Source organism: Lacerta agilis, chromosome 2 (assembly GCF_009819535.1).
Source record: "Lacerta agilis isolate rLacAgi1 chromosome 2, rLacAgi1.pri, whole genome shotgun sequence".
Lineage (NCBI taxonomy): Eukaryota > Metazoa > Chordata > Lepidosauria > Squamata > Lacertidae > Lacerta > Lacerta agilis.
The window spans coordinates 114353143-114477858 of NC_046313.1; the positions used below are offsets into that span (position 1 = coordinate 114353143).

The following is a 124716-nucleotide window of genomic DNA, read 5'->3' on the forward strand; positions in this document are numbered from 1 at the left end:
TAAAGGAGCCGGGAGCGGAGGGAGGGCGCGGGCGGACGCCGCTCGAAGGAGATGAAGACGCAGCAGCGGCTCTCCTTTTGAAGGGGCTTCGGGCCCCGCACCTGCTGCTGCCCCTGAAGAAGCGGAGGGTCCTCGTTCCCTCAGCGGACTTGAGGCAGCGGCAGCGACTTCTCCCAGCCGTCCCAGGAAAGCGCCGCCGGCGAAGGCGTGGAGAGGCTGTTGCGCGCGCACCTCCTTCGTCGTCTTCCCCCTCACTCACTCAGCCCTTGCATAAGGCGACGACCTCTGGCTGCCACCGTCGACTCCGCCCCTTCACCCGAGGCGGCGGCGGGAGCGCGAGCTGCCCGCCCTCGCCTCCCATCCCGGAAGCACTGGAAGGGCGCGCAGAGCCCCGCGCCGCTCCAGTGCCACGCCCCTCATCCCCTGCTCGCCCACCCCCCTCCTGAGAGGCGGCAAGCGCGGGAGGGAGGCAGCGGAGAGACGGCACGTCGGGGGCGCCGGAGGGATGGCTGCACCACGGCGGCCATGTCAAGACCTGGGCCGATGGTGCGCGTGCCAGCAGTGAGGGCTCTGCGTGCCAGCTCTGGCACGCGTGCCATAGGTTCGCCACCACTGGCTTATACCTTATTCTCGGTCTTTTTCCTTGCCAAATAAATTGAGAGATGTCTTTCCTCCATTTTTCAAAGACCTGATATTTACTAATTATTGGGAGCATTTGATATAAAAACCAGTAGCTTTGGTAATTCCATCATTTTTATCGTCGATATCCTTCCCCACATTGATAGCTTTAATTTCCGCCAGGTTTCCAGTTGTTGTTTAATTCTTCTCCAGGTTTTATTAGTAATTTGGATTCCTAAATAATTTGCCTTTTTTACAATTTGAAGTCCAGTTTTTTCTTGAAGGCTTTTTTTCTTTTATTCATCCATATTTTTGACCAAAATCTTGGTTTTTCCTTTATTTAACTTAAACCCCGCCACCTTTCCATACTCTTCCATCCTTAACAGCAGATTTTCTATACTTTCCATTGCGTCCTCTACCGTAACTATCATATCATCGGCAAAGGCCCTGATTTTATATGAATTCCTTCCTAATTTTATGCCTTTTATTTCTTCCTCCTTTCTTATGACCTCATTCAACACTTCAAGGGTCAAAATAAACAAAAGAGGGGATAGAGGACATCCCTGTCTTGTTCCCTTTCGGATAGGAAAATAATCAGACATTTCCTTATTTATAATCAGATTCGCTATCTGTTTATTATATATTGCTTTAATTGCTTTTATTATAGGTGTTCCCAAATTCGATGTATCCAATATTTGCCCGAGAAATTTCCAGGAAACGTTATTGAATGCTTTTTCAGCATCAATCAAGACAATTGCTGCTACTTTCCCTGGGTTCATATCTAAATACTCTATCATATCTACAAATAGTCTTATATTGTCCAGCATTTTCCTATCCGGAAGGAAACCTGTTTCGTCTTGGTTAATATATTCTGTTAATATCGTTTTTAATCTCTCTGCCAAGATACCTGCATAAATTTTGTAATCATTATTGAGGAGAGATATAGGCCTGCAATTATTTATATTTTCTTTATCATTATCTGGTTTTGGTATTACTATGATGTAAACATGGTTCCAAGAATCCGGGATCTCCCCTTCTGCTATGATGTTGTTCATAAGTAACTTCAAGGGTATTATTAGTATTTCCTCCATTTTTTAATAATATGTTGCCGAGAGACCATCGGGGCCTGGTGCTTTTCCTTTTTTTGCTTTATGTACGGCTTCCTTAATTTCATTTGTGGATATGGGTGCATTTAGCTGTTCTAGTTTACTATCCTCTATTTTTAGCGACCACTTATCTTGTAAATAATTCAGAATTTCTTTTTAGTCTCCTTTCCCTCTTTATATAAGTTGCTGAAATGTTGTACAAAGCAATTTTTATTTCCTCCTAGTGCAGAATTCAGTGGCCAGGTTGCTCACTGGAGCAAGGTGGTTTGAGCATATTACACCCATCCTGGTCTGACTGCACTGGCTACCAGTTAGTTTCGGAGCCCAATTCAAAGTGCTGGTTTTGACCTATAAACCCTTAAATGGCTCAGAACCACAATACCTCAAGGACTGCTTCTTTCCATATGAATTTCCCCAGACCCTGAGATCCCCTCCTTCATGGGCCTCCTCAAGTGGTCCGGACTGCTGTTGATGGGGTTACACTTCCTCTGAAGGAGCAGTTTGTAGCTTGGGGGTAATCCTGGATCCTTTGCTGTTGCTGGAGGCTCAGATGGCCTGGACTGCCTTCCATCAGCTTTGGCTGGTGGCTCAGCTACACCCCTATCTGGACAGGGATAGGCTATCTACCGTTGTCTATGGGAACTTCAAGGTTAGATATAGATATGCGTTATACGTAGGGCTGCCTCTGAAGACAGTTTGGAAACTTCAGCTAGTGCAGAATTCAGTGGCCAGGTTGCTCACTGGAGCAAGACGGTTTGAGCATATTACACCCATCCTGGTCTGATTGCAATGGCTACCAATTAGTTTCTGGGCCCAATTCAAAGTGCTGGTTTTGACCTATAAAGCCTTAAATGGCTCAGGACCACAATAATTTCCATATGAATTTCCCTGGACCCTGAGATCCCCTTCTGAGGCCCTCCTTCATGGGCCGCCTCCTCAAGTGGTCCGGAGGATAGCAACATGAGAACAGGGCCTTCTCTGCATTGGCTCCCCATCTGTGGAATGCTCTCCCCAGGGAAGTTTGCCTGGCGCCTATCTTGTACACCTTTGTTGTTGTTTAGTTGTCTTAGTCGTGTCCAACTGTCCGTGACTGCATGAACCAGAGCATGCCTTGGAAACTCTCACTTTCCTCTCAAAGCTTTTCCTTTTTTATGTCCATGGAGCTTTCATGGCAAAATACTGGAGTGGGTTGCCAGTTCCTTCTCCAGGTGGATCACATTTAGTCTAAACTCTCGGCTGAAATTTCCGTCTTGGGTGGCCCTGCGCGGCATAGGTCATAGCTTCTCTTATTCAATCCCCTTCACCATGATAAGGCAGTGATCCATGAAGGGGTATACACCTTTAGGTGCCATGCAAAGGTGTTCCTTATTAACCAGGTTTTTGCTTGATATGTTTGACATCCTATAGCCTTTTTCAAATGTGGCTCTTTTTGGGGGGGTGTTGTTGGGATGTTGTTTTTATTCTGGTTATATATGGTGTGATCTTTTCTGTGAACCACACTGAGACCTCCAGGTACAGGGCAGTATATAAACTCAATAAATAATAATACCAGCATTAATACTTTCATTATTTGTACCCCACGGATCTGAGTGGGTTGCCCCAGCCACTCTAGCTGGCTTCTAACAAATATAAAAGCATAATAAAACATAAAACATAAAAATACTTCCCTATACATGGCTGCCTTCAGATGTCTTCTGAAAGTCCGATAGTTGTTTATTTCCTTGACATCTGATGGGATAGCGTTCCACAGGGTGGGCACCACTACCAAGAAGGCCCTCTGCCTCGTTCCCTGTAACTTCCCTTTGTGCAGTGAGGGAACCACCAGAAGGCCCTGGGACCTGGATCTCAGTGTCCTGACTGAATGATTGGGGTGAAGACGCTCCTTTCACATTTCATCAGTTTCCCTTTTTATTCCATCAGGAGATGTTGAAGGAATGCTGGCAGAAGGAGAGAAACTGTATACATGTTCAGAGTGTGGAAAGAGCTTCAGTCACAGTAGCTCCCTTACCTCACATGAACAAACTCATGCATGGGAGAAACCCTATACATGTTCCAGGTGTGGAAAGAGGTTCATTCATATCCAGAGCCTTACGTCACATCACCGAACTCATACATGGAAGAAACCGTATGCATGTTTGGAATGTGGAAAAAGCTTCTGGCACGGTAGCCAACTTAAGTCACACCAACGAACTCATACAGGGGAGAAACCTTATAAATGTTTTGAATGTCAGAAGAGCTTCAGTGGCAGTAGTTCCCTTATCTTGCATCTACGAACTCATACAGGAGAGAAACCTTATACATGTTCAGAGTGTGGAAAGAGCTTCAGTCACACTGGTACCCTTACTAAGCACCGAATAACTCATACAGGGGAGAAACTGTATACATGTTCAGAGTGTGGAAAGAGCTTCAGTCAGAGTGGCAAACTTACCTTGCATAAAAGAACTCATACAGGGGAGAAACCGTATACATGTTCGGAGTGTGGAATGAGCTTCACTCAAAGTTGGGGCCTTAATTCACATCAACGAATTCATACAGGGGAGAAACCACATACGTGTTTGGAGTGTGGAAAGAGCTTCACTCGCAGCAATGCGCTTACTAGACATCAACAGACTCATCAAGGCAGCAAACCTTATAAATGCTGGGAATGTGACAAGAGCTTCAGTCGCAGCGACTCCCTTTACTTGCATCAAAGAATTCATATAGGGGAGAAACGATATACATGTTTTGAGTGTGGAAAGAGTTTCAGCCAGAGTTGCACCCTTACCTTGCATCAAAGATTGCACACAGGAGAGAAACCTTATAAATGTTTGGAGTGTGGCAAGAGCTTCTGTCGTGGTAGCCTTCTCACGTTGCATCAAAGAACACATACAGGAGAGAAACCGTATACATGTTCGGAGTGTGGAAGGAGCTTCAGGAGCCGTAGCAACCTTACGTTGCATCAAAGAACTCATACAGGAGAGAAACCGTATACATGTTCGGAGTGTGGAAAAAGCTTCAGGTGCGGTAGTCACCTTACTAGACACCAAAGGACTCATACAGGGAGGAAATCTTAGAAATGTTTGGCGTATGTGTCATGGCAACCTTGCCTTTGTTGTTGCTGTAAGTAATAGCCGGCTCGGTTTTATGGCTTCAAAAGCATTTATTTCATCCTTGCTAATTACAGAGTCGTAAATCACGTCTGCTCCTTTCGCTGCAAACGTCCTAACTGCTGTCTTCCGTTTCGCGCCCTTTCCAGCATAAGAATTTCCGGGTGGCTCGGAAATGACGTGTAAATTTCTTTTCCCCTCTTTTGCTCCCCTCCCCCTGTTTATTACTGACGTCAACCCTGGCGATCAATGGGGTGACAGATGTCGCAGCCAGATCGCCCTCACATCCTTTACATGGATAGGGCAGGAGGCTTCTTTTCTTTCATCGGCCCTCGTGGTGCAAGTGTGATTGACCATATCTTGGTCTCTCCAACAATTTTGGAGAGGGCACAGGGTCTCAGCACTTTTAACAGAACTGAGAGCGACCATCTTCCTATAGCAATCTCACTAACTCCCCTTGAATCAGGGGGATTACAACATCTACATTGTGCAGTCCCTCCTCAAGCACCGGCCCCACGCAGGCGTAAATGGAATAGCGAGCTGGAGCTTAAAATTAAACAACACCTGCACTCTCCAGACTTATTGGTTCTGAGAGACCAGTGTCTTTTACCTAACTTTGATCCTTTTTCACTATATCAGTGGATCTCAGAGTCTCTTTTCCCATTACTTATAAACACCAGGCCTCCCAAACAATATAACAAATCGGGGGTTTGGTTTGACAAAGACTGCCGGAAGCTAAGATCCCTGCTCAGGAAACAACAAAACAAGGTAAAACAGGAGAGGACTCTGTCATCTATGGTAAATTTCCACAGATGGCGCTCTTACTATAAAAACACCTTAAAACTCAAGAAATCCCTTTATAGGAAGGAACAATGGGAGGCACTTGATAAGGCGATTAAATTGCGAGACGATAGAAAATTTTGGGACATAATAGCACAGGGAGTCTCATCCAAAGGAAAAATTGTAAACAACAGTATTTCATCTGATGTGTGGTTTCAACACTTTTCCCAGCTATACGCACCCTCAAATACTGCTAATTCGAGTCCGTCCCTCCCATTAAAGAATGATCATCTAGCTAGTTGGGATCCTGTTACGGAATCAGAGTGCCTACAGCTAATTAAAACATTTAAAAATGGCAAAGCTCCTGGTGAGGATATGATCCCCCCTGAGGTATTTAAATCAAATGCCCAATGGTGGGCCATCTTTTTGGCCAATTTTTTTACGGCAATAAACAACACATGTAAAATTCCAGCAAACTGGAAACTAAGTGTGGTAGCCCCTATCTACAAGAAGGGAGATATTCAAGATCCAGCAAACTACCGCCCTGTAAGCCTTCTGGACATCGCATACAAACTTTATACCCGGTACTTATTAAACAAGTTGGTAGACTGGGCGGACCACACTAACCTGTTCAACGAGGAACAGGCAGGATTTAGAAAGGGCCACAATACGATAGGTCACTGTATGGTACTACAGACCCTGGTAGCTAAATATTCAAAAGCGTATAAGAGCAGACTCTTTGTGGCCTTTGTAGACTTGACATCTGCCTTTGACTCAATCTGTAGAGATAGACTATGGAAAAAACTATATGAAACAGATATTGATGGACGACTTTTAAAAATTCTCAGAGAGCTACACACAGATACTACAGTTAAAATCAGAACTGGGCCATCGGGAACTCTTACGGACCCACTGCCATTGGGGAAAGGGGTCAAACAGGGATGCCTGCTAGCCCCATTTCTTTTTAACTTTTATATAAACGACATTGTCCAGTATATGGCAAAGTACAAGTCATCGGCTCCAGCCCTCGAAGGTAAACGTCTGAATATACTGTTATATGCCGATGACATGGCTTTAATGGCACTCACCCGAAGAGGCTTACGCAGCATGTCGGAGGGGATCGCAGCCTACTGTTCCCATAACTCACTAAAGATAAACTATGACAAAACAAAAATTGTGGTGTTCACTAGAGCTCGCCACACTTTTAGATGGTCTTTAGATGAACATGTGATTGAACAGTGCCCTTTTTTTAAATATCTGGGTGTTACATTCCAGGCTACATCTAGTTGGCAAGCCCACTTTAAGGCTGTAACCCTCCTAACACGAAGAACAATTGGTGTCCTGCTTAGCTTCTTCTATACCCGGGGAGGACAATTGGTGATCCCGGCAATAAGAGCTTTTGTTGGGAAAGCTATTCCCCAGATGTTATATGGGGTAGAGCTCTGGGGGTGGAACCAGAGGCTGTTGGAACGGCTTGAAATTTTGCAAAATTACTATCTCAAGAGGATCCTAGGCCTTCCTCAAGGAACTCCGGCAGCTTACTTGAGAGTAGAGGTAGGATTACCTTCTGTGTCTGCCAGGGCCCACTTGAGATTCTTACGTTTTTACATCAACCTTGCAAATACCTCGAACACCTTACTGGCCAAACAAGCCTTTGTTTCTCTTCAAAAGAACACCACTTGGCGTCAAAATCTATCTGATATCCTGGTTAGATACACCCTACCGGAGTTTAATACACTCAAACTGTGGAGCCCGGACAAAGTTCGGGAATGGATCCTGGAGAGAGACGCCCTGTTAGACATCACAAAAATACAGAACCCAGGGTCCTCCCACTGGTTTCCCCGACTGAAATCAGTTAAAACCTGCGCCAATTACTTGGCGAATATCACCGATCCCACACTCCGGAGAGCTTTCACCATGGCCCGTTTTCAAACTATCCCTACGGCCTATCTGTCAGGCAGATATGCAAAAATCCCAGTAGAGCACCGTTTATGTCCTTGCCACATGAGAACCAAAGAGGACCTCACGCATTACTTGTTGTACTGTCCCATTTACTCGGCCTTCAGGGATGCGATCTTACAAACTATTCCCAAGTCATTAGTCAACTCTGAGGACCAAGTAAAGTTTCTGCTGGTGGACGCTGACCCACGGATTACCCACGTGGTAGCGGTTTTCATGGCGAGGGCTATGAAAACCAGGGTGAGGTTCCTGAATGAGGCAGAGAAGGCCCTCCCATCGCTCTCCTAACCTGTTGAATCCTTTTTCCTGTATGGGGGGTGTTGGGTTTCATTTTTTGCCTCTTTGTTTTTTTTGTTTGGTCTGGATTTGTCCCCTTTGCTGCGGCAGCGCGGCACAGGCTTTTAAAATCTTAAACCTATTTTAATAATTTTATTGTTTACTTTTTAATGGTGTTGTATGGTGTTTTGTGTAAAGGCATGGACCTCACAAACCTAATAAATGTTGTTGTTGTTGTTGTTGTTACTGACGTCAGTATTCCCCCTTTCTTCTGGTGATGTCTGCAAGAAAGGGCTGTCACTATCGGACGTATCTGTTGATATTAATGGAGCCTGTTCTCTATACCCAGCCTCCTCCCCCTGCCTGTCTGCTTTCCAGCTTTCACTCCCTGTTCCTCCTCCCACGCTCCTTTCCCGATCCAGGTTTGTCTCCGTGACAGTATGGAAAGAACTTCAGTGACGGGGACCCTTCCTAAACAGTAAAGAACTCGTCCAGGGAGCCAGTGTGGTGTGGTGGTTAAGAACGGTAGACTTGTAATCTGGTGAACCAGGTTCACGTCTCCGCTCCTCCACATTCAGCTGCTGGGTGACTTTGGTCTAGTCACACTTCTTTGACGTCTCTCAGCCCCACTCACCTCACAGAGTGTTTGTTGTGGGGTAGGAAGGGAAAGAAGAATGTTAGCCACCTTGAGACTCCTTCGGGTAGTGATAAAGCGGGATATCAGATCCAACCTCTTCTTCTTACACTCTTGGGAGTGTGGAAAGAGCTTCAGTTGCAGAAACTCCCTTATGTTACATCTAAGAACTCATACAGGGCAGAAACCATATACATGTTTGGAGTGTGGAAAGAGTTTCAGTCGCAGTAGACACCAAATAACTTATAGAGGAGAAAATCTTAGAAATGTTTGGCTTATGGAAATAACTTTAATGATGGGTTCCCTTCCTAAACAGTAAAGAACTCGTATAAGGTGAACATCTTAGAAAGGGTTGGAGTGTGGGAAGATCTTTAATCATATCAAACAACTCCTACAGAGAGTAAGCCAATGATTGTGTTCAGACTAGAGGACCCTCGGGGTCCCTTCCAACTCAAGGATTCTATGAAAGCTGCTCATAGAAACACATCCCCCCTTGCCTAGCCCATTCACAAGGTGGGAACATAAATAATGCAGGAAAGTTGAAATGAAATCTTCAACCCCTCCCTCACCTTCTTGGTTCCATAAAATCGTCCCAATGTCTTGTTGTTGTTGTTGTTGTTGTTGTTGTTGTTGTTGTTGTTGTTGTTGTAATTTATAAACCATCCTATACCTGGGGGTCTCAGAATAAAATCAAGATATAAAACAACAAATACATAATAAAAATGAAAACAACCCCCACAAGTGTGTGTGTGTGTGTGTGTGTGTGTGTATGGGGTTGGACTAGATGACCATTGGGACCATTCCAACTCTAAAATTCTTAGATTCGATATCCTGCCTTTTCCTCCAAGGAACTGGAGGTAGCATATTAATACATGGTTCTTCCTCTCCTTTAATTCCTTACAACAACCCTGTGAGGTAGGCTAGGCTTGGAGGCATTGATTGGCCGATCCCTGGTCTCCAAAGGCCATAGTCCAGCACTCTAACCACTACACCACACTGCCTCTCACCACTGCCTAAGAAGTTCCAACATTGTGAAAGTAGAGATCAGAGTTCCCAGAAGGGAGAGATTGCTTTCCACCCCAGCTGCCTGGTCTTCAACGGGTTAAAGATGAAGTGTAGAATTTCTAGAGAGGCAGGAAAGGAGCATCTTGGTCCTCCAGGGCAAGCGTCCCTCCTGCATTGTGCAGGGTCCTTTTGCTGAAGAGAGGCTGCAGTGGTTGGATGTATGGAAGGAAGCTGGCATGGAGGTTGGGGCCGGATCCTGCTCCAACCCAGAGCAGCTTGGAGCAGGACCTGAGGTTCCCCCACCTCTGGTTCAGCCCCCTTGAGGTCCACGCTCCCTTGGCCAGCCTTTGCCTTAAAGCAGTACCTGGAAAGAACAGAAGGAGAGTCTGCAGGGGACAATCCTTCAACCATATTGGAGGCTGCTGTTCAAATCTCCAAACTGCCCCACTTGGGAGATCTTGGGAAGAGCTATGAAGACCCTCCTGGATGGGGATGCCCCCAGCTCAGATACCCAGCGCCAGAGATTCAGGCATTCCCTTTCCCAGGAGGCCAAGGGACCCCAGAGGTTTGCAGCCGACTCCACCGCCTTTGCAGGGAGTGGTTGGGGCCAGAGTGACACACTAAGGCTCAGATCCTAGACTTGGTGGTCCTGGAACAGGCGGGGCTAGGAAATCATCCCTGCCTGCGGACAGCACTGAACTAGATGGGCCAACCGTCTGCTTCTGGGTGAGACAGCTTCCTTGGTTCCTAGTTAAACAGCTCTTCATTCCGAAGTAAGAGGACTAGAAACTTGCTTTGCCTTTCACCTGTGCTCTACATATTATTCAAGCACAATTTCAGCACCCCTTCATATTTTTCTGTTTATTTTCTGTCTATGTATTATTTCCCTACACTGTGCCCACACCCTCCAGGAATGTTCACTCCCTCCCCCCTGCTGTGTTGCTTCCCCCCTCCATATTTGAGCGAAAGGGATGAATAGGTCATAGAACAAAAACCATCCCTCATATCGATCTCTACAGCCACAACTCTCCCAACAACTTGACCTCACCCCCAAAGGCACACTCCTCCATGGTCTCCTGAGACAAACAGATGTCAACAACAACATGGATTCCTGCATTGCAGAGGGTTGGACTAAATGACCCACAGACCCCTTCCAACTCTATGATTCTATTAACTATTTTCTTCACTCACAGTCATAAGGGCAGCAATGCTTTTGAATAGCAGTTGCAGGAGAGGAGAGGGCTCTTCTGCTCGGATTCTGACCTAGGGTTTCCCTATGGTTGGCCACTGTGAGAACAGGATGCTGCCCTAGAAGGGCCATCAACCTAATCCAGCAGCTCTTCTTCAAAAATAGTATCCAGATACAGTCAAACCTCGGCTCCTGAACACATCCCTTTTGGAACATTTCGGCTCCCAAATGCTGAAAACGCGAAAGTATGTGTTCCAGTTTCTGAATGTTTTTTGGAAGCCGAATATGCGATGCAGCGTCTGCTTGAGTGCAGGAGATTCTTGCAGCCAATCGGAAGCCACGCCTTGGTTGTCGTGCATTCTGGAAACCAAATGGGATTACGGAATGGATTACTGTATGTTCGGCAACCGAGGTTTGACTGTATAAAAAGTTGCTACTTACTGTTTTGAACACAATGGAATGTTAGCTTAAAACACCGTTCAAGGATCCAATGGCATGTACCACTTAGAAATGTTCTTCTTTTCTAGAAACCATTTGTACAATATTTATTTTATTCTTAGGTGGGGCCTGGAATTGCATTTGCACACGTGGCAAAAGATTGTATGGTAAATTTAAAGCCTCTACTATTAGAAAATTCTTCTACTTGTAATGCAGTGCAATGTCAGCATTTGAAAAAACCTCGTGGAGCTGTGGTCAAGGTCTGCTGTGTAGATGTGTGTTGTAAGTCAGTATGTACTAGCATATCTCTAGGTAATCTGGTGCGTCGTTTAGCAAAGCAGGGAAAGACCTCACAGCCTGGAATATTCAATCTCACTGGGCAAAAGACATATACCACTTGAATCATGTGAAAAGCTGTGGAAAGAGATTTTAAAATTCACGGCATGTAGTTGATTAAAAGAAAATTCAGTGAAGATGATGTACTGATGGTATTTGACTCCAGTAAAGCCTGCTAAAATGTATAACGATACCTCTAATTTATGCTGGAAATGTAAGGATAAAGAAGGAACATTTTTTCATATGTGGAGGACATGTAAGAAAGTAAAGCGCTTCAGGGAAATTATATGCAACGAAACAAACTTAAAAAAACATTTAAAATTACATTACCTTTGTAAAAAAAACAACAACCAGAGGCTTTTTTTTTTACTGGGTGTAATGGGACGCAGGTGGCGCTGTGGGTTAAACCACAGCCTAGGGCTTGCCGATCATAAGGTCTGCAGTTCGAATCCCCGCAGTGGGGTGAGCTCCCATTGCTCAGTCCCTGCTCCTGCCCACCTAGCAGTTCGAAAGCACGTCAAAGTGCAAGTAGATAAATAGGTACCGCTCTGGTGGGAAGGTAAATGGCGTTTCCCTGCACTGCGCTGCTTCGCCAGAAGCAGGTTAGTCATTCTGGCCACATGACCCAGAAGCTGTACACCGGCAACCCCAGAGTCATCCATCACTGGACCTAATGGTCAGGGATCCCTTTACCTGTACCTTTAATAGGAGAAGAATTGCCCAGGAAGCAAAAGAGACTCTTTATGTATGCAACTGCAGCGGCCAGATGCTACTAGCCCAGATGTGGAAAGAAGAAAAGGTCCCAACGAAAGAAGAATGGATAACCTGACTGACTATGTCTAAATGGCTAAACTTACAGTGAAGATCAGGCACCAAGATGAGAAAAAATTCAATCAAGAATGGGAAAACTTTATAGACTATTTTAAACAACACTGTAAAAACGACAAAACATCGGCAGGTTTGATGTAAGATTTATGAACTAAGAAGTAGGAGGGGGGAAAGAAGTAGAAATTAATTGGAGAAATATAATTATATGCAAGGAGAATAAAGGGGGAGCAAATGGAAGCCGGGGGGGGGGGAGCAGATGGAAAGCCACTTATTGCAAATTTGGATTGGATATGCATGTACCAAAAGGAAAAATGTTATGTTGAAAATTGGAAATAAATTTTTTTTAAAATAAAAGATAGTTTAGAAAACTTTTTGGGGCGCCCGTACAGCTGATCCATCGGGGCTTTCCAGAGGCGTGGCGATCGCCTCTCCTCAGAGCTGCCCAGAGGTTCCTGCCGCTCGGCTCCGAAACGGTTAAGAGCAGCAGCGACAGAGCTAGATTCCTAGAGCGGAGGGAAAAAGGCTGTCGGGAGAATAGGAGCTTCCGCTTCCTGTCCATGGAGATGCTGGTCATGGCGGCGGCTGTACTTCCTCGCGGAGTCGCTGGAGGTGGGTCATATTATTATGTATTATAACGGGGTGGGGGTGGGTGGGAGTGTGGGTACAGCTGGAGGGAGTATGGGGAGGGATTTCAAGAAACCCTACAAGGCATCAGGTGGTTTGTGCTGGTTGTTCATCACTATGCAGATGATACCCAGCTCTACCTCTCTTCTAAATCAGAACCAGTGAAGGAGGTGAATGTCCTGTGTGAGTCCCTGGAGGCAGTTGGAGGATGGATGGCGGCTAACAGATTGAGGTTGAATCTTGACAAGACAGAGGCACTGTTTTGGGGGTACTGGGGACAGGTGGGTGTGGGGGACTCCCTGGTCCTGAATGAGGTAACTGTGCCCCTGAAGGACCAGGTGCGCAGCCTGGGAGTCATTTTGCACTCACAGCTGCCCATGGAGGCGCAGGTCAATTCTGTGTCCAGGGCGGCTGTCTACCAGCTCCATCTGGTACGCAGGCTGAGAACCTACCTGCCCATGGACTGTCTCACCAAAGTGGTGCATCCTCTGGTTATCTTCTGCTTGGACTACTGCAATGCCTAAACGGCCTTGGTCCTGAATACCTGAAGGAGCGTCTCCACCCCTATCGTTCAGCCCGGACACTGAGCTCCAGTGCCAAAGGCCTTCTGGCGATTCCCTCATTGCAAGAAGTCAGGTTACAGGGAACCAGGAAGAGGGCTTTCTTAGTAGTTGTGCCCTCCCTGTGAAACACCCTCCCATCAGATGTCAAGGAAATAAGCAGAGCTATCCCATTTTTAAAAGACATCTGAAGGCAGTCCAGTTTAGGGAAGTTTTTAATAATCAAATCATATACTGCCCAGAGTTGCTGGGGAAACTCAGCCAAATGGGCAGGTATAAATCTATTATTATTATTATTATTATTATTATTATTATTATTATTATTATTATTATTATATTTACATTTCCCATAATTAATGCATTCTGTATATAATCCACTAAAATGATGCAATAGCAATTATAGTTCTTTCCCCCTTTCTATGGGGGTAGGACATCTTTTCCCAATGGAAGGGCAGATCTTTCTCCTCTCCTCCCAGTAGGCCAACCTGGGCAGGTGGGTGACCTTCCTTGGTCTCTCCATAGGGTTTGGGGTCAAGGCAAACCCTTAAGTATTGGAAAACCTTCTGCAGGGGCTCCCCCTGGAACTTGTAATAATTTTTATCCGGCCTGATTTTACTATAATTTATTACATTTATATACCTCCCTATAACCACAGACCTCAGGGCGGTTCACAGGATAACATCACAATATAAAAACTCAAAGTAGCCTACATAATAGAACACAAACAAAAACAACCCAATAACACCCCTCCCCCAACACACACATTTTAAATTATTTGTGTTTCAATTAAACAGCAGTTTCTGCAAGTGCAGTTCTCGGCAGAAGAAGTTTTAAACAAAAAGGAGAAACAAGCAACTTCCAAGTCCACATTCAAAGTCCAAGTGTGGCTGAGGCTCCCTTTGCTTCTTCCTCCCTCCCAGGAACCTGCAGCTTCTGAGCTCATCCGGAAGGATGGAAGAGGCTGATCTTTCAAACGTAGCGAGGATGGAAGGGGGAAGATGGACGGTTGACCTAGTCAGGCTGCCTCCTGCATCCCTCCCCACAACCTCTGGCTGTTCTCTCCCAGGACCCTCAGAGAGATCTGGTGAGTTCCAAGGAATGGAGAGGGGGAAATGGAGGGATGTTGGCCGTGGGAAAGCTCTAAGGGCCAGAGCTCTGGGCTGTGAGAGGTAAAAGATACCACCCTGCTGAGAGTCTGTTTTTTATATGCTTTTAAATTGGGCTTGTTTGTTTTTTAGTGTTTAAACTGTTTCTTAACAGTTATAAGGGCATTTTGTGGGATGTGCCTGGGAGGGAAGGAGCAGGGGGAGGCCCAGTTTCAGTGGTTCTGGGTAGGTGGAGGGATGGTGTGGGAGGTGGGGCAGGTTGGGTAAGAGACACATGGCACAGCCCCCCCCCATCCTGGGGAATTGTGGTTGTCATATCAGGCAGCCCTGATGTTGAACACCAAGTCAGCCCAGAATAAAACCTCCCTCATCCATGATCTGATTATGGATGAGGAGGCTGATCTGGCTTGTATCACTGAAACCTGGGGGGGGGGGGTGAACAGGGTGGAGTTGGTCTCACCCATCTGTGCCCACTCAGTGCAGAATCAGGCCAGACTCAAGGGTGGGGGAGGGGGAGTTGCTGTGATCTATGGAGATTCTCTATCTCCAAGTGGGGGAAGGATCCGAATTATGCAACCAGACACTGGTAAGGACTCACTATTGAGTCTACCTAGTGGCAGAGAAGGCAGCTGCATCCATTGCATCCTCATTATGTCGTCTTGCAGAGCTTTTCCGAGTTGTACTGGGCCTTTTACAGGCTGGCCCAAAGGAGGTGGTAGAACCAATGGTAGCTCACTGTGACTTGTTTGCAAAGCATTTTGTTGTTAAAATTGCTTTCCAGAATGCTTTGACGTTTGCTGGAGAGATCTGAAAAGGTTCATATGGCAGGGTAAGAAACCCCGCATAAAATACAAATTATTGATGGACAAAAAAGAAAGGGGAGGTTTTGCACTCCCCAATTTAAGAACATATTTTGAAGCCTCGTGCCTATGTTGGATTAAGGATTGGATCTTGTTAGAGAAAACAGGTATACTTGATTTGGAGAGTTGCAACAACAGGTATGGGTGCATACCTTGGGGGGTGTATCCATAAAGAGCTAAAAAAAGATGCTCAATGCTCCTATTTTAAAAAAGCCAGAGGCATACCTAATGTGCATTATAGGAAAGGACACACCACAGGATAACAAAAGGTTGTTCTTATATGCCATAGCTGCAGCCAAATTATTACTTGCCAAAAATTGGAAAGGGGACATTATCCCCACAAAAGAAGACTGGATTTTGTGAATTTATAGAATTGGACAAACTAACGGAAGCCATAAGAACCAATCAAAGCAGAAATTAAGGAAGGAATGGCAAAGCTTTGAGGACTCTATGAAAAAACACTGTTCAATGAGGGTTTAGGCCTGGTTTTGGCACAGAAAATGCTTTGGTCGCCATGTATGATAAACTCTGTCAAGAGAGAGACAAGGAAAACGTGTGTCTGCTAATTGTTCTTGACCTCTCAGTGGCTTTCAATACCATCGACCATGGTATCCTTCTGGGGCGACTCTCTGAACTGGGGGTGGGTGGCCTTGCTTTGTGGTGGTCCCAGTCCTACTTAGATGGTCGTTCCCAGAGGGTGTTACTTGGGGAATGTGTTTCAGAGTGAGGCTCAGTTAGTAGGTGGTTCCCTAGAGCAGATGGCTGGAAGGTCGCCTGCTCTTGATGGGGTTACACTTCCTTTGAAGCAGCAGTTTGTAGCTTGGGGGTAATCCTGGATCCTTTGCTGTTGCTGGAGGCTCAGATGGCCTAGACTGCCTTCCATCAGCTTTGGCTGGTGGCTCAGCTACACCCCTATCTGGACAGGGATAGGCTATCTACCGTTGTCTATGGGAACTTCAAGGTTAGATATAGATATGCGTTATACGTAGGGCTGCCTCTGAAGACAGTTTGGAAACTTCAGCTAGTGCAGAATTCAGTGGCCAGGTTGCTCACTGGAGCAAGGCGGTTTGAGCATATTACACCCATCCTGGTCTGACTGCAATGGCTACCAATTAGTTTCTGGACCCAATTCAAAGTGCTGGTTTTGACCTCTAAAGCCTTAAATGGCTCAGGACCACAATACTTCAAGGACTTCTTCTTTCCATATGAATTTCCCCGGACCCTGAGATCCCCTTCTGAGGCCCTCCTTCGTGGGCCTCCTCCTCAAGTGGTCCGGAGGGTAGCAACATGAGAACAGGGCCTTCTCTGCATTGGCTCCCCATCTGTGGAATGCTCTCCCCAGGGAAGTTCGCCTGGCACCTATCTTGTACACCTTTTTTGTTGTTTAGTTGTCTTAGTCGTGTCCAACTGTCCATGACTGCATGAACCAGAGCATGCCTTGGAAACTCTCACTTTCCTCTCAAAGCTTTTCCTTTTTTATGTCCATGGAGCTTTCATGTTAAAATACTGGAGTGGGTTGCCAGTTCCTTCTCCAGGTGGATCACATTTAGTCTAAACTCTTGGCTGAAATGTCCATCTTGCGTGGCCCTGCACGGCATAGGTCATAGCTTCTCTTAGTTATTCAAGCCCCTTCGCCACGACAAGCCAGTGATCCATGAAGGGGTATACACCTTTAGGTGCCATGCAAAGATGTTCCTTATTAACCAGGTTTTTGCTTGATATGTTTGACATCGTATAGCCTTTTTCAAACGCGGCTCTTTTCTGTGGGGGTGTTGTTGGGATGTTGTTTTTTATTCTGATTATATATTATGTGATCTTTTCTGTGAACCACACTGAGATCTCCAGGTACAGGGCAGTATATAAACACAATAAATAATAATAATAACAGCATTAATACTTTCATTATTTGTACCCCACGGATCTGAGTGCGTTACCCCAGCCACTCTTGCTGCCTTCTAACAAATATAAAAGTATAATAAAACATAAAACATAAAAATACTACCCTATACATGGCTGCCTTCGGATGTCTTTTAAAGTCTGATAGTTTATTTCCTTGACATCTGATGGGATAGCGTTCCACAGGGTGGGCACCACTACCAAGAAGGCCCTCTGCCTCGTTCCCTGTAACTTCCCTTTGTGCAGTGAGGGAACCACCAGAAGGCCCTGGGACCTGGATCTCAGTGTCCTGACTGAATGATTTGGGTGAAGACGCTCCTTTCGCATTTCATCAGTTTCCCTTTTTATTCCATCAGGAGATGTTGAAGGGATGCTGGCAGAAGGGGAACAATCAGAAGTGTCACCAAAAGGATCCAAAGAGGAGGATGAGCAAAGGAAGCTGAGGGTTCAAGATGGAGGCAGCAGACGAGAGGGGAGACGAAAGCAGCAGCCGGAGGGTGATTCTGATACGTCTCAGGGTGGTGAAAATCAAATTCGCAGACAGGAGAAAAAGCATGAACGTACAGTGTGTGGTAAGAGATTTGGTCGTTGCTCAACTCTTACTATACATCAAAGAGTACACAAAGGAGAGAAACCGTATACATGTTCAGAGTGTGGAAAGAGCTTCAGTCACAGTAGCTGCCTTACGTCACATCACCAAACTCATACAGGGGAGAAAACGTATACATGTTCAGAGTGTGGAAAGAGCTTCAGTCAAAGTAGTGGCCTTACCTCGCATCAAAGATCTCATACCGGGGAGAAACCTTATAAATGTTCAGAGTGTGGAAAGAGCTTCAGTCACAGTAGCTCCCTTAGGTCACATCACCAAACTCATACAGGGGAGAAACCGTATACATGTTTGGAATGTGGAAAGAGCTTCTGGCACGGTAGGCACCTTAAGTCACATCAACGAACTCATACAGGGGAGAAACCGTATACATGTTCAGAGTGTGGAAAGTGCTTCAGTCACAGTAGTGGCCTTACCTCGCATCAAAGATCTCATACCGGGGAGAAACCTTATAAATGTTTTGAATGTCAAAAGAGCTTCAGTCAGAGTAGTAGCCTTACCTTGCATCAAAGATCTCATACAGGAGAGAAACCTTATAAATGTTCAGAGTGTGGAAAGAGCTTCAGTCAGAGCGGCAGACTTACCTTGCATAAAAGATCTCATACAGGGGAGAAACCGTATACATGTTCCGAGTGTGGAAAGAGATTCAGTAACACTGGTAGCCTTACCGTACATAAAAGATCTCATACAGGGGAGAAACCGTATACATGTTCCGTGTGTGGAATGAGCTTCACTCAAATTGGGGGCCTTAAGTCGCATCAACGAATTCATACAGGGGAGAAACCGCATACGTGTTTGGAGTGTGGAAAGAGCTTCACTCGCAGCAATGCGCTTACTAGACATCAACAGACTCATCAAGGCAGCAAACCTTATAAATGCTGGGAATGTGGCAAGAGCTTCAGTCGCAGCGACTCCCTTTTCTCTCATCAAAGAATTCATATAGGGGAGAAACTATATCCATGTTTGGAGTGTGGAAAGAGTTTCAGCCACAGTTGCAGCCTTATCTTGCATCAAAGACTGCACACAGGAGAGAAACCTTATAAATGTTTAGAGTGTGGAAAGAGCTTCTGTCGTGGTAGCCAACTCACGTTGCATCAAAGAACTCATACAGGAGAGAAACCGTATATATGTTCGGAGTGTGGAAAAAGCTTCAGGTGCAGCATCTCCCTTACGTTGCATCAAAGAACTCATACAGGGGAGAAACCGTATACATGTTCGGAGTGTGGAAAGAGCTTCAGTCAACATAGCCACCTTACTATACACCAAAGAACTCATACAGGGGAGAAACCGTATACATGTTCGGAGTGTGGAAGGAGCTTCAGGTGCGGTAGCTCATTTAAGTATCATAAAAAAACTCATACAAGAGAGAAACCGTATACATGTTAGGAGTGTGGAAAAAGCTTCAGTGTCAGTAGTAGCCTTACTAGACACCAAAGAACTCATACAGGGAGGGAATCTTAGAAATGTTTAGTTTATGGAAAGAACTTCATTGATTGGGTCACCCTTACTAAACAGTAAAGAACTTATATAAGAGGAACATCTTAGAAAGGGTTGGAGTGTGGGAAGATCTTAGAAAGGGTTGGAGTGTGGGAAGATCTTTAATCATGTCAAATAATTCCTACAGAGAGTAAACCAATGATTGTGTTCTGGTCCCCCCAGTGCAGCCTCTCTAAGCACTGAAAGGGTTTCTCTCCTGTGTGGATTTTGCAATGCAAAAGGTTTGATTTCGAGTATATATTTCTCTGGTTTACAGGGCATGTGGTTTCCTTTTGTTCATCTTTTTTTGTCTTTTGCTGTGATTTCATGGTGGTTGATGCCCTGAGAAGTGGAGCCTTTATTCCTTCTCTTGTGATTTTCTTCAGTTTTCTTTCTCTGCGCTTCTCTCTTTTTACATCTGGCTCTTTCCTTCGATGCACCATCTGGCTGTCTCTTGTTCTCGGTTTTCCGTTCATCTCCTGCTGCAATGAAGACAGGACACTGCGTTACTGGGAAGCTCAGTTCTACTGCAACTCTGCACATGCCCCCACAACTATTTGCTCTGTGCAATGAGCAGTAGTGCTGCATAAAAACATAGAAAACTGTTCTAACATGAGCCAGGCTTCACCAACCTGGTGCCCCCCAGACATTTTGAACTGTGGTACCCATCAGCCAAAGCCAAACTTGGAAGAACTTTCTGACAGTAAGAGCTGTTTTGACGGTGGCAGGTGATGGGCTCTTCCTCAGTGGTTTTTAAGCAGAGGTTGGATGGCCTTCTGCCATGGATGCTTTAGCCGAGATTCCTTCATTGCTGGGGGTTAGACTAGATGACCTTTGGGGTCCCTTCTAACTCTACAGTTCTATGATTCTATATACTGTACAGCAGAACCATCATCTGTTAGACAACTGTTGTCACAAGCTTGGCAAATCCGGAGCTATACTTGATCATCAGATAATGCTAATATTATTCACTTGGACTGTGCTATTTGAACCCATGTACAGTTCTAGGTACCTATTTTATAGTTTTGCTTTTCATATCCTAATTTCCATCTGCTATCTCTGTTTCATATACAGCATAAAATGAAACAGAAAAATCTTTGCAAAATAACATCTTAATGAAAATTTTAAAAACCCTCATGAATCCCAACTATTGGGGGGGGGATAATGGGATCTGTTCACATCCCTCATGGTTGGATTACTGCAATGCACCATACAAAGAGCCACCCTTGAAGGTTGGGCCACAGGCTGTCACTAGTGCAGAACACAGTAGCCAGGTGGCTTGTTGGGAGCAAGGTAAAAAAGGTAAATGTCCCCTGGATGGTTAAGTCCAGTCAAAGGCGACTGGGGTTGCGGCGCTCATCTCGCTTTCAGGCTGAGGGAGCTGGCGTTTGTCCACAGACAGCTTTCTGGGTCACGTGGCCAGCATGACTAAACCACTTCTGGCAAAACCAGAGCAGTGCACGGAAACGCCATTTACCTTCCTGTCACAGCGGTACTTATTTATCTGTTTGCAATGGTGTGCTTTCGAACTGCTAGGTTGGAAGGAGCTGGGACAGAGCAATGGGAGCTCACTCTGCGCATGGATTCGAACCACCGATCTTCTGATCAGCAAGCCCCAGAGGCTCAGTGGTTTAGACCACAGTGCCACCCACGTTGTGGGAGGAAACTACTGCCAGCATTGAACACCCTGCTAGTGTGATTTGCACTTGCTACCAATCTGCTACTGGGCCGACTTCAAGGAGTTTGTACTAACATGCAAGTCCCAAATACACAGCAGTGTTTCTCCTACAAGTTCCAAAGATCTCAAAAGCACACCCAGAACGGGGCTTTTCGTTTTACTGTCTGTGTTCTGTGGAATGGCCTCCCTCCCCCCCCCACAACGCGGCCCCTCACTAGGCGGAGCTGGCTGGTCTCGTCGTAGGACAGGAAGCAGAGGATGCCCTCGATGGCCACGATGGGAAGCCCCACCAGCATGTTGCTCTGCGGGAGCTGCTCAAGGGGCTGCACTTCCCCGCCGCGGCGGGGCTGGGGCAGAGGCGGCGGCGAGAGCTGCGCCGAGTCCATGGCACCTCCTTCCCCCTCCAACAGGAGCCGCTCAGCCGCCGCCACCACCGCCATCTTGGGGCCTATTCCCCTTCCTCGGCTCCGGGAGGGGGCACTTCCTGTGGCGACGTCCCCGCCACCGCCACTCACTACACGTAACCGCTCTCCCCGCTCGCTCTCCCCACACCCGGCTGTGGTGTTCACCCCTAAAGGTTCTCCAAGGGTTAACTTGGCAGGGAGGAGATTGACCAATGGGAGCTCTCCAGGCAATTAGTGTGTGGAAGGATGGCAGTTAGAAAGGATAGAAAAGGCAGTTAGAGGTGGGAAGTTAGGCAGTTGAGTCAGAGTTAGAGGGGGATAGAGAGAGGGAGATAGAGCCAATGAGCAGAGCTAGAGCAGATTGAATAATTAACAGGAGGCATTAGGGATAGTTATTGGAATACTAGGTAGAGAGTTGAAATATACTTATCTGAATAACCATACAGTTATATTTAACATTTTACCAAGTCATTTGAAACCATTACGCTTTGTACAAACAATAAAGAAACTTATGTTTATTTTTACCACAATCCGAATCTGAAGTGAGTTATTCATTGCCAGAGTGAATACTGGCTGGGGCAGTTACCAATAGACCGTTAAACGTCCGGGGGTGCTGCTCAGGTCTGAGAGAGTGACCGCAACACCGGCTTCCTCCCACTCACCCTCCCCGCTCGCTCTCCCCACACCCGGCTTCCCCCCACCGCCGCTCACTCACCGCTCTCTCGGGGCAGCCACAGGAGGCTCCGGCTGGGCCCAGCCAGGCCCAATTCCTGCCTCGGCTTCTCCCTGACTGCGGCCGGCAACAAGCCCCGACTTTCCCCCCCATAGGTACGTATTAATTAAATTTCAATGCATTCCTATGGGAAACCGTGCTTCGCAAGATGAAATTTCCGCAAAACGAAAAGACTTGTGGAACAAATTAATTTCGTCCTGCGAGGCACCACTGTAGTTCCCTGGTAGAAGGGGGGGAATAACTCAGAAGGTTACCAGTCAGGGGCTGAGACAGTCATGATAGGCAAGTGTAGGGTTATTTTGAAGATCAAGAAAGAGGACACATTTGCCAACTTTTCCTTCTATGTAGGCTATAGAGGTTGTGAAAAATTGCTAATAGCAATGCTCTTAACTTTCAACAAAGTAGTAATAATAATAATAATAATAATACATATTGCTTCCTCGCTTGTCACATGAAAGTATTTGGGCTCATGTTCACCTCTTTGTGAACATAAGTGTGCACAGAACAATTCATTAAACTGTGAAACATGTACATATGGGCTCTCCTTAAGGGCAGGGGGATGTTAACTCTTGCCCTCCCAGACTCCTTCTCCAATACCTTGTAGCTGAGCCAGCATTCTATTAGTTCAGCCACAAGAGAAGGGATTTTGCTAGCTTAAGATGTGGCTCTGTTGTGATTCTCTGCTGCTAGTCCCCACCCCTCCTGTGAATTGGAGTATCCATGTGCAATTTTCCTCTCTGGAGATTTCTGAATAACTGAACATCTGAGGAAGCAAAAATATAGGCTTAATGGTGTACACTTCAATAACCCAAAGAAAATCTTTTTACAAAACATCACCATAACATAGCATCTGTTGTTTCCTTGTTTCAAGCAAAAGATTAAATCATAGAACAAATAATTGCAAAGACGACAACTGTAGTCCTAAGGAATTAAAACAACTAACGTGTTGAGCTGTAATTCCTGCATTGCAGGGGGTTGGACCATAGCTGTCAACCTTTCCCTTTTCTTGCGAGGAATCCTATTCGGAATAAGGGAATTTCCCTTTAAAAAGGGGAAAGTTGACAGCTATGGGTTGGACTAGATGATCCTTGGGATCCTTTCGCACTACTATTCCATGATTCCATGGGGAAGACAGAAGTGCTAAACCATACTAGAAAATGGCGTAATACAATAATTCAAAATCCATAAATGAGAGGGGGATCCGTACTGGAGGGCCGAAGGAAGGTTTAACATCTGCACCAAGTAAACTGGTGGGGGAAAGTTGTTGAAACCAGAATTTCCAAGCATGCTGACAAACCAGATTGCAGAGGAAGAATCAGCAGAGCTTTGCACTGTAATTCCAGGGGTCTCGTGCAATGTGAAGTCCTCCCTCCTGGAATGGGGCTGAACTGTGGGAACTCTTGAGGAGATTGGGATGGCTGAAGCACCAGAAATGGCTGGTGAGGTTGAAACTCTGAGGAAGAGGCAGCTCAGGCCTTGAGGGCATCCTGATCAAGTTTGCAGATGACAACAAATTGGGAGGGGTGGCTAATACCCCAGAGGACAGGATCACACTTCAAAATGACCTTAACAGATTAGACAACTGGGCCAAAGCAAACAAGATGAATTTTAACAAGGAGAAATGTAAAGTAGTATACTTTAAAAAATGAAAGGCACAAATACAGGATGGGTGACACCTGGCTTGAGAGCAGTACATGTGAAAAGGATCTAGGAGTCTTGGTAGACCACAAACTTGACATGAGTCAACAGTGTGATGCAGCAGCTAAAAAAGCCAATGTAATTCTGGGCTGCATCAATAGGAGTATAGCGTCTAGATCAAGGGAAGTAATAGTACCACTGTATTCTGCTCTGGTCAGACCTCACCTGGAATACTGTGTCCAGTTCTGGGCACCACAGTTCAAGAAGGATACTGACAAGCTGGAACGTGTCCTAAAGAGGGCAACCAAAATGGTCAAAGGCCTGGAAACGATGCCTTATGAGGAACGGCTTAGGGAGCTGGGTATGTTTAGCCTGGAGAAGAGAAGGTTAAGGGGTGATATGATAGCCATGTTCAAATATATCAAAGGATGTCATCTAGAGGAGGGAGAAAGGTTGTTTTCTGCTGCTCCAGAGAAGCGGACATGGAGCAATGGATTCAAACTACAAGAAAGAAGATTCCACCTAAACATTAGGAAGAACTTCCTGACAGTAAGAGCTGTTGGACAGTGGAATTTGCTGCCAAGGAGTGTGGTGGAGTCTCCTTCTTTGGAGGTCTTTAAGCACAGGCTTGACAGCCATCTGTCAGGAATGCTTTGATGGTGTTTCCTGTTTGGCAGGGGGTTGGACTGGATGGCCCTTGTGGTCTCTTCCAACTCTATGATTCTATATAACACCAGCCCTGAGAGATATGCATTGGCTCCCAGTACGTTTCCGAGCACAATTCAAAGTGTTGGTGCTGAGATTTAAAGCCCTACACAGCCTCGGTCCTGAATACCTGAAGGAACGTCTCCACCCCCATTGTTCAGCCCGGACACTGAGGTCCAGCGCCAAGGGAACGAGGCTTTCTTAGTAGTGGTGCCCTCCCTGTGAAACACCCTCCCATCAGATGTCAAGGAAATAAATAGGTATCCTATTTTTAAAAGACATCTGAAGGCCCCCCTGTTTAAGGAAGTTTTTAATATTTAAATGCTATATTGTTTTTAACACTCGATTGGGAACCACCCAGAGTTGCTGGGGAAACTCAGCCAGATGGGCAGGGTAGAAATAAATAAATAAATAAATAAATTATTATTATTATATTTACATTTCCCATAATTAATGCATTCTGTATATAATTCCACTAAAATGATGCAATTATAGTTCTTTCCCCCTTTCTATGGGGGTAGGATATCTTTTCCTAATGGAAGGGCAGATCTTTCTCCTCTCCTCCCAGCAGGCCAACCTGGGCAGGTGGGTGACCTTCCTTGGTCTCCCCATAGGGCTTGGGGTCAAGGCAAACCCTTAAGTATTGGAAAACCTTCTGCAGGGCCTCCCCCTGGAACTTGTAATAATTTTTATCCGGTCTGATTTTACTATAATTTATTAAATTTATATACCTCTCTATACACACAGTCCTCAGGGCGGTTCACAGGATAAAATTACAATATAAGAACTCAAAGTACATAATCGAAACACAAGCAAAAACAACCCAATAACACCCACCCCCAAACACACATTTTAAATTATTTGTGTTTCAATTAAACAGCAGTTTCTGCAAGAGCAGTTCTGGGCAGAAGAAGTGTTTTTTTTTTTTTTTTTAAAAAGGAGAAACAAGTAACTTCCAAGTCCACATTCAAAGTCCAGGTGTGGCTGAGGCCTTATACAGACAGGCTAATAATGATAATACCACTATTAATGCTGCTACTAATAATACTAATACTCCTGAGCGCCCTCTCCCACTTTGTGGAGCCCGACTGGAAAGGGCTCATTATCCAGCCTACCTAGTGGCAGTGAAGGCAGCAAAGAAAGCAGACTTTTCTGTCTCCATTGCATCCTCATTATGTGGTCTGGCAGAGTTTCTCCGGGTTGTAAGGGGCCATTTACAGGCTGGCCCAAAGGAGGTGGTAGAACCAGCCATAGCTCGCTATGAGGGGGCACTTTGTGGGGTCCCATAGGCAGAATCCGCAATGTCCCCAGCACCATACAGTTCGGGTGGGGGGTGGGAGAGACACTGGCCCTTCAAGGGTTAAAGGCAGCGATTATATTATGACAGAGGACTTCCGGGGGGGGGGAGGCGGGAAGTGTCACTTCCTCCTCTGTTTCTTACATCCTCCTGCATTTGAAAAGCTGAGAGGAGGAGATTTTGCAGCAGGGAAGACTGTGCCTTTTGCAAGGTAGGAAAAGGGGTAGGTTTTTTTTTTGGGGGGGGGGTTGTCCAGTGTCAGAGCAGCTGCTTTGCAGGAGAGAAGGGAGCAGTTTTGCAAAGGGGCCGAGGTGGGAGGGAAAATGCGTGGGGCTACACCCCCAATTCAGCCCCCAAAGAGCTGCAATGAGTGCAAAAGGCTTTAAGGGGTGCAGGGGCGCCCCAGGAGGAGAGCAAGGCAAGAAGGCAAGGCAGGGGGGGAGGGAGTTTTAGGGTGGGGCAGGAAACCCCACAAAGGAAAGGAGGCAGGAGGGCTCTGGGAAGAGGAGGAGGGAGGCGTTGATGTTTTGGAGAAAGAGGGGTCAATGCTGGGGCAGGATCAGCTGTAAACTCATTTCAACACTACAAGGCATGGACTCTTTTCTTCTTCTTCGATGCCTTTGGGGTTCAGGAGCAAGGCACCCAAGGAGGGCGCAGTCTCTCTGTATAGCAGACCAGCCCTAGGAAGGAACCAAGGTGTTGGGAGAGATGAAGGAGGGAAGATTTTAAGGATGGGAAGAGGAGAACCATTAGCTGTAAAATGAACTGCTGCAGCAGAGCTGGGGGCTCCAAGCCCAGTGAGCTGCCCCCAAATAGCCCTGCTCCCCCTGAGCAAGGGGTTTTCAGGAGCTGAGTCTCAGCCCTGCCTGGGGATGGAATGTGGGGCTTTCTGCCTGCTGAGGAGATGCTCTGCCCTCAAACTACAGCCCCTTCCCCTAAAGTGGGGTTGCAGGACGAGGAGGAACTGGCGGAGGCAGCCGTGCCACAGCTCCAGGCTGGCAAAAAAGGAAAGGGGTGTTTTTAATGGTGGTGGGAAGAAGAGCCTCTTTCAGGCATGACTCCACTTTGGCTGGGTTATCATTCACCAGCAAAGGGTATTGAGCAGGAAAATGCCTGCAGGGTCTTTGTGGCTCCCTTTGCTTCTTCCTCCCTCCCAGGAACCTGCAGCTTCTGAGCTCCTCCGGAAAGATGGAAGAGGCTGATCCTGCAAACCTAGCGAGGATGGAAGGAGGAAGATGGACGGTTGACCTAGTCAGGCTGCCTCCTGCATCCCTCCCCACAACCTCCAATCGTTCTCTCCCAGGACCCTCAGAGAGATCTGGTGAGTTCCAAGGAATGGAGAGGGGGACATGGAGGGATGTTGGCCGTGGGAAAGCACTAAGGGCCAGAGCTCTGGGCTGTGAGAGGTAAAAGATACCACCCTGCTGAGAGCCTGTTTTTTATATGCTTTTAAATTGGGCTTGTTTGTTTTTTAGTGTTTAAACTGTTTCTAACAGTTATAAGGGCATTTTGTGGGATGTTTCTGGGAAGGGAGGAGCAGGGGGAGGCCCAGTTTCATTGGTTCTGGGTAGGTGGAGGGATGGTGTGGGAGGAGGGGCAGGCTGGGTAAGAGACACACGGCACAGCCCCCCCCCCATCCTGGGGAATTGTGGTTGTCATATCAGGCAGCTCTGAAGTTGAACAGCAAGTCAGCCCAGAATAAAATCTCCCTCATCCATGATCTGATTATGGATGAGGAGGCTGATCTGGCATGTATCACTGAAACCTGGGTGGGTGAACAGGGTGGAGTTGGTCTCACCCAGCTGTGCCCACTCAGTGCAGCATCAGGCCAGACTCAAGGGTGGGGGAGGGGGAGTTGCTGTGATCTATGGAGATTCTCTATCTCCAAGTGGGGGAAGGATCCGAATTATGCAACCAGACACTTGTAAGGACTCACTATTGAGTCTACCTAGTGGCAGAGAAGGCAGCTGCCTCCATTGCATCCTCATTATGTCGTCTTGCAGAGCTTTTCCGAGTTGTACTGGGCCTTTTACAGGCTGGCCCAAAGGAGGTGGTAGAACCAATGGTAGCTCACTGTGACTTGTTTGCAAAGCATTTTGTTGTTAAAATTGCTTTCCAGAATGCTTTGACGTTTGCCGGAGAGATCTGAAAAGGTTCATATGGCAGGGTAGGAAACCCCGCATAAAATACAAATTACTGATGGACAAAAAAGAAAAGGGAGGTTTCGCACTCCCCAATTTAAGAACATATTTTGAAGCCTCGTGCCTATGTTGGATTAAGGATTGGATCTTGTTTGAGAAAACAGGTATACTTGATTTGGAGAGTTGCAACAACAGGTATGGGTGCATACCTTGGGGGGTGTATCCACAAAGAGCTAAAAAAAGATGCTCAATGCTCCTATTTTTAAAAAGCCAGAGGCATACCTAATGTGCATTATAGGAAAGGACACACCACAGGATAACAAAAGGTTGTTCTTATATGCCATAGCTGCAGCCAAATTATTACTTGCCAAAAATTGGAAAGGGGACATTATCCCCACAAAAGAAGACTGGATTTTGTGAATTTATAGAATTGGACAAACTAACGGAAGCCATAAAAACCAATCAAAGCAGAAATTAAGGAAGGAATGGCAAAGCTTTGAGGACTCTATGAAAAAACACTGTTCAATGAGGGTCTAGGCCTGGTTTTGGCACAGAAAATGCTTTGGTCGCCATGTATGATAAACTCTGTGAAGAGAGAGACAAGGGAAATGTGTGTCTGCTAATTGTTCTTGACCTCTCAGTGGCTTTCAATACCATCGACCATGGTATCCTTCTGGGGCGACTCTCTGAACTGGGGGTGGGTGGCCTTGCTTTGTGGTGGTCCTAGTCCTACTTAGATGGTCGTTCCCAGAGGGTGTTACTTGGGGAATGCGTTTCAGCCCCATGGAAGCTTCAATGTGGGGTTCCGCAGGGCCCAATCCCATCCCCCATGTTGTTTAACATCTACATGAAATCGCTGGGAGGGGTTATCCAGAGGTTTGGAGTATGTTGTCAGCAGTATGCTGATGACACTCTGCTCTGTTTCCCCTTTCTGTCTGCAGGTGAGGCAGTGGAAGTGCTGGATCACTGTCTTGCCTTAGTAATGGACTGAATGAGAGCCAACAAATTGAAGCTCAATCCAGATAAGAGTGAGGCTCAGTTAGTGGGTGGTTCCCTAGAGCAGATGGTTGCAATGTTGCCTGCTCTTGATGGGGTTATACTTCCTCTGAAGGAGCAGTTTGTAGCTTGGGAGTAATCCTGGATCCTTTGCTGTTGCTGGAGGCTCAGATGGCCTGGACTGCCTTCCATCAGCTTTGGCTGGTGGCTCAGCTACACCCCTATCTGGACAGGGATAGGCTATCTACCGTTGTCTATGGGAACTTCAAGGTTAGATATAGATATGCGTTATACGTAGGGCTGCCTCTGAAGACAGTTTGGAAACTTCAGCTAGTGCAGAATTCAGTGGCCAGGTTGCTCACTGGAGCAAGGCGGTTTGAGCATATTACACCCATCCTGGTCTGACTGCAATGGCTACTAATTAGTTTCTGGGCCCAATTCAAAGTGCTGGTTTTGACCTATAAAGCCTTAAATGGCTCAGAACCACACTACTTCAAGGACTGCTTCTTTCCATATGAATTTCCCCAGACCCTGAGATCCCCTTCTGAGGCCCTCCTTCATGGGCTTCCTCCTCAAGTGGTCCGGAGGGTAGCAACATGAGAACAGGGTCTTCTCTGCATTGGCTCCCCATCTGTGGAATGCTCTCCCCAGGGAAGTTCGCCTGGCACCTATCTTGTACACCTTTTTTGTTGTTTAGTTGTCTTAGCCGTGTCCAACTGTCCGTGACTGCATGAACCAGAGCATGCCTTGGAAACTCTTACTTTCCTCTCAAAGCTTTTCCTTTTTTATGTCCATGGAACTTTCATGGCAAAATACTGGAGTGGGTTGACAGTTCCTTCTCCAGGTGGATCACATTTAGTCTAAACTCTAATCTCGGCTGAAATGTCTTTCTTGGGTGGCCCTGCACGGCATAGATCATAGCTTCTATTAATTATTAAAGCCCCTTCGCCACGACAAGCCAGTGATCCATGAAGGGGTATACACCTTTAGGTGCCATGCAAAGATGTTCCTTATTAACCAGGTTTTTGCTTGATATGTTTGACATCCTATAGTCTTTTTCAAATGTGGCTCTTTTGGGGCGGGGTGTTATTGGGTTGTTGTTTTTATTCTGATTATATATTGTGTGATCTTTTCTGAGAACCACGCTGAGACCTCTGTGTATAGGTATATAAACTCCATAAATATTAATACCAGCATTAATACTTGCATTATTTGTACCCCTCGGATCTGAGTGGGTTACCCCAGCCACTTTAGCTGTTGTTGTTGTTGTTGTTCAGTCGTTCAGTCGTGTCCGACTCTTCGTGACCCCATGGACCAGAGCACGCCAGGCACGCCTATCCTTCACTGCCTCCCGCAGTTTGGCCAAACTCATGTTAGTAGCTTCGAGAATACTGTCCAACCATCTCATCCTTTGTCGTCCCCTTCTCCTTGTGCCCTCCATCTTTCCCAACATCAGGGTCTTTTCCAGGGAGTCTTCTCTTCTCATGAGGTGGCCAAAGTACTGGAGCCTCAACTTCAGGATCTGTCCTTCTAGTGAGCACTCAGGGCCGATTTCCTTGAGAATGGATAGGTTTGATCTTCTTGCAGTCCATGGGACTCTCAAGAGTCTCCTCCAGCACCATAATTCAAAAGCATCAATTCTTCGGCGATCAGCCTTCTTGATTGTCCAGCTCTCACTTCCGTACATTACTACTGGGAAAACCATAGCTTTAACTATACGGACCTTTGTTGGCAAGGTGATGTCTTTGCTTTTTAAGATGCTGTCTAGGTTTGTCATTGCTTTTCTCCCAAGAAGCAGGCGTCTTCTAATTTCGTGACTGCTGTCACCATCTGCAGTGATCATGGAACCCAAGAAAGTGAAATCTCTCACTGCCTCCATTTCTTCCCCTTCTATTTGCCAGGAGGTGATGGGACCAGTGGCCATGATCTTAGTTTTTTTGATGTTGAGCTTCAGACCATATTTTGCGCTTTCCTCTTTCACCCTCATTAAAAGGTTCTTCAATTCCTCCTCACTTTCTGCCATCAAGGTTGTATCATCAGCATATCTGAGGTTGTTGATATTTTTTCCGGCAATCTTAATTCCGGTTTGGGATTCATCCAGCCCAGCCTTTCGCATGATGAATTCTGCATATAAGTTAAATAAGCGGGGAGACAATATACAGCCTTGTCGTACTCCTTTCCCAATTTTGAACCAATCAGTTATTCCATATCCAGTTCTAACTGTAGCTTCTTGTCCCAAATAGAGATTTCTCAGGAGACAGATGAGGTGATCCGGCACTCCCATTTCTTTAAGAACTTTCCATAGTTTGCTGTGGTCGACACAGTCAAATGCTTTTGCGTAGTCAATGAAGCAGAAGTAGATGTTTTTCTGGAACTCTCTAGCTTTCTCCATAATCCAGCGCATGTTTGCAATTTGGTCTCTGGTTCCTCTGCCCCTTCGAAATCCAGCTTGCACTTCTGGGAGTTCTCGGTCCACGTACTGCTTAAGCCTGCCTTGTAGAATTTTAAGCATAACCTTGCTAGCGTGTGAAATGAGTGCAATTGTGCGGTAGTTAGAGCATTCTTTGGCACTGCCCTTCTTTGGGATTGGGATGTAAACTGATCTTCTCCAATCCTCTGGCCACTGCTGAGTTTTCCAAACTTGTTGGCATATTGAGTGTAGCACCTTAACAGCATCATCTTTTAGGATTTTAAATAGTTCAGCTGGAATATCATCACTTCCACTGGCCTTGTTGTTAGCAAGGCTTTCTAAGGCCCATTTGACTTCACTCTCCAGGATGTCTGGCTCAAGGTCAGCAACCACACTACCTGGGGTGGATGAGACCTCTATATCTTTCTGGTATAGTTCCTCTGTGTATTCTTGCCACCTCTTCTTGATGTTTTCTGCTTCTGTTAGGTCCACTTTAGCTGCCTTCCAACAAATATAAAAGCATAATAAAACATAAAACTTTAAAAACTTCCCTATACATGGCTGCCTTCAGATGTCTTCTAAAAGTCTGATAGTTGTTTATTTCCTTGACATCTGATGGGATAGTGTTCCACAGGGTGGGCACCACTACCAAGAAGGCCCTCTGCCTCGTTCCCTGTAACTTCCCTTTGTGCAGTGAGGGAACCACCAGAAGGCCCTGGGACCTGGATCTCAGTGTCCTGACTGAATGATTGGGGTGAAGACGCTCCTTTCACATTTCATCAGTTTCCCTTTTTATTCCATCAGGAGATGTTGAAGGAATGCTGGCAGGAGGGGAAGAATCAGAAGTGTCACCAAAAGGATCCAAAGAGGAGGAGGAGCAAAGGAAGCTGAGGGTACAAGATGGAGGCAACAGACGAGAGGGGAGACGAAAGCAGAAGACGGAGGGTGATTCTGGTACGTCTCAGGGTGGTGAAAATAAAATTCGCAGACAGGAGAAAAAGCATGAACGTACAGTGTGTGGTAAGAGATTTGGTCGTCGCTCAACTCTTACTATACATCAAAGAGTACACACAGGGGAGAAACCGTATACATGTTCAGAGTGTGGAAAGAGCTTCAGTCACAGTAGCTCCCTTACCTCGCATCAACAAACTCATGCATGGGAGAAACCGTATAAATGTTCCAAGTGTGGAAAGATGTTCATTGATATCCAGAGCCTTATGTCACATCACCGAACTCATACATGGAAGAAACCGTATACATGTTTGGAATGTGGAAAGAGCTTCTGGCACAGTAGCCACCTTAAGTCACACCAACGAACTCATACAGGAGAGAAACCGTATACATGTTCAGAGTGTGGAAAGTGCTTCAGTCAAAGTTGGGCCCTTACCTTGCATCAAAGAACTCATACCGGGGAGAAACCTTATAAATGTTTTGAATGTCAAAAGAGCTTCAGTGGCAGTAGTTCCCTTAACTTGCATCTACGAACTCATACAGGAGAGAAACCTTATAAATGTTCCGAGTGTGGAAAGAGCTTCAGTCAGAGTGGCAGACTTACCTTGCATCAAAGATCTCATACAGGGGAGAAACTGTATACATGTTCCGAGTGTGGAAAGAGCTTCAGTCACACTGGTATCCTTAGTAAGCACCGAAGAACTCATACAGGGGAGAAACCATATACATGTTCAGAGTGTGGAAGGAGCTTCAGTCAGAGTAGCACCCTTAAGTCGCATCAACGAATTCATACAGGGGAGAAACCGCATACGTGTTTGGAGTGTGGAAAGAGCTTCACTCGCAGCAATGCGCTTACTAGACATCAACAGACTCATCAAGGCAGCAAACCTTATAAATGCTGGGAATGTGACAAGAGCTTCAGTCGCAGCGACTCCCTTTACTTGCATCAAAGAATTCATATAGGGGAGAAACGATATACATGTTTGGAGTGTGGAAAGAGTTTCAGCCAGAGTTGCACCCTTACTTTGCATCAAAGATTGCACACAGGAGAGAAACCTTATAAATGTTTGGAGTGTGGCAAGAGCTTCTGTCGTGGTAGCCTTCTCACGTTGCATCAAAGAACACATACAGGAGAGAAACCGTATACATGTTCGGAGTGTGGAAAAAGCTTCAGGTGCAGCAGCTCCCTTACGTTGCATCAAAGAACTCATACAGGGGAGAAACCGTATACATGTTCGGAGTGTGGAAGGAGCTTCAGGTGCGGTAGTCACCTTACTAGACACCAAAGAACTCATACAGGGAGGAAAACTTAGAAATGTTTGGCGTATGGAAAGAACGTCAGTGACCGGGACCCTTCCTAAACAGTAAAGAACTCGTCCAGGGAGCCAGTGTGGTGTGGTGGTTAAGAACGGTAGACTTGTAATCTGGTGAACCAGGTTCACGTCTCCGCTCCTCCACATTCAGCTGCTGGGTGACTTTGGGCTAGTCACACTTCTTTGAAGTCTCTCAGCCCCACTCACCTCACAGAGTGTTTGTTGTGGGGGAGGAAGGGAAAGAAGAATGTTAGCTGCCTTGAGACTCCTTCGGGTAGTGATAAAGCGGGATATCAGATCCAACCTCTTCTTCTTCTTACACTCTTAGAGTGTGGAAAGTGCTTCAGTTGCAGAAACTCCCTTATGTTACATCTAAGAACTCATACATGGGAGAAAGCATATACATGTTTGGAGTGTGGAAAGAGTTTCAGTCGCAGTAGACACCAAATAACTCATAGAGGAGAAAATATTAGAAATGTTTGGCTTGTTGAAATAACTTTAATGATGGGCTCCCTTCCTAAACAGTAAAGAACTCATACAAGGGAAACACCTTAGAAAGGGTTGGAGTGTGGGAAGATCTTTAATCATATCAAACAACTCCTACAGAGAGTAAGCCAATGATTGTGTTCAGACTAGAGGACCCTCGGGGTCCCTTCCAACTCAAGGATTCTATGAAAGCTGCCCATAGAAACACATCCCCCCTTGCCTAGCCCACTCACAAGGTGGGAACAAAAATAATGCAGGAAAGTTGAAATGCAATCTTCAACCCCTCCCTCACCTTCTTGGTTCCATAAAATCGTCCCAATGTCCTGTTGTTGTTGTTGTTGTTGTTGTAATTTATAAACCATCCTATACCTGGGGGTCTCAGAATAAAATCAAGATATAAAACAACAAATACATAATAAAAATGAAAACAACCCCCACAAGTGTGTGTGTGTGTGGGGGGGTTGGACTAGATGACCATTGGGACCATTCCAACTCTAAAATTCTTAGATTCGATATCCTGCCTTTTCCTCCAAGGAACTGGAGGTAGCATATTAATACATGGTTCTTCCTCTCCTTTAATTCCTTACAACAACCCTGTGAGGTAGGCTAGGCTTGGAGGCATTGATTGGCCGATCCCTGGTCTCCCAAGGCCATAGTCCAGCACTCTAACCACTACACCACACTGCCTCTCACCACTGCCTAAGAAGTCCCAACATTGTGAAAGTAGAGATCAGAGTTCCCAGAAGGGAGAGATTGCTTTCCACCCCAGCTGCCTGGTCTTCAACGGGTTAAATATGAAGTGTAGAATTTCTAGAGAGGCAGGAAAGGAGCATCTTGGTCCTCCAGGGCAAGCGTCCCTCCTGCCTTGTGCATGGTCCTTTTGCAGAAGAGAGGCTGCAGAGGTTGGATGTATGGAAGGAAGCTGGCAGGGAGGTTGGGGCCGGATCCTGCTCCAACCCAGAGCAGCTTGGAGCAGGACCTGAGGTTCCCCCACCTCTGGTTCAGCCCCCTTGAGGTCCACACTCCCTTGGCCAGCCTTTGCCTTAAAGCAGAACCTGGAAAGAACAGAAGGAGAGTCTGCAGGGGACAATCCTTCAACCATATTGGAGGCTGCTGTTCAAATCTCCAAACTGCCCCACTTGGGAGATCTTGGGAAGAGCTATGAAGACCCTCCTGGATGGGGACGCCCCCAGCTCAGATACCCAGCGCCAGAGATTCAGGCATTCCCTTTCCCAGGAGGCCAAGGGACCCCAGAGGTTTGCAGCCGACTCCACCGCCTTTGCAGGGAGTGGTTGGGGCCAGAGTGACACACTAAGGCTCAGATCCTAGACTTGGTGGTCCTGGAACAGGCGGGGATAGGAAATCATCCCTGCCTGCGGACAGCACTGAACTAGATAGGCCAACGGTCTGCTTCTGGGTGAGACAGCTTCCTTGGTTCCTAGTTAAACAGCTCTTCATTCCGAAGTAAGAGGACTAGAAACTTGCTTTGCCTTTCACCTGTGCTCTACATATTATTCAAGCACAATTTCAGCACCCCTTCATATTTTTCTGTTTATTTCCTGTCTATGTATTATTTCCCTACACTGTGCCCACACCCTCCAGGAATGTTCACTCACCCCCCCCCCCCGCTGTGTTGCTTCCCCCCTCCTCCATATTTGAGCGAAAGGGATGAATAGGTCATAGAACAAAAACCATCCCTCATATCGATCTCTACAGCCACAACTCTCCCAACAACTTGACCTCACCCCCAAAGGCACACTCCTCCATGGTCTCCTGAGACAAACAGATGTCAACAACAACATGGATTCCTGCATTGCAGAGGGTTGGACTAGATGACCCACAGACCCCTTCCAACTCTATGATTCTATTAACTATTTTCTTCACTCACAGTCATAAGGGCAGCAATGCTTTTGAATAGCAGTTGCAGGAGAGGAGAGGGCTCTTCTGCTCGGATCCTGACCTAGGGTTTTTCTATGGTTGGCCACTGTGAGAACAGGATGCTGCCCTAGAAGGGCCATCAACCTAATCCAGCAGCTCTTCTTCAAAAATAGTATCCAGATACAGTCAAACCTCGGCTCCTGAACACATCCCTTTTGGAACATTTCGGCTCCCAAATGCTGAAAACGCGAAAGTACGTGTTCCAGTTTCTGAATGTTTTTTGGAAGCCGAACATCCAATGCAGCGTCTGCTTGAGTGCAGGAGATTCTTGCAGCCAATCGGAAGCCACGCCTTGGTTGTCGTGCATTCTGGAAACCAAATGGGATTACGGAATGGATTACTGTATGTTCGGCAACCGAGGTTTGACTGTATAAAAAGTTGCTACTTACTGTTTTGAACACAATGGAATGTTAGCTTAAAACACCATTCAAGAGTCCAATGGCATGTATCACTTAGAAATGTTCTTCTTTTCTAGAAACCATTTGTACAATATTTATTTTATTCTTAGGTGGGGCGTGGAATTGCATTTGCACACATGGCAAAAGATTGTATGGTAAATTTAAAGCTTCTACTATTAGAAAATTCTTCTACTTGTAATGCAGTGCAATGTCAGCATTTGAAAAAACCTCGTGGAGCTGTGGTCAAGGTCCGCTGTGTAGATGTGTGTTGTGAGTCAGTATGTACTAGCATATCTCTGGGTAAAGCAGGGAAAGACCTCACAGCCTGGAATATTCAATCTCACTGGGCAAAAGACATATACCACTTGAATCATGTGAAAAGCTGTGGAAAGAGATTTTAAAATTCACGGCATGTAGTTGATTAAAAGAAAATTCTGTGAAGATGATGTAACGATGGTATTTGACTCCAGTAAAGCTTGCTAAAATATATAAAGATACCTCTAATTTATGCTGGAAATGTAAGGATAAAGAAGGAACATTTTTTTCATATGTAAGAAAGTATAGGGCTTCAGGGAAATTATATGCAATGAACTTTAAAAAAGATTTAAAATTACATTACGTTTGTAAAAAAAAACCCACAACCAGAGGCTTTTTTTTACTGGGTGTAATAGGACGCAGGTGGCGCTGTGGGTTAAACCACAGGGCCTAGGGCTTGCCGATCATAAGGTCTGCAGTTCGAATCCCCGCAATGGGGTGAGTTCCCATTGCTCGGTCCCTGCTCCTGCCCACCTAGCAGTTTGAAAGCACATCAAAGTGTAAGTAGATAAATAGGTACCGCTCTGGCGGGAAGGTAAACGGGATTTCAGTGCACTGCGCTGCTTCGCCAGAAGCGGGTTAGTCATGCTGGCCACATGACCAGGAAGCTGTACGCCGGCAACCCCAGAGTCATCCATAACTGGACCTAATGGTCAGGGATCCCTTTACCTGTACCTTTAATAGGAGAAGAATTGCCAAGGAAGCAAAAGAGACTCTTTATGTATGCAACTGCAGCGGCCAGATGCTACTAGCCCAGATGTGGAAAGAAGAAAAGGTCCCAACGAAAGAAGAATGGATAACTAACCTGACTGACTATGCCAAAATGGCTAAACATACAGTGAAGATCAGGCACCAAGATGAGAAAAAATTCAATCAAGAATGGGAAAACTTTATAGACTATTTTAAACAACACTGTAAAAACGACAAAACATCGGCAGGTTTGATGTAAGATTTATGAACTAAGAACAGACGTAGGAGGGGGGAAAGAAGTAGAAATTAATTGGAGAAATATAATTATATGCAAGGAGAATAAAGGGGGAGCAAATGGAAGCCGGGGGGGGGGGAGCCGGGGGAAAGCCACTTATTGCAAATTTGGATTGGATATGCATGTACCAAAAGGAAAAATGTTATGTTGAAAATTGGAAATAATTTTTTTTTAAAATAAAAGATAGTTTAGAAAACTTTTTGGGGCGCCCGTACAGCTGATCCATGGGGCTTTCCAGAGGCGTGGCGATCGCCTCTCCTCAGAGCTGCCCAGAGGTTCCTGCCGCTCGGCTCCGAAACGGTTAAGAGCAGCAGCGACAGAGCTAGATTCCTAGAGCGGAGGGAAAAAGGCTGTCGGGAGAATAGGAGCTTCCGCTTCCTGTCCCGCTTCCCGAGGGAGATGCTGGTCATGGCGGCGGCTGTACTTCCTCGCGGAGTCGCTGGAGGTGGGTCATATTATGTATTATAACGGGGTGGGGGTGGGTGGGAGTGTGGGTACAGCTGGAGGGAGTATGGGGAGGGATTTCAAGAAACCCTACAAGGCATCAGGTGGTTTGTGCTGGTTGTTCATCACTAAGCGGATGATACCCAGCTCTACCTCTCTTCTAAATCAGAACCAGTGAAGGCGATGGATGTCCTGTGTGAGTCCCTGGAGGCAATTGGAGGATGGATGGCGGCTAACAGATTGAGGTTGAATCTTGACAAGACAGAGGCACTGTTTTGGGGGGACGGGGGCGGGCAGGTGTGGGGGACTCCCTGGTCCTGAATGAGGTAACTGTGCCCCTGAAGGACCAGGTGCGCAGCCTGGGAGTCATTTTGGACTCACAGCTGCCCATGGAGGCGCAGGTCAATTCTGTGTCCAGGGCGGCTGTCTACCAGCTCCATCTGGTACGCAGGCTGAGACCCTACCTGCCCATGGACTGTCTCACCAAAGTGGTGCATCCTCTGGTTATCTTCCGCTTGGACTACTGCAATGCCTAAACGGCCTCGGTCCTGAATACCTGAAGGAGCGTCTCCACCCCCGTCATTCAGCCCGGACACTGAGCTCCAGCACCAAGGGCCTTCTGGCGATTCCCTCATTGCGAGAAGTCAGGTTACAGGGAACCAGGAAGAGGGCTTTCTTAGTAGTCGTGCCCTCCCTGTGAAACACGCTCCCACCAGATGTCAAGGAAATAAGCAGAGCTATTCCATTTTTAAAAGACATCTGAAGGCAGCCCTGTTTAGGGAGGTCTTTGATAATCAAATCATATACTGCCCAGAGTTGCTGGGGAAACACAGCCAGATGAGCAGGTATATTATTATTATTATTATTATTATTATTATTATTATTATTATTATTATATTTACATTTCCCATAATTAATGCATTCTGTATATAATTCCACTAAAATGATGCAATTATAGTTCTTTCCCCCTTTCTATGGGGGTAGGACATCTTTTCCCAATGGAAGGGCAGATCTTTCTCCTCTCCTCCCAGTAGGCCAACCTGGGCAGGTGGGTGACCTTCCTTGGTCTCCCCATAGGGTTTGGGGTCAAGGCAAACCCTTAAGTATTGGAAAACCTTCTGCAGGGGCTCCCTCTGGAACTTGTAATAATTTTTATCCGGCCTGATTTTACTATAATTTATTAAATTTATATACCTCCCTATACCCACAGGCCTCAGGGCGGTTCACAGGAGAAAATTACAATATAAAAACTCAAAGTAGCCTACATAATAGAACACAAACAGAAACAACCCAATAACATCCCCCCCCCCAACACACACATTTTAAATTATTTGTGTTTCAATTAAACAGCAGTTTCTGCAAGAGCAGTTCTGGGCAGAAGAGGCTTTAAACAAAAAGGAGAAACAAGCAACTTCCAAGTCCACATTCAAAGTCCAAGTGTGGCTGAGGCCTTATACAGACAGGCTAATAATGATAATACCACTAGTAATGCTACTAATAATAATACTAATATTCCTGAGCGCCCTCTCCCACTTTGTGGAGCCCGACTGGCTCCCTGGTATACTCCAAGCTGGGAGACTGGACGCAAGTGGATGAAAGGTCCAAATTATGCAACCAAACACTGGAAAGGGCTCATTATCCAACCTACCTAGTGGCAGTGAAGGCAGCAAAGAAAGCATAGTCTTCTGCCTCCATTGCATCCGCATTATGTCGTCTGGCAGAGTTTCTCCGGGTTGTAAGGGACCATTTACAGGCTGGCCCAAAGGAGGTGGTAGAACCAGCCATAGCTCGCTATGAGGGGTCGCTTTCTGCGGTCCCATAGGCAGAATCTGCAATGTCCCCGGCACCATACAATTCGGGTGGGGGTGGGAGAGACACTGGCCCTTCAAGGGTTAAAGGCAGCGATTATATTATGACAGATCACTTGGGGGGGGGGAGGCGGAAAGTGTCACTTCCTCCTCAGTTTGTTACATCCTCCTGCATTTGAAAAGCTGAGAGGAGGAAATTTTGCAGCTCGGAAGACTGTGCCTTTTGCAAGGTAGGAAAAGGGGTAGGTTTTTTTGGGGGGGGGGTTGCTCCAGTGTCAGAGCAGCTGCTTTGCAGGAGAGAAGGGAGCAGTTTTGCAAAGGGGCCGAGGTGGGAGGGAAAATGCGTGGGGCTACACCCCCAATTCAGCCCCCAAAGAGCTGCGATGAGTGCAAAAGGCTTTAAGGGGTGCAGGGGCGCCCCAGGAGGAGAGCAAGGCAAGAAGGCAAGGCGGGGGGGGGGGGAGGGAGTTTTAGGGTGGGGCAGGAAACCCCACAAAGGAAAGGAGGCAGGAGGGCTCTGGGAAGAGGAGGAGGGAGGCCTTGATGTTTTGGAGAAAGAGGGGTCAATGCTGGGTAGAGACGGCAGGATCAGCTGTAAACTCATTTCAACACTACAAGGCATGGACTCTTTTCTTCTTCTTCAATGCCTTTGGGGTTCAGGAGGAAGGCACCCAAGGAGGGCGCAGTCTCTCTGTATAGCAGACCAGCCCTAGGAAGGAACCAAGGTGTTGGGAGAGACGAAGGAGGGAAGACTTTAAGGATGGGAAGAAGAGAACCATTAGCTGTAAAATGAACTGCTGCAGCAGATCTGGGGGCTCCAAGCCCAGTGAGCTGCCCCCAAATAGCCCTGCTCCCCCTGAGCGAGGGGTTTTCAGGAGCTGAGTCTCAGCCCTGCCTTGGGACGGAATCTGGGGCTTTCTGCCTGCTGAGGAGATGCTCTGCCCTCAAACTACAGCCCCTTCCCCTAAAGTGGGGTTGCAGGACGAGGAGGCAGCCGTGTCACAGCTCCAGGCTGGCAAAAAAGGAACAGGGTGTTTTTAATGGTGGTGGGAAGAAGAGCCTCTTTCAGGCATGACTCCACTTTCCTTGCATGGTGGGATCCAGGAGGAAGGTGCTCCTCTTTTACCAAGGAAACTGCAAGTGGGAGCTCCACACCTTGGCTTGGATCTCATTCACCAGCAAATGGTCTTGAGCAGGAAAATGCCTGCAGGGTCTCTGAGGCTCCCTTTGCTTCTTCCTCCCTCCCAGGAACCTGCAGCTTCTGAGCTTCTCAGGAAGGAAGGAAGAGGCTGATCCTTCAAACGTAGTGAGGATGGAAGGAGGAAGATGGACGGTTGAGCTGGTCAGGCTGCCTCCTGCATCCCTCCCCACAACCTCTGGCTGTTCTCTCCCAGGACCCTCAGAGAGATCTGGTGAGTTCCAGGGGATGGAGAGGGGGACATGGAGGGATGTTGGCTGTGGGAAAGCACTAAGGGCCAGAGCTCTGGGCTGTGAGAGATAAAAGATACCACCCTGCTGAGAGCCTGTTTTTTATATGCTTTTAAATTGGGGTTTTTTTTGTTTTTTAGTGTTTAAACTGTTTTTAACTGATATAAGGGCATTTTGTGGATGTGCCTGGGAGGGGTGGAGCAGGGGGAGGCCCAGTTTCAGTGGTTCTGGGTAGGTGGAGGGATGGTGTGGGAGGAGGGGCAGGCTGGGTAAGAGACACACGGCACAGCCCCCCCCCCCCATCCTAGGGAACTGTGGTTGTCATATCAGGCAGCCCTGATGTTGAACACCAAGTCACCCCAGAATAAAATCTCCCTCCCCTATGATCTGATTATGGATGAGGAGGCTGATCTGGCATGTATCACTGAAACCTGGGTGGGTGAACAGGGTGGAGTTGGTCTCACCCAGCTGTGCCCAATCAGTGCAGCATCAGGCCAGACTCAAGGGTGGGGGAGGGGGAGTTGCTGTGGTCTATAGAGATCCTCTATCTCCAGGCTCTCTGTCCAGTTTGGGGTGTGTGAATCTAGGGTGTGTGTTCCTGGCTTTGGGCAATCGGGACAGGTTAGGGATTCTGCTGGTTTACCATCTGCCTCGCTGCCCAGCAGTCCCCCTGCCTGAGCTGACGGAGCTGATCTGAGAGGCAGTGTTAGGGACTCCCAGACTGCTTTGCAGGTGGTTGGACTGGATGGCCCTTGTGGTCTCCTCCAACTCTATGATTCTATGCTAGTTCTGGGAAACTTCAACATCCATGCCGAAGCAGCTGGCTCTGGAGCAGCTCAGGACTCTATGGCTGCCATGACAACCATGGGGCTGTCCCAACATGTCACCAGCCCAACGCACATGGCGGGCCGGACTCTAGACCTTGTTTTCTCGATTGGGCAGGAAGAGGGTGATTTGAAGGTGGGGGACATTGACATCAGTCCCTCATCATGCTCAGATCACTTCCTGTTGAGATTTAGGGTGTCAGCACCTTTTCCCCTCCGCAGAGACGGGGGACCTGTAAGGAAGGTCTGCCCTCAGAAGCTGATGAATCCAGTGGGATTCCAAACAGCTTTGGGGGGTTGACACGAGCTATTGGCACGATCGCCCCTGAGTGCCCTCTCCCACTTTAAGGAACCCCTTTGGCCCCCTGGTATACTCCAGAGCTTAGCCTTAGGGGTAGGAAACTAGCTAGGAGATGGCTTGAACACAAGTGGATGAAAGATCCGAATTATGCAACCAGACACTGGTAAGGGCTCACTATTGAGTCTACCTAGTGGCAGGGAAGGCAGCTGCCTCCATTGCATCCTCATTATGTCGTCTTGCAGAGCTTTTCCGAGTTGTACTGGGCCTTTTACAGGCTGGCCCAAAGGAGGTGGTAGAACCAATGGTAGCTCACTGTGACTTGTTTGCAAAGCATTTTGTTGTTAAAATTGCTTTTGTTGTTAAAATTTGCAAAGCATTTTGTTGTTAAAATTGCTTTCCAGAATGCTTTGACGATTGCCGGAGAGATCTGAAAAGGTTCATATGGCAGGGTAAGAAACCCCGCATAAAATACAAATTACTGATGGACAAAAAAGAAAGGGGAGGTTTCGCACCCCCTGATTTAGGAACATATTTCGAAACCTCGTGCCTATGTTGGCTTAAGGATTGGATCTTGTTTGAGAAAACAGGTATACTTGATTAGTCCACAGAGTGTTTTGTGTGGTTTCACATTTGTTTGCATGAGTGCAAGTGAGAAAGGAATTTGAGAAAAAAAGACAAAGAGCCAGCACTTGAACCAGCAAGCCTCTTGGCAAGAGTCAGAAGGAGAGAAGAATGCTCCCCCCTGAACTCCCACCAGGGTATTTTATTAACCAAAGGAAAACACGTCACAGAGTTCAAACTATCCAATCAGATTAAACCAGCACACCTCAAGAAGTCTCCACGTGGTTGAGATCATGTTAACAAAGACCCATAAAAGAACCCAAGAAACTTCCTTGCATTCCCACACATCAAAGGGACAGGATAGATGGCCAGGAACAGGAAGTCATGAAACAGAAGATAGCAGGGAGGTAGGATTTAGCATCCTAACCTCAGAACCAAGTTGTTTACCAACTCCTGGGTCGGATCAAAGATGCTATCTAAGTACAAAGAAATGCCTGACAATTGGGGCTTCAGTATTTGGTTTGCCCTTGTGGCAAGATTCTTGCTTCATGGTAAAATGTGACTGTGAAGTTAGAAAACCAGTGTTCACTAATCATATAGTCCGAAATGCTCTTTATAAAGTGTGGACAAAATACCAACCATTATTAGAACCCCAAACACCATGGTGGCTGTCCCCAGTAGAGGCTTCTGCAGTCAAACAAGTAAATATGGAGGGAAATTGGGCAACCCTTAGTCAACTATTAAAAGATGACCAAGGATCTCTGAAATTGAAAACATTCGGAGAGATAAGGCACTCCCTCACCGATTGGCTTCAATATCACCAATTGAACAATGATTTTAATTCAGATTAAAAAAAATTGGCTTTGGGAAAGAGGAATCCAAATTACAAAAAGTATTAGTACGAAATGACAAAAAATTATTATCTAAAACTTGTGACCTGTTATTGGAATGGGATCTAAAAGACGAGGAAGTAAAGCATGTAATGGTTAAATGGGCCCAGCACCTCCATTCCACAATAGAGATGGAACAGTGGCAGAGACTTTGGAGGTTAGATATCAGATTTACTGCCTGTTTTACTCTCAAGGAAAACTTAATGAAAATGTTATACAGGTGGTATAAGACACCTTCCAAACTAGCCAAGATACATAAACTGAAATCCAAGCAATGTTGGAAATGCAAGAATTCAGAGGAAACAATGATACATGTATGGTGGCACTGTGAGAAAAATTAATAAATTTTGGGGGTGTATCCATTAAGAGCTAAAAAAGATGCTCAATGCTCCTATTTTAAAAAAGCCAGAGGCATAGCTAATGTGCATTATAGGAAAGGACACACCACAGGATAACAAAAGGTTATTCTTATATGCCATACCTGCAGCCATACTTGCTAAAAATTGGAAAGGAGACATTATCCCCACAAAAGAAGACTGGATTATGTGAATTTATAGAATTGGCCAAACTAACGGAAGCCATAAGACACCAGTCAAAGCAGAAATTAAGGAAGGAATGGCAATGCTTTCAGGACTCTATGAAAAAACACTGTTCTACAGAAAACCTGTTGAAATGTATGGGCCAAGTATGTAAAGCACAATGTAAATCAAAAGCACAATGTAAATAAGAGTATAGAATATTGAAAGATGTCGAGCTGAGGCGGAGGAAAGTCACAGTGTTGGGATTTTTATTTTATGTATTTTTATTTTCTATTGGAATCTTAATTTTATGAATGGTATATTGATTGCATTCATTGTATATATACTTTCTATAATAAACTTTATTGAGGGAGAAAGAAGAAGATAAAATTACTTGCATTCACTAAGACTTTGACTCTGCTGTTATAGCAGATGAATCTCATGGGGTGTCCAGAGCACATTCTAGTCCTGTTGTGTTGGATGAGGTTTTTTCAGTTGGTAAGGCCTGGGGATATGGACACGGTGCTTGGATCAGTCAGGGCTACCGTTTGCACTCTAGACCCTTGCCCCTCTTGGCTGATAAAACCAGCAGGAAGAGAACAGCTGGCAGGACCAGGGAGATGATCAGTGCCTCTTTACAGGAGGGGGTGGTCCCTGCATGTTTGAAGGAAGCAGTGGTAAAACCACTCCTTAACAAACCTTCCCTGAATTCAGAAAGCCTATCTAAGGACTGGCCAGTTGCTAATCTCCCTTTCCAGAGCAAGGTTCTGGAGTGAGTAGTCGCAGAACAGATCCAGGTGCTTTTGGAAGAAACTGATTTTCTGGATCCATTCCAATGAGGGTTTAGGCCTGGTTTTGGCAAAGAAACTGCTTTGGTCGCCCTGTATGATGATCTCTGTTAAGAGAGTGACAAGGGAAACGTGTGTCTGCTAATTGTTCTTGACCTCTCAGTGGCTTTCAATACCATCGACCATGGTATCCTTCTGGGGCGACTCTCTGAACTGGGGGTGGGTGGCCCTGCTTTGCGGTGGTCCCAGTCCTACTTGGATGGTCGTTCCCAGAGGGTGTTACTTGGGGAATGCATTTCAGCCCCATGGAACCTTCAATGTGGGGTTCTGGAAGGCCCAATCCTATCCCCAGTGTTGTTTAATATCTACATGAAATCTCTGGGAGGAGTTATCCAGAGATTTGGAGTACGTTGTCAGCAGTATGCTGATGACACTCTGCTCTGTTTCGCCTTTCCGTCTGCAGGTGAGGCAGTGGAAGTGCTGGATCAGTGTCTTGCCTTAGTAATGAACTGGATGAGAGCCAACAAATTGAAGCTCAATCCAGATAAGAGTGAGGCTCAGTTAGTGGGTGGTTCCCTAGAGCAGATGGCTGGAAGGTTGCCTGCTCTTGATGGAGTTGCACTTCCTCTGAAGGAGCACTTTGTAGCTTGGGGGTAATCCTGGATCCTTTGCTGTTGCTGGAGGCTCAGAAGGCCTGGACTGCCTTCCATCAGCTTTGGCTGGTGGCTCAGCTACACCCCTATCTGGACAGGGATAGGCTATCTACCGTTGTCTATGGGAACTTCAAGGTTAGATATAGATATGCGTTATACGTAGGGCTGCCTCTGAAGACAGTTTGGAAACTTCAGCTAGTGCAGAATTCAGTGGCCAGGTTGCTCACTTTGAGCAAGGCGGTTTGAGCATATTACACCCATCCTGGTCTGACTGCAATGGCTACCAATTAGTTTCTGGGCCCAATTCAAAGTGCTGGTTTTGACGTATGAAGCCTTAAATGGCTCAGGACCACAATACTTTCTATATGAATTTCCCCAGACCCTGAGATCCCCTTCTGAGGCCCTCCTTCGTGGGCCTCCTCCTCAAGTGATCCGGAGGGTAGCAACATGAGAACAGGGCCTTCTCTGCATTGGCTCCCCATCTGTGGAATGCTCTCCCCAGGGAAGTTCGCCTGGCGCCTATCTTGTACACCTTTTTTGCTGTTTAGTTGTCTTAGTTGTGTCCAACTGTCCGTGACTGCATGAACCAGAGCATGCCTTGGAAACTCTCACTTTCCTCTCAAAGCTTTTCCTTTTTTATGTCCACGGAGCTTTCATGGCAAAATACTGGAGTGGGTTGCCAGTTCCTTCTCCAGGTGGATCACATTTAGTCTAAACTCTTGGCTGAAATGTCCATCTTGCGTGGCCCTGCACGGCATAGGTCATAGCTTCTCTTAGTTATTCAAGCCCTTACTTTTTTGTCACGACAAGGCAGTGATCCATGTAGCAGTATACACCTTTAGGTGCCATGCAAAGGTGTTCCTTTTTAACCAGGTTTTTGCTTGATATGTTTGACATCCTATAGCCTTTTTCAAATGTGGCTCTTTTTGTGGGGGGTGTTGTTGGGATGTTGTTTTTATTCTGATTATATATGGTGTGATCTTTTCTGAGAACCATGCTGAGACCTCCAGGTACAGGGCAGTATATAAACACAATAAATAATAATACTAATATTAATAATTTCATTATTTGTACCCCTCGGATCTGAGTGGGTTACCCCAGCCACTCTAGCTGCCTTCTAACAAATATAAAAGCATAATAAAACATAAAACTTTAAAAACTTCCCTATACATGGCTGCCTTCAGATGTCTTCTAAAAGTCCGATAGTTGTTTATTTCCTTGACATCTGATGGGATAGCGTTCCACAGGGTGGGCACCACTACCAAGAAGGCCCTCTGCCTCGTTCCCTGTAACTTCCCTTTGTGCAGTGAGGGAACCACCAGAAGGCCCTGGGACCTGGATCTCAGTGTCCAGACTGAATGATTTGGGTGAAGACGCTCCTTTCGCATTTCATCAGTTTCCCTTATTATTCCATCAGGAGATGTTGAAGGGATGCTGGCAGAAGGGGAACAATCAGAAGTGTCACCAAAAGGATCCAAAGAGGAGGAGGAGCAAAGGAAGCTGAGGGTTCAAGATGGAGGCAGCAGACGAGAGGGGAGACGAAAGCAGAAGCCGGAAGGTGATTCTGGTACGTCTCAGGGTGGTGAAAATCAAATTCGCAGAGAGCAGAAAAAGCATGAACGTACAGTGTGTGGAAAGAGATTTGGTCATCGCTCAACTCTTACTATACATCAAAGAGTACACACAGGAGAGAAACCGTATACATGTTCCGAGTGTGGAAAGAGCTTCAATCACAGTAGCTCCCTTACCTCGCATCAACGAACTCATGCATGGGAGAAACCGTATAAATGTTCCAAGTGTGGAAAGAGGTTCATTCATATCCAGAGCCTTACGTCACATCACCGAACTCATACATGGAAGAAACCGTATACATGTTTGGAATGTGGAAAGAGCTTCTGGCACTGTAGCCACCTCAAGTCACATCAACGAACTCATACAGGGGAGAAACCGCATATGTGTTTGGAGTGTGGAAAGAGCTTCAGTCAAAGTTGGACCCTTACCTTGCATCAAAGAACTCATACAGGGGAGAAACCTTATAAATGTTTTGAATGTCAAAAGAGCTTCAGTGGCAGTAGTTCCCTTATCTTGCATCTACGAACTCATACAGGAGAGAAACCTTATAAGTGTTCAGAGTGTGGAAGGGGCTTCAGTCACAGTGGTACCCTTACTAAGCACCGAAGAACTCATACAGGGGAGAAACTGTATACATGTTCAGAGTGTGGAAAGAGCTTCAGTCAGAGTGGCAAACTTACCTTGCATAAAAGAACTCATACAGGGGAGAAACCGTATACATGTTCGGAGTGTGGAATGAGCTTCACTCAAAGTGGGGGCCTTAAGTCACATCAACGAATTCATACAGGGGAGAAACCACATACGTGTTTGGAGTGTGGAAAGAGCTTCACTCGCAGCAATGCGCTTACTAGACATCAACAGACTCATCAAGGCAGCAAACCTTATAAATGCTGGGAATGTGACAAGAGCTTCAGTCGCAGCGACTCCCTTTACTTGCATCAAAGAATACATATAGGGGAGAAACGATATACATGTTTGGAGTGTGGAAAGAGTTTCAGCCAGAGTTGCACCCTTACCTTGCATCAAAGATTGCACACAGGAGAGAAACCTTATAAATGTTTGGAGTGTGGCAAGAGCTTCTGTCGTGGTAGCCTTCTCACGTTGCATCAAAGAACACATACAGGAGAGAAACCGTATACATGTTCGGAGTGTGGAAGGAGCTTCAGGGGCCGTAGCAACCTTACGTTGCATCAAAGAACTCATACAGGAGAGAAACCGTATACATGTTCGGAGTGTGGAAAAAGCTTCAGGTGCGGTAGTCACCTTACTAGACACCAAAGAACTCATACAGGGAGGAAATCTTAGAAATGTTTGGCGTATATGTCATGGCAACCTTGCCTTTGTTGTTGCTGTAAGTAATAGCCGGTTCGGTTTTATGGCTTCAAAAGCATTTATTTCATCCTTGCTAATTACAGAGTCGTAAATCACGTCTGCTCCTTTCGCTGCAAACGTCCTAACTGCTGTCTTCCGTTTCGCGCCCTTTCCAGCATAGGAATTTCCGGGTGGCTCGGAAATGACGTGTAAATTTCTTTTTCCCTCTTTTGCTCCCCTCCCCCTGTTTATTACTGACGTCAGTATTCCCCCTTTCTTCTGGTGATGTCTGCAAGAAAGGGCTGTCACTATCGGACGTATCTGTTGATATTAATGGAGCCTGTTCTCTATACCCAGCCTCCTCCCCCTGCCTGTCTGCTTTCCAGCTTTCACTCCCTGTTCCTCCTCCCACGCTCCTTTCCCGATCCAGGTTTGTCTCCGTGACAGTATGGAAAGAACTTCAGTGATGGGGACCCTTCCTAAACAGTAAAGAACTCGTCCAGGGAGCCAGTGTGGTGTGGTGGTTAAGAACCGTAGACTTGTAATCTGGTGAACCAGGTTCATGTCTCCGCTCCTCCACATTCAGCTGCTGGGTGACTTTGGTCTAGTCACACTTCTTTGACGTCTCTCAGCCCCACTCACCTCACAGAGTGTTTGTTGTGGGGTAGGAAGGGAAAGAAGAATGTTAGCCGCCTTGAGACTCCTTCGGGTAGTGATAAAGCGGGATATCAGATCCAACCTCTTCTTCTTCTTACACTCTTGGGAGTGTGGAAAGAGCTTCAGTTGCAGAAACTCCCTTATGTTACATCTAAGAACTCATACAGGGCAGAAACCATATACATGTTTGGAGTGTGGAAAGAGTTTCAGTCACAGTAGACACCAAATAACTTATAGAGGAGAAAATCTTAGAAATGTTTGGCTTATGGAAATAACTTTAATGATGGGTTCCCTTCCTAAACAGTAAAGAACTCGTATAAGGGGAACATCTTAGAAAGGGTTGGAGTGTGGGAAGATCTTTAATCATATCAAACAACTCCTACAGAGAGTAAGCCAATGATTGTGTTCAGACTAGAGGACCCTCGGGGTCCCTTCCAACTCAAGGATTCTATGAAAGCTGCCCATAGAAACACATCCCCCCTTGCCTAGCCCATTCACAAGGTGGGAACATAAATAATGCAGGAAAGTTGAAATGAAATCTTCAACCCCTCCCTCACCTTCTTGGTTCCATAAAATCGTCCCAATGTCTTCTTCTTGTTGTTGTTGTTGTTGTTGTAATTTATAAACCATCCTATACCTGGGGGTCTCAGAATAAAATCAAGATATAAAACAACAAATACATAATAAAAATGAAAACAACTCCCACAAGTGTGTGTGTGTGTGTGTGTGTGTGTGTGTGTGTGTATGGGGTTGGACTAGATGACCATTGGGACCATTCAAGCTTTAAAATTCTTAGATTCGATACCCTGCCTTTTCCTCCAAGGAACTGGAGGTAGCATATTAATACATGGTTCTTCCTCTCCTTTAATTCCTTACAACAACCCTGTGAGGTAGGCTAGGCTTGGAGTCATTGATTGGCTGATCCCTGGTCTCCCAAAGCCATAGTCCAGCACTCTAACCACTACACCACACTGCCTTTCACCACTGCCTAAGAAGTTCCAACATTGTGAAAGTAGAGATCAGAGTTCCCAGAAGGGAGAGATTGCTTTCCACCCCAGCTGCCTGGTCTTCAACGGGTTAAAGATGAAGTGTAGAATTTCTAGAGAGGCAGGAAAGGAGCATCTTGGTCCTCCAGGGCAAGCGTCCCTCCTGCCTTGTGCACGGTCCTTTTGCAGAAGAGAGGCTGCAGAAGTTGGATGTATGGAAGGAAGCTGGCAGGGAGGTTGGGGCCGGATCCTGCTCCAACCCAGAGCAGCTTAGAGCAGGACCAGATGTTCCCCCACCTCTGGCTCAGCCCCCTTGAGGTCCACACTCCCTTGGCCAGCCTTTGCCTTAAAGCAGAACCTGGAAAGAACAGAAGGAGAGTCTGCAGGAGACAATCCTTCAACCATATTGGAGGCTGCTGTTCAAATCTCCAAACTGCCCCACTTGGGAGATCTTGGAAAGAGCTATGAAGACCCTCCTGGATGGGGATGCCCCCAGCTCAGATACCCAGCGCCAGAGATTCAGGCATTCCCTCTCCCAGGAGGCCAAGGGACCCCAGAGGTTTGCAGCCCGTGGTTGGGGCCAGAGTGACACACTGAGGCGCAGATCCTAGACTTGGTGGTCCTGGAACAGGCGGGGCTAAGAAATCGTCCCTGCCTGCGGACAGCACTGAACTAGATGGGCCAACGGTCTGCTTCTGGGTGAGACAGCTTCCTTGGTTCCTAGTTAAACAGCTCTTCATTCCGAAGTAAGAGGCCTAGAAACTTGCTTTGCCTTTCACCTGTGCTCTACATATTATTCAAGCACAATTTCAGCACCCCTTCACATTTTCCTGTTTATTTCCTGTCTATGTATTATTTCCATACACTGTGCCCACACCCTCCAGGAATGTTCACTCCCCCCCCCCTGCTGTGTTGCTTCCCCCCTCCTCCATATTTGAGCGAAAGGGATCAATAGGTCATAGAACAAAAAACATCCCCCATATCGATCTCTACAGCCACAACCCTCCCAACAACTTGACCTCACCCCCAAAGGCACACTCCTCCATGGTCTCCTGAGACAGACGGATGTCAACAACAGCATGGATTCCTGCATTGCAGGGGGTTGGACTAGATGACCCACAGAACCCCTTCCAACTCTATGATTCTATTAACTATTTTCTTCACTCACAGTCATAAGGGCAGCAATGCTTTTGAATAGCAGTTGCAGGAGAGGAGAGGGCTCTTCTGCTCGGATCCTGACCTAGGGTTTCCCTATGGTTGGCCACTGTGAGAACAGGATGCTGCCCTAGAAGGGCCATCAACATAATCCAGCAGCTCTTCTTCAAAAATAGTATCCAGATAGAGTCAAACCTCGGCTCCTGAACACATCCCTTTTGGAACATTTCGGCTCCCAAATGCTGAAAACGCGAAAGTACGTGTTCCAGTTTCTGAATGTTTTTTGGAAGCTGAATATCCGATGCAGCGTCTGCTGAGTGCAGGAGATTCTTGCAGCCAATCGGAAGCCACGCCTTGGTTGTCGTGCATTCTGGAAACCAAATGGGATTACGGAATGGATTACTGTATGTTCGGCAACCGAGGTTTGACTGTATAAAAAGTTGCTACTTACTGTTTTGAACACAATGGAATGTTAGCTTAAAACACCGTTCAAGGATCCAATGGCATGTACCACTTAGAAATGTTCTTCTTTTCTAGAAACCATTTGTACAATATTTATTTTATTGTTAGGTGGGGCGTGGAATTGCATTTGCACACATGGCAAAAGATTGTATGGTAAATTTAAAGCTTCTACTATTAGAAAATTCTTCTACTTGTAATGCAGTGCAATGTCAGCATTTGAAAAAACCTCGTGGAGCTGTGGTCAAGGTCTGCTGTGTAGATGTGTGTTGTAAGTCAGTATGTATTAGCATATCTCTAAGTGATCTGGTGCGTCGTTTAGCAAAGCAGGGAAAGACCTCACAGCCTGGAATATTCAATCTCACTGGGCAAAAGACATATACCACTTGAATCATGTGAAAAGCTGTGGAAAGAGATTTTAAAATTCACGGCATGTAGTTGATTAAAAGAAAATTCAGTGAAGATGATGTACCGATGGTATTTGACTCCAGCAAAGCCTGCTAAAATGTATAAAGATACCTCTAATTTATGCTGGAAATGTAAGGATAAAGAAGGAACATTTTTTTCATATGTGGAGGACGTGTAAGAAAGTAAAGGGCTTCAGGGAAATTATATGCAATGAACTTAAAAAATATATTTAAAATTACATTACCTTTGTAAAAACAACAACAACCAGAGGCTTTTTTTTACTGGGTGTAATGGGACGCAGGTGGCGCTGTGGGTCAAACCACAGAGCCTAGGGCGGGGGTCTGCAACCCGCGGCTCCGGAGCCGCATGCGGCTCTTTTGCAACTTTGCCGCGGCTCCGGGCAGGGCCGGTGCGTTTAGCGCCGAAATGTAGGGGGCACTGCGCCGCACTGCTGGCCCGCCTGCGCCCACCCACTTCTCTACCTTGCTGGCGGCTGTGCTGCTCATGCGTGCCTCGTTTCGTGCCAGCGCAGGCGCAGCAGCAGACTGCAGCAGCTTCCCTCCTTGGTGCCTGTCCCGGCGCTTGTGTTTGGCTGCTGCTGGTGGAGCTGCTGGCTGCTGCGATTCGACGAGGCGTGACGACTCGACGAGGTAAGGAGGCAGCTGCGGGCTGGGCCAGGGGCGGCGGGCGAGGGGGAAGCCCTCTTTTAAAAAAGTGGAAGGGCCCGGCTCCAGGACATGTGGCAGTCTGGGAAGGAAAAGGAAGCCCGGCTGTTCAGCTAAGGGCGGCCCAACGGGATGAGATGGGTGCGGGAAAAAGCTCAGGGGACGACTGGTCCTGGGCTCTGTTTCGGGGGCGCGCAGGAGATTTCCCTTAAGCAGCGTGGCGAAAGGGGCCCGAGCATGGGCGTACCGACGGGGGGGCAGCGCCCCCCCTAGAAGCCCCCTGCCCCCCCTAGAAGCGGGAGTCCCATGGACTGAAAGAAGGGTTTTATCCATTCTGAAGGAATGTTTTCCCGCGCCTGCAGGGGGGACGTGATCTGCCCCCCTGCTTCAGCCCCTCTCAGCTGCCTTGCCCAGCCCCTCTGCTGGCCAATAGTGATTGGGGCAGTGTTCATGCTGTTTGCTTTTGCATAAGTTTGCTAAACTTTTAGGGTTGCATTTGTGCTGTTCATGGGGCGGAAGTATTCTGGGGGGTTGGATTTCCCCTTCTAGATTTGCCCCTGCAGCGTCAGGCGTTCGGACGGTTCCTTTAATACAGTGCTTGTTGTTTGGCTGGGGGGGGGGTGTGCGTTTCGTGATAATTTGCAATTTTGCCTTCATTACCTGCTCATCATTACCTGTCTAAATTGTGCTATGAGCTTCTGGGTGTTTATATTTTTGTGGGCCGCAATGGTTTTGCGGCTCCCAGTTGTTTTTTCCTCTTCAGAAATGGGTCCAAGTGGCTCTTTTTGTCTTAAAGGTTGCAGACCCCTGGCCTAGGGCTTGTTGATCATAAGGTCTGCAGTTCGAATCCCCGCAATGGGGTGAGCTCCCATTGCTCGGTCCCTGCTCCTGCCCACCTAGCAGTTCGAAAGCACATCAAAGTGCAAGTAGATAAATAGGTACCACTCTGGCGGAAAGGTAAATGGCATTTCAGTGCAATGCGCTGCTTCGCCAGAAGCAGGTTAGTCATGCTAGCCACATGACCAGGAAGCTGTACGCCGGCAACCCCAGAGTCATCCATGACTGGACCTAATGGTCAGGGATCCCTTTACCTGTACCTTTAATAGGAGAAGAATTGCCAAGGAAGCAAAAGAGACTCTTTATGTATGCAACTACAGCGGCCAGAATGCTACTAGCCCAGATGTGGAAAGAAGAAAAGGTCCCAACGAAAGAAGAATGGATAACTAACCTGACTGACTATGCCGAAATGGCTAAACTTACAGTGAAGATCAGGCACCAAGATGAGAAAAAACTCAATCAAGAATGGGAAAACTTTATAGACTATTTTAAACAACACTGTAAAAACGACAAAACATCGGCAGGTTTGATGTAAGATTTATGAACTAAGAAGTAGGAGGGGGAAAAGAAGTAGAAATTAATTGGAGAAATATAATTATATGCAAGGAGAATAAAGGGGGAGCAAATGGAAGCCGGGGGGGGGGAGCAGATGGAAAGCCACTTATTGCAAATTTGGATTGGATATGCATGTACCAAAAGGAAAAATGTTATGTTGAAAATTGGAAATAATTTTTTTTTAAAATAAAAGATAGTTTAGAAAACTTTTTGGGGCGCCCGTACAACTGATCCATCGGGGCTTTCCAGAGGCCTGGCGATCGCCTCTCCTCAGAGCTGCCCAGAGGTTCCTGCCGCTCGGCTCCGAAACGGTTAAGAGCAGCAGCGACAGAGCTAGATTCCTAGAGCGGAGGGAAAAAGGCTGTCGGGAGAATAGGAGCTTCCGCTTCCTGTCCCGCTTCCCAAGGGAGATGCTGGTCATGGCGGCGGCTGTACTTTCTCGTGGAGGCGCTGGAGGTGGGTCATATTATTATGTATTATAACGGGGGGGGGCGGGAGTGTGGGTACAGCTGGAGGAAGTATGGGGAGGGATTTCAAGAAACCCTACAATTCATCAGGTGGCTTGTGCTGGTTGTTCATCACTATGCAGATGATACCCAGCTCTACCTCTCTTCTAAATCAGAACCAGTGAAGGAGGTGAATGTCCTGTGTGAGTCCCTGGAGGCAATTGGAGGATGGATGGCGGCTAACAGATTGAGGTTGAATCCTGACAAGACAGAGGCACTGTTTTGGGGGGACAGGGGGCGGGCAGGTGTGGAGGACTCCCTGGTCCTGAATGGGGTAACTGTGCCCCTGAAGGACCAGGTGCGCAGCCTGGGAGTCATTTTGGACTCACAGCTGTCCATGGAGGCGCAGGTCAATTCTGTGTCCAGGGCAGCTGTCTACCAGCTCCATCTGGTACGCAGGCTGACACCCTACCTGCCCATGGACTGTCTCACCAAAGTGGTGCATCCTCTGGTTATCTTCCGGTTGGACTACTGCAATGCCTAAACGGCCTCGGTCCTGAATACCTGAAGGAGCGTCTCCACCCCCGTCATTCAGCCCGGACACTGAGCTCCAGCACCGAGGGCCTTCTGGCGATTCCCTCATTGCGAGAAGTCAGGTTACAGGGAACCAGGAAGAGGGCTTTCTTAGTAGTCGTGCCCTCCCTGTGAAACACGCTCCCACCAGATGTCAAGGGAATAAGCAGAGCTATTCCATTTTTAAAAGACATCTGAAGGCAGCCCTGTTTAGGGAGGTCTTTGATAATCAAATCATATACTGCCCAGAGTTGCTGGGGAAACTCAGCCAGATGAGCAGGTATAAATATATTATTATTATTATTATTATTATTATTATTATTATTATTATTATTATATTTACATTTCCCATAATTAATGCATTCTGTATATAATTCCACTAAAATGATGCAATTATAGTTCTTTCCCCCTTTCTATGGGGGTAGGACATCTTTTCCCAATGGAAGGGCAGATCTTTCTCCTCTCCTCCCAGTAGGCCAACCTGGGCAGGTGGGTGACCTTCCTTGGTCTCCCCATAGGGTTTGGGGTCAAGGCAAACCCTTAAGTATTGGAAAACCTTCTGCAGGGGCTCCCTCTGGAACTTGTAATAATTTTTATCCGGCCTGATTTTACTATAATTTATTAAATTTATATACCTCCCTATACCCACAGGCCTCAGGGCGGTTCACAGGAGAAAATTACAATATAAAAACTCAAAGTAGCCTACATAATAGAACACAAACAGAAACAACCCAATAACATCCCCCCCCCAACACACACATTTTAAATTATTTGTGTTTCAATTAAACAGCAGTTTCTGCAAGAGCAGTTCTGGGCAGAAGAGGCTTTAAACAAAAAGGAGAAACAAGCAACTTCCAAGTCCACATTCAAAGTCCAAGTGTGGCTGAGGCCTTATACAGACAGGCTAATAATGATAATACCACTAGTAATGCTACTAATAATAATACTAATATTCCTGAGCGCCCTCTCCCACTTTGTGGAGCCCGACTGGCTCCCTGGTATACTCCAAGCTGGGAGACTGGACGCAAGTGGATGAAAGGTCCAAATTATGCAACCAAACACTGGAAAGGGCTCATTATCCAACCTACCTAGTGGCAGTGAAGGCAGCAAAGAAAGCATAGTCTTCTGCCTCCATTGCATCCGCATTATGTCGTCTGGCAGAGTTTCTCCGGGTTGTAAGGGACCATTTACAGGCTGGCCCAAAGGAGGTGGTAGAACCAGCCATAGCTCGCTATGAGGGGTCGCTTTCTGCGGTCCCATAGGCAGAATCTGCAATGTCCCCGGCACCATACAATTCGGGTGGGGGTGGGAGAGACACTGGCCCTTCAAGGGTTAAAGGCAGCGATTATATTATGACAGATCACTTGGGGGGGGGAGGCGGAAAGTGTCACTTCCTCCTCAGTTTGTTACATCCTCCTGCATTTGTAAAGCTGAGAGGAGGAAATTTTGCAGCTCGGAAGACTCTGCCTTTTGCAAGGTAGGAAAAGGGGTAGGTTTTTTGGGGGGGGGGAGGGGGCTCCCTTGTCAGAGCAGCTGCTTTGCAGGAGAGAAGGGAGCAGTTTTGCAAAGGGGCCGAGGTGGGAGGGAAAATGCGTGGGGCTACACCCCCAATTCAGCCCCCAAAGAGCTGCAATGAGTGCAAAAGGCTTTAAGGGGTGCAGGGGCGCCCCAGGAGGAGAGCAATGCAAGAAGGCAAGGCGGGGGGGGGAGTTTTAGGGTGGGGCAGGAAACACCACAAAGGAAAGGAGGCAGGAGGGCTCTGGCAAGAGGAGGAGGGAGGTGTTGATGTTTTGGAGAAAGAGGGGTCAATGCTGGGTAGTGATGGCAGGATCAGCTGTAAACTCATTTCAACACTACGAGGCATGGACTCTTTTCTTCTTCAATGCCTTTGGGGTTCAGGAGGAAGGCACCCAAGGAGGGCGCAGTCTCTCTGTATAGCAGACCAGCCCTAGGAAGGAACCAAGGTGTTGGGAGAGATGAAGGAGGGAAGATTTTAAGGATGGGAAGAGGAGAACCATTAGCTGTAAAATGAACTGCTGCAGCAGAGCTGGGGGCTCCAAGCCCAGTGAGCTGCCTGCAAATAGCCCTGCTCCCCCTGAGCGAGGGGTTTTCAGGAGCTGAGTCTCAGCCCTGCCTGGGGGCGGAATCTGGGGCTTTCTGCCTGCTAAGGAGATGTTCTGCCCTCCAACTACAGCCCCTTCCCCTAAAGTGGGGTTGCAGGACGAGGAGGCAGCCGTGTCACAGCTCCAGGCTGGCAAAAAAGGAACAGGGTGTTTTTAATGGTGGTGGGAAGAAGAGCCTCTTTCAGGCATGACTCCACTTTCCTTGCATGGTGGGATCCAGGAGGAAGGTGCTCCTCTTTTACCAAGGAAACTGCAAGTGGGAGCTCCACACCTTGGCTTGGATCTCATTCACCAGCAAATGGTCTTGAGCAGGAAAATGCCTGCAGGGTCTCTGAGGCTCCCTTTGCTTCTTCCTCCCTCCCAGGAACCTGCAGCTTCTGAGCTTCTCAGGAAGGATGGAAGAGGCTGATCCTGCAAACCTAGCGAGGATGGAAGGAGGAAGATGGACGGTTGACCTAGTCAGGCTGCCTCCTGCATCCCTCCCCACAACCTCTGGCTGTTCTCTCCCAGGACCCTCAGAGAGATCTGGTGAGTTCCAGGGGATGGAGAGGGGGACATGGAGGGATGTTGGCCGTGGGAAAGCACTCTGGGAAGAAAAGGGCCAGAGCTCTGGGCTGTGAGAGGTAAAAGATACCACCCTGCTGAGAGCCTGTTTTTTATATGCTTTTGAATTGGGTTTTTAGTTTTTTAGTGTTTAAACTGTTTTTAACTGTTATAAGGGCATTTTGTGGGATGTGCCTGGGAGGGAAGGAGCAGGGGGAGGCCCGGTTTCAGTGGTTCTGGGTAGGTGGAGGGATGGTGTGGGAGGAGGGGCAGGCAGGGTAAGAGACACATGGCACAGCCCCCCCCCCCCATCCTGGGGAATTGTGGTTGTCATATCAGGCAGCCCTGATGTTGAACACCAAGTCACCCCAGAATAAAATCTCCCTCATCCATCATCTGATTATGGATGAGGAGGCTGTTCTGGCATGTATCACTGAAACCTGGGTGGGTGAACAGGGTGGAGTTGGTCTCACCCAGCTGTGCCCACTCAGTGCAGCATCAGGCCAGACTCAAGGGTGGGGGAGGGGGAGTTGCTGTGGTCTATAGAGATTCTTTATCTCCAAGTGGATGAAGGATCCGAATTATGCAACCAGATGCTGGTAAGGGCTCACTATTGAGTCTACCTAGTGGCAGAGAAGGCAGCTGCCTCCATTGCATCCTCATTATGTCTTGCAGAGCTTTTCCGAGTTGTACTGGGCCTTTTACAGGCTGGCCCAAAGGAGGTGGTAGAACCAATGGTAGCTCACTGTGACTTGTTTGCAAAGCATTTTATTGTTAAAATTGCTTTCTAGAATGCTTTGACGATTGCCAGAGAGATCTGAAAAGGTTCATATGGCAGGGTAAGAAACCCCGCATAAAATACAAATTACTGATGGACAAAAAAGAAACGGGAGGTTTCGCACTCCCCGATTTAAGAACATATTTCGAAGCCTCGTGCCTATGTTGCCTTAAGGATTGGATCTTGTTTGAGAAAACAGGTATACTTGATTTGGAGAGTTGTAAGAACAGGTATGGATGGCATGCATAACTTGGCTACAATAAGGTCAAAGGATGAGTTGGCACGTTGTCCCAAAGCCAAGGGCATGAATGAACTGGCGCACATTTGTCTGGCCGTGGGAGTGAGGCTGGAGGAGAGGGCCCGTGAGAAGGGATCGCAGAGGGGGGAGCATTTCACTGGTAACCGCATTCCAGGAAGTTTTGGCTCCTCGTCCAGAATGCCACAGCCGGAACCGATGGAGATCGGGGAGGCCCCTCTGAGGCAGCAGCAGGCGCCTGGAGCTGGCAGAAAACCAGAAGGGAAGGCTGACGCAGTTCGTCGTCTTCCTGAAGCGGAGGAAGCGACCGATCCTCTAGTGGGGAGGGGGAGATGGAAGCAGGAAGTCGGGGCACGGGCTGTGGCAACGTCAGAGAGCCTCAGCACCAAGCAGGAAGTGGGGGACCGGGACCTTTTCCCGTGCCCCGTTTTCGCAGGGAGGAAGGACGTGGAAGGGGGAGGCGGGGGTTCAGGATCCCGCGCCTCTTACGTTGGACTAAAAACCGGAAGCAGACATTCCCGGACTCTGCAGAGGGATGAGCTGGACGTCTTTACTGTTACTCCACTGTAAATATCTGCACAATAAATAACTTAGTTTGTAGAAGTTCGGAGTCAGCCTGTTTCCTCAGAAGCAACCACTGAGAGTCCTTACATTATCTTATATCCTTGTGAGTAAAAACTATATCAGCAATTCATTAATTTTCCAGTCCATATTTTTCCAAATATACTTCCACACATCCCCATTCTTTCTTGAATCTTTGGATAGAGCCCCCTCTTATTATTGTTGTTAATTTTGCCATTATCATAATCTCCAATCCGCCAGTTCTGGTATAGATCCTGTTTTCCAATTTCTTGCTGCCAATATCCGTGCCGCTGCCGTTCCGTAAATAATTTTTATATATATATATATCTCCAGGGATATCATGCGTTACTAAGCCCAGCAAAAATGCTTCTGGTTTCTTGTGTATTGTACTTGTGAATATTTTCTTCAATTCTTCATGGATTTTAATCCAGAATTGTTTAATTACTTTACACCCCCACCACAGTCCCCACCTCCTCCTTACATCTCCAACATAAATTTGAGTATTTTTTATTGATCTTTGCCAATTTCACTGGTATAAGGTACCAACGGTATCCCATCTTCATAATGTTTTCTCTTAACACGTAGCATGCTGTAAAATTTATATCTTGGCCCCATAGCTTTTCCAATCTCTCTAAGTAAACTGTCTTTCCCAAATCCTGTGACCACTTAATTGTTGTTTCCTTTATAACCTTGTCCTTCAATTCCCACTCAAGTAATAATTTATACAATCTCGATTTTTTTTTTTTATTTGGTTGCAATAGATCACTTTGCAGCTTGGAGGTTCCCTGTTCAAAGCCAATCTTTTTGTCTTCCTTGAACAAATTTAATATTTGGTAATATTGTAGCCAGCTGCTACAATGTTATTTGATCTCCTCATATGACTTTAATCTTATCCCACCCCGATCTTTAATTAATAATTGTTGGTATGTTATCCAATTCTTTCCCATATATATATATCTATACACACACACACACACACACACACACCCCTAATACTTCCGCAGGCGATACTCACCAGGGTGTTTTTGGTTCTAATAACCATCGAAGATTTGCCCAGACTTTATATACTGGTTTTCTGATTATATGATTTAAGAAGTCCTTATTCACTCTCACTTTATCGTATGCCAGATAGGAGTGCCAATCGAATCTATTGTTCCACCCCTCCATATGCAAGATCTCTGTATTATTTAACAATACCCAATTTTTGATCCATCCTAGACATGCTGTGTAATAATATAGTTTCAAATCCGGTAATCCAAAGCCCCCCCCCTTTCTTTAGCGTCTGTTAATAGCTTATACCAGTGGTGGCGAACCTTTTAGAGACCGCGTGCCCAAACTGTAAACCAAAACCCGCTTATTTATTACAAAGTGCCCAAACTTGTTGAGCTTTTTTTGGGGAGCTTCTGGAGGAAGTGCAAGGAGATGAGACCGGCCGCCACTCCCGTCGCCCAAGAGGGAAACATGAGCACAGCGGCCGGGGCAAAAAAAAAACGGATTGGAAAGCCTTTTTTCGGGAGACCAAACAGGCGGACAAACAAACGCACGCCTCCGCCTCGCCAAGGGAGCGGGGAGGAGCCAGTCACCCGAGGCGCCCGGGAAGCCTCGTAAAGGAGCCGGGAGCGGAGGGAGGGCGCGGACGGACGCCGCTCGAAGGAGATGAAGACGCAGCAGCGGCTCTCCTTTTGAAGGGGCTTCGGGCCCCGCACCTGCTGCTGCCCCTGAAGAAGCGGAGGGTCCTCGTTCCCTCAGCGGACTTGAGGCAGCGGCAGCGACTTCTCCCAGCCGTCCCAGGAAAGCGCCGCCGGCGAAGGCGTGGAGAGGCTGTTGCGCGCGCACCTCCTTCGTCGTCTTCCCCCTCACTCACTCAGCCCTTGCATAAGGCGACGACCTCTGGCTGCCACCGTCGACTCCGCCCCTTCACCCGAGGCGGCGGCGGGAGCGCGAGCTGCCCGCCCTCGCCTCCCATCCCGGAAGCACTGGAAGGGCGCGCAGAGCCCCGCGCCGCTCCAGTGCCACGCCCCTCATCCCCTGCTCGCCCACCCCCCTCCTGAGAGGCGGCAAGCGCGGGTGGGAGGCAGCGGAGAGACGGCACGTCGGGGGCGCCGGAGGGATGGCTGCACCACGGCGGCCATGTCAAGACCTGGGCCGATGGTGCGCGTGCCAGCATTGAGGGCTCTGCGTGCCAGCTCTGGCACGCGTGCCATAGGTTCGCCACCACTGGCTTATACCTTATTCTCGGTCTTTTTCCTTGCCAAATAAATTGAGAGATGTCTTTCCTCCATTTTTCAAAGACCTGATATTTACTAATTATTGGGAGCATTTGATATAAAAACCAGTAGCTTTGGTAATTCCATCATTTTTATCGTCGATATCCTTCCCCACATTGATAGCTTTAATTTCCGCCAGGTTTCCAGTTGTTGTTTAATTCTTCTCCAGGTTTTATTAGTAATTTGGATTCCTAAATAATTTGCCTTTTTTACAATTTGAAGTCCAGTTTTTTCTTGAAGGCTTTTTTTCTTTTATTCATCCATATTTTTGACCAAAATCTTGGTTTTTTCCTTTATTTAACTTAAACCCCGCCACCTTTCCATACTCTTCCATCCTTAACAGCAGATTTTCTATACTTTCCATTGCGTCCTCTACCGTAACTATCATATCATCGGCAAAGGCCCTGATTTTATATGAATTCCTTCCTAATTTTATGCCTTTTATTTCTTCCTCCTTTCTTATGACCTCATTCAACACTTCAAGGGTCAAAATAAACAAAAGAGGGGATAGAGGACATCCCTGTCTTGTTCCCTTTCGGATAGGAAAATAATCAGACATTTCCTTATTTATAATCAGATTCGCTATCTGTTTATTATATATTGCTTTAATTGCTTTTATTATAGGTGTTCCCAAATTCGATTTATCCAATATTTGCCCGAGAAATTTCCAGGAAACGTTATCGAATGCTTTTTCAGCATCAATCAAGACAATTGCTGCTACTTTCCCTGGGTTCATATCTAAATACTCTATCATATCTACAAATAGTCTTATATTGTCCAGCATTTTCCTATCCGGAAGGAAACCTGTTTCGTCTTGGTTAATATATTCTGTTAATATCGTTTTTAATCTCTCTGCCAAGATACCTGCATAAATTTTGTAATCATTATTGAGGAGAGATATAGGCCTGCAATTATTTATATTTTCTTTATCATTATCTGGTTTTGGTATTACTATGATGTAAACATGGTTCCAAGAATCCGGGATCTCCCCTTCTGCTATGATGTTGTTCATAAGTAACTTCAAGGGTATTATTAGTATTTCCTCCATTTTTTAATAATATGTTGCCGAGAGACCATCGGGGCCTGGTGCTTTTCCTTTTTTTGCTTTATGTACGGCTTCCTTAATTTCATTTGTGGATATGGGTGCATTTAGCTGTTCTAGTTTACTATCCTCTATTTTTAGCGACCACTTATCTTGTAAATAATTCAGAATTTCTTTTTAGTCTCCTTTCCCTCTTTATATAAGTTGCTGAAATGTTGTACAAAGCAATTTTTATTTCCTCCTAGTGCAGACTTCAGTGGCCAGGTTGCTCACTGGAGCAAGGTGGTTTGAGCATATTACACCCATCCTGGTCTGACTGCACTGGCTACCAGTTAGTTTCGGAGCCCAATTCAAAGTGCTGGTTTTGACCTATAAACCCTTAAATGGCTCAGAACCACAATACCTCAAGGACTGCTTCTTTCCATATGAATTTCCCCAGACCCTGAGATCCCCTCCTTCATGGGCCTCCTCAAGTGGTCCGGACTGCTGTTGATGGGGTTACACTTCCTCTGAAGGAGCAGTTTGTAGCTTGGGGGTAATCCTGGATCCTTTGCTGTTGCTGGAGGCTCAGATGGCCTGGAGTGCCTTCCATCAGCTTTGGCTGGTGGCTCAGCTACACCCCTATCTGGACAGGGATAGGCTATCTACCGTTGTCTATGGGAACTTCAAGGTTAGATATAGATATGCGTTATACGTAGGGCTGCCTCTGAAGACAGTTTGGAAACTTCAGCTAGTGCAGAATTCAGTGGCCAGGTTGCTCACTGGAGCAAGACGGTTTGAGCATATTACACCCATCCTGGTCTGACTGCAATGGCTACCAATTAGTTTCTGGGCCCAATTCAAAGTGCTGGTTTTGACCTATAAAGCCTTAAATGGCTCAGGACCACAATAATTTCCATATGAATTTCCCTGGACCCTGAGATCCCCTTCTGAGGCCCTCCTTCATGGGCCGCCTCCTCAAGTGGTCCGGAGGATAGCAACATGAGAACAGGGCCTTCTCTGCATTGGCTCCCCATCTGTGGAATGCTCTCCCCAGGGAAGTTTGCCTGGCGCCTATCTTGTACACCTTTGTTGTTGTTTAGTTGTCTTAGTCGTGTCCAACTGTCCGTGACTGCATGAACCAGAGCATGCCTTGGAAACTCTCACTTTCCTCTCAAAGCTTTTCCTTTTTTATGTCCATGGAGCTTTCATGGCAAAATACTGGAGTGGGTTGCCAGTTCCTTCTCCAGGTGGATCACATTTAGTCTAAACTCTCGGCTGAAATTTCCGTCTTGGGTGGCCCTGCGCGGCATAGGTCATAGCTTCTCTTATTCAATCCCCTTCACCATGATAAGGCAGTGATCCATGAAGGGGTATACACCTTTAGGTGCCATGCAAAGGTGTTCCTTATTAACCAGGTTTTTGCTTGATATGTTTGACATCCTATAGCCTTTTTCAAATGTGGCTCTTTTTGGGGGGGGTGTTGTTGGGATGTTGTTTTTATTCTGGTTATATATGGTGTGATCTTTTCTGTGAACCACACTGAGACCTCCAGGTACAGGGCAGTATATAAACTCAATAAATAATAATACCAGCATTAATACTTTCATTATTTGTACCCCACGGATCTGAGTGGGTTGCCCCAGCCACTCTAGCTGGCTTCTAACAAATATAAAAGCATAATAAAACATAAAACATAAAAATACTTCCCTATACATGGCTGCCTTCAGATGTCTTCTGAAAGTCCGATAGTTGTTTATTTCCTTGACATCTGATGGGATAGCGTTCCACAGGGTGGGCACCACTACCAAGAAGGCCCTCTGCCTCGTTCCCTGTAACTTCCCTTTGTGCAGTGAGGGAACCACCAGAAGACCCTGGGACCTGGATCTCAGTGTCCTGACTGAATGATTGGGGTGAAGACGCTCCTTTCACATTTCATCAGTTTCCCTTTTTATTCCATCAGGAGATGTTGAAGGAATGCTGGCAGAAGGAGAGAAACTGTATACATGTTCAGAGTGTGGAAAGAGCTTCAGTCACAGTAGCTCCCTTACCTCACATGAACAAACTCATGCATGGGAGAAACCCTATACATGTTCCAGGTGTGGAAAGAGGTTCATTCATATCCAGAGCCTTACGTCACATCACCGAACTCATACATGGAAGAAACCGTATGCATGTTTGGAATGTGGAAAAAGCTTCTGGCACGGTAGCCAACTTAAGTCACACCAACGAACTCATACAGGGGAGAAACCTTATAAATGTTTTGAATGTCAGAAGAGCTTCAGTGGCAGTAGTTCCCTTATCTTGCATCTACGAACTCATACAGGAGAGAAACCTTATACATGTTCAGAGTGTGGAAAGAGCTTCAGTCACACTGGTACCCTTACTAAGCACCGAATAACTCATACAGGGGAGAAACTGTATACATGTTCAGAGTGTGGAAAGAGCTTCAGTCAGAGTGGCAAACTTACCTTGCATAAAAGAACTCATACAGGGGAGAAACCGTATACATGTTCGGAGTGTGGAATGAGCTTCACTCAAAGTTGGGGCCTTAATTCACATCAACGAATTCATACAGGGGAGAAACCACATACGTGTTTGGAGTGTGGAAAGAGCTTCACTCGCAGCAATGCGCTTACTAGACATCAACAGACTCATCAAGGCAGCAAACCTTATAAATGCTGGGAATGTGACAAGAGCTTCAGTCGCAGCGACTCCCTTTACTTGCATCAAAGAATTCATATAGGGGAGAAACGATATACATGTTTTGAGTGTGGAAAGAGTTTCAGCCAGAGTTGCACCCTTACCTTGCATCAAAGATTGCACACAGGAGAGAAACCTTATAAATGTTTGGAGTGTGGCAAGAGCTTCTGTCGTGGTAGCCTTCTCACGTTGCATCAAAGAACACATACAGGAGAGAAACCGTATACATGTTCGGAGTGTGGAAGGAGCTTCAGGAGCCGTAGCAACCTTACGTTGCATCAAAGAACTCATACAGGAGAGAAACCGTATACATGTTCGGAGTGTGGAAGGAGCTTCAGGTGCGGTAGTCACCTTACTAGACACCAAAGGACTCATACAGGGAGGAAATCTTAGAAATGTTTGGCGTATGTGTCATGGCAACCTTGCCTTTGTTGTTGCTGTAAGTAATAGCCGGCTCGGTTTTATGGCTTCAAAAGCATTTATTTCATCCTTGCTAATTACAGAGTCGTAAATCACGTCTGCTCCTTTCGCTGCAAACGTCCTAACTGCTGTCTTCCGTTTCGCGCCCTTTCCAGCATAAGAATTTCCGGGTGGCTCGGAAATGACGTGTAAATTTCTTTTCCCCTCTTTTGCTCCCCTCCCCCTGTTTATTACTGACGTCAGTATTCCCCCTTTCTTCTGGTGATGTCTGCAAGAAAGGGCTGTCACTATCGGACGTATCTGTTGATATTAATGGAGCCTGTTCTCTATACCCAGCCTCCTCCCCCTGCCTGTCTGCTTTCCAGCTTTCACTCCCTGTTCCTCCTCCCACGCTCCTTTCCCGATCCAGGTTTGTCTCCGTGACAGTATGGAAAGAACTTCAGTGACGGGGACCCTTCCTAAACAGTAAAGAACTCGTCCAGGGAGCCAGTGTGGTGTGGTGGTTAAGAACGGTAGACTTGTAATCTGGTGAACCAGGTTCACGTCTCCGCTCCTCCACATTCAGCTGCTGGGTGACTTTGGTCTAGTCACACTTCTTTGACGTCTCTCAGCCCCACTCACCTCACAGAGTGTTTGTTGTGGGGTAGGAAGGGAAAGAAGAATGTTAGCCGCCTTGAGACTCCTTCGGGTAGTGATAAAGCGGGATATCAGATCCAACCTCTTCTTCTTCTTACACTCTTGGGAGTGTGGAAAGAGCTTCAGTTGCAGAAACTCCCTTATGTTACATCTAAGAACTCATACAGGGCAGAAACCATATACATGTTTGGAGTGTGGAAAGAGTTTCAGTCGCAGTAGACACCAAATAACTTATAGAGGAGAAAATCTTAGAAATGTTTGGCTTATGGAAATAACTTTAATGATGGGTTCCCTTCCTAAACAGTAAAGAACTCGTATAAGGTGAACATCTTAGAAAGGGTTGGAGTGTGGGAAGATCTTTAATCATATCAAACAACTCCTACAGAGAGTAAGCCAATGATTGTGTTCAGACTAGAGGACCCTCGGGGTCCCTTCCAACTCAAGGATTCTATGAAAGCTGCCCATAGAAACACATCCCCCCTTGCCTAGCCCATTCACAAGGTGGGAACATAAATAATGCAGGAAAGTTGAAATGAAATCTTCAACCCCTCCCTCACCTTCTTGGTTCCATAAAATCGTCCCAATGTCTTCTTGTTGTTGTTGTTGTTGTTGTTGTTGTTGTTGTAATTTATAAACCATCCTATACCTGGGGGTCTCAGAATAAAATCAAGATATAAAACAACAAATACATAATAAAAATGAAAACAACTCCCACAAGTGTGTGTGTGTGTGTGTGTGTGTGTGTGTGTGTATGGGGTTGGACTAGATGACCATTGGGACCATTCAAGCTTTAAAATTCTTAGATTCGATACCCTGCCTTTTCCTCCAAGGAACTAGAGGTAGCATATTAATACATGGTTCTTCCTCTCCTTTAATTCCTTACAACAACCCTGTGAGGTAGGCTAGGCTTGGAGTCATTGATTGGCTGATCCCTGGTCTCCCAAAGCCATAGTCCAGCACTCTAACCACTACACCACACTGCCTCTCACCACTGCCTAAGAAGTTCCAACATCGTGAAAGTAGAGATCAGAGTTCCCAGAAGGGAGAGATTGCTTTCCACCCCAGCTGCCTGGTCTTCAACGGGTTAAAGATGAAGTGTAGAATTTCTAGAGAGGCAGGAAAGGAGCATCTTGGTCCTCCAGGGCAAGCGTCCCTCCTGCATTGTGCAGGGTCCTTTTGCAGAAGAGAGGCTGCAGAAGTTGGATGTATGGAAGGAAGCTGGCATGGAGGTTGGGGCCGGATCCTGCTCCAACCCAGAGCAGCTTGGAGCAGGACCTGAGGTTCCCCCACCTCTGGTTCAGCCCCCTTGAGGTCCACGCTCCCTTGGCCAGCTTTGCCTTAAAGCAGTACCTGGAAAGAACAGAAGGAGAGTCTGCAGGGGACAATCCTTCAACCATATTGGAGGCTGCTGTTCAAATCTCCAAACTGCCCCACTTGGGAGATCTTGGGAAGAGCTATGAAGACCCTCCTGGATGGGGACGCCCCCAGCTCAGATACCCAGCGCCAGAGATTCAGGCATTCCCTTTCCCAGGAGGCCAAGGGACCCCAGAGGTTTGCAGCCGACTCCACTGCCTTTGCAGGGAGTGGTTGGGGCCAGAGTGACACACTGAGGCTCAGATCCTAGACTTGGTGGTCCTGGAACAGGCGGGGATAGGAAATCATCCCTGCCTGCGGACAGCACTGAACTAGATAGGCCAACGGTCTGCTTCTGGGCGAGACAGCTTCCTTGGTTCCTAGTTAAACAGCTCTTCATTCCGAAGTAAGAGGACTAGAAACTTGCTTTGCCTTTCACCTGTGCTCTACATATTATTCAAGCACAATTTCAGCACCCCTTCATATTTTCCTGTTTATTTCCTCTCTATGTATTATTTCCATACACTGTGCCCACACCCTCCAGGAATGTTCACTCTCCCCCCCCCCCGCTGTGTTGCTTCCCCCCTCCTCCATATTTGAGCGAAAGGGATCAATAGGTCATAGAACAAAAAACATCCCCCATATCGATCTCTACAGCCACAACTCTCCCAACAACTTGACCTCACCCCCAAAGGCACACTCCTCCATGGTCTCCTGAGACAGACGGATGTCAACAACAGCATGGATTCCTGCATTGCAGGGGTTTGGACTAGATGACCCACAGAACCCCTTCCAACTCTATGATTCTATTAACTATTTTCTTCACTCACAGTCATAAGGGCAGCAATGCTTTTGAATACCAGTTGCAGGAGAGGAGAGGGCTCTTCTGCTCGGATCCTGACCTAGGGTTTCCCTATGGTTGGCCACTGTGAGAACAGGATGCTGCCCTAGAAGGGCCATCGACCTGATCCAGCAGCTCTTCTTCAAAAATAGTATCCAGATACAGTCAAACCTCGGCTCCTGAACACCTCCATTTTGAAACATTTCGGCTCCCAAATGCTGAAAACGCGGAAGTACGTGTTCCAGTTTCTGAATGTTTTCCGGAAGCCGAACATCCGATGCAGCGTCTGCTTGAGTGCAGGAGGTTCTTGCAGCCAATCGGAAGCCACGCCTTGGTTGTCATACATTCTGGAAACCAAATGGGATTACAGAATGGATTACTGTATGTTCGGCAACCGAGGTTTGACTGTATAAAAAGTTGCTACTTACTGTTTTGAACACAATGGAATGTTAGCTTAAAACACCATTCAAGAGTCCAATGGCATGTATCACTTAGAAATGTTCTTCTTTTCTAGAAACCATTTGTACAATATTTATTTTATTGTTAGGTGGGGCGTGGAATTGCATTTGCACACATGGCAAAAGATTGTATGGTAAATTTAAAGCCTCTACTATTAGAAAATTCTTCTACTTGTAATGCAGTGCAATGTCAGCATTTGAAAAAACCTCGTGGAGCTGTGGTCAAGGTCCGCTGTGTAGATGTGTGTTGTGAGTCAGTATGTACTAGCATATCTCTAGGTAAAGCAGGGAAAGACCTCACAGCCTGGAATATTCAATCTCACTGGGCAAAAGACATATACCACTTGAATCATGTGAAAAGCTGTGGAAAGAGATTTTAAAATTCACGGCATGTAGTTGATTAAAAGAAAATTCAGTGAAGATGATACACCGATGGTATTTGACTCCAGTAAAGCTTGCTAAAATGTATAAAGATACCTCTAATTTATGCTGGAAATGTAAGGATAAAGAAGGAACATTTTTTTCATATGTGGAGGACATGTAAGAAAGTAAAGGGCTTCAGGGAAATTATATGCAATGAACTTAAAAAAATATTTAAAATTACATTACCTTTGTAAAAACAACAACAACCAGAGGCTTTTTTTTACTGGGTGTAATGGGACGCAGGTGGTGCTGTGGGTCAAACCACAGAGCCTAGGGCTTGCCGATCATAAGGTCTGCAGTTCGAATCCCCGCAATGGGGTGAGTTCCCATTGCTTGGTCCCTGCTCCTGCCCACCTAGCAGTTTGAAAGCACAACCAAGTGCAAATAAATAAAGAGGTACCGCTCTGGTGGGAAGGTAAATGGCGTTTCCGTGCACTGCTCTGGTTCCCCAGAAGCGGGTTAGTCATGCTGGCCACATGACCAGGAAGCTGTACACCGCCAACCCCAGAGTCATCCATGACTGGACCTAATGGTCAGGGATCCCTTTACCTGTACTTTCAATAGGAGAAGAATTGCCAAGGAAGCAAAAGAGACTCTTTATGTATGCAACTACAGCGGCCAGATGCTACTAGCCCAGATGTGGAAAGAAGAAAAGGTCCCAACGAAAGAAGAATGGATAACCTGACTGACTATGCCTAAATGGCTAAACTTACAGTGAAGATCAGGCACCAAGATGAGAAAAAATTCAATCAAGAATGGGAAAACTTTATAGACTATTTTAAACAACACTGTAAAAACGACAAAACATCGGCAGGTTTGATGTAAGATTTATGAACTAAGAAGTAGGAGGGGGGAAAGAAGTAGAAATTAATTGGAGAAATATAATTATATGCAAGGAGAATAAAGGGGGAGCAAATGGAAGCCGGGGGGGGGGGGAGCAGATGGAAAGCCACTTATTGCAAATTTGGATTGGATATGCATGTACCAAAAGGAAAAATGTTATGTTGAAAATTGGAAATAATTTTTTTTTAAAATAAAAGATAGTTTAGAAAACTTTTTGGGGCGCCCGTACAGCTGATCCATCGGGGCTTTCCAGAGGCGTGGCGATCGCCTCTCCTCAGAGCTGCCCAGAGGTTCCTGCCGCTCGGCTCCGAAACGGTTAAGAGCAGCAGCGACAGAGCTAGATTCCTAGAGCGGAGGGGAAAAGGCTGTCGGGAGAATAGGAGCTTCCGCTTCCTGTCCATGGAGATGCTGGTCATGGCGGTGGCTGTACTTCCTCGCGGAGTCGCTGGAGGTGGGTCATATTATTATGTATTATAACGGGGTGGGGGTGGGTGGGAGTGTGGGTACAGCTGGAGGGAGTATGGGGAGGGATTGCAAGAAACCCTACAATTCATCAGGTGGTTTGTGCTGGTTGTTCATCACTATGCGGATGATACCCAGCTCTACCTCTCTTCTAAATCAGAACCAGTGAAGGCGATGGATGTCCTGTGTGAGTCCCTGGAGGCTGTTGGAGGATGGATGGCGGCTAACAGATTGAGGTTGAATCTTGACAAGACAGAGGCACTGTTTTGGGGGGACTGGGGACAGGTGGGTGTGGGGGACTCCCTGGTTCTGAATGAGGTAACTGTGCCCCTGAAGGACCAGGTGCGCAGCCTGGGAGTCATTTTGCACTCACAGCTGCCCATGGAGGCGCAGGTCAATTCTGTGTCCAGGGCGGCTGTCTACCAGCTCCATCTGGTACGCAGGCTGAGACCCTACCTGCCCATGGACTGTCTCACCAAAGTGGTGCATCCTCTGGTTATCTTCTGCTTGGACTACTGGAGCGTCTCCACCCCCGTCATCCAGCCCAGACACTGAGCTCCAGCACCGAGGGCCTTCTGGCGATTCCCTCATTGCGAGAAGTCAGGTTACGGGGAACCAGGAAGAGGGCTTTCTTAGTAGTCGTGCCCTCCCTGTGAAACACGCTCCCACCAGATGTCAAGGAAATAAGCAGAGCTATCCCATTTTTAAAAGACATCTGAAGGCAGCCCTGTTTAGGGAGGTCTTTGATAATCAAATCATATACTGCCCAGAGTTGCTGGGGAAACTCAGCCAGATGAGCAGGTATAAATATATTATTATTGTTATTATTATTATTATTATTATTATATTTACATTTCCCATAATTCATGCATTCTGTATATAATTCCACTAAAATGATGCAATTATAGTTCTTTCCCCCTTTCTATGGGGGTAGGACATCTTTTCCCAATGGAAGGGCAGATCTTTCTCCTCTCCTCCCAGCAGGCCAACCTGGGCAGGGGGTGACCTTCCTTGGTCTCCCCATAGGGCTTTGGGTCAAGGCAAACCCTTAAGTATTGGAAAACCTTCTGCAGGGGCTCCCCCGGAACTTGTAATAATTTTTATCCGGCCTGATTTTATTATACTTTATTAAATTTATATACCTCCCTATACACAGAGTCCTCACAGGATAAAATTACAATATAAAAACTCAAAGTACATAATCGAAACACAAACAAAAACAACCCAATAACACCCCCCCACACAAACACACATTTTAAATTAGTTGTGTTTCAATTAAACAGCAGTTTCTGCAAGAGCAGTTCTGGGCAGAAGAGGCTTTAAACAAAAAGGAGAAACAAGCAACTTCCAAGTCCACATTCAAAGTCCAAGTGTGGCTGAGGCCTTATACAGACAGGCTAATAATGATAATACTACTAGCAATGCTACTAATAATAATATTAATATTCCTGAGTGCCCTCTCCCACTTTGTGGACCCCGACTGGCCCCCTGGTATACTCCAAGCTGGGAGAGTGAACGCAAGTGGATGAAAGATCCAAATTATGCAACCAAACACTGGAAAGGGCTCATTATCCAACCTACCGAGTGGCAGGGAAGGCAGCAAAGAAAGCAGACTTTTCTGTCTCCATTGCATCCTCATTATGTGGTCTAGCAGAGTTTCTCCGGGTTGTAAGGGGCCATTTACAGGCTGGCCCAAAGGAGGTGGTAGAACCAGCCATAGCTCGCTATGAGGGGGGCACTTTGTGGGGTCCCATAGGCAGAATCCGCAATGTCCCCAGCACCATACAGTTCGGGTGGGGGGTGGGAGAGACACTGGCCCTTCAAGGGTTAAAGGCAGCGATTATATTATGACAGAGGACTTCCGGAAAATCTGCAGCTCGGAAGACTGTGCCTTTTGCAAGGGAGGAAAAGGGGTATGTTTTTTGGGGGGAGGGGGGCTCCCATGTCAGAGCAGCTGCTTTGCAGGAGAGAAGCCCTCCTGGAGGGGGCAGTTTTGCAAAGGGGCCGAGGTGGGAGGGAAAATGCGTGGGGCTACACCCCCAATTCAGCCCCTAAAGAGCTGCGATGAGTGCAAAAGGCTTTAAGGGGTGCAGGGGCACCCCAGGAGGAGAGCAAGGCAAGAAGGCAAGGCGGGGGGGGGGAGAGGGATTTTTAGGGTGGGGCAGGAAACCCCACAAAGGAAAGGAGGCAGGAAGGCTCTGGGAAGAGGAGGAGGGAGGCGTTGATGTTTTGGAGAATGAGCGGGGTGTTTTTAAGGGTGGTGGGAAGAAGAGCCTCTTTCAGGCATGACTCCACTTTCCTTGCATGGTGGGATCCAGGAGGAAGGTGCCCCTCTTTTACCAAGGAAACTGCAAGTGGGAGCTCCACACCTTGGCTGGGTTCTCATTCACCAGCAAATGGTCTTGAGCAGGAAAATGCCTGCAGGGTCTCTGAGGCTCCCTTTGCTTCTTCCTCCCTCCCAGGAACCTGCAGCTTCTGAGCTTCTCAGGAAGGATGGAAGAGGCTGATCCTGCAAACGTAGCAAGGATGGAAGGAGGAAGATGGACGGTTGAGCTGGTCAGGCTGCCTCCTGCATCCCTCCCCACAACCTCTGGCTGTTCTCTCCCAGGACCCTCAGAGAGATCTAGTGAGTTCCAGGGGATGCAGAGGGGGACATGGAGGGATGTTGGCCGTGGGAAAGCACTAAGGGCCAGAGTTCTGGGCTGTGAGAGGTAAAAGATACTACCCTGCTGAAAGCCTGTTTTTTTATATGCTTTTGAATTGGGCTTGTTTGTTTTTTAGTGTTTAAACTGTTTCTTAACAGTTATAAGGGCATTTTGTGGGATGTCCCTGGGAGGGAAGGAGCAGGGGGAGGCCCAGTTTCAGTGGTTCTGGGTAGGTGGAGGGATGGTGTGGGAGGAGGGGCAGGCTGGGTAAGAGAGACACAGCACAGGCCCCCCCCCCCCATCCTAGGGAATTGTGGTTGTCATATCAGGCAGCCCTGATGTTGAACACCAAGTCGGCCCAGAATAAAATCTCCCTCACCTATGATCTGATTATGGATGAGGAGGCTGATCTGGCTTGTATCACTGAAACCTGGGTGGGTGAACAGGGTGGAGTTGGTCTCACCCAGCTGTGCCCACTCAGTGCAGAATCAGGCCAGACTCAAGGGTGGGGGAGGGGGAGTTACTGTAGTCTATAGAGATCCTCTATCTCCAGGCTCTCTGTCCAGTTCGGGGTGTGTGAATCTAGAGTGTGTGTTCCTGGCTTTGGGCAATCGGGACAGGTTAGGGTTTCTGCTGGTTTACCATCTGCCTCGCTGCCCAGCAGTCTCCCTGCCTGAGCTGACGGAGCTGGTCTCAGAGGCAGTGTTAGGGACTCCCAGACTGCTAGTACTGGGAAACTTCAACGTCCATGCCGAAACAGATGGCTCTGGGGCGGCTCAAGACTTTATGGCTGCCATGAAAACCATGGGGCTGTCCCAACATGTCACCAGCCCAACGCACATGGCAGGCCAGACTCTAGACCTTGTTTTCTCGATTGGGCAGGAAGAGGGTGATTTGAAGGTGGGGGACATTGACATCAGTCCCTCGTCATGCTCAGATCACTTCCTGTTGAGATTTAGGATGTCAGCACCTTTCCCCCTCCTCAGAGACGGGGGACCTGTAAGGAAGGTCTGCGCTCAGAAGCTGATGAATCCAGTGGGATTCCAAAGAGCTCTGAGGGGTTGACACGGGCTATTGGCACAATCGACCCTGAGTGCCCTCTCCCACTTTATGGAACCCTTTTGGCCCCCTGGTATACTCCAGAGCTTAGCCTTAGGGTTTGGTGACTTCCTGCTCGGACTCCCCCTTCGAGGTGACTCTCCCCTCTTTGTCATTATCTTTAGCATTATTCGTCTCCTCCGTGGTCATCTCCTCCACTTCTATGTCAGGTACGAGGTTAATTAATGGAATGAAACGAATATAAGTTTCCACCATGTAGCAAACATCCTCGTTATTTCTGGTACAGTTAGAAAAGAACCAGTAAATCTTTGACTGTTTAGGGTTCGGGGGAGGCATTGCCTCGTCAGAGTCTCTTGGCTGCTTGCCATGGCCCTAGCAGAGATTGAGAATAAAGGTAAGTGAAGATAGAAAAAGTAAGGTAAATTTGTAGCTTGCATACAGCAAAAAGAAAAGTGTCTTATCTTAGCACTGCAAGGATTCAGAGTTTTCTCTGCATTCCGCCATTTTGGATTTTTAGAAAGCCAAACTAACTACTGGCCGGTTGCTAATCTCCCTTTCCTGAGCAAGGTTCTGGAGTGAGTAGTCGCAGACCAGATCCAGGTGGTTTTGGAAGAAACTGATTTTCTGGATTTCAATGAGGGTTTAGGCCTGGTTTTGGCACAGAAACTGCTTTGGTCGCCCTGTATGGTGACCTCCGTCGAGAGAGAGACAAGGGAAATGTGCCCCTGTTAATTGTTCTTGACCTCTCAGTGGCTTTCAATACCATCGACCATGGTATCCTTCTGGAGCGACTCTCTGAACTGGGGGTGGGTGGCCCTGCTTTGTGGTGGTCCCAGTCCTACTTGGATGGTCGTTCCCAGAGGGTGTTACTTGGGGAATGCGTTTCAGCCCCATGGAACCTTCAATGTGGGGTTCTGGAAGGCCCAATCCTATCCCCAGTGTTGTTTAACATCTACATGAAATCACAGGGGAGGGGGGGTTATCCAAAGGTTTGGAGTATGTTGTCTGCAGTATGCTGATGACACTCTGCTCTGTTTCCCCTTTCTGTCTGCAGGTGAGGCAGTGGAAGTGCTGCATCAGTGTCTTGCCTTGGTAAAGGACTGGATGAGAGCCAACAAACTGAAGCTCAATCCAGATAAGAGTGAGGCTCAGTTAGTGGGTGGTTCCCTAGAGCAGATGGCTGGAAGGTGGCCTGCTCTTGATGGGGTTACACTTCCTCTGAAGGAGCGGTTCGTAGCTTCGGAGTAATCCTGGATCCTTTGCTGTTGCTGGAGGCTCAGATGGCCTGGACTGCCTTCCATCAGTTTTGGCTGGTGGCTCAGCTACACCCCTATCTGGACAGGGATAGGCTATCTACCGTTGTCTATGGGAACTTCAAGGTTAGATATAGATATGCGTTATACGTAGGGCTGCCTCTGAAGACAGTTTGGAAACTTCAGCTAGTGCAGAATTCAGTGGCCAGGTTGCTCACTGGAGCAAGGTGGTTTGAGCATATTACACCCATCCTGGTCTGACTGCAATGGCTACCAATTAGTTTCTGGGCCCAATTCAAAGTGCTGGTTTTGACCTATAAACCTTTAAATGGCTCAGGACCACAATACTTTCCATATGAATTTACCCGGACTCTGAGATCCCCTTCAGAGGCCCTCCTTCGTGGGCCTCCTCCTCAAGTGGTCCGGAGGGTAGCAACATGAGAACAGGGCCTTCTCTGCATTGGCTCCCCATCTGTGGAATGCTCTCCCCAGGGAAGTTCGCCTGGCGCCTATCTTGTACACCTTTTTGTTGTTTAGTTGTCTTAGTTGTGTCCAACTGTCCGTGACTGCATGAACCAGAGCATGCCTTGGAAACTCTCACTTTCCTCTCAAAGCTTTTCCTTTTTTATGTCCATGGAGCTTTCATGGAAAAATACTGGAGTGGGTTGCCAGTTCCTTCTCCAGGTGGATCACATTTAGTCTAAACTCTTGGCTGAAATGTCCATCTTGTGTGGCCCTGCACGGCATAGGTCATAGCTTCTCTTAGTTATTCAAGCCCTTAGTTATTTGCCACGACAAGGCAGTGATCCATGTAGCAGTATACACCTTTAGGTGCCATGCAAAGGTGTTCCTTTTTAACCAGGTTTTTGCTTGATATGTTTGACATCCTATAGCCTTTTTCAAATGTGGCTCTTTTTGTGGGGGGTGTTGTTGGGATGTTGTTTTTATTCTGATTATATATGGTGTGATCTTTTCTGAGAACCATGCTGAGACCTCCAGGTACAGGGCAGTATATAAACACAATAAATAATAATACCAATATTAATACTTTCATTATTTGTACCCCTCGGATCTGAGTGGGTTACCCCAGCCACTCTAGCTGCCTTCTAACAAATATAAAAGCATAATAAAACATAAAACTTTAAAAACTTCCCTATACATGGCTGCCTTCAGATGTCTTCTAAAAGTCCGATAGTTGTTTATTTCCTTGACATCTGATGGGATAGCGTTCCACAGGGTGGGCACCACTACCAAGAAGGCCCTCTGCCTCATTCCCTGTAACTTCCCTTTGTGCAGTGAGGGAACCACCAGAAGGCCCTGGGACCTGGATCTCAGTGTCCTGACTGAATGATTTGGGTGAAGACGCTCCTTTCGCATTTCATCAGTTATCCTTTTTATTCCATCAGCAGATGTTGAAGGGATGCTGGCAGAAGGGGAACAATCAGAAGTGTCACCAAAAGGATCCAAAGAGGAGGAGGAGCAAAGGAAGCTGAGGGTTCAAGATGGAGGCAGCAGACGAGAGGGGAGACGAAAGCAGAAGCCGGAAGGTGATTCTGGTACGTCTCAGGGTGGTGAAAATCAAATTCGCAGAGAGCAGAAAAAGCATGAACGTACAGTGTGTGGAAAGAGATTTGGTCATCGCTCAACTCTTACTATACATCAAAGAGTACACACAGGAGAGAAACCGTATACATGTTCAGAGTGTGGAAAGAGCTTCAGTCACAGTAGCTCCCTTACCTCGCATCAACAAACTCATGCCTTGGAGAAACCGTATAAATGTTCCAAGTGTGGAAAGAGGTTCATTCATATCCAGAGCCTTACGTCACATCACCGAACTCATACATGGAAGAAACCGCATATGTGTTTGGAATGTGGAAAGAGCTTCTGGCACTGTAGCCACCTTAAGTCACATCAACGAACTCATACAGGTGAGAAACCGCATATGTGTTTGGAGTGTGGAAAGAGCTTCAGTCAAAGTTGGACCCTTACCTTGCATCAAAGAACTCATACCGGGGAGAAACCTTATAAATGTTTTGAATGTCAAAAGAGCTTCAGTCACAGTTGTTCCCTTATCTTGCATCTACGAACTCATACAGGGGAGAGACCGTATACATGTTCAGTGTGTGGAAGGGGCTTCAGTCACAGTGGTACCCTTACTAAGCACCGAATAACTCATACAGGGGAGAAACCATATACATGTTCAGAGTGTGGAAGGAGCTTCGGTACGAATGGTAGCCTTACGTCGCATAAAAGATCTCATACAGGAGAGAAACCGTATACATGTTCAGAGTGTGGAAGGAGCTTCAGTCACAGTGGCCACTTTAAGTCGCATCAACGAATTCATACAGGGGAGAAACCGCATACGTGTTTGGAGTGTGGAAAGAGCTTCACTCGCAGCAATGCGCTTACAAGACATCAACAAACTCATCAAGGCAGCAAACCTTATAAATGTTGGGAATGTGGCAAGAGCTTCCGTCGCAGCGACTACCTTTTCTCTCATCAAAAAATTCATATAGGGGAGAAACGATATACATGTTTGGAGTGTGGAAAGAGTTTCAGCCACAATTGCAGCCTTACCTTGCATCAAAGATTGCACACAGGAGAGAAACCTTATAAATGTTTGGAGTGTGGAAGGAGCTTCTGCCGCGGTAGCCAACTCACGTTGCATCAAAGAACACATACAGGAGAGAAACCGTATATATGTTCGCAGTGTGGAAGGAGCTTCAGGTGCAGCAGCTCCCTTACGTTGCATCAAAGAACTCATACAGGGGAGAAACCCTATACATGTTCAGAGTGTGGAAAGAGCTTCAGACAACATAACCACCTTACTAGACACCAAAGAACTCATACAGGGAGGAAATCTTAGAAATGTTTGGCTTATGGAAAGAACTTCAGTGATATGGGCTCCCTTACTAAAGAGTAAAGAACTTGTATAAGGGAAACATCTTAGAAAGGGTTGGAGTGTGGGAAGATCTTTAATCATTTCAAATAATTCCTACAGAGAGTAAACCAATGATTGTGTTCTGGTCCCCCCAGTGCAGCCACTCTAAGCACTGAAAGGGTTTCTCTCCTGTGTGGATTTTGCAATGCAAAGGTTTGATTTTGAGTACTGTATAAACTTTTCTGGTATACATGGCATGTGGTTTCCTTTTGTTCATCTTTTTTTGTCTTTGGCTGTGATTTCATGGTGGTTGATGCCCTGAGAAGTGGAGCCTTTATTCCTTCTCTTGTGATTTGCTTCAGTTTTCTTTCTCTGCGCTTCTCTCTTTTTACATCTGGCTCTTTCCTTCGATGCACCATTTGGTTGTCTCTTGTTCTCGGTTTTCTGTTCATCTCCTGCTGCAATGAAGACAGGACACTGCGTTACTGGGAAGCTCAGTTCTACTGGAACTCTGCACATGTCCCCACAACTATTTGCTCTGTGCAATGAGCACAAGTGCTGCTGCATAAAAACATAGAAAACTGTTATAACACGAGCCAGGCTTCACCAACCTGGTGCCCGCCAGATATTTTGAACTGTGGTACCCATCAGCCAAAGCCAAAGTTGGAAGAACTTTCTGACAGTAAGAGTTGTTTTGACAGTGGAAGGTGGTGGGCTCTTCCTCCTTGGAGGTTTTTAAGCAGAGGTTGGATGGCCTTCTGCCATGGATGCTTTAGCCAAGATTCCTTCATTGCCAGGGGTTGGACTAAATGACCCTTGGGGTCCCTTCTAACTCTACAGTTCTATGATTCTATATACAGCAGAACCATCATCTGCTAGACAACTGTTGTCACAAGCTTGGCAAATCCGGAACTATACTTGATTATCAGCTAATGCTAATACTATTCACTTGGACTGTGCTATTTGAATCCATGTACAATTCTAGGTGCCTATTTTATAGTTTGCTTTTAGTTTTGCTTTTCATATCCTAATTTTCATCTGCTCTTTCATATTCAGGCATGCTCCCAACAGAATATCATCATTATTATTATTATTATTATTATTAGCGGTAAAACATCAGTCATTAAAAATGTCCCTAAACAGGGCTGCCTTCAGATGTCTTCTAAAAGTCAGATAGTTGTTTATTTCCTTGACATCTGACGAGGGCATTCCACAGGGCAGGTGCCACTACCAAGAAGGCCCTCTTCCTGGTTCCCTGTAGCTTTGCTTCTTGCAGTGAGGGAACTGCCAGAAGGCCCTCGGAGCTGGACCTTAGTGTCCCGGCTGAAGGGTGGGGGTGGAGACGCTCCTTCAGGTAAGAGGTGACATGATAGAAGTTCATTGTAATAGATTTTTAGTGTTAAACTGCTAGGTTAAGTAAATATTACAATTGAATTAGAACTTGCATGTTATAACTGGGATATGTTGCAAGACAGTCTCAATGTGCATTAAAATGGGAAGCTAAGGGGCCTGAGGTGTTTAATTAGCATTTATGTGTAAAGACTGTGTTTCAGACAGTCACCCCCTTAAATCACCCCCTTCTAACAGACCCACCAAGTGTCCCTATTTTCCAGGATTTACTGAAGCCATCTTCATTTCTGATTTGATCCTGGAACGTCCTGCTTTTCCTTAGGACGCCCCTATTTTCATCAGAGGCATGTTGGGGGTATGGAGTTAGGCGACCCCCCAAGCGGACAGAGGCATAAAGAGAGGCTGGGCAAGAGAGAGAAGCCCTGCATTGGCTGCCGGAGAGAAAGGGCTGGTTTGGGTCCAGAGAGAGTGGAAGTGATGGTGTTGGACATCCTAGGATCTGCCTTGCCGCCGCCACCGTAAACTGACAAGCTCTCTGACTGAGCGTGGCAGGGCTTACTTCCGAGTAAACACACACAAGGGAGTGGGGAACCCTTCCTGGCTGCTGACATCCCACCCATGCGGGGAGCTTTGTGTGCATGCGTACAGCCCTGCGCGCTGGCTTCTCAGAGAAGAAAATAAAAAATAAAAGAATTCCTTCCAGTAGCACCTTAGTGACCAATGGTCTCTAAGGTGCTACTACAAAGATTTCTTTTATTTTTTATTTTGTTTTGACTACAGCAGACCAACACGGCTCCTACCTGTTCTCAGAGAGAGAAAGGGGTGGGTTAGGTTTACTCGAAAGGAATGGGTGGGTTGGATCCAGGGGAAAGGGTTTCTACAGGTTTCGCCCAGTTCTTAAGGTGGTGCTTGGGGGAAACCGCTGTGGTTGACACGTGCCCCTGACTCATTTGAAAAACAGCAAGAGTCAGGGAAGCGATATACAGACAATTGGAAGTCAATTTTTAATTGTTATTTATAATTCTTTGCTTTTTTCCGTGTGTTTTCCCTCACGTAAGAGGCAGGGAAGGCCACTGTTGTGCCTTCGGCACATATTAAGTTGTATATTTCAGTATTGCTATTGTACGTTTATTGATGCAGCTCCACCTACTGGCCAGAAAGAATGTTGCAACGAATGGCAGTTGCTGACAGAGGGGAGGGGGTTCCATTCGGTGAGAGAGCCTGAGGGATTTCTGTTACATGTTTTCCACCAATGGTATCACATCGTTGTTTTACCCGATCTTTGTCTTTTAAATAAAGTTAGATTACTGAAACAGTCTCTTTATAAAGGACAGAGGGGTCTGCCTGCCTGTCAAGCTACATGTGTCATCAGACAGTGTAGTGGGGACAAAACAGGTGCCTTTTGAGTTCCAGTTGTGGGGAATCCGGCGGGGGGAGTAGTGGTGTTGCTCCTAGGTCCTCTTGGGGGCTTCCTTTTGGGGCATCTGATCGGCCACTGGGAGAAGAAGAATCTGGACTAGATGGGCCTCTGGGTTTGCATTGCCTTGTCGTGAAGACCATTTCTTAAAATGCCATCTTGGTTTTGTGGTTGTAACATCGTGACTGGTCTGTATCATTCAGCTGCATGTTCCTCTCTGGGGCTCTAAAGGGGGTCGTTTTGAATGTGACTTTTGGCTGTGAATATGCGAACTTGTCGAACTCCTTATTAATTGCTTTTCACCCAACATAGGAATTAGTTGGGTCTTCAGAAAGTTAAACAAATAGTATAAAGGAGGTCATGAGCATTACTTCATAAATGGGGAAGAGGTGCGACTCATGGGAACAGCGTTTGCTTGGCATGGAAAAACTACCAGGTTCACACAAATAATAAACATAAATTAACAATACTTTCTTTCAAATTATACATCAAATTTAAAATATGACTTCATATTGCTTCTACAATGTTTATTATTTGTGTGATGCAAGATTTAATGTTGTGTTTTATGTTTGAAATCCTTTTTTTAAAGAAACATAAATTTAATAAAGACTTATTTAATAAAAAAGAAAAAGAAAAACTACCAGGTTCAATCCCTTGCATCTCCCATTTCGGACTGGGAAAGGTGCGGATCTGAAATCCAGGAGAGCCACAGCCCTCAGTGTAGACACTGCAGAGCAAGAAGTCCCTGCATCAAAAACACCAAGGCAGCTCAATCACACACACACACACACACCAGAGACGTTGTGCTGTGTTTGAGAGGCCTGCTCCTTCCCGATTTGTTTTCCTGTTGCCTCAAGAAGCCACTTATTGTTTTTAATGCAAGAAAGTTCTCTGTTGAGGCTTCCTGCCCCTGGAGGGGACAAACTGCCTACCCACTGCTCTACTCCCCACAATGGTGGCAGGGAGACACGTTATGTCCACACTGCAGATCCTCATAGCAGTAGAATCATGGCCCTCCAAGAAAGCTGAACGTTGGGAGATACAGGACAGAAAAAAGCATTTCGTAGTGCAGCACATACTTGAGCTATGGAACTCACTGCCACTGGAGGCAGAGATGGCAACCAACTTAAAATAATGGAATTGCAGAGTTGGAAGGGACCACAAGGGTCACCTAGTCCAGATCTCTGCAATGCAGGAATCTTTTGCCAGTGACCCTTAGATTAAGACTATCATGCTTCACCCACCAAGCTGGGGACAAGACAAGGGGACAAAATTCATGGAGCACTAGGCTGTTAATGGCTCTTAAGAACAATGACTATGCTCTGGTCCTGCTTACAGGTTTCCCACAGGTGTCTGGGTAGCTCCTCTTGGGCACTGGACCAAATGGGCCACTTTTGTGTCCTTGCAGGTGTTGAATGGAGGCTCACAAATCTTTGAGAGGGGTCAGCTCCATAAGCATCACAACCCAGGGATTTAAGAGCCTCTGCCAAATCAGACATATCAAAAGGAAAACAAAGATCATTTATTGGGACTGTTAAAAGTGTGACTGTCTCTTTAAGAAGTAAGCTGCAGAGGAAATTCTGGGGAAAGGAAGGAAAATGCAAAGCAAAAGCAACTCACTTTTGTTTTGTTATATTTTGCTGATTTTGACTGGAATGAATCTTCTCAAAGGGCCCTTGAAAAACTGCCCAATGTTCTCTTGGTGGGTAAATATTTTTTTATATCAGTCACTCTGGACTGGAGAGAAACTCTTTATGGGCCTGAGAGGCAGATTTAGTCTCCTCAGGAGATACTGAGGTAAGTTTCACTTCCCCACAGATAAAAGAAAGGGAAGAGGGTTTCTCCAGAAAACAAGGCTTCTGAGAACGTGTAGAGTGCGGCTCCTGAGTCAGTGTCAGAAAAATACACACGTCCCCCTTCGTAGTCCAGTGTCACCCGGATCCTCTTGGGATCCCGACTCGGGTACACAAAAAAGGTATCAGTGGAGGTGAAGGCCTTGTACTCCCCTCCCCTCTTCTGCACAGCCCAGACCCCCTCCTCAGGCCTTAAGGAGAAGCGGCCCTTTCCCCTCACAGAATTCCTGACAACCCCCAAAGCCCATCTTTCCCCACCTCCCACAGTGACTTCCCAGAAATGGCTGCCTGCTGTGAATCCCTCATGTCCCAACACACAAAAATAGCAGCTGAATCTCTCAGGATTGTTGGGCAGGTATTGCTCTTTGTCTCCCAATCTCAGGCCTTTCCGATCCACTGACAGGATGAGCCTGCAATGGGCTGTGTCTGGATCCAGAGTCACATTTGCTATTGGGGAGAAGATGAGAGAGAGAGAGAAGATTGTGCAGTCAGCGGAGATTCGGAGACAGGCATCCTGATTCTAAAAAACACCCCCAAACCCCAAATTCCCTTTCAGATCAGTGGGATTTCTTTGCTTCGCATGCAAGACTGAGACTCCTCCTTGCAGACTTTCATCAGAATAAATATCTTCCTTGTTGGTTTTTAAATCAATTTTCTCCACTTTCTTATGTTCAATGTGTATTGTGCCTGCCCTCCTCTCAACCCAGGCATTTTCTAAGAACAACAACAAATTAATTACATTTGCATACTGCCCTTCATCTATAGATCTCTGTGTGGTTCACAGCATAGAAAGACAACATAAAAACACATATAGGTGCCCCCTCGCTTTCGTGGGGGTCACGTTCTGGGCCCTCGTGCCCACAACTGAAAACCGTGTTAAGTGGGGAGCCTGTTTATTCCTGCCCTCCATCTCTCTCACCCACTGGGTCTCTCCTCGCCTTCCTCCCTACCATCTTGGAAGTTTAGGCCTTGCCACCAGAGAAGAGGAGGTAGGTGGCAGGGCGATTGTACAAAGGACTGCTTATTCCATGCTTCTCTTTGGGATTTAATATATACCATAAGACTAGTTCCCTGAGGGAAAGGGGGAATAACTCAGAAGGTCACCAGTCAGGGGCTAAGACAGTCATGATAGGCAAGTGTAGGGTTATTTTGAAGAGCAAGAAAGAGGACACATTTGCCAACTTTTACTTCTATGTAGGCTATAGAAGTTGTGATACATTGCTAATAGCAATACTCTTAACTTTCAACAAAATAATAATAATAATAATAATAATAATAATAATTCATATTGCTCCCTCGCTTGTCACATGAAAGTATTTGGGCTCATGTTCACCTCTTTGTGAACATAAGTGTACACAGAACAATTTATTAAACTGTTAAACATGTACATATGGACTCAACCTTAAGGGCAGGGGGATGTTAACTCTTGCTCTCCCGAACTCCTTCTCCAAAATCCTGTAGCTGAACCAGCATCCTTTTAGTTCAGCCACAAGGGAAGGAATTTTTGCTAGCTTAAGATGCCACTCTGTTGTGATTCTGTGCTGCAAACTAGGAAAAAAATTCATGGGCCTCATGTAAACCAAAAAACCAAAGAAAACAACTTGGGACATTATGCCAAATTTTGAAAATCCGCCCGGGCAGAAATTTTAATCATGAAAATAGAGGATGTGGCAGGGGAAAAGAGGACATATGGCAACCAGGCCTGGAAAAGGTCCCATGGAAAAGCGACCCAATTCTCTCTAGGCAGGAATAAAACTCTTCCCTCCTCTGTCTGATCCTTCTGGGAAGTTTCTCTCTCCCCATTCTGCACCTCCAAGTCCACCCTCTCTGCCTTTGTGGTACAAACAGTAGAGCTAGAGTCAAGCTGTGGATGGTTCTCAACTGTGCAGAAGAGACTCTTGACCCCCCATGAAACACTAGTCCCCCCCCCCCCGTTAACTGGAGTATCCATGTAAAATTTACCTCTCTGGAGATTTCTGAATGACTGCACATCTGAGGAAGCAAAAAGAGAGGCTTAATGGTCCTACACTGCAATAGCTCAAAGAAAATCTTTTTACAAAACATCACCATAACACAGCATCCGTTGTTTCCTTAATTCAAACAAAGATTAAATCATGGAACAAATAATGGCAAAGACGACAACTGTAGGCCTAAGGAATTAAGAGAACTAACGTGCTTAGCTGTAATTCCTGCATTGCAGGGGGTTGGACTAGATGATCTTTGGGATTAATTTCAAACTCTGCTATTCCATGATTCCATGGGGAAATCAGAAGTGCTAAACCATACTTGAAATGGTGGAATGCAATCTTTCAAAATCCACAAATGAAATGGTGATCTGTATTGAATGGCTGGAGGAAGGTGTAACATCTGCCCAAGTAAACTGGTGGGGAAAGCTGTTCAAACTGGAATTTCCAAGCATGCTGAGGAAGAATCAGCAGAGCTTTACTCTGTAATTCCAAGGGTTTCGTGCAATAGGAAGTCCTCCCTCCTGGAAATGGGGCTGATCTCATAAGAACTGTGGGAAACACTGAGGAGATTGCGATGGCTTGAAGGTCAAGAAATGCCTGGTGAGGTTGAAACTCTGAGGAAGAGTCGGCTCAGGCCTTGGCTCTGCTGCTGGGAGACCAGCCTGGGCAGGAGGCGGAGGGAGGGACTGGGTGCTTGTGGCTGCACTTTTTAACACACTTCATGAGGGGAGAACCAAGCAAATCTAGAGAAGCTCCAAAAGAAAACTCTCCAGATTGTGTTGAGGGAAAACAAAATGCAAGGGAGGTCCGTACTACATGAGAACTCGACAAGATGGACATTGGACTGACCCTGCGGGATCCTCCTTAAGAGATTTTGTAAGATATTGTAAGGCTCTGAGACTTTTTCCTACAAACAAGCAGTATATAAATTTTATGAAAGAAAGCAAAATCTATAAAACTGAGGTGAAACCCAGGATCATGGTCTATGGGCAGGAATGGAACTCAAGACTGGTGTGCAGGTTCTTTGCAGGGACAAGCTCTGCCCCAATCCAAGCCTTCAAACCCCCTCCCAGTTCATTCATGGGACATACAAAGAACCCAAACACCACTAGAGGACTGTTTCCCAGAGTTACGCCATTGATGGGGGTCCCAAAGTCTGCAGAACAGACGTTCACACACAATGAAATATCAGTCCCCATCCTCCTGTGAAATTGTTGCTCCCCCTGTGAAATGTTTGCTCCCCAGGAAATTTACCTTTCTGAATTGTTTTCTGAATAACAGAGGCATCTGAGGAAGCAAAAAGATCTAAAGTGTAAGGGAACACTCTTCCACCTGAAATAAATCTCCATACAAAAGTAACACTTCATAACGTAGCATCCTTAAATTAATGTACGGTGAAACCTTGGTTATTGGTAGTCTCCGCTGCCATACGTTTCAGCTCCCGAACGTCAAAAACGTGTTGCAAGAGCTGCAACTCGGAAGTCAACCGTTTGGAAGTCGAACGTCCTTTCTCCCAAACCTACAAATCTTTCAGACTGTTAACAAGCAGAATTGTGCCCTTTGGGGCTCATGTGCTCTTGCTTCCATCCTCAATGGGGGAACTCTCAGGAGATCTTGAAGGCTGAAGCCCTAGATATGGGAGCTGCAGGGGGATGTCTGAGGAGGAGGAGACGGCTCAGTCCTTGCCTCCACTGCTGAGAAAGAAGCCTGAGGAGGTGGCAGAGGGGGAACTGGGGGCTCCTCAATGCCCTTTGACTCCATCAGCGCAGGAGAACCTCCCAAAGGACAAACCCCAGATTGTGTAGACTGGTAACCAAAAGGAAAGGGAGGTTCTGTAGAATTGTAAACAGATGACATTGGATGAAAAAATCCTGACTTTGCTCTACACGCTGTTTCAGGCTTTATTACAGGATTCAGCGTCACAATATACATGGGCCATTCTGGGGGGCAGGATATGAAGGCTGGAGCACCAAGAAGGAAAGGTATCCTGGGGTTACTCAAATTCCATGCAATAAGAGCCTGGCATGATCACTTCTGAAGAAGTAATAGAATTCCCAGAGTCAAATCCTGGGCAACCATTTTTCATTACCTTTCCATTGTTTCATGGCATTCCTCTACAAGTTGATTTTGATCACAGGATTTCAAGATCCCGTTCCTCAGTTCTGGAGGGAAAGGCAGAGGCTTCTCTGGACTCTCTCTTTTCTCATACCTGGTGAAAAGAAAAAACATTGTCAGCCCATTCAAACCCACCAATTCTTGTTAAAGGAAAGGAAAGGAATTGAAAGAAGGAAGCTGGCTGGGGAAAGCCTGGAGGGGACAGGCAAGGCACTGAGTGGGGAGTTTCTTCCTCACTACGGACTCCTCAGCCAGACCCCCAAGGGCCAAACCAGCAACCACAGGCCTCTGAGTCTCCTCAAAGAAGAAGCAGAATCACATGGAAAGTGAAATGTTCCTTAAAACCTCTACCCTGAACCTGAGTGACACCTTAAATTTAAATACTGCAGCCGGAATATCGTCAGGGATATCGTCATGAAGGATTATAATCCTTCATGAGAAATTGCCCCCTCCTAAGGGGCTCTATGGGGCAGGTGTTTGCTTGGGACAGGGTGGGCCGGCCGGCAGAGTGTTTGCTGTACAGTGACTGAACTGGTCAGTCGAGAAGGAAACAACTCAGGGAATAATTGCTCCCTAGGAAAGCAACTTTGCCTTGTTGTGTGCCAGTAAAACAGCTTCTCATAGTGGACACTTGAGTAAACTCAAAATATTTGTTTCTGGAGCTTGGGGATCTCTTGCTTTGATACATCAAGTATCAGATTTTTGCAGAAGTTGAGACAGATCTTCCACAGGTGCACAACCAAATGTAATGATTCTTCAAAAGGACGTACAGGCCGATACAAAACAAATTATACACATTACAAAAGTAAAACCAAACCTCACAAAGGAAATGGTGTTAATTCATTGGGGAGAACTGGGGTGCTACAAGTTCCAAAGAGGGGGGTCCTGTTTTCCTGTGAGATGCTGCAGGGAGTGAGTCCTACATTGTCCCCCCTGCAGCCCCTGGAAGGCCATGTTTGAGGTTCTTGCATCACCGGCCTCATGGAGGGATGTTAATGGAAATGAGCCAGATCCACTTACCTCTGCAAGGTGCTTCTCACATCCTAGAGGGGAAAAGAGAAGGGAATTCATTGCACACCACAGGACACACTAGGAAGACCCCCTCAGACCCTGGAGTGGAGGAACAGCCTGCCTGGCACATGCCAAGGTGTGGGTATAGCGATGGTGGAATCAGCCAGTTTTGGTTTCTCACAGCTTTTATTTTTCCAATTTGAAATTATTAATTTTTCTGAAATCAAGTTCTCCACATTTCCACATCTGTTTGCAATGGTTTTTTAAAATCCTTATGAAAATTCAGCAGCATTTTAGGGAAACCTCACGTCTGTGAGTTCAAGAGAAGATTCCACCCCAATCTCTTGTCTTCGATTATAATTTATTAACTTTAATCCAGGTTGGATTGTGCAATTCATATGTAAGAAAGCCTACCAGGACACTGTCCCAAATTGTCTTCCACAGAAGTCCCCAAATTGCAAATTCAATTTTCCATTCTCTGCAGCATAAATGCCCCCAAAGGGGTAACAAATCAGCTCAGTATTTCTTTGGGCTCCTCAAGACTTCTGCTTTTCCTGTGCCCAGAAAACACGGGTCCAAGTGGTTTTGCCTTTGCCCTGCTGCTTTCCCTCAGGAAAAACCTGCTCCTTAGTGCAACATGAAGCAAATGTCAATTCTGGAGAAAACCTGGCTGTTTGCTATCATTCGGCAGTAAATAGCAGGTTTTCCTGGAGGAAAGGGGTGGACAAGCAGCAGTCTGGATGAGTCCCTCTAGTTTGTTCTTTGGTCACTGTGACTGAGCACCATTTTGGGCCAATCTGTATCCATTGTGAAGGGAATCAACCCAGAAGTCATGGATGGGAACTGGAAGAGAAGCTTGGTCAAGAGACTGGCTCATGTCAGAAGGAGGCCTGAATGCATCCTCAGCGAAGCCCTCACAGGGCAGGAAGGCAGCATTGCCTAGTGGGAAGGCATTAGGAGACAAATCATCAGCAAAGAGCAGAAAACAGACCTCCGGTTCCATCAAGAACACTGAAGAACCTCTAGTTTGCATTCAGGTGAGTTAAGCATCCCAGGTCTCTTGGGTCTTCCTGTCCATCATAAACCTGACTACAGGCTCCATCATCTGAGCCCCTGCACTCCTTCTATATAAAAGGGGCGCATAAAGGACGGGAGGCAGCCTCTTCCTGGAGCCTTGGGCCATTCCTGCCACCGTCTTACCTGCAGGAGTTCACTCCGCTGGCTGCTGACGCTTCTCCTCCATCTCCTGGATGATCCTCTCAAGAGAGGAGAGTTTCCTGGAGAGTCTGGCCAGCTCCTCGTCCCTTCTCCCTGCAATCTCCTTCTCCACCTCTTCCACGTGATTCAGCAGATGTTTTTCTTGTTCTTCCAGGAACTGGTGCAGTTGTCTGAACTTCAACACAGCCATCAGCCTCTCCGTTTCTGTTAATTTCTGCAAGAAAAAAGGAGGTCCGGTGTGGACAATAGTCAGCCTTCAAAACATCAGGAAGAGAATTATGAGAATTCCACAGGGAGGGCACTTCTGATTTTTCATAGACATGAAACCTCCAGTGCCTAAGAAGTAAACATTTATTTTGAGGGAGGGCCCTCTCCATTGCTATTTCTGTTGACTTCTATTTTGCAGATGGCTACTGTCTATAGCAAGGAGCTTTTTCCCTAGCCATGGATGTTCCCTGCATGTTTTGGGGGCATGGCATAACCAGAGTTCTAAGCCTGAGTTTCCTAAAGAGCGCACATTTAGAAATACATAATTTAGTAATATTATGGTAAATCAGTATTTGGATTGAACTGGATCCACCCTTTCAGCACACAGGTCCTAAGGCTTCTCCCGAACTGCTATTCACATAAAATACAACAATGGAAATAAACACAATTTAGCAGCATTCAAAGGTGAACTTGTTGTTGTTGTTCAGTTGTTCAGTCGTGTCCGACTCTTCGTGACCCCATGGACCAGAGCACGCCTACCGTTAATTTGCTATTAGCTTAACTCCTTAATTACTCCTTACCTACCATTAATTTGCTATTGCTGAAAAAATATGGAGACCAAAACAGAGCTTTGATATTCATACCTCTGATATTCTTAAGCTTGGCCCAGCAGGTAATATTCACACAAAAAATGTATTTATGAGGGTAAGTACAGATCAAAATATTTATACAAGGGGGTAGTTACCCTAACATGTGATTCATTTTCAGAACAAACAAACAAAACAAATATGGAAAAAGGAGAAATGGGAAGAAGTTGAAATGGGCAGATTTACCCATCACTTCTCAGTCCTGGCCTTCTTTTCTTTGTTGAATTTATATACTGCCCTATACTTGGAGGTCTCAAGTGCTTGTTCCCTGTCTAGTAACAATAGAGCCACTTACAAGGAGGTTTTGCATTCCTTCTCCAGATCTGCTTGATAGGCCAGAATTTCCCCTCTCTCTTTCCTGAGAATCTCCAGGTGGCTACAGATCTTTCCCTGAAAAGAAAAGGAAAATTCAGGTTTGATTGAGACACACAAGAGATGAAATCATACTGGCTCTTGCGCCCAGTGGTCTTGCTATAATAGCAAAGGAATCTACTGGAGGAAATAAAAGTTCAGAGGTTTTCAACCTTTTTGGATCCATGGCTCCCTGGACCAACTACATTCTTTCTGCGGCACCCCTGTGGGGCTCCAGAGCCCAGTTAGGTCACCCCTTGCTTGCAGAGCTGGCAGCCTCTCACCCTTTCTCTAACACCCTCCCTTGCAGAGTGCTCTCTCAGTCTCCTCTCCTCTCCTTGGGAGTCCCAGCCTGACTTCTCATCTTGAGGCCCAGGGAGAAGTGGGAAGAGGCAAAGGCAGGATCCAACCTGGGATGTATCAGTCTAGCATCAAAGAGATAGAGAGGTCAGCCCAAGAGGTGAGACAGACAGACAGCAATTTATTGCGGCTATAAGCCCATATAAATATATCACAAGAGGTGAAGATCCAGGATAGTCCAGAGCTTCTCAAAACTTCACCCATTCCAAACCCCTCTTCTGCAAGCCTAGGGCTTTTCCACCCTTCTTCTTGACCCCACTGCTTTGCCACTTAATTGGGCCAAATGGCAATTCAGGTTTTCTGCTATTCGTCAGTTATTTTCTCTGCAGTAGCCAGAGACCACCAGGGGAGATTTAAGTGCTGCAGCTTCTTCAGTTTCTGGGCCAAATAAGTTCTTGCTGCAGCCAGAATCCACCTAAGTAGCTCCTCCTTCCATCAGAAGATTGCTGTCTGGTCACCCCGCCAGTTAAAAGGGGCCAGCTTCATTTCATTATTATTACTATTTTGTGGCATTATTGGCATTGCATGGCACAGGAGCATTTTTGCACCACTGTAGTAGAACGGAGGATGATAGAAGGGGACGACAGAGGATGAGATGGTTGGACAGTGTTTCTCGAAGCGACTGCATGAGTTTGGCCAAACTGCGGGAGGCAGTGGAGGATAGGGTGCCTGGCGTGCTCTGGTCCATGGGGTCACAAAGAGACGACACGACTGAACAAGTAGTAGAACAAGTGATTTTTTAAAAAAAAAAAGATTAAAACACTGTATATGTATATGTATATAAAAAGCACAGGTCCAATTCGAGTTGCCATGAAAAAGTCATATTTGCCCCTAGTCTTGCAGATGCTACTCTGAACCACTGAGTCCTTGCCATTTGGGATAGGGGAAGATCCTCAACCCCCTCCCCCACTGAAACCTCATTGCACAGCCCCCCAGCCCCCCCATAAGCGTGCTCCCCACCAGTAGGTGTTTCCACCCCCACTCCCAAACAGATACTTGAGGGGGGAGATCCTGCACATCTGGTCAATTCCTAACCACCAGTCCCACCCCACCCCACCCCCCAGCTGACCCCTTGCTGCTATCTGCTTTGCAGGGCATTGAGGAATCATCCTGCTAGCCAAGGAGACGTGCACTTAGTTGTTTGTGTGCAATTTACAATTTGTAGTGTTGTTAATATGTACAAAGCAGCCTGGCTGGGGGATGTGGATGAGGTTAACCCTTTCTTCTCCTTCCCAAGTTCCCAGTTCAAATCTTTGAAGCTGCTGTGAGTATTTCAAGGGAAGATCCCTTTGTCCCCTGGCAGAGAGAAAGACTTCAACTCCCTCCTCCCCAGCCATCCCAGGAGCCCCCAGGCTTCCCCTTGGCTGCTTCTAAGTTAATAAACAACCACCAATTCATGCCATGCCTACTTTGGACCTCAGAATTAAAAAGAAAACCTCCCAGGAAGAATCCACAGCAATTTCTCCCCCTCAAGATCCAGAGATCTCCTACCTTGTATTCCTCGAAAGCCTCCTTCTGAGGAATCACCTCGTGCTGTTTGTGCTCCTTTGATTTGTCACAAACCACGCAGAATGGGGGCTTCATCCTCCTTGCAAAAGAGCTTCAGGGGCTCCTGGTGCTCCTCGCAGACTCCTCCTTTTCTTTCTTCTTCTTTTCCTCCTTGAACACAGAGATTCTGGGCTATTTCTACAAAGTTAGCCAGTTGCCGGTTGGGGATGAGGCTCCTTCTCTGGACTCTTTTCCTGCACTGAGGGCAGGAAGCCTCTGCCTCCGATTCCCCCCAGCACTGGGTCAAGCAGGATCGGCAGAAGTTGTGCCCACACTCTGGGATGGTGACTGGATCCTTGAAGTAATCCAGGCAGATGGAGCAAGTGGCTTCATCGCGGAGACGCTGGATGTGAACCCCTGCAGCAGCCATGGCTCCCTTGCGCAGACTCAGCTTTCAGCCCCTGGGAGTTTCCTCTCCTGGAAATAACTCAGTGGTCACGTGATTATTATTTTTTTAAAATTATTTTAAAGAAACGTCTCCAGGTCTTTGCATTTGCTGAATGTTTCCTAAATAGCAGATAATGCTTCTGGATTGCTTCGCATGCTTTTGATTACACAAACACAATACACATACCTACCTAGGAAGTTGTGGCATTCATACTGCAACATTTTCATTCATATCCTTCCTTGGCATTTTTGAATTGGAGAACATCTGCCTCTGGACCTGAGTTCTGATTTAGCAAGCGCGAAGAAAACTCCTAAAAGTTTGGTTGCTAATTCTAACTTTAATCCGTTTGAGCATGCTGGCAAAGAACTTCAGATTGAAACAGACATTTTCACCATTTTGGTTTAAGATAATGAGAAATTACAGAAGTATTTTGAGGCGGAAGTAGAGAAATGTTTAATAGGTAAAATGATGAGATGGATTTTAATTAGAGTTTAAAGGTAAATAAAGCTGGAACTATGTAATATTTGGAAATCAGTAAGGGGGGGGGGACTGAGGAAGTCATTGTAAAGGAATAAAGATTGGAATTTAATTGACTGGCCCAGGAGGAGGGTCAGCGTGCTGTGCTTTGGAAAGTATGTGGTTAAATGTAAAATGATTTTTTGTTACCTCTGTGAGAGGGGGGTTTGGTGCGTATTGCTCCCCTCGGTGGGAGAGGGGGGGAGTCTGGAATGTTTAACCATGTATTATAATGTATTGGCTTTAATTGGTTTTTTAATTGGAAAATCTAATAAATTCTTAAAAAAAAGAAAAAAGAAACAGACATTTTCAGCCTTGCCAACCTGGTGCCCTCTGTTTGCTTAAGATTGTGGGAACGTTTACTGTATATAATATAGTCGCCGAGTCAAACGTTTCCTTATTTAAACCCGCACAGCGGCAAACGGCTTGCTGACTCGTTTGAGTCTTTCGTCCTTTTCTTGATTGTCAATCCCTATATCTCTCTCGAAATAAAGATACACATGAATCTGATTAATAACTGAAATAATAAAGTAATTTACTGACAGATTCATTTATGTACATATTTAGGTTACAAAACAATTTATATAAGCTAGATAAACTATATTAGTTAGTCTCTTAACACATCTTTAAGCAGCAGCAGCCTAACCGACCAACAGACCAAAACTAACTGACACAAAGTGGCAGTTGGTCCTCCCTTAGAATGTTGGATTTGACTGACAGCATCCCACAAAGACTACAGCTCCCATCATCCCTGGCATGGTTGGGAAGAACCCCTGCCTGAAGACCTTGCAGAGCCACTGCCTGTCAGTGGAGGCAATACTGACCTCGAGGGACCTGGCAGAAGTCACCATCTGCGTGATGGTGATCTGCGTGATCCGATTAGAAAAATGATGGGGAGGAAGGATGGAGTGGGAGGAAAGCTTATTCTGAAGCGTCTATCTCTGTGTTGCACCAGCTGCAGTTGATAACAAAATGGATTGTGTTTTGTTGATGAATAGCTATTATTTTTAAAAAAGAAGCAAGACCCCAGCCCAAGTTAATTCCCCAAATATTCTAGATTCCATTATGAAACATCTTGCCTTGATGGTTCCCAAACAAGGCCAGGGACCCAGCACAAGAACAGCCACAGACCCACACTGACAAGAGCAGCTCCCAGTGACTCACACTGTACTGTACAGATGTGGAAGTGTGAACTCCACAAATGGGAGGAATAGGACCCCACTCTCTTTTTGCATACTTGGCAAAGAAAATTAGGAGATCCTTGCTGGATCAGGCCAAAGGTCCATTTAGTCCCAGATGGTGGAAGATTCCGGACTGACAAAAGAAAGTAAAACTCTGGAACTCCTTCACATACTGTAAGAGGCAGGGAAGGTGACCAACTTGCTAGCTTTAGAAGAAGACTAGACGCATTCAGGAATGGCTATGTGGGGCCTCCACTTTTGGGGGCAGCAGGTGCCTTTGAGTCCCAGTTATTGGGAATCCTGAGGGGGGGGAGTAGGGGTGTTGCTCTCAGACCCTTGTGGGGGCTTAGATTAAGACTATCATGCTCCACCCACTGAGCTGAGGACAAGAGGACAAATTCATGGAGCACTAGGCTGTGAATGGCCAGTGTGGTGTAGTGGTTAAGAGCGGTAGACTCGTTATCTGGGGAACCAGGTTCGCGTCTCCCCTCCTCCACATGCAGCTGCTGGGTGACCTTGGGCAAGTCACACTTCTTTGAAGTCTCTCAGCCCCACTCACCTCACAGAGTGTTTGTTGTGGGGGAGGAAGGGAAAGGAGAATGTTAGCCGCTTTGAGACTCCTTCGGGTAGTGAAAAGCGGGATATCAAATCCAAACTCTTCTTCTTCTTCTTCTTCTTCTTCTTCTTCTTCTTCTTCTTCTTCTTCAGCACAATGTCTATGCTCTGCTTCCACAGTCCAGAGGCAGCAGGCTTCTAAATCTCCGATGCTGGAGGCTGTGGGGGGGGGGAGGCAGGTTTTACACTCTGGTCCTGCTTGCAGGTTTCCCACAGGTATCTGGGTGGCCCCTCTTGGGCGCTGGACCAAATGGGCCACTTTTGTGTCCTTCCATGGGGTGAGTGGAGGCTCAGAGGGAAACTTATGAAACATTGCCGTCATCATCGAGAGCCAGTGTGGTGTAGTGGTTAAGAGCGGTGGACTTGTAATCTGGTGAACTGGGTTCGCGTCTCCGCTCCTCCACATGCAGCTGCTGGGTGCCCTTGGGCTAGTCACACTTCTCTGAAGTCTCTCAGCCTCACTCACCTCACAGAGTGTTTGTTGGAGAATGTTAGGGAAGGGAAAAGGGAATGTTAGCCACTTTGAGACTCCTTTGGGTGGTGATAAAGCGGAATATCAAATCCAAACTCTTCTTCTTCTCTTCATCATACAGGGCAGAGGTCGGCAATTTTTTTTAGCTGCGGGCTGGCCCACTGCCCCTCAGAACTTGTGGTGGGCCAGAGAAGCTGCACGGGGGTGGGTGAGTGGGAGCTGATAGAAGAGGTGAGGGGGGCAAGCTGTCCTCCTCCCCACCCCCACCCCCTGCGCTTACCTTCCCAGGGGGCTGCTACCACCACTGCTACTGTTGCTGCTTCTCATGGGTAGGCAGAGGCAGCTGGTCAACTCAGCTCTTTGGCCCGCAGGAGCAACAGGGCGGTGGCGGCAGCGGGAAGATGAGCAGCGCGAAAGGGCTGGCTCCGGAATGGGGCTGCTTAAAACGGCACTTAGCCAGCTCAGCCCAGCTCCCTTCCTCCTCTAGGCAGGGCAGGGAAAAGCCAGGAAGAGGGAGGGAGGCAGTGGCAGCGCGGTGTGCGAGAGGGAGGGGGGAATTGAATGGTGCATGGGGGGGGGGGAGTAATGGGACAGCCTGAATGAACAGAATCCCCATGCTGATCCACAGGCAGTCCGTGGGCCGGATCCTGAAGGCAATTGGGCCTGATTTGAGCCTCGGGTCTTAGTTTGCCAACCACTGATATAGGGGATGGAGCAAGGAGAGGTGGCCACCATCCCGTGGGAAACACAGCAAAAGGAGAACAGGCTGCACCAGTCAGTAGTCAGTAGCCCTGATAGTGGAGCTGGAGAGAGTCCTACCAGATCTTTGAGAGGGGTCAGTTCCACAGGCATTTGTTGTTCTAGCTGTTAGAATCCCAGGAGAGAAATCAGATGTACCTGGTGCTGAAAAGACACTCCTTGGGGGAGCATCAACCCTAAACACATTAATTGGGCAGAAACCCCATTCACTGCGATGAGGTTTATTTCCGACAAAGTGTGGAGATGGGCAGGCTGCATTTGCAGAGGGCATTTGAAGCTGACGCGTTGTTCAATTTCTTTTTTGTTTTCTTCCCATCTGGGTAGAATCGCAGGGTTGCAAGTGCCCCTAAGGGTCATCTATTCCCACCCCCTGCAGCGCAGGAAACGTTTGCCCAACGTGGGGCTCAAAGCCACAACCCTGGGATTAAGAGTCTCGTGCTCTGCCAAATCAGTCATCTCAGAAGGAAAACAAGACTGAAGGTGAGGAAAAGATCATTTATTGGGACTGTTAAAAGTGTGACTGTGTCTTTAAGAAGTAAGCTGCAGAGGAAATTATGGGAAAAGGAAGGAAAATGCAAAGCAACAGCAACCCATTTTTGTTTTGTTATTTCTGCTGATTTTGAATGTATTTGTTATTTCTGCTGATTTTGAATGTATTGTATCCTTTCAATCGTCCCCTTGAAAAACTGCCCAAGGTTCTCTTGGTTGGTACCGTATATACTCGAGTATAAGTCGACCTAAATATAAGCCGAGGCACCTAATTTCCCTACAAAAATGTGGGAAAGCTTATTGACTCAAGTAAAAGCCGGTTCGCCTTTGCCACTGTGGTAGAGGAGGAACGAGCAGCCCAAAGCAGCCCTTTGGGCTGCTCCTTCCTCTTCCTCCTTTGCTGCTGTGGAACTCACCCCGTCGCAGGGTTTCGAACCGCCATTCTTCTGATCAGCAAGCCCTAGGGCTCTGTGGTTTAACTCACAGCGCAATGTTCCCTTGTGTTATACAGAGAAGGCTGGGATCCTGTCCTGTTTAAGCAGGAGCCAGGGAAAGTGAGCACCTGTGGGGTTTTAATACTTCCTTAACTGATAGGCTTTCTGCCTTCTGGGGTCTAAAGTTTGCATTTATGTGAGCAGTTCAGGAATGGAACAAGCTGACTGGGGAGAGTAAAGAACCACCGTTCTTGTACACTTCTTAAGGAATGGTTGACTTGAGTATAAGCTGAAGGCAGCTTTTAAAGCACAAAAAGTGTGCTGAAAAACTAGGCTTATACTCAAGTATATATGGTAAATGTTTTTTATATCAGTCAATCTGGTCTGGAGAGAAACTCCTGCTGGACCTGAGGGGCAGATTTAGTTTCCTCAGGAGATACTGAGGTGGGTTTCATTTCCCCTCAGATAAAAGAAAGGGAGGAGGGTCTCTCCTGAGAATGAGGCTCCTGAGAACGTGTAGAGTTCGGCTCCTGAGTCAGCGTCAGAAAAAGACACACGTCCCCCTTCATAGTCCAGAGTCACCCGGATCCTCTTGGGCTCCTCACTCAGGGACAGAGGAGAGGAATCAGGGGAGGTGCAGGCCCAGTAATCGCCTCTCCACTTCTCCAAAGCCCAAATCCCCTCCTCAGGCCTAAAGGAGAAGCAGCCCTTTCTCCTCACAGACTTCCTGGCGACCCCCACATCCCAGCATTTCCCACTTTCCACATTGACTTCCCAGAAATGTCTGCCTGCTGTGAATCCCTCACGTCCCAACACACAAAAATAGCAGCTGAATCTCTCAGGGTGGTCAGGCAGGTATTGTTCTTTCTCTCCCCATCTCATGCTTTTCCGATCTTTGGAAAGGATGAGCCTGGGATGGGCTGTGTCTGGATCCAGAGTCACATTTGCTGTTGGGGAGAAAAGAGGGAAAGAGAAGATTAGGCAGAATCAGCCGAGAGGCAGAGACGGACATCCTGATCCAAGAAAAACCCGAAAAACACAGACCCCCTTTCAGATCAATGGGATTTCCTTGCATCGCATGCAAGACTGGGACTCCTCCTTGCAGACTCTCATAAGAATAAAGATCTTCCTTGTTGGTTTTTAAATCAGTTTCCTTCACTTTCTTATATTCAATGTTGATTTTTCCTGCCCTCCTCTCAACCCAGGCATTTTCTAAGAGGAAAAACCACCCAGTAAACCTGTTACTCATCTCTTCTGTGTTAGTGAAGGGGAAAGAGAGGAGAATTGGAGGAGGCAGGAGAGGAGAGAAGCTGCTTTCCTCTGACAATCTCTGTGGGAATTGGCCTTTGGGGACCTCTGGGTTGGGATAGGGGATAAGTATCCCCCTGTAGCAGTAGTAGTAGTAGTAATAATAATAATACATTTTTATACTGCCCTTCATCCATAGCTTTCAAGGTGGTTCACAGCATAAAAATACAACACAAATCCACATACCATCACCATAACATAGCATCTGTTGTTTCCTTATTTCAAACAAAATATTAAATCATAGCACAAATAATTGCAAAGACGACAACCGTAGGCCTAAGGAATTAAAACAACTAACATGTTTAGCTTTGATACCTGCATTGCAAGGGTTTGGACTAGATGATCCTTGGGATCCTTTCAAACTCTACTATTCCATGATGAAGTCAGAAGTGCTAAACGATACTAGAACATGGTGTAATACAATCATTCAAAATCCATAAATGAAAGGGGGATCCGTACTGGAGGGCTGAAGGAAGGTTAACATCTGCCCCAAGTAAACTGGTGGAAAAAAGCTGAAAACTTATTATGAAGCAGCAGGCTGGAGTTGGTTAAAAGAATGGATAAATCTAAAAAATAATGAGATCTTAGAATTAGAAGGTTGGGACAAGATCTATGGGTGGCACGGGTACCTAATGTACGGGAAATTACAGGTTAACAAAAGATTTACTAATCACCTAGTAAGAAAGGCCTTACTGGAGATTTGGGAAAGAACAAAAGACAAAATTATAGGCAAAACACCATGGTGGGTATCCCCAGTTGAAGCAACCTCAACACTTAGAAATGACGCAAGGAAATCATGGCCAACATACAAAGAACTAGTGGTAGAAATGAAAGAAAGCCCAACATTAAAACAATATGAAAATTTAAAAGAGAACGGAATGAGTTGGCTTGAATATTTTCAATTAAAGGCGACTTTTGGGAAGGATTTAAAAAACAGAGGGTTTGAAAATAAATCAGGGAAACTAGAGGAATTTCTACAGAGTAAGCAAAAAACATTAGCAAAAATATACAAAATATTAATCAATACCCAATTAGATCAAGAAAGTAAAGGGGAAAACATACTAAAGTGGGAAAGAGACTTTGGCTATGAAATCGAACATAATAAATGGAAGAGGTTCTGGACAAGGGATATTCTTTTTACAGCGTCTTATCAATTAAAAGAAAATTTTATGAAATTACACCACAGATGGTACATGTCACCGGATAGGATTGCAAAAATAAACAAATCAGAGAATGACAAGTGCTGGAGATGTAAAAATATGACCGGGACACTGTTCCATATGTGGTGGACGTGTCCCGCAATTAAAAAATATTGGAATATGATTCATGAAGAAATTAAAAAAATAATAAAAACAGCACATAGTAAGAAAGCAGAATCATACTTATTAGGAATAGTTAATGGGGAAATACCCAAAGAGAAAGTGGATTTTTTCCTGTACGCGACAACCGCGGCGAGAACATTAATAGCCCAACATTGGAAGGATAACTACATCCCAACTAAGAAAGAGTGGCTGAGTAAGTTAGCGGAATATCTGGAATCGGCAAAGCTGACTAATATAATAAAACAAAAGCCAAAAAAGGTAATTCAAGACCAATGGAATTGTTTTAATGAATATTTGAATAAACAAGGATCTAGAGAAAGGTTTTGGTTATGTTTAGAATAGCATTTAAGTGGATTTATGGTAACTCTGATGTTAAAGGGAAGAATGGCAAAAATGTTCAGATAGTGTAGGTAGTGAAATGCAGCAATGGAAGTTGACTATTGTAACTTTAACAATAATTTACTTTTCCTTTTCTTTCTCTTTTCTGCTTTTCTTTCTTTCTTTCTTTCTTTGGCCTCTTACTTTTTTCTTTCTCTGTATTTTCCTCTTTCCTTCTTTTCCTTTATTGTTTGTAATGTAAACTGTTTTTTTTATTATTGTGTGTAATGTGTATTTGTAAAACTTGTAAAAATTTGTAAACCATTTGGAAATAAAATAAAGATTTTATTTAAAAAAAAAAAAAAAGAAAAGAAAAGAAAAAAGCTGTTGAAACCAGAATTTCCAAGCATGCTGACAAACCAAATTGCAGAGGAAGAATTGGCAGAGCTGGAATGGGGTTGATCTCATGAGAACTGTGGGAACTCTGAGGAGATTGTGGGAGACCAGCCAGGCAGGAGGTGGAGGAGGGACTGGGTGCTTGCAGATGCCCTTTCATGAGGGTGAAATCCAAGCAAATCTCGAGACGCCTCAAAAGAACCTCTCCAGATTGTGGAAGGGAGGTTTCCTATACATGAGAACTCGACAAGATGGACTGACCCTGCAGGATTCTCCTAAAGGGCTTTTGTAACATATCAGAAGCTTCTGAGGCTTTCCCCCACAATCAAGCAGTATATAAATTTTAGGAAAATAAAGCAAAATCTGTAAAGTCGAGGGGGAAAGCAGGATAATAGTGTACAGGCAGGAGTGAAACTCAGACTTGTGTGCAGGTTCTTCTCAGGGAGAAGGTCTGCCCCCAATCCAAGCCTTCAAACCACCTCCCAGTTCATTCATGGGACAGACAAAGAAACCAGACACCACTAGAGGAGTGTTACCCAGAGTTACACCATTGATGGGGGTCCCAAACTCTGCAGGACAGACGGTTCAACACCCATGAAATATCAGTCCCCATCCCTCCTGTTAAATTGTTCCTTACCTGGAAATATACCTTTCTGAATCTGTTTTCTGAATAACACAGCATCTGAGGAAGCAAAAAGATATAAAGTGTAAGTCCAACATTCTTCCACCTGACATAATTGTCAATAATTCTCCATGCCTTACGGTTTGGTTCCCGAACATCAAAAACCCGGAAGTAAGTGTTGCAAGAGCCGTGCCTCGGAAATCGACAATTATTAAATAGTACAGTGCAACCTCAGAAGCCGACCGCATTTGAACTCGAGCATTTCGGCTCCCAAATGATAGAAAAATGGAAGGGATTCTTTTTTTGGAAGCCAAACGTCCAGCACAGCTTCCGACTATCTGCAGGAAGCTTCTCCAGCCAATCGGAAGCCGTGCCTTGTTTCTCAAACCATTTCGGGAGTCAAACGGACTCCTGGAAAGGATGAAATACAAGAACCGAGGTACAATTGTAGAAAAAATAATTAAAAACAAGAAAACCATAGTAAGAATGTATGAAAATAACTAAAGCTTCAAAACTCAGCAATCATAAAGCAAGCTTACAAATAGCAGAATAAAAATATTCAGCATGAAGCCTGGTGGTCTCTGAATTTTGTCCCTGAAATTGAGCTCCAGATTCTTGGACTGGAGGGAAGGCAGAGCAATAGGAATCCTGTAAAAGTGTTGTGTATTGATTCAAGGGTTATCATATCTGTATTATTAGTGTCTGTATTAGGGAAAAGTAGCTGCCTTCCTGTTCCAGAAGGAACAGCAACTATTGGTTCATTTATGTTGCTGCATTTGGATCCTCAGTCCTATTGGTTCCCACCAAAAGGCAGCTTTGTGATTGCTTGAGATTGTTCCCTCCAAAATGTATCCTTTCTAGCCAGTCTTCTGTCCCTATAAATGTAGCATCTCTCTCCTCAGTTCCCCAGTCTTGTTTGTCTGAATAAAGAGTGTTACCTGAAGAAGCTGTCTCCTGCCTGCTATGTCAGAGCTGAAATCACTTGCTGAATCACGATCCCCACGTTACAACAAAAAGGAGGCAGAGGGGCGATGGAGGCAGCCTTAACATCTTCCCCAAGCAAAGTAGTGGGGTAAATTATTAAAACCAAAATTGTGAAACATAAGGAGAAGCGAAAGTTGATGAGGAAGCATTGGCAGAGCACTCATGCAAAAGGAAGCCCTTCCTCACTAACCTTTTAAAAATCTTTCCGATTGTTAACAAGCAGAATTGTGCCCTTTGGGGCTCATGTGCTCTTGCTTCCATCCTCAATGGGGGAACCCTCAGGAGATCTTGAAGGCTGAAGCCCTAGATATGGGAGCTGCAGGGGGATGTCTGAGGAGGAGATGGCTCAGGCCTTGGCTCCACTGTTGAGAAAGAAGCCTGAGGAGGAGGCAGAGGGGGAAACTGGGGGCTCCTCAATGCCCTTTGACTCCATTCAGAGCAGGAGAACCTCCCAAAGGACAACCCCAGATTGTGCAGACGGGAAACCAAAAGGAAAAGGAGACTCCGTAGAATTGCAAACAGATGCACATTGGATGAAAAAATCATGACTTTGCTCTACACTCTGGATCAGGCTTTCTTTACAAGCTCCAGCGTCACAATGTACATGGGCCATTCTGTGGGACAGGAAATGAAGCCGGGAGAAGGAAGGTATCCTGGGGTTACTCAGTTCCATCCAATAAGAGCCTGGCATGTTCAGTTCTGAAAGAATAGAATTCCCAGTGTGAAATCCTGACAGCCACTTTTCATTATCCTTCAAATGTTTCATTGCATCCTCCACAAGGTGATTTAGATGAGAGGATTCCAAGATCCTGTTCCTCAGCTCTGGAGGGAAAGCCAGTGACTTCCCTGGACTCTCTCTTTTCTCATACCTGGTGAAAAGAAAAACATAGTCAGCCCATTCAAATCCACAATTTCTGTTAAAGGGGAAAAAAGGAATTGAAAGAAGGAAGCTGGCTGGGGAAAGCCTAGAGGGACAGGCAGGCACTGAGTGGGGAGTTTCTTCCTCACTACGTACTCCTCAGCCAGACCCCCCAAGGGCCAAAACAGTGACCCCAGGCCTCTGAGTCTCCCCACTGATGTCAGTTCAAAGAAGAAGCAGAATCATAGAGTATCAAGGGACAGGATTTGTCTGAGGGTGATGACAGCACAGCACACATTTGCTTTCTCTAGATGTCCCCAGAGAAGGTGTGAGGAAGAAAAAGAGATTCACTTCTGTTGGGAAACGTGAAATGTTCCTTAAAACCTCTACTCTGAACCTGAGTGACACTTTAAAGTTAATTACTGCAGGCGGAATATGGTCAGGGATACAGCCAATTCCTGCTCCTTCATGAGAAATTGCCCCCTCCTAAGATGCTCTATGGGGCAAGTGTTTGCTTGGGATAGGGTGGGATGGCTGGCAGAGTATTTGCTGTAGAGTGACAGAACTGGTCAGTCGAAAAGGAAACAACTAAGGGAATAATTGCTCCTAGGAAAGTAACTTTGCCTTGTTCTGTGCCAGTAAAACAGCCTTCTCGTAGCGACACTTGAGTAAACTCAAAATATTTGTTTCTGGAGCTTGGGGATCTCTTGCTTTGATACATCAAGAATCAGATTTTTGCAAAACAAATCGAAAGTTCTTTCTAGTAGCACCTTAGAGACCAACTGAGTTTGTTCCTGGTATGAGCTTTCGTGTGCATGCTCATACCAGGAACAAACTCAGTTGGTCTCTAAGGTGCTACTAGAAAGAACTTTCGATTTTGTTTTGACTATGGCAGACCAACACGGCTACCCACCTGTAACCAGATTTTTGCAGAAGTTGAGACAGATCTTCCACAGGTGCACAACCAAATGTAATGATTCTTCAAAAGGACATTGAGGCCAATACAAAACATATTATACACATTACAAAAGTAAAACCAAACTTCACAAAGGAAATGGCGGTAATCCATTGGGGAGAATTGGGGTGGTACAAGTTTCTGTTTTCCTGTGAGATGCAGCAGGGAGTGAGTCCTACATTGTCCCCCCTGCAGCCCCTGGAGGGCCATGTTTGAGGTTCTTGCATCCCGGCCTCATGAAGTGATGCTAATGAAAATGAGCCAGATCCACTTACCTCTGCAAGGTGCTTCTCACATCCTAGAGGGGGGAAAACAAGGGAATTCATTGAACACCACAGGCCACACTAGGAAGACCCCTCAGACCCTGGCCCTCAGGGATAGCTGATTCAGCCAGTTTCAGTTTCTCAAAACTTTTATTTTTCCAATCTGAGATTATTAATTTTTCTCCACATTTCCACATCTGTTTGCATCAAAAAAAAATCCTTACAAAAATCCACCAGGATTTTAGGGAAATTTCATGTTTGTTGGTTCAAGAGAAGATTCCACCCCATCTCTTGTCTTAAATTATAATTTATTAATTGTAATCCAGGTTGGATTGTGCAACTCAGATGTAAGAAAGCCTACCAGGGCACAGTCCCAAATTGTCTTCCACAGAAGCCTCCAAATTTCAATTTCTACTTTCCAACTGGAAATAAAAAAGGTACCTGCAGCATAAAATGCCTCCAAAGAGTTTTGGTTTCTCACAGTTTTTATTTTTCCAATATCAAGTTCTCTACATTTCCACATCTGTTTGCAATTATTTTTTAAAATCCTTATAAAAATCCACCAGCATTTTAGGAAAATTTCATGTTTGTGGGTTCAAGAGAAGATTCCACCCCATCTCTTGTCTTAGATTATAATTTATTAATTTTAATCCAGGTTAGATTGTGCAATTCAGACTAAGTAAACCTACAGGATAATCCTACCAGGGCACTGTCCCAAATTGTCTTCCACAGAAGTCCCCAAATTGCAAATTCCATTTTCCATTCTCTGCAGCATAAAATGCCCCCAAAGGGGTAACAAAGCAGCTCAGTGTTTCTTTGGGCTCCTCAAGACTTCTGCTTTTCCTGCGCCCAGAAAATCCGCTCCACCTCCTCGTGGGGAGGAGTTGCGGTGGACCGCAGAGCCGCTCTCCCCACTTCCTGTGGGCGGGGGACTTTGTCCCTCGCTGCTCGGAGGAGTCCCCGGCCGCGTCAGCAGGCAACCGGCCAATCAGCCGGTTGGGGGCGTGGCCGGGGGCTCCCTTTCAAAAGGAGAGGCGCGAGCCGAGAGACCTCCTTTCGGCTCGCTTCCTCGGATCTCCCACCCTCCCTCCCTTCCCTGTAGGCAGGTTTCACCCTATGGCCTTGCTTTGGACTTCGGTTGGTCGCCTGCCCTTGTCGGGGGCCTGGTAGGAATTTTTCCACTTGGCAGATTGGCTGGGCCATTTGGTTTTCGCCTACCACTTAGCAATCGTCACAACTTTGTAAGGTGGCGGTTAGGCATTGAGTGACCTAATGTTGGGGGAGGGGAGGCCGGGCCATCGCCTGCCCCTCCAAGCTTAAGGGTAGTCCGTTAAAGGAATCCGGGGGGTGTGGGATCTTGTCCGAAGCCCGGGGCGGGGCTAGGGCCATGCCACGACCCCATTGGAACCCAAGGGGAACTCGAGTTGGTCTGAATCGACGGGGCTCCCCTTATCAGTGGTTTACCCTTACTGGACTTCCTGCTCTGCGGGCAGGAGTCAGATATAGTCAGGTCCACTCAATGCCTAAGCCAATACCGCTCACATGCTGTAACCAATAAAGTTATGGCCAAATTTTTACCCAATCACATTAACCTTATATTCTGTGTCCTGGTGTTTTTATTTCATTCCCGGGAGGGCGGCTTTGGGGTCTCGACACGCAAACACAGGTCCCAGTGGTTTTGCCTTTGCCCTGCCGCTTTCCCTCAGGAAAAACCTGCTCCTTAGTGCAACATCGAAGCAAACGTAAGGTTGGAGAAAACCTGGCTGTTTGCTATCATTCGGCAGTAAATAGCGGGTTTTCCTGGAGGAAAGGGGTGGGACAAGCAGCAGTCTGGATGAGTCCCTCTGTCTTGCTCTTTGGTCACTGTGATTGAGCACCATTTTGGGCCAATCTGTATTTATTGTGAAGGGAATCAACCCAGAAGTCATGGAGGGAACTGGAAGAGAAGCTTGGCCAAGAGACTGGCTCATGTCGGAAGGAGGCCTGAATGCATCCTCGGTGAAGCCCCTCACAGGGCAGGAAGGCAGCATTGCCCAGTGGGAAGGCATTAGGAGACAAATCATCAGCAAAGAGCAGAAAACGACCTCCTGTTCCACCAAGAACACTGAAGAACCTCTAGTTTGCATTCAGGTGAGTTAAGCATCCCAGGTCTCTTGGGTCTTCCTGTCCATTACAAAGCTGACTAGAGGCTCCATCATCTGAGCCCCTGCACTCCTTGTATACATGAAACGGGCACATAAAGGATGGGAGGCAGCCTTTTCCTGGAGCCTTGGGCTGTTCCTGCCACCGTCTTACCTGCAGGAGTTCACTCGTTGGCTGCTGACGCTTCTCCTCCATCTCCTGGATGATCCTCTCAAGAGAGGAGAGTTTCCTGGAGAGTCTGGCCAGCTGCTCATCCCTTCTCCCTGCAATCTCCTTCTCCACCTCTTCCACGTGATTCAGCAGACGTTTTCCTTGTTCTTTCAGGAACTGGCACAGTTGTCTGAACTTCTTCACAGTCTTCAGCCTCTCCGTTTCTGCTAATTTCTGCAAGAAAAAAGGAGGTCTGAGTGTGGACGACGGTCAGCCTTCAAAACATCAGGGAGAAAATTATGAGAATTTCACAGGGAGAGTACTTCTGATTTTTCAGAGGCATGAAACCTCCAGTGGCTAAAGAAGTAAACATTCTTTTATTTTTATTTGTTAATGTTTATATTTTTGGTTTTTTTAATTTTGCAGTTATAATAACTGCAGATCTGTTTTTATATTGTGTATATATTGCTCTCATTCTGTTGGGTAGCTGTACTAGATTGTATTAAGTTATATCAAGTGGCTGTGGGATACAGAGTGTAGCTGGTGAGCTCAGGAGTGGAAATTCCCAACTCTGAGGCTACCAGTGGGAAAGAGATAAAATTCAGCAGCTGTGACCTTGATTGAAGTAATTGTTTTGAGAATAGTCATGACGGACCGGAGTAAGCAGGAACTATCAGCTGTAACAAGGCAGAAAACAGCAGATGAGAAAAGAAGGGATTCTGCCCAAGAGGAACCTGAGAGAATGGCGAAAGCACACTTTTCAGACCTCATTTTGCAGACTTTAAAAGGGGAATAGACCAATCAATGAATCAGTCAACGAAAAAATGGACTAGGGTAGTTAAAGCAGATAATGAAGTACTCTCTCAGAAATTTGATAAATTGGAGGTAAAGGTGAACTCACTAGAATCCAAAATTGATAAATTGGAAAAATCTGCTGGGGAGGTGGAAGATCTTAAAGCAGAACAATGTGCAGCAGCAGGGGCTATAGGGGATCTCTCTAATAAGCAGAATGAACTGCAAGAACAGATCCTTCTCCTCCAAGTAAGACAGAACGCAAATACGGTTCGAATAAGGAATCTGCCAGAAATGGAAAAAGAGCAGGGGTTGATTACATACTTAAGTAAAATTCTGGCAGTCTGGATGGGACAAGGGCAAGTGGAGATGGATGAATTAATTGAAAACGTTTTTAGAGTTTGGAAAAGAAGAAGAGGAGGAGGAGGAGGAGGAGTAATTTGGATTTGATATCCTGCTTTATCACTACCCAAAGGAGTCTCAAAGCGGCTAACATTCTCCTTTCCCTTCCTCTCCCACAACAAGCACTCTGTGAGATGAGTGGGGCTGAGAGACTTCAAAGAAGTGTGACTAGCCCAAGGTCACCCAGCAGCTGCATGTGGAGGAGCGGGGAATTGAACCCGGTTCACCAGATTACGAGTCCACCGCTCTTAACCACTACACCACTCTGGCACCACATGACAATGGGAAATAAACTCTATTTAGCTGCATTCAAAGGTGAGCTTACGTAATTTGCTATTGCCGAAAAAATTGTTGTTGTTCAGTTGTTCAGTCGTGTCCGACTCTTCGTGACCCCATGGACCAGAGCACGCCAGGCACGCCTATCCTTCACTGCCTCTCGCAGTTTGGCTAGACTCATGTTAGTAGCTTCGAGAACACTGTCCAACCATCTCATCCTCTGTCGTCCCCTTCTCCTTGTGCCCTCCATCTTTCCCAACATCAGGGTCTTTTCTAGGGAGTCTTCTCTTCTCATGAGGTGGCCAAAGTACTGGAGCCTCAACTTCAGGATCTGCCCTTCCAGTGAGCACTCAGGGCTGATTTCTTTGAGAATGGATAGGTTTGATCTTCTTGCAGTCCATGGGACTCTCAAGAGTCCCCTCCAGCACCATAATTCAAAAGCATCAATTCTTCGGCGATCAGCCTTCTTGATGGTCCAGCTCTCACTTCCGTACATTACTACCGGGAAGACCATAGCTTTAACTATACGGACCTTTGTCGGCAAGGTGATGTCTTTGCTTTTTAAGATGCTGTCTAGGTTTGTCATTGCTTTTCTCCCAAGAAGCAGGCGTCTTCTAATTTCGTGACTGCTGTCACCATCTGCAGTGATCATGGAACCCAAGAAAGTGAAATCTCTCACTGCCTCCATTTCTTCCCCTTCTATTTGCCAGGAGGTGATGGGACCAGTGGCCATGATCTTAGTTTTTTTGATGTTGAGCTTCAGACCATATTTTGCGCTCTCCTCTTTCACCCTCATTAAAAGGTTCTTTAATTCCTCCTCACTTTCTGCCATCAAGGTAGTATCATCAGCATATCTGAGGACATATCAGCATATCTGAAAATTTATACATTTCATTAATTTTACAATCCATTTAACTTGTTCCTGTACTTCCGGGTTCGGCGCAGAGCGCAACCTGAAAAAACATAATCTGCAGCGTTCGCAACCTGAGGTATGACTGTATATTGAAACCAGGGTGGATTTGATTTAAATCAAATTGATTTAAATCACAAATCAGTAAGACTTGATTTAAATCTTTTTTTTCCACAGAAAAACTCATTCATGCTGGTATAATCTTAATATTTACAACCAGATGAAGGTTTCCTTTTCGGAATAATAAATTTTCAGAGTCGTTTTTACAGTTCTCTCAAAATTTACTGATTTGGTTATATATAGACAGATAATTATGAAATTATTGTGAGATTTAATAAGTTGACTGTTTATACTTGGACAACTTTTCTGCTGTACTTTATTTATACGATCTGAAGAGAAACCAGAGTATGCTGTACTTTATTGGAAGGAGAAAAATAATCATTTTCTTAATAACAATCTAAACACTTTGTTTAACTAAAACAATAACATTATAGCATATGTATCCATGTTTGTTAACTGGTGTGGTTAAACATTAAAAAAAAACAAAATTTAGACTGTGTTTTAGCACACAGGAAAAACTTAAAACAAATCCTTATTTCCTGATAAATAGCTTTTGGACTGTAATGTAACTTAAATAGAAAACGATCTTTAGAAATAGTTTTTCCTCCAAAAGCGTTTTATTTTTAAAATCCCATTTAAATTTTAAAAAAATCCCATTTTAATTTTAATTTATTTATTTATTAATCATTGATTTGTATCCACCCTGATTGAAATGGACACGCGAGATGTTTAAAGGAAATGAAATATCCTCCCGCTGTCTTTTGTGTTCACTGCAGGCGACGGAGTGACCCCACCGACCCGCACTCCTTGTGGCGGAGTGGAAACGGCAGCTGTCAGGCCTGATGAGGTAGAGGAAAGAATCCCAGAGAGAACAATGGAGGCAGCTTGCATGCCTGGGCCTGGAAGGTTCCTGCCCCTTTGCTACAACGAAGGAAGCGTCTAGAAGACGAGGGAAGTCCGTTAATGTAGAACAGCCCCCCCCCCAGCCCCTAAGAACCTCAGCATAACTAGGCTTTCCGGTTCTGAACATGAGAACTTCAGGAGAGCCTTGTTGATGCTTGCAGCCAAAGAGGGCCCAGCTGGTCCCAGCATCCTTTCTCATAGTGACCAAGCAGAAGCTCTCTGGGTGACGATATCAGCTGGTGTCAGGCTTTGGGGGATCGGATCCCTCCCCTGGTGGCAGTAAATAAGCAGATCAGATGAAAGGAGCATTTTTACCCATGCATATCTCTCTAGAAATGGCGTTGCTCCCAGTAAAGGTTCACCCCCTCCGTCCCCATGAAACTACGTCACTCCTACGTCGGGTGATCTGAGCTTGTTATCGCTGAGCTCTCTGTTCTATCACTCTCAAAGCCCATCTAGCCCTAGGCAAAGGGGGGCTCAGGAATGCTTTCCAAGGACACTGTCTCTCTCCTGGTGTTTTTCCTCTTCTAGTTGATCCTCAGTATTTCCCAGCTTTTCCCCTCTGGACTGTGCCCCTCTGCAAACCACTGCTCTAAATCTATACTGTCCTCCTGCCCTTGGAAAGGTTCAGGAGAAAGGGGAGGGCAGCTCCCACCATTCATCCTCAGTCCAGCCCCTGACACCTAGGTAGCTCAGTTGGTTAGAGCGTGGTGCTGATGATGCCAAGGTTGCAGGCCTGGTGCCCATAAGGAACAGCTGCACATTCCTGCATTGCAGGGGGTTGGACTAGATTGTGTTAAGGGTCCCTTCCAACTGAACAATTCTATGGTTCTATGATTCTTTTTCAGTCTGGCCAGCTTCGCGGGGAAGTTTTTAATGTCTGATGTTCCTTCGTGTTTTTAATTTTCTGTTGGGAGCCGCCCAGAGTCGCTGGGGAAACCCAGTCAGATGTGCGGGTTATAAATTTATTATTATTATTATTATTATTATTATTATTATTATTACAATAATCTTTTCCTCAGCCTATGCAGAATAGACCCATCTAAGTTACTGGACTTGACTAACCAGGTCATTTATTGCAGTGGTCCTACTCTTGAGTAGAACTTAGTGGGATGCAGCTCTTCATCGTGTTCTTCACACACACACACACACACACACACACACACACTTTTTTAAAAGGAAAATTTGTTTTCTTCTTCCTTCTCCTCCTCCAGGACCAGGTGTCCTTTGAGGATGTGGCTGTGTATTTCACAGACGACGAGTGGCTGTTGCTGGATCCGGCCCAGAGAGCCCTGCATGTGGAAGTTATGGAGGAGAATTGTGGGAACCTCGCCTCTCTCGGTAAGGGTTCCTTTTTCCCCCCTTTGACTTGGCAGATGCTGACAGCCGAAACGGCGGCCGGCATCAGAACCCAGCCTCCTCTGCTTGGGCCCAGTTCTTGTGGCAGGCTTGTGGGGGTCTCTTAAGGAGACAGGGATTTCCCATCCTGTATGGAGCCTCAAGCCTGCGGTATCAGGGACTGGCTGGATGACGAATGGTGGGAGGCTCCAGCCAAGGAACCCCCTAGGGAACCCACAAAGGAAGAAGACTCAGACCAAGGAGAGTGATGGTAGTGTTGGAGATTCATTCCCCGTGTGCAGTCATGGGATTGTTGTATATTACATGCTGGTGTGTGTTTTGATTCCACAGGAATGGAATGTGACGTATGCAGGATGTTTGTCTTACTGTGTTCCCTGAAGTGGGACTATTGTCCTTTGTTCTTTCTCTTTGCTATCTGATGATAGAGAGAGAGGGAGTCATGTTTCAGAGCTCCGTGTGTATTTATATGTAAATAAAGTAGATTAGCCTAAATGCTGAGTTCTGTTACGCAACTGTGTAAACCTCTGCGGATCCCTAAGTGTGCTGATGTCTTCTGGCATCAGTCGCTGTGATGTTCGGGCTGAGGAATGGTTTTGAAGCTCCCGAACAATAGTCAAGTAGGGAGGGAACATGCCAGTCGGGCATGTGTCTCTCCCAAGGTCCTACTCGTGTGTAGGACATCCTGACAGATAGGACACAGAGACAGGTCAAAGGAGAGGGGAAGCTGGGAGGTGGAAGAAAGAGGAGGCTTTCTATGACACACTGGTCAATAGATATAGGACACAATATAGTTTTCAATTTTGGGGAAAATTTTTAGAAGAGCAATCTGAAGTTTACTGCATGAAGGAGAACTACCTGAAAATGATTTACAGATGGTATCTAATTCAGAGTAGACTTGCTAAGATTTAGTGGGCTGTGTGGATGAGTTAACATCGGAGAAAAACTTGCACCAAGTCAAATAAAAGTGGTCTATTTTTTATTAACCATTAAGGAGTCCTCGTTTTATAACTTGAAAGGAACTGCTCCTGCTTGAGATTTGTTCTGTGTTGTCGCTCAGAACGGCATTAAACTCAGTTTTGCTCCCTAGGTTTGGGGTCCTGGTTCTCTCTCAGGCTCTTACAGATTTTTCTCTCGCTGTTCCGGCAGGTGATGGCTGGGAGGTCGGCGCCCGGAATGAGGGAGACGCGCCCAGATTATTGCTGGAAAGAGCTGCCTGCGGACAGGAACTGAAAGAGCAGAACAAGGAAACGGAAGGGGAACAGCAGGCGAGGGGTATTTCCTCTGCTGCCGTGGGGGAAGCTTTCCACGATGTCCCAGTCCCAGAAAAAAGAGACGAAAGGAAAGGAGGCAGCGAGTGCCCAGTTTGCGGGGAAAGTTTCAGTTGCAAATCCAGCTTTAACGCTCACCTGAAAACGCACAAAGAGGAGAAACCGTACAAATGCTTGGATTGCGGAAAGAGCTTCTCTCAGAGGAAAGGCCTTATCCGACACCAGAGAATCCACACCGGGGAGAAACCCTATACCTGTTTGGAGTGCGGGAAGAGCTTCCGCCAGAGCGCGGCCCTGATCACTCACCAGCGTATCCACACAGGGGAGAAGCCGTACACTTGCTTGGAGTGCGGGAAGAGCTTCTGTCAGAAGACGACGTTGGTGAGGCACCAGCGGATCCACACAGGGGAGAAGCCGTACGCCTGCTCGGAGTGCGGGAAGAGTTTCAGTCACAGGTCCCAGCTCACCTCCCACCTGAGAGTCCACACTGGGGAGAAGCCGTATAAATGCCTGGAATGTGGAAAGAGTTTCAGTCAGAACACAAACCTCACTTTACATCAGAGAACTCACACGGGGGAGAAGCCGTTTCGGTGCTTGGAGTGCGGAAGGAGCTTCAGTCACAGCTCGACCCTTATGGCGCACCAGAGAACTCACACAGGGGAGAAGCCCTTTACGTGCCTGGAGTGCGGCCAGAGCTTTGCTCAGAACGCCAGCCTTATCTTTCATCAGAGAACTCACACAGGCGAGAAGCCGTACACCTGCCCCGAGTGCAGGAAGAGCTTCAGCACAAGCACCAGCCTCACCTCGCACCGGCGCATTCACACAGGGGAGAAGCCGTACACCTGCTCCGAGTGCGGGAAGAGCTTTTGCACGAGCACAAACCTTGTTACACATCAGAGAATCCACACGGGGGAGAAGCCGTACAGGTGCTCGGAGTGCGGAGAAAACTTTCGTAAGAAAGCGCATCTCCTTCGACATCACATGACGCACACAGGGGAGAAGCCGTACAAATGCGCAGAGTGTGGGAAGAGCTTCAGCGAGAAAAGAAATCTCATTTCTCATCAAAGGATCCACTCTGAGTGTTGGAACGAGGATCCTGTAAGCAGTCGTTGGATTCCTCCCTCTGTAGGTCCAGGATATGTCCCCCTTTCCCAGGATCCCAGTACTTTCCAGAGCCCTCTCAGTCATAATTCCAACCCAGGAGAAAGATTGGAGTGTTTCAGTTTTTTTTCTAAATGAGTAGATTGCAGTTGGTCCAGCCTTGATTGGATGCAAATGATAGGCACAGATAGGTTAAAACGATAAAATAAAATAAAGTAATGATAAAGAGAACAAAAGGGAATAGGTCTAAATAAAACAAGCATTACTTTAAACAAAAAGGTTATTGATAGAGCGACTTAACAATAACATGACTAATCAAATCAAAATAAAACAAAATAAAAAAATTCCTTGCAGTAGCACCTTAGAAACCAACTAAGTTTGTTCTTGGTATGAACTTTCATGTGCATGCACACTTCTTCAGATGATTCTTCAGATGCACATGAAAGTTTTTGCTCCATAAAATGCACTTTTTTCCTCTTAAAATGTATGGGGAAATGTCTATGCGTCTTATGGAGCGAATGCATGGTCCCTGGAGCCGAATTGCCTAGGGGCCAAAAGCAGATCGTGCTCTTTTTTTTTTTTTACAAAGAGAGAAGGGGGTGTTGAAAGGAAGCCGCTGTACAGCTGTTCAGCAAGTGAACGGGAGAGAGATAAGGCTCCCTTTCCAGCCCCGCCCCCTTGCCCAGGCCTCCATTGTTGAATGCAGAGGGAGGCTGTTTGTTTCCCCAGTGACATGTGACTGGCTGATTAGATTATCTGTCTGGAAACTGTAGAAATGGCTGTAGGACTAGAAGCTGCAGAACTGTGAGTTGAAACCCATAAAAACGGGGCTTTTCCTCTTTGAAAAAGAAGCTGCACCACTTTCAGCTAATCCTCAAAAAAGCAGGGATTTCCCTTTGCAAAAAAAGCTGCACCACATTCAGCTGATCCTAAAAAAACAGGGCTTTTCCCTTTGCAAAAAAAGCTGCACCACTTTCAGCTGATCCTAAAAAAAACAGGGCTTTTCCCTTTGCAAAAAAAGCTGCACCACTTTCAGCTGATCCTCAAAAAAACAGGGCTTTTCCCTTTGCAAAAAAAGCTGCACCACTTTCAGCTGATCCTCAAAAAAACAGGGCTTTTCCCCTTTCCTCCTCTAAAAACTAGGTGCGTCTTATGTTCAGGTGCGTCTTATGACGCAAAAATACGATAGTCTCTAAGGTGCTACTGGAAGGAATTTTTTTTATTTTGTTTTGACTACGGCAGACCAACACGGCTACCTACCTGTAACCATGACTAATCAAGTTTCTAGTTCTCATTGAGGCTTATGACTTTTATCAACATGACTGTGCACAGCTGCTATTGATGGTAAACTGGTACAGCCAACTTTTGGCTGGTTCTGATCTGACCCGAAAATTCTCCACCCTGGGTTTAGGCTATTGTGCCCTGGGGGGGTCACTAACGCGACGGTTTGACTTCACCCCCGGACGCGCACTCCATTGTCCCTCGAGACAGACGGATGCCAACAACCGCAGCTGCTGAAAAACTTTGTCCCATGATGGTTGGTGCTGTTTGCTGTTTTGGAATAACAGTGTTTGTGATGATATTGGACCTTCCGTGGTGTTTTTTTCTCTTTTTGTAACTGTCATTCAAATCATGTGTGTTTGGGAAAGGGAGCGATCCACACCACTCTAGAGCACCCTGTTCTAGAACTCTAGAAAACCCACTCTTTATCTTTTCGGTATTAAAATAGCAGCCCAAGTGTAGCAATTTTATCCGCTAATGACACGAATATTTAGGGTAGTTGATGGGTGTTTTTAGCAGTTTACTGTATTCAAGCTAGAGCATGTATTTTAATCTGATTTTTAAAAGAAAATAAAAACCGCAAGGACACTAGGGGAAGCATTTCCCTGGTGACAAGGTATTGGTCTGTTGGTGAAGGGTTACTCGTAGGGGAGGCTGGCCTGTTAGGATGACTGCTAGCTAGCCTATCATGAGTGACCCAACAGGAAATCACACAAAACAAATCATAGAATCCTAGAGTTGGAAGAGACCACCAGGGCCATCCAGTCCAATCCCCTGCCAAGCAGGAAACACCATCAAAGCATTCCTGACAGATGCCTGTCAAGCCTCCGCTTAAAGACCTCCAAAGAAGGAGACTCCACCACACTCCTTGGCAGCAAACAGCTCTTACTGTCAGGAAGTTCTTCCTAATGTTTAGGTAGAATCTTCTTTCTTGTAGTTTGAATCCATTGCCCCGTGTCCGCTTCTCTGGAACAGCAGAAAACAACCTTTCTCCCTCCTCCACGTGACATCCTTTTATATATTTGAACATGGCTATCATATCACCCCTCAACAAAATAAAATAAAAAATTCTTTCCATTAGCACCTTAGAGACCAACTAAGTTTGTCCACAGGTTTTCCACACCTATCAGCTGATCACCCATTCCCACCCCCCTCCTGAGTAATACCCCTCCCCACTCCCTCATTATATTTAAGGATCTGGTGACTTCTGTTCCAGTGTATCTGAAGAAGTGTGCATGCACACGAAAGCTCATACCTAGAACAGACTAGTTGGTCTCTAAGGTGCTACTGGAAAGAATTTTCTATTTTGTTTAGACTATGGCAGACCAACACGGCTACCCATCTGTTTCCGGTTTTCAGTCATTCGGCAGCCGTAAAAATTTGACTCCCAAGGCATTCGGGAGTCAAGGTATGATTGCACTAGTGGAATGTCTTCTCCAGGGAACTCCTCGGCGCTTGGACCTGAGCGACTGAAAACCATCGCAATGGTGACACAACTGGAGGTGTAATATGGACGGTGTTTTAATGTAACAGCTTTTTGAACGGTTTGACTTAAGTTCTATGCTTCTGTTTGGTGAAGTTTTGTCAGCGACGTTTTGAGCGTTTTCTATCAAAAAGCCAGGTGTTGAATATACTGAAATGGAATAAAACAGCAAAAGCTCGTGTCTTTTAGAATGGTTTAACAGGGTGCAAAAGGGGGGATTGAATTAGGTTCTGGTATTAACCCAAGAGTTAACCCAAGATGGCTTGAAATGTCATCTTTTGCAGAGGCCGGGCAGCTTCTGGGAAACCAAAGTCTTTGGGTTCCGGGGGGGGGGGAGTATGGTTGCAAAGCTGAAACTTAAATGTCATCTGTTGTACGAGGTAAGAGTCACTTCTGTTGCTCAGTCCCCTGTTTGATTTGGCCCCGCGGGTGGCGCTTTGGTCTAAACCACAGAGCCTAGGGCTTGCTGATCAGAAGGTCGGCGGTTCGAATCCCCGCGACAGGGTGAGCTCCCGTTGCTCGGTCCCTGCTCCTGCCAACCTAGAAGTTCGAAAGCACGTCAAAGTGCAAGTAGATAAATAGGTACCGCTCTGGCGGGAAGGTAAACGGCGTTTCTGTGCGCTGCTCTGGTTCGCCAGAAGCAGCTTAGTCATGCTGGCCACATGACCCGGAAGCTGTACGCCGGCTCCCTCGGCCAGTAAAGCGAGATGAGCGCCGCAACCCCAGAGTCGGACACGACTGGACCTAATGGTCATGGGTCCCTTTACCTTTAAAAGGAGAGGTGTGGAAAGTGGAATACCCCAAGAACCAGAGCGTTTTTACTTCTTCAGGTTTGCCGATAACACAAAATTGTCCGGGATAGTTGAAAAGGGATGATGAAGAGCTCCGAAAAGACAGTGTGGAGAGGCAAGCAAATGGAAAATGCAATTCAATGTAAACTAGGGTAAATTGATGCACCGCAGGCATGGGAGCGCCTGGAATTCAGCCCCTAGGCTGAAAAATCTCCTTGAAATTATAGAATAAGAAACTACCTTTCCCCCCTCAGATGCCATGTCTGTTTGTGACATCACAAGCAGACCACAGATAGACAGGTCTGGGGAAACAGCCTCACAATTTGGACGCGGGTGGCGTGCCAGTTTACGGCGTATCGCGTCCGCCGGATTCACATTTTACCTTCCCACTTCCCAAGTTTTATCACTATACAAATATGGTCATAAGCCCCCATTAGACAAATTTATTGACACATAAGCAGAACATTTTTATTACAAGTTTGTCTTAATATAGAATATGTGCTGACGGAAAGCTGCCCTGCTTTTCATGCTCTGACCATTTTTCAAGCTCAAGCTAGTTTAACCACCAATCACAGGTACATGCAACCTCTGTGCGTCTAGGTTAAGCGTTTTTAATCCAAAGTTCCTTAAAAAATGAAAAGGCAACAATCATTTCATTTCCTACAACCTTTATTTTACACCACTAAATTGAAAAAAATAAATTAAAAATTTGTTGTTTGTTCTTTAGATCCATCCGTGTAGCTCAGTGGGTAGAGCACGAGACTCTTAATCTCAAGGCCGTCCTTCGAGCCCCATGTTGGGCCAAAGATTCCTGCAGGGGTTTGGACTCAAAGTCCCTCGTGGTCCCTTCTAACTCTGCAATCCATGATTCTGCGATCCAACTGCATTGCTTTCAAGCGAAATCATTCTCGGCACACTCAAACACATTTCAAACACGTTCAAAGGTTTTCATAAAAAAACAATCTTTATTAAACGATTTTTCAGCTGAAATGGTCGTATGATGTCGACAATCAAGCGTTAGAAACCACCCAAAATGGCATGACATACAAAGTCCTTCTTCTTCATGTTCCTGAGAGATTTGAATGGGAAAATCCTTTCCATTCCTGAATAATAAGGGGCAGTGGGGTGAGGGAGGCCGGGGGGCCACATCCACACCGTTTCAACGCCTATGAAGCTGCTTTAAACATTCATGACTTCGAACCCCAAAGAAACTGAGAGCTGTAGTTTGAAAAGGGTGCTGAGAGCTGTTAGGAGACCCCCTTGTTCCCCTCCCAGAGCTACAATTCCCAGAGTTCCTAACCCTAACCCTGACCTTTAACCCATAACCAGAGCTACAATTCCCAGAGTTCCCTGGCAAGAAGGGAACCCAAACTCTAAACCTAACACTAACCCTTAACCCTTAACCAAAACTACAATTCCCAGAGTTCCCTGGCAAGAAGGGAACACTAATCCTAACTCTAATACTAACACTAACCCTTAACCCTTAATCTAAACTACACTTCCCAGAGTTCCCTGGCAAGAAGGGAACCCTAATCCTAACTCTAATCCTAACACTAACCCTTAACCCTTAATCTAAACTACACTTCCCAGAGTTCCCTGGCAAGAAGGGAACCCTAATCCTAACACTAACCCTTAACCCTTAACCAAAACTACAATTCCCAGAGTTCCCTGGCAAGAAGGGAACCCAAACTCTAAACCTAACACTAACCCTTAACCAAAACTACAATTCCCAGAGTTCCCTGGCAAGAAGGGAACCCTAATCCTAACTCTAATACTAACACTAACCCTTAACCCTTAATCTAAACTACACTTCCCAGAGTTCCCTGGCAAGAAGGGAACCCTTCCCCATACCCCTAGCCCTACCCACTACCCCCACTACCCCATCCCTACCCCCTACCACTAACGCTAGCTCTAGCCTAGCCCTAACCCTCGTAACAAGTCTCAGTCCCCTGAACAACCTACAGTTCCCAGAGTCCCCGAGGGGAAGCCATTCCTGTTTAAAGCGTCTTCATAGTACTTCCAATGGACGGTGCGCCTAATGTGGCCGAATGTTCCCTCCCTCTTTCTTTTCTTCTTCTCTCTCCCCACTGCCCCATCACTTGCAACGCAGCAGATGTCCGCCTGCAGTCTCCCTTCAAGGCTCCTTCTCTCGGGTCTGGCCACGGCCTTGTCCATTGCTGGCTGCCAGTATTCCACGTTCATTTCTCCGATGGAAATAGGGATGTCCTGCAGTTCTCTTCAAAGCTGCCAATATTTCGCATTTATTTCTCCGATGGAAATAGGGACGTCCTGCGGTTCTCTTCGTGACTTTGAAGGCTGGATTCAGGGAAATCCTCACCGGATCCAGACATCCCTGTAAAGCAAAGGCAAACAGCTGAGTGGGATGGCCACCATCCGACAGCATCCCCCCAGGCTCCTCCTCTGTTTGGCTGCCTGTTAACAAACAAGGCTTCCAAACCAGTTTCCATCCATCCACTAGTCTGAATGCAAACTCTTCTGACAACCCCACCAGCTGCACCTTGCCAGCCCCACTGCCAGACATCAACTAGCTTCAGAGCTAAATATCAGCCCCCTTTGAGAAGCGATCCCACCAGCAAGTAAACTTTGTACTTGCCTCCTTCTCCTTGCTCCACAGCATCCCAGCACCGGGCAATTGCCTCCTTCCGCTTGCCAGCTTGCCACCACAGGGCAGGAGGCCGCCACGCCTGAGTGCCACCGAGCTGCCCATGTCTCTCTGGGGAGGGCAACTGCCGAGGCTTGCCCCTTGGCCCACATTTATACCCCACTCAGCAGCCAAATGTTTTTGTGGCATCACAGTCAACCCAATGACAATGGCAGCAGCTGGGGAGGCATCACCATCACCCCCTCAGCCCTCACAATGGGGGGCACAGCTCAGCAGCCACAACACACACCCCCCCCCAAGTTGTGCCAATATCTGTGAAGGCCACACTGGAAACCCAAGGGGGCAGGAGGGGGGCATTTTTCAGCCCACTGTTTGCATTTCCCTCCACAGAGGAATGAAAGCAGGCCTTATCTTTGCACAGGAAGTTGCTCAAGGAATGACATGCAGAGGGAAAGTTAGCATCTCAGGGAAAAAAACGCTTTTTCACCAATCAGTCAATCAAACATTTATTGTATTTGACTAATAGACATTACAAATCCAGTTACAAAAGCACCAAACCCAATAACCCACACTATAGTTCCATATTCTTTGTGGGAAGAAACCATGAGTGTTTAAAGTGGCTTCATGGTGCGTTAAATGAATAGTTTGGATGTGGCCCTGGCCTCCCTCACCCCACTGCCTCTTATTATTGAGAAATCAAAAGGATTTCCCCCTTCAAATCTCTCGGAATAAGAAGAAGAAGGACTTTTCATCTCCTGCCATTTTGCGTGGTTTCTGCTTGATTGTTGAGTTCATATGACAATTTCAGTTGGAAGACTATTGAATAAGTATTATTTTTTTATTAAAACCTTTGTGTTATAGGAATTCAAATGTCTCATATATATAAATCATATGTTCATAAATTTCCAAGGGAAACACAAACATAAGTATATAAACCACGTGTCTGAAACCGTACAGGACAGCAATCCTGAAGCCATTTTGACACTCCCAGTGACCTCAAATATTCTCCCCACTGTCCCTTTTCTCAAAACTCCTGTCTTTAGAGCGTATTTATGTATAAATAGGGTGATCCTGTGAGCTGGATTCAGGAACTAAGTATTCAGCATCTCCAAAGGAATAGCCAGGATGCCCAAGTGGAACAATCAGTGACCATTATCAGGTAGCGTGACAGACCTGGCAGACCTGTGTTCAGATTCCGTCATGGGGAGACCTTTGGCCAATCACTGTGTCTCAGCCTAGCCTACCTCGCAGGGTGACTCTTGTGGATTGAAGTAAGTGTGTTTAATCCAAAGTCTTAATAACGCATCGGTAAAGAAAGAAAAGGCAACAATCATTTCATTTCCGATACCTAGTCAAATCATTTATTGTATTTGACTAATAGACATTAGAAATCCAGTTACAAAAGCACCAAACCCAATAACCCACACTATAGTTGCGGTCACACGTGCAAATCCCTTCCCGAGGTGCCCACCCCTTCACCAAGAACGTGAGACGAGGGTACTACCTGCTATGTTTATGGAGATTTGGGTGTGTGTGTTAATGACAGAACCAGCCAACCTAACTGCGTGCACACGCTAAAACTGTGGGAAATGAAACAACAGGTTAACTCATGCCGTATGCATCCCGTAGAATGGACCCTCCTAAGGTCAAATGTGCGCCACAGCCAGGCCCATAGCCAGGGCGGAAGCTGAATGCGGTGGCAGCAAATGAAGCCATGCGGCTGCCCCCCCCCAGGAATGGAGCGTCCCCCCCCCAAGTGCAGACCAGACAAAAAGTCCCTGGGGTGCCCGCTGCCCAATTCAGCCACCCCCCCCTGCCATGAAGGAGGCTGCCGAGACAATGGCAGCACCTGGGGAGGCATCGCCATTTTGATCTTCTTGCAGTCCATGGGACTCTCAAGAGTCTCCTCCAGCACCATAATTCAAAAGCATCAATTCTTCGGCTATCAGCCTTCTTTATGGTCCAGCTCTCACTTCCGTACATCACTACTGGGGAAACCATAGCTTTAACTATACGGACCTTTGTCGGCAAGGTGGTGTCTCTGCTTTTTAAGACCCTGTCTAGCAGGGGCGTACCCAGGATCAAAACTGGGGGGGGGCAAGCCATGGTCGCTCAGGTTGTGACATTTCAGCACGGAAAACGTGAATGAAACCAAAATTTTAAGAAAATTATATATAATTATAGCAGTGCTTTATTACGATAGTTATTACAATGATTTGCTTGGAAAAAATTTTTTATTCTAGTTACATGTCTTATACTAATATCATTTTTCTTGGGTTTGAAGAAAACTTGTTCAAAACTTTCGTTTCAATCCAGTCCTGAGGGTAAAATCCCAACTTTACACAGCATTTAAATTGGTTTATTCCTACAGCCTTGACTGTAAAGCATGCTTAAATTCAAGTGTGCCAATTTACATGGAATATTTCTCCTTTATATAGAATTGCATTCTACTATTTATACTGATCCAACCCCAGTGGATCAACCCCAAAATCTGATTACAAGTGACTTTAAGCCATGTGAAGGGGAGGAAAGAGATGTACACAACATTAAGGATAGCATTGTGGCGGGTTGGACTAGATGACCCTTGGGGGTCCCTTTCAACCCTATGATTACATTCCTTTAGTTTCTGCACTTTAAAGCCTATCTGCTACCCTTCTCCTTTCAACTTACTTTAGAAACAGGAGTTGTCTCCTTCAGATAAATTCTTTACATGCAAAGTGGAGATCTCTCCTCTCTCAAATGTTGTTGTTGTTGTTCAGTCGTTCAGTCGTGTCCGACTCGTCGTGACCCCATGGACCAGAGCACGCCAGGCACGCCTATCCTTCACTGCCTCTCGCAGTTTGGCCAAACTCATGTTAGTAGCTTCGAGAACACTATCCAACCACCTCATCCTCTGTCGCCCCCTTCTCCTTGTGCCCTCCATCTTTCCCAACATCAGGGTCTTTTCCAGGGAGTCTTCTCTTCTCATGAGGTGGCCAAAGTACTGGAGCCTAAGCTTCAGGATCTGTCCTTCTAGTGAGCACTCAGGGCTGATTTCTTTGAGAATGGATAGGTTTGATTTTCTTGCAGTCCATGGGACTCTCAAGAGTCTCCTCCAGCACCATAATTCAAAAGCATCAATTCTACGGCGATCAGCCTTCTTTATGGTCCAGCTCTCACTTCCGTACATTACTACCGGGAAAACCATAGCTTTAACTATACGGACCTTTGTCGGCAAGGTGATGTCTTTGCTTTTTAAGATGCTGTCTAGGTTTGTCATTGCTTTTCTCCCAAGAAGCAGGCGTCTTCTAATTTCGTGACTGCTGTCACCATCTGCAGTGATCATGGAACCCAAGAAAGTGAAATCTCTCACTGCCTCCATTTCTTCCCCTTCTATTTGCCAGGAGGTGATGGGACCAGTGGCCATGATCTTAGTTTTTTTGATGTTGAGCTTCAGACCATATTTTGCGCTCTCTTCTTTCACCCTCATTAAAAGGTTCTTTAATTCTTCCTCACTTTCTGCCATCAAGGTAGTATCATCAGCATATCTGAGGTTGTTGATATTTTTTCCGGCAATCTTAATTCCGGCTTGGGATTCATCCAGTCCAGCCTTTCGCATGATGAATTCTGCATATATGTTAAATAAGCAGGGAGACAATATACAGCCTTGTCGTACTCCTTTCCCAATTTTGAACCAATCAGTTGTTCCATATCCAGTTCTAACTGTAGCTTCTTGTCCCACATAGAGATTTCTCAGGAGACAAATGAGGTGATCCGGCACTCCCATTTCTTTAAGAACTTGCCATAGTTTGCTGTGGTCGACACAGTCAAATGCTTTTGCGTAGTCAATGAAGCAGAAGTAGATGTTTTTCTGGAACTCTCTAGCTTTCTCCATAATCCAGCGCATGTTTGCAATTTGGTCTCTGGTTCCTCTGCCCCTTCGAAATCCAGCTTGCACTTCTGGGAGTTCTCAGTCTACATACTGCTTAAGCCTGCCTTGTAGAATTTTAAGCATAACCTTTTCTTGAACAAATCTCTGGTTTTTCCCATTCTGTTATTTTCCTCTATTTCTTTGCATTGCTCGTTTAGAAAGGCCCTCTTGTCTCTCCTTGC

At 46.3% G+C, this 124716-nt stretch overlaps 4 protein-coding genes and 1 pseudogene across 4 annotated transcripts in view; 4 read left to right on the forward strand and 1 right to left on the reverse strand.

Moving 5' to 3' along the window:
* Positions 1–4950, forward strand: part of LOC117042763 (zinc finger protein 135-like) — an 8144-nt gene extending 3194 nt beyond the window's left edge. Inside the window, exon 2 of the mRNA XM_033142403.1 lies at positions 3645–4950. Within this exon, the coding sequence (XP_032998294.1) occupies positions 3659–4777 (1119 nt within the window). The 5' untranslated portion in view covers positions 3645–3658 and the 3' untranslated portion in view covers positions 4778–4950. The remainder of the gene's footprint in view (positions 1–3644) is intronic.
* Positions 4951–17797: 12847 nt separating this feature from the next.
* LOC117042517 lies at positions 17798–33714 on the forward strand (annotated as a pseudogene).
* Positions 33715–41402: 7688 nt separating this feature from the next.
* LOC117042518 (zinc finger protein 91-like) lies at positions 41403–66447 on the forward strand. The gene is made up of 3 exons (XM_033142059.1): positions 41403–41436; positions 47405–48854; positions 65101–66447. The coding sequence occupies exons 2-3, from the start codon at positions 47419–47421 to the stop codon at positions 66275–66277; spliced, it is 2613 nt and encodes an 870-aa protein (XP_032997950.1). The 5' UTR covers positions 41403–41436; positions 47405–47418; the 3' UTR covers positions 66278–66447.
* On the forward strand, positions 58255–114640 carry LOC117042648 (zinc finger protein 260-like). The gene is made up of 5 exons (XM_033142221.1): positions 58255–58262; positions 77687–78709; positions 78794–79072; positions 84772–84779; positions 113535–114640. Exons 2-5 carry the CDS (start codon positions 77698–77700, stop codon positions 114582–114584), a joined length of 2349 nt encoding a protein of 782 aa, XP_032998112.1. The 5' UTR covers positions 58255–58262; positions 77687–77697; the 3' UTR covers positions 114585–114640.
* On the reverse strand, positions 87872–93582 carry LOC117042817 (tripartite motif-containing protein 52-like). The gene is given in 6 exon segments (XM_033142472.1): positions 87872–87954; positions 88881–88903; positions 90072–90303; positions 91239–91333; positions 93146–93223; positions 93225–93582. Coding segments are annotated over 4 exon segments (528 nt in total). The 5' UTR covers positions 93573–93582; the 3' UTR covers positions 87872–87954; positions 88881–88903; positions 90072–90296.
* Positions 114641–124716: the final 10076 nt, after the last annotated feature.

What these genes read in the sequence shown, in the direction of transcription:
- LOC117042648 (XM_033142221.1), top strand. Translation starts at nt 77,698, where the DNA reads ATGCTGGCAGAAGGGGAACAATCAGAAGTGTCACCAAAAGGATCCAAA. An exon ending in ACATCAACAAACTCATCAAG is followed by an intron (nt 78,710 to 78,793) that starts GCAGCAAACCTT and finishes AAATTCATATAG; the next exon opens with GGGAGAAACGATATACATGT.
- LOC117042518 (XM_033142059.1), top strand. Translation starts at nt 47,419, where the DNA reads ATGCTGGCAGAAGGGGAACAATCAGAAGTGTCACCAAAAGGATCCAAA. An exon ending in CAAAGAACTCATACAGGGAG is followed by an intron (nt 48,855 to 65,100) that starts GAAATCTTAGAA and finishes ATTGGGGTGAAG; the next exon opens with ACGCTCCTTTCACATTTCAT.